This window comes from Meriones unguiculatus, chromosome 4, assembly GCF_030254825.1.
Source record: "Meriones unguiculatus strain TT.TT164.6M chromosome 4, Bangor_MerUng_6.1, whole genome shotgun sequence".
Taxonomy (NCBI): domain Eukaryota; kingdom Metazoa; phylum Chordata; class Mammalia; order Rodentia; family Muridae; genus Meriones; species Meriones unguiculatus.
In genome coordinates, this window is record NC_083352.1 from 90,485,090 (window position 1) to 90,606,094 (window position 121,005).

General features: G+C 50.9%; 2 protein-coding genes across 6 annotated transcripts; both read left to right on the forward strand.

The window, feature by feature from the left end:
• The first annotated feature begins 32,082 nt into the window (after positions 1 to 32,082).
• Positions 32,083 to 103,022, forward strand: Rph3a (rabphilin 3A). 4 transcript variants are annotated; one of them, XM_021633197.2, is made up of 22 exons: positions 32,083 to 32,202; positions 32,918 to 33,027; positions 56,582 to 56,658; positions 61,428 to 61,439; positions 67,056 to 67,202; positions 80,914 to 81,043; positions 82,410 to 82,496; positions 84,456 to 84,621; positions 85,881 to 85,919; positions 86,003 to 86,164; positions 89,409 to 89,495; positions 89,776 to 89,835; positions 90,531 to 90,722; positions 92,912 to 92,991; positions 94,046 to 94,120; positions 95,478 to 95,587; positions 96,462 to 96,588; positions 97,556 to 97,612; positions 98,116 to 98,270; positions 99,164 to 99,245; positions 101,711 to 101,807; positions 102,495 to 103,022. In XM_021633197.2, the coding sequence occupies exons 3-22, from the start codon at positions 56,600 to 56,602 to the stop codon at positions 102,623 to 102,625; spliced, it is 2,055 nt and encodes a 684-aa protein (XP_021488872.1). In that variant the 5' UTR covers positions 32,083 to 32,202; positions 32,918 to 33,027; positions 56,582 to 56,599; the 3' UTR covers positions 102,626 to 103,022. The 4 variants fall into 4 exon arrangements, with proteins under 4 accessions (XP_021488872.1, XP_021488871.1, XP_060238470.1 ...); XM_021633196.2 differs by lacking the exon at positions 32,083 to 32,202 and adding an exon at positions 32,429 to 32,809; XM_060382487.1 differs by lacking the exon at positions 32,083 to 32,202 and adding an exon at positions 32,429 to 32,783.
• A 6,708-nt stretch (positions 103,023 to 109,730) lies between these two features.
• On the forward strand, positions 109,731 to 117,866 carry LOC110546395 (2'-5'-oligoadenylate synthase 1A). 2 transcript variants are annotated; one of them, XM_021633200.2, is made up of 6 exons: positions 109,731 to 109,995; positions 111,524 to 111,812; positions 113,395 to 113,579; positions 115,003 to 115,235; positions 115,766 to 115,919; positions 116,933 to 117,866. In XM_021633200.2, exons 1-6 carry the CDS (start codon positions 109,813 to 109,815, stop codon positions 117,035 to 117,037), a joined length of 1,149 nt encoding a protein of 382 aa, XP_021488875.1. In that variant the 5' UTR covers positions 109,731 to 109,812; the 3' UTR covers positions 117,038 to 117,866. The 2 variants fall into 2 exon arrangements, with proteins under 2 accessions (XP_021488875.1, XP_060238472.1); XM_060382489.1 differs by having other exon boundaries at positions 115,766 to 115,842; positions 116,933 to 117,123.
• The last annotated feature ends 3,139 nt before the right edge of the window (positions 117,867 to 121,005 follow it).

A 121,005-nucleotide genomic window follows, 5' to 3' on the forward strand; every position in this document is an offset into this window, starting at 1 on the left:
AGACTGGGGACTCGGTGAGCAGAGTGCTTGCCTGGTGTGTGTGGAGCTCTGGGTTTGATCCCAAGCACCTCATTAAGGCAGGTGCAGTGGCATTTGGAGGTGGAGGCAGGAGGATCAGAAGTTCAGCAGCCTATGTTGCTACATAGCAAGTTTGAGGCCAGGTTTGGCCACATGAGAGTCTCTTGGAGAAAGAGGGGCTGGCTGTAGACAGCAGAGACACTGGCAATTATATGGAATTCATGTGAGGGCCAGGAGGCAATAAGCCTCCAGGAGCATGGAAATCTAGGGAGAGGATATTCTGGAATGTGCAAATGTGTAGGAACAAGGCTTCTGGCTCCCTGGAGTTGGATTGGCATTGATGAGTCCACAGTTAAAATCGCAACCAGAAGCTAATATTCTCAGGCCAGGCTATCTGAGAAAATGAGTATTGGGCTATCTCTAAGGCCACACTGCCCAAGTCTAAAAGGACCAGGGGGCTCTGAGCTCTGACTCTCAGGTATTTAGAAGCCTACTGCTTCTTTGCATGGGGAGCAGATCCCAGGGAATTGAACTGGAGGATTCTGGGAACTCCATGAGTCCTTGAGACATCAGGACTCCCAGCAGTTGTGGTACCACGGATGGTCAAAATTTTCCTGGGAAAGGCCATCCTGTGTCAAGCTGGCACTGACTTGTTTTATATACCAGACTTGAGGGAACCAAGCCGTCTTTTCTGTGCCTGGACAGTGTTTGCTGAAACCAGCAAAATACCTGCTAAGAACCCAGACAGAGCACATGTGACCATGAACCCTGTAGTCAGGTTTTGTCTGTTTCTTAGTTGTTTGGGTCTGAAATCATCTCTACTGCTCTGACACCGGGTAGCCCTCGAACACAGGGCCATATCAGTTCTGCTATGGATGAGAACCAGATAACACAGAAACTTGGGAAGCAGGGGGTTGGAGTGGTGGCGATGGTGGAGGCTTTCGGAAAATGCAGCTTTCAAACTCTTTACTCATTATGATGAACTTGACCGCACCATGCCTTGGGCTGTCCCACTTTGGGGAAGAGCTAAGTCTCCCCGTAAAACACACTTGCTAAGCATCTGTACACACCACAGGCTTTTTTCCAGGCTTCATGGTGTGCCATATTTGGCAACGGTCCTGTGTAGAAAGCGGCTTTTACAGGCCCCACTTACATAATTCATTTTTCCCCGTGTGAGTGTTTCACCTGCATGTGTATGTGCGCACCAAGCGTCTGTCCGGCACTTGGGTAGACCCAAGACAGCGTAGGACTCCCTGGAACTGTGCTCGGAGTTGTGACCCAACATGTGGGTACTGGGAATTGAACTCTGGTCCTCTGAGAGAGCACCAAGTGCCGTCTCTCCAGCCCCTTATCAGTCCAACATACAGGTGAGGAAACCGAGGCTCAGAAAACCGAGTGACTTACCCAGGGTCTCACAGCCAGCAGGTTGCAGAGGTTTTGAGCACAGACCCCCAAATATCAGCGGCCAAATTTTACCCTCTGCTGTTGGAATCTTCTTTCCAGTCAGCCTGGCTTTTCTTACCCTCAGTATGTGGAGGCCTGAGAGCTGGCTAAGTCAGTAAATGCTTGCTGTGCAAGTGTGAGGACCTGAGTTCCATCCCCGGCACCCATTTTTAAAAAGCCGGGCATAGCTGAGCACACCTGTAATCCCAGTGCCAGAGGTAGAGATAGGGGGCTTGCTGGCCAGCCAGCTTAGCTGAATGGGTGAGCCCCAGGGTGAGTGAGAGGCTGTACCCCCACCAACCAAACAAGAGTTGTTAAGGGAGCTGCTGCTGACCTCTGTCTGCCTACTCCCACCACCACCAAACTTGGCGTGTGTGTGTGTGTGTGTGTGTGTGTGTGTGTGTCCCTAAGGGGCAGGGGCAGCCTCTGCTACAGCCACAGTTCAATTTTCAAAGCCAGGCAATCTGACATCTCTATTTCATTAGCCACATAATCCTCAGCTCGCTTTGAAATTTTGTGTCCCGTTGGGAAAATGCCCTCCTAATCCTCACCCGGAATCCACTGTAGGAGGACTTTTTCACAAGCATCACCTGTTTTTCTTTGTCTCTTTGACCTGCTTTGAGAATGTCCCCCAACAGGGTGCACTTAGGACAGGAGGAACCCAGCTGAGACCCTGTGCTCTCTCCAGCCTCATGTCCCCAGGTACCTGCTGGAGGCCGGCCTCCACTGTGAAGTCAGCATGCCTCGCCTCCTCGCTTGTAAAGAAGAGGGGATTTGTATTTGAGATGCTCTGAGACTAGTTATTGTGGCATTATCCAGTACACACCCACCCGCTGGTTTTAGCATCCAGGGAAGAGTCTTTGCCACTTCCCCTGGCCCCCCAAGCCAGTTTCAGCCATAATTTCCTGGGATGACATTCACCCCTGGTACCTCCTTCCTTTCCCTCCTCTTCTCCTCACCTGTCCCTCAGCCACAACACCAGGAGAGAAAAAGACACCCCCCACCCCGAACACCCCCAGCAGCCCTTTACAGCCATTAGCTCATCAGGAAGGGGAGGCCCTCGGGGTGGCTTTTCCACCCGTGATGGGAAGTTGAATGCCCAGTCTGGTGCGGGTGTCTATAGTTGCTATGTCCTTGTGGTCGGGAGTCATGGCACAGCTGGATGGCAGCATTTTATGAGTCTTTCCCCATCCTCCAGCTCTTAAACTTTTATGTCCTCTTCCGCAGTGTTCCCCGGACCTTTGGGGCATCTCTTTGTGTGCCTCCTCTCCCTCTCTTCCTCCTTCCCTCCTACTTTTTTTTTTTTTAAGTCAAATCAGTAGCACACGTAAACAGACACAGCCAGCTCTCCAGACCCTCAGTCACAAACATACTCCAAACATCATCATTAAGTGCAGAATCGCTTTTGGATCAGCACTAGGACAGAATGTCTGAGGGGGGAAGGCGGGTACTCATATTATAACTGAAGAAGTGGAGACCTCATGTCACTAGCAGAGCCAGGGAGGATCCGGTGCCTCCAGTGCCCAGCCAGAGCCCCGGGGGATGATGGGAACAAAATCTGGATACCAGGTTCCTCAGCCAAACACCAGGCTGCCTGCAGGCAACCTAACTGGGACCTGGAAGGCAAGAAAATATTTACCCTTGGTGCCAAGTACGATGTGGGGGTGGGAGCTCCATCTCTGTGCGGTCCCTGTCACACTATCTCCAGGGACCTTTCCACTCTGCTCCCCGGCTCTTTGTCTCTACTGCATCTCTCGCCCCCTCTTTCTGCTCCTGCAGTTTTTATTTCTCTGCTATCCCACATCACCTCCCCCCTTCCCTCTGTCTCCCACACTCTGTTCCAGACAGGCTCAATTACTCCAAGCGCCTCCTCCAGCCCCGTCAGTCTCCCCACTCAGCGTTCCCTAGCGGGGTCTGTGCCTACCTTCTGCCTTGAGGAATATAAGGAGTTCTGAGTCTTTTCTTCGTGATTTGCTACGGTCTGAGCATTTGTGTCCCCTCCCTAGGCTGAAATTCTGATCCTAAGAGATGGTACTGAGATGTGGGGTTGGGGGAGAGAATTAGGTCTCAGGGGCAGAATGATGGTCAGTGGGATCAATTGCCATTGGAATGATGCCCATGTCAGTTAGCTTGGCTGTGATGTGACAAAAATCATCAGAGACAGATAAAATGGGAGAGGTTTATTCTGGCCCAGGCTGTGGAGGTCTCACTCCATGGTGAGGGCCTCCAGTGCTAGAGGCCTGTGATGAGAAGAGCATTGTATGGGGAAGAGGGCATGGTGGGGTAAGGCTGCTGAGCTCACATGGCCAGGGCAGAGAGGGAGGGAGGGGTGGGAGGACAGACAGACAGTCTTTTCTGCTCTGAGCTCAGCCGTAGCTTAGCTCACCGAGGAGTCTAGTGTCTCCATGACCCTGTCACCTCTCCATAATGCTTCTGGTGTCTTTCAACACATGAGCCTCTAGGGGGGACACTTCATATCTACATCTCATTGAGAGTTTGCCCCTTCCAACCCATGAACACATCTGTGTTCATCTGTGAAGGAGGAAGTGCCCTCACAAGATGCCACATTTGCTGGTGATTTCTCCCTAGACTTCTGAGCATCCAGAGCAGTGGGAAACGACCTTCTGTTGTTCATCAGCCATCCAGCTTATAGGATTTTGTTACAGCAGCAGGAATGGACTTGAGATACTTACCATTGCATCCCCTAAGCCTTTTATTATGACTGCCATGATAATAATTCTCTGTCTGTCTGTCTGTTTCTCTCTTTCTTTTGAGGCTCTCATTTGGCCCAGGCTGACTTCAAACTTGTTATGTAGCCAAGGATGACTTTGAACTCCTCCTGATCCTCTGTCTCCCAAATGCTGAGATTAGAGGTGTATATCCTGATGCCTGGGTTGTGTGGGGCTTCCTGCAAGCAGATATTAAGCTTCTACCTACTGAATTAATTAATTTTAGAAAGGCATCCAGTGCCGAGTGAGTGCTCAGTAAGCATTTGTTGACTAAATAAGTTAGGTGACCAGAGCCTGGTTCTGATTCCCATGAGTCTATGTCTGTGAGCCCATAGCTGGTCCTGCTGTGCTGTGTTGTCCTAACCTCCACCAACATTGCCTACCTAGTGTGCTAGTCATACTAGCTGCAAGGGAGGCTGGGAAATGTAGTCCTGAGTGTGCCTTGGAGGTTGCAGAGAACAAGTTTGGTGGGCAGCTGGTAGCCAGTTACCTCTAATGCTCTGCTTGGATCCTGGTGAGAGCCAGGAGCCAGGACACATCTGCCTGGCCATCTGCACTCAGGGCCAAGCACGTGGTGTGACTCACTGTAGCAGTGATTCCCAAAGTTGGCTGCACCAAGAATCCTGATGCCCAGTGTGCTCGGGCATTCTGTGTCATTGCTATAGTGTGGGACTTGGATGCTTGGGTTTTAAGGCTCATTACCAAGTTCTAATGGGATAGTTGACCCCAAGTAAATGAATGCATGCGTTCTAGAATGGACATGATCTGTCACCAGAAACCCATACTCTGTTGCACAAGCTCACAATATATGTATGTATATATTGCTATGTAGCCAGGCAATATCATATATATGTATATGTATATACATATCCCTATATATAATGCCCAAGGAATGAATATATATTGGCTTGGAGGAGGGTTAGGTGTTTGTGGTGTGTGTGTGTGCATGTATGTGTGTATGTTGTCGGTGTGAGTGTGTGTGTCTGTGTGTATATGTGTGCATATGTATGTGTGTGTGTGTTTTAATCTCATTGATTTCTTGGGCTGAGAAGGCGTCCCAGTGGGTAAGAGCACTTACTACACAATTGTGAGGATCTGAGCTTGTGTCCTTAGCATCCATGTAATAAAAATCCAGGCATGGCTATGCACGCCTATAACCCCATCATTGGTGTGGGTGGGAGGGAGACAGACAGACCCAGTTGTTCACTGGCCGGATAACCTAGCTAAACAGATGAGCTTCCAGATAGTCAGAGATCCTGTCTCAAGGGAGTAAGGTAGAAAGCAATAGAGCGGAGGCCTGGTACCCTCTAGGCGCGCACCTGACACCCACATGCGTTCACTCTCCATATGTGAACAGGTGTGTACACATAAACAAAAATAAAACTGCACCAATCTCCAAGGTTTAAGAGCAGGAAGATGGACCACATTGGCATTTTGGCCTCTCTTTAAAGAGATTCTATCAAAGTGCAGGCTTCTCGCCCTTGATCCCAAGGACCACAATCCCTACCACCCCCTTACGCTTACCCCCACCAGTGTTTGTCTCTGACTCCCTCCCTCTAAGAGATCCTCTGTGCATAGGATCCCGAGAGTTGCCCTTTTCCCAGGTAAGAGGAAGGGAAGGAGGGAGGAAGATAGATATTGATCCTGTGGTCATTTTAGCTGGGCACTGTCCCCACCTCTACTGTCAATCTATCCGATCCTACAACACAGCCCTATTTAAAACAATACAAAACAAAAAACAGAGTTCTTCTCCGTTGAAAAAACCATCTCAGCATAGCTGGATGCTTAGCGGATGGCTGGGCCCTGAAATGAAACAGCTCACATGTCTCTTTCTAATAGAAACCAGCACTCGCTGAGGCCGCATCCCACTGGGCTGAGCTGCGTGGTGGTTAATTACACTGGCAGAAAGCGATTGCTGTACAAAGCCCATTAGCGGGCACAGGAGAGATGCCGTCTTTAGGGGGGAGCTCGAGAATGTGCGCCGTCATCTTCTGAGGGAGGGTTTGGTTTTAGCCCTCAGCCTGATGAATAGCGTGTTTACAGCTGGTGCCTCCAGAAAGACGTGTATTTAAGAACCCCGATTCACAGCACCCAGCTGGCCTTTTGAGTTCTCGATGGTTCGTTTTATTCCTGAATGAATGTCGCCGAGAGTCCAGATGTCAGAATCTGCAGAGTGGCCTTGCGGTGGGTGGGGTGTTGAATAATGCATTCAGGTCTGGCCTGGGCAGGGCAGCTGGACCTGCAAAATGGCTTTCCGAGGAGCTGGGATGGGGCTGAGGGGCCTCCTTTCAGGTAGGAGGGGAAGGAGATTTTGGAAGGTAGGTGTTACCTTGTGTCTTAGGGTTTCTATTGCTTCATGAAACACCATGACCAAAAAGCAAGCTGGAGAGGAAAGGATTTATTTGGCTTACACTTCCACATTGAAGGAAGTCAGGACAGGAACGCCATCAAACAGGGTAGGAACCTGTAGGCAAGGGCTGATGCAGAGGCTGATGCTGCTTACTGGCTTGTTCAGCCTGCTTTCTTATAGAGCCCAGGACCATCAGCCCAGGGATGGCCCCACCCACAATAGGCTGGGTCGTCCCCCACTGATCACTAACTGAGAAAATGCCTTACAGTTAGATCTCACGGAAGCATTTCCTCAACTGAGGCTCCTTCCTCTCTGATGACTCTAGCTTGTGTCAAGGTGACAGAAAACCATTGAGGACACCTTGCTTCAGAGGAAGAGTTACCACGTGAGCATCATTAGGGCTGGAGATGTGGCTCCGTTGGTACAGTGTTTGACTTTGAGCAAAGCTCTGGGTTCAAATTCCAGCCCTGCACAAAACAGATGTGGTAGCACATGCCTGTAATCTCAGTATTTGAGAGGCAGAGGCAGGAGGGTCAGAAGCAACCTAGTGAGTTTCAGGCTAGCCTGGGCAGCACAAGACCCTGATTCAAAAGCAAAACAGAAAGCCAAAATAAAGAAATAAAAAAACCCAGCCTTCTCCCTCTCTCTCCAACATACATAAAATTTGTCACCAACCCTTTAACATTGTGACCATGTGTGTAGGGTGTGTCCATGTCAGGTCAAAGCCAACATCGGTGACAGAATGGCTTTGCGGTTGGTCAGCGTCTTAACGTGCGTTCCTCAGAGGGGCACCCCAAGTTAGAGACTCAGCTGTAAGAACCTCCTGTGTGACGTGGTCCCTGGGAACTCTGGAAGGGAAGGAAGTGAGGGCATGGGAAGGGGAAAAAATGTGGTGGTCCCATGTCTGTAATCGCAGCACTCAAGGGAACGGAAAGGCGGCATTGGGAGTTGGAGGCTAGCCTGAACTACATAGGTCAGAAGAAACAAAAAATAAAACATGAACATAGAGAAGAGCGGAATATAATCTGAGAATGGCGAGTCAGCAGGACAGGATTTCGGTCAGCAATGATGACCCTACTCAGTACCGTGGGTGGCCGTGGGGAGCTCCGCTGTGGAAGGTTGAGGGAATCGGGGTGTGAAATATCTTTACCTGCACGCTTTGCTGTAGAGCAGTGGTCATTTGCTGAGGGTATAGTGGCAGAGAGCCCCTCCAAACATTAGAGTATGGGGGCCCCCTCAATGGCCAGACCCCACCTCCTGTGGTGTGCTGTTGGCTTTCTGTCTACCCTGAGGCAGTCAAACCTATCCCCGAAGGGCATGAGAAGGTGAAGACTCACACAGGTTCACAGTGAGCACCAGGCTGGGCCAATCACACAGGCTCAGTGAGTACCCGTGTGTGTGTGTGGGGGTCAGTGGGAGGCTGGGGTGCTGGCCACTTGCAAAGGCTGCCATTTCCTCCTCTGTCTAGATGTGGGAGGATCTGAGGATCATCCTTAGCTCATGAAGGAGAGTTTGGGTGGGGCGGTGAAGTCAGACCCACAGCAGTCGGGGGAAAGGGCAGCCCAAGGGCAGCTGGGGACAGCCTTGTCCATGGGACTTCTTACTTGGGAGCATCCATGCCTCTTCTTTGCTGGGGAACATCCATTTCCACAGCCTTTTTAGCCGGAGACCGCCTTGTCCATGGCCCTCCCTGGGTCTTCCGGTTATTTGAGGCAACCCGTCACTGGGTCATCCATTTCAACTCTGGTTCTCTCTGCTGACCTGCAGTGTAGACTCCACCCACCATTGCAATAGAGACAACCAGTTTGGGCAAGGTTAGGAACACAGGCTCCCCTGTGCTGGGCGACGGGTGAGCAAACACGATGGCTATTTTGGAAACCTCACAAAGGGCAGACAGCACGGTATTGACCACGAACTCTCCCCGTGGAAGCAGACAGGCAGGGCGCTTCTGTCAGGGTTCAGCTGTGTGATAGGTGAGAGGCCTCTCTGAGGCCCAGTTCGCCAAGCTGTAACATGAAGAATAATCATCTCAGCCACCCTGTAGGATTGCTCCAAAGATAAAAGAAGGCATGCAAAGCCTGGCTCAGAGTCCTTGCTGGAGAGAAAAGGTCCCAGGGGTCACAGACTCTTGGACTCTGTGCAGGGAGCTGCTGGGAGTTTATCCTATTTGAACAGTCAGATTCATAAATGTCTGGGGATTTTCTTTACATCATGGGGGTCGGGAGAAAGGAGAAAGAAAAAAGCACAATTCCTTGACTAATCGTGGCCTAGATGTAGATGTAAGCTATTTGGGTCCTTAAGGTGATGGTGAGTATTTTAACATTAGTGACACATGAAACATCCTTTATACGTGTTAAGTAGACACAATTACAACTTAAAGCCATGTATGAAGACGGGCATTGCTTTTTGTGTGTGTTTGTTTTGAGATAAGGTTTTATGATATAGCCCTGGCCGGCCTGGAGCTTGCTATGTAGACCAGGCTGGCCTTGAACTCATGGAGATCTACCTGCCTCTGTCCCCTGAACACTGGGATTGAAGGTGTGAGTCACCATACCCAGTCTGGGTGATGTTCTTATATGTTGATATTCTTCCATCTGCTATGGAAGACAGGTGTATGTGCGTGCACGCACGTGTGTGTGCTGTGTGAGTGAGTGTGTGTGTGTGTGTGTATGTGTGAGTGTGCATGTGCTGTGTGTGTGTGTGTGTGTGTTTGTTTGTGTGTTGTGCTCACTTGTACAGGTGTGTGTAGAGGCCAGATGATCATACCAGGTATCTTTCTCCTCCATCATTTCTCCACATTATTTTTTGAGACAGGGTCTCTCTGAATCCAGAAGTTGCTTTTGGCCAGAGTGATGGGATGGCAAGCCCCAGTGAGCCTCCTGCCTGCACCTCCCTCAGTGTTAGGGTTAGGGGTACTCGCTTGGCTTTTTACCTGGGTTCTAGAGTTCCAAATTTAGGCCCTCATGCTTGCTCAGGAAGGAATTTACCAATTGAATTATTTCCCTGGCCCAGAACATTTCCTTCCTTCCTTCCTTCCTTCCTTCCTTCCTTCCTTCCTTCCTTCCCTCCCTCCCTCCCTCCCTCCCTCCCTTCCCTCCCTCCCTCCCTCCCTCCCTCCCTCCCTCCCTCCCTCCTTCCTTCCTTCCTTCCTTCCTTCCTTCCTTCCTTTTCCCCAAGACAGGGTTTCTCTGTGTAGCCTTGGGTGTCCTGGACTCACTCTGTAGACCAGGCTGGCCTGGAACTCACAGAGATCCACCTGCCTCTGCCTCCCCAAGTGCTGGGGTTACAGGCATGCACCACCATGCCCGGTTTACAGAATGTATTCTTAAGGGGAAGTTTCAGTGTCTACTTCCCACATTGAGTATTTGATTATTTATTATACAATGGCCACATTAGACTTTGACAACCAGAACACAACACATTCTTTCTATTTTAAAAGCACAAATGAGACCTAGTTCTCCTGAGGGGCTGTATTATCAAGAGCCTCTCATTTTTATGAATATAAAATATTTTATGAATATAAAAATGAGTTTTCACTTCACCACAAAAGCTCTGACTCATAAAAATGAGTTTTGGAACCTTTTTATTTGTGTCCTGCTACCAAAGTAAAAAAAAAAAAAAAAATTCAATTACAAAAATCTACACCTTCCCCACTCTCCAGTTATTTCATTCCCAAGATCTGAAATGTATTTATTTTTAGCTCTTGGATGCATGAACTTATTTCTGGGCTTATTTTGCATATGTGTGAGAATCTGAATCTTTTATTCAAAGTCCCTCTTTGACTTTTGGTCTATCAGCAGAACAGCACAACCCTCTGTGAGAGGGAGTCTTTACTTCAAATGGAACACGAAATGAAGCTTTCTTAATATCAAAGAATCCAAGTGGATGTGCACATTGTGTGTGTGTGTGTGTGTGTGTGTGTGTGTGTGCAGTGCCCATGGAGACTAGAAAAGGGAATCAGATTCCCTAAGTTAAAGAGGTTGTGAGTTGCCAGGTGAGTACTGGGACTTGAACCCAGGTCCTCTGCAAGAGTAGTAAGAGCTTATAACCACTGAGCCATCCCTCAGCCCCTGTTTTTTCCTTTATAAAAGTCACAGAACCTACGGAGAAGTTTCTGTAGTTGCTTACTTAAACGGGAGGCCATATTTTATGAAGAGCTCCCGCCCCTTGTTCCTTTTCATTTGGCAATGTGTCTTGGACACCTTTCCCCACGTACGTGTTCTTTTCATAGTTGGGTAAGAGTTCACCGTGGTGCCTATCTCTCCAGCCCCCACCCTTCATTCCTTCTTTTCTAAAATAATCACTTCTTCCAACCTTCTATAAGTTTAAATCTCATTTTCTTATTTTGAGACAGGTTCTCAAAAATTGAACTTGAGCCAATTCCCCTGGCTCAGCACCCCCACCCCTGACCAGGGCCTCTTTTGCCATTCCCTGATGAAAGCCTTGCCTTGGGTCCTAGAGAATAAACTGTCCTCTCTGGTCTTTTAACTTTGTTTGGGTCAGGAGGAGGTTGGGATGTGAAGGCCCGTCTTGCAGTCGGGGCTCTGTGGCCTACTGTAAGAAGAGCATGTGTGACTCCTGGGCCTTGCCCCAAACCCAGCTTTTGAATGAGACTCAGACTCCAGCTGCAATCTGAGCCTGTCCCCATGCCCGAGGGTGAAAGGCTCCATTTCAGAGTGACTTGTTGGGCAGGAAGCGCTCTGTTGGAAACAGCATGCTAAAAGGAGAAAGGAGTATTCAAATATTTCCCCCCAACACAAGAAATGGTAATTATTGACTGAAGCAGGAAGATCACAAATCCAGGGCCAGCCTAGGCAACTTGAGGAACCCTGTCTCAAAAGTCACAAAAAAAAAAAAAAAAAAAAAAAAAAGATGGATCTGGATAGAACCTACTGTGAAGGTACTGGATTATCAGCAACTACTTCAAATCTGTCAGCCAGCCAATCAATGTCAAAACAAGTGGTGACCTGGAATGGTGGCACACATGCATATCTGTAATCCTAGCAGGGGCAGGGGCAGAGGCAGGGGCAGGGGCAGGGGCAGGGGCAGGGGCAGAGGCAGAGGCAGAGGCAGAGGCAGAGGCAGAGGCAGAGGCAGAGGCAGAGGCAGAGGCAGAGGCAGAGGCAGAGGCAGAGGCAGAGGCAGAGGCAGAGGCAGAGGCAGAGGCAGAGGCAGAGGCAGAGGCAGAGGCAGAGGCAGAGGCAGAGGCAGAGGCAGAGGCAGAGGCAGAGGCAGAGGCAGAGGCAGAGGCAGAGGCAGAGGCAGAGGCAGAGGCAGAGGCAGAGGCAGAGGCAGAGGCAGAGGCAGAGGCAGAGGCAGAGGCAGAGGCAGAGGCAGATCTCTGTGAGTTTGAGGCCATCCTGGTCAAAAACGTGAGTCCAGGACAGACAAGACTACACAGAGAAATCCTGTCTTGAAAGAAAAAAAAAAAAAAAAAGGCAATTGAGGTGGTACATGCCTGTAATTCCAGCGACTCAGGAAGCAAAGGCAGAAGGTCCAAGATCAACCTGGCATGAGCCTAACCTTAACATATTTTAAAAAGGATGTGAGTGAGAGGAACTTCAGTCAGGAAAGTGCTTGACACCTAAGAATGAGGACCAGAGTTCTACCCCCAGCGCCTCCATAAAAAGGCAGGTGTGTTGGCACATGGCTGAGATCCCAGCCCTGGGGATAGGGGTGGTGGTGGAGACTAGAGCCTCCCTGGGGCTGCTGGCTAGTCGCCAACTGAACCAGTGAGCTCCAGGTTCATGGACAAACCTCTCCAAAAAATAAGGAGGGATCTGGGCACGCCTTTAATCCCAGCACTCTGGGAAGGCAGAGGTAGAAGGATCTCTGTGAGTTCAAGGTCAGCCTGGCCCAGGACAGGCTACACTGAGAAACCCTGTCTCAAAAAAAACACAAAAAAGGAGGGGAGGGATAGAGGAACATGCCCCATGTTGGCCTTTTACCTTCGACCTTTGATTGGACTAGAGGGCTATGGTCAAAGCTCATATTCAGTGGTGGAACAAGATTGAACCCCCATCCCTGGTGCCACCAGACAAATGAACTGCCGCCATAACTTAAATTCTCCTCCAGTGTGTCTCTGTGTCTGTCCCTTCGTAGTTGCCTGTTGCCTATACATGATGCCACTTCAGATCTGAAGGTGGCAGCCACCCCCCTGGCTACCTCCTGCTTTGCGTTCCTCCCAGCCCATCGTCCAGTGGCCCCCTTTGCCTTCAGTCCTTGAGGGAGGTGAACTGCCTGTCACTTCTGGATGCAGAGCACAGCCAGGCTGACCTCCATCCTGTTGAACGTTTGCCTCTAGAGTGGATTGTTGGAAGGGAGCAGAGGGGTGTGAAGGACCTGTCCTTGCATGGGGTGATACTGCCTTGAGCTGCAGGGGCCTTGAGCCTTACGTGTGTGGGGTCCTAAGTTCCCGAGGGGTGGGGGTTGGGAGGTGGGAAGCCTGTCTGAGGCTTGGAGGGTGGTGGTTATGTAATACTCAGCAGCCCTTCCCCGTACTCTCCACTGTCTCTCCAGCGCAGCTCTCAGCAAACCTCAGGTCACCAGGCCCAGCTCCCTCCCTCCACCACAGGTAAGCCTTTGCTCAGTAGGGCTGAGGGTGCAAGCTCAGTGCTGAGTCACACTGCGCTGGACCCGAGGCTAGGCTAGGCGGTGCCGGTGCCGATGCTCCAATCACTGCAGGCAGTCTCTGCCTCAGAGATGCCGTGCCACGCTTCATAAGATGAGATGGGGCCCTGTGCTGCCACTGCTGCCTGGAAGCCCACTCTCTACCACGGCCATCCATCAGCCAGCCATCACGGACTTAAATGAAATCTCACTTCTGCTGCTGTGTGACCTTGCGGGGAATTGAACAACCTGTGGGAGCGTCAGTGCCCTCATTTGTAAGATGGGCTTCAATAGCTTACCTTGTCCAGTATGGGGAGAGGTAGATATGGCCACGTGTGGGAAGCCTGTACCACAATCCTTGGCATGTAGCAGGAAGACAACAGATAGAGACTTGAATTAAAATGAGAGAGAGAGAGAGAGAGAGTGTGAGTGAGTGAGTGAGTGAGTGAGTGAGTGAGTGAGTAAGGAGGTGGAGCCCTGTGGAATACCCAGCCCCTACCTGGGACAGCCAATGGGGATGCTTAAAGGGCAGGATGAGGGAGAATCTGGGTACATTTCTGGGTCTCTTGCCTCTCTGCCCTCCAACCGTGCTTTGCTGTGACCTCCTCTTGCCAGCTCTCGCTTTGCCTTGTGACCTGACCTAGGTTCTTCTTTCTGTCTGAACACTTAGGAACAATTGTGGCTTCATTGTGTGTGCATTCAGAGGAACGTGTGTGTGCGTGCATGTGTGTGTGTGTGTGTGATAGAGAGAGAGAGAGAGAGAGAGAGAGAGAGAGAGGGAGAGGGAGAGGGAGAGAGAGAGATCATCCTCCCGTGTCATTCTCCAAGCATTACCCACCTTGGGTTTGGAGAAAGGCTTTCTTGCTGAGACCCAGGGCTTACCACTAGGCTATGCTGGGCTGCAAGCCCAGAGGTGTGCCTGTCTTCCCAGGGCTGTGCTGGGATTACAAGCGTGTAACACCAGGTAGGCATTTAAGTGGATTAGGGGAATCAAATTAAGGTCCCCACAAGTGCAAACACTTTACCAACTGAGGCACCTTCCCAGTCCCCAATTGTGGCTTCTTGCTGTGGCTGGCCCCTCCCTCCTCTCTTGGCTTCTAGTCTTTTCTATCTCCAGTTTCCAGGACCAAATAGCGCCTGTTTGGAAACCTAGAGTGCGCTCCATCTCCCTGTTTGGTGTCCCACCGAAGGCCTTCCTGGGCGTGTTGCCTTGAGATATAGAGACTCTGAGCAACAGGCCATCTTTGCCAAATTGCCTGAGCCTAGGACAGATTTTGCCTTGCCTTGAAATAGTTCTTTTCAGTCCTTGGTTTGAGGGCAAGGAGTCACCTTCTTCTGGACTCTGTATTCATTAAGCATTTCTCATCCATCAAATAGCCCGCTGCTTGTCTGCCTGGTCCCAGCTGCTCTGAGAAGAATGAGTCTGCGGGGAGTCAAAAGACACTTGCTGGGCAGGTGGCAGGAGGACGCTTCGCTTCTGTATGTGTAGGGGGTGTGCATCTGAGTGATGTCAGTCTCTCGTGTCTACATTTTGAGTTTTGCACAAGGAGGCCAGGTTTCTGTGAATGTTGGTCCTAAGACATTCAGAAGGCTTTAAGCTGGTTTTTGCTCTTGCCCAACAAGGGTGGGATCCAGCAAGCAATGACCTTACAGGCAGGACCAACTCTTGCTCCCTTCAGGAGTTTGCTCAAAGGCTACCACTTCTACCTATTTAAAATGGAAGTGTCTGACCCAGTACTCACTACCCTCCCACCCAGGTGACTGACTGTTCCCTGCCGTAATTAATTGTGTGTATGTGTGTGTGCATGCATACGTGTGTGCACATGTGTCTGGGTTTATGTGCTTGCATGTATTCATGTGTGCACATGCAAGAGTTTTTATGCTTGTGTGTGTGAATGTGCTTATGTGTGTGTGCACGTGTGTCTGTACATACAAGGGTGCATGCATGCAGAGATCAGAAGTCAACATCTGGTCTTCCTTGATTACTCTCTTCCTTATTTTCTGAGACAAAAATCTCTCAGTGAACCTGTAGCGCATCCATTTGGGGAGTCTGGCCAATGAGCTCCAAGAACCTGCCCATTTATTTCTGCCCCCAGCAGGGGGCTGATGAACCTGTGCTGACAAAGTGCCATCCTGGCTCTTCACTGGGTTCTGGGGAGCTGAACTTAGGTCCTCAAGTATGGCAGGCTCTTTACTGACTGAGCCATCTCCCCAGCCCAGGGTCTAGCTTGTTTTGACTGAATAAACGCTTGCTTTTGTGACAAAATGCCCACTTTTTAATCGTGCTGTTTTTGTGGACATCCCTGGCAGGCTTTAACTTGCTGCCTCTCTGAGGCTTCTCCCTTCCTCCTGGATCATCCCCCCACAAGGCGGGGTGGGCACTATCTGTGTAGTCTAATTAGGAAGCTGCAATAGAAGACCCTACCACCTCCCTTTGAAGCAAACTCGACTTTCTTTAAAGGGCAGCAGAGCCCCTACTGAATTCTGTGCCGCGATGAAATTTGTTTTCCAAAGCAGATTTGGAAGCTAATTTGTGTATGCTGTCAGCGGGAAGCTTTGAAATTAACTGTCTTTGCCAACCTCACTGAGATCTAACACGGCACGTTTGACGCAGGAACCTGCTCCTTTCCTACCAGTGTCTGGGGACAGAGCACCCTGACTCCTTCTCCCCCAAGAAGGAGAAGGGGGTGGTGGTGCTGACTCCCAAATTAAGATGGGGAAGAAACTGGCAGCAGAAAGAAGTGTTGGAGATGGAGCTGGGTCATAGAACCTGGACTCTAGAGGCTGTTCCGATGTCTGCAGGTCAGCGGCTTTCTGTGTTCTTAGGCGCATGCTCATACGTATGTAGGTGTGTGGAGGCCGGAGGCAGACATCAAATGTCTTGTTTCAATTACTTTCCACCCCACATACTACAGCAGAGTCTTTCCCTGGATCTGGAGCACGAGGATTTTGCTGGTCTAGCCAGGTAGCCTGCTCTAGAAATGTCTCGCCCCCATCTCCCAAACCCAGGGGTCATAGGTGGGTGCCTATCTCTGCCTTTTACATGGATGCCGGGGACCTGAACGTGTGTCCTCATGCTTGCATGGCAAGCCCTGTACCCACCAAGGCACCTTCCCAGCCCTGAGAAAAAATTTAGTCATGTAATACTGAAAAATATTTTTCATAAAAAAAAATTTAAAACAAGGCTGGCATACCAGTTAGCCAGACTCCTCCAAGTGTCTGATGCAGCTTTGTTAGACTTTATAGTCCCAGGTGACATTCTCGTGCATGTGAACATTTATATAATCACTTGTCACTTGCTATCAGGGGTACATTCTGAGAAGCGTGCCTACAGGTAATTTCATTCGACAAGCTGACATTAAAATGGTTGCAGTGTTGCCAGGCAATGAGATGGCTGCGTTGTAGGCATAAGCTCTTACAGCGCCATGTGGCCCATTGTTGGCTGTGTTTTCTATAAGGGTGCAGTGGTTCTGTGTGAATGTAAAATGTCTCCAACAGGCTCATGAGTTTAAATATTTGGCTCCCCAGTGGGTTGTGCTGTTTGGAGAGATTGCGGAGTCTCCGGGGGCAGGAGGCAGGGTTGGCAGAGTTCCACCGGCAATGTGTCTTGGTGTCAGTATCCACTGCTAGGGCACTGATCTCTGTCATCCACCAAGATGTGAAACAGCATGTGACCGGCTCCTGCCACCATGGCTCTGGCAACCCCAGCCATCATCCCTTTGCCACCATGATAAAATTTCCTCCTTTATGTTGCTCTGACAGGTGTTTATCACAACCATGGAAAAGTAACGGATGCAGGTGATGATACACGTGGCTGCCATGCTGGGCCTCCCCAACCCCAGGTCCCACTGTTTTGTAGCTGTACACATGGCATTTCCTGTATTTCTGAACATCTTCGTGGTTCTTTGAATGACAATCACAGCACCACTCCCTGCGGTCGAACATTTATGCCTTTCCCCTTGTTCCACACCCCGGTAGCACCTTTGCTCCCTGAGTCTCTCTCAGACAGATAATCCAGAGCCAGAGCAGCTGGCTCATGTCCATTCTGCCCATATTAACATAGGGGAGTGAATGTGTTAAATCTTATATCAGGTCCTGGATCAACCAGGGTTTCAGGTGGCCCCAGCATTCCCATTCAAAGGCACAACTAGTGGGCAGAAACAAAGTCACTGAACTATGTTCCATTTTCCACTCAGTTCCTTGGGGAGTTCCTGGAAAGCATTGTGGGGTTAGCCAGGAGTACCCTGTTTTCAGCGAAATGGCTTCTTATTGTTCAGGGGAGCATCATAACTCTGTTTGCTTCACCTGGACTCGGTGTCTGCTTGTTGAGCAAAACAAGGTAGGGTAGGAATTGGTGGCTCCTCCAGTGGGAGGCAGACTCCATTATAGGATTTGGGGTCTAGAGAAAGACCTGAGGCTCAGTGGCTGTGTGGCTTTGGGTGGTTAGTCTGAGGTCATGCTGAAGTCTCCCTGCAGCTATCAAACTGCGCACAGATAACAGCAGCACAGGGCTTGTGGGGAAAATAAGAGAACAAGACAGACAGTCCGGTGCTCTTCCCGCCCCACCATCCCCAAGCTGCCTCTTGGTTTTCTTGCTAAGGATCCTCCATTCCTCCACACCTCCTTACTCGTGTCTTTGAAAGCCAACCTGATGAAATTAGCCAGGGAGGCGTACATGCGTCCTCTCAGCACTTGGACAGGTAAGGCAGGATGGTTACACTCACTGAGGACAGCCTGAGCTACAGAGTGGACCCTGCCAGAAATAAATTTAAAAAAAAAAGAAGGAGAGAAAAGAGAAAGAGAGAAGGGAGGAGGGAAGGGGCATGCAGAAAGGAAGGGAATAAATAAACCTGCTAGACATAATTGGTGGCTTTAATTATTTATTTTCTTTTGCCTTTATAATTTTTAATTATAGAAAAACCTCAAAGCTATAAGGAATGGAGAAAACAGAGCATCCAAGCCCTCTGGGTTTTCATCTATCTTGAACACTTACCCACTGATTTAATTTTTTTTTCTACTGCTGTAATCAGTACCTTGACAGAAAAGTAGCACTGGTTTAAGGCTTACGCTTTCCGCCCCCACACCTTGCCACCTCTCTAGACATCAGATCATTTTTTTGTCTTCAGTAACAGCACCCACTATGCAGAGCTGTGTGACAACTTAGTGGGTCTGCCCAGGATTGCTATGGTTTAGCCAGCGATATCCCACAGGCTCATATGCTGGGGGCTTGGCCCCTGCTCATGGGGCTTTTCCTCCTAGGCTTGTGCAGAATCTGAAACAGGAGAAAACTCCTAAGACATACCATTGGAGGTGGCATTTTGAGATAGAAAAGGAAGTAAAGTGTAATGACAATGGCCTCAGTTCTCTGCTACAAAAACTACCTCCTTCTCTTGCCCACTGTGAGGTCTTACCCCAGCGCTGAACTTGAGATTTCTGGTCCAAACTGAGATTGTGTATTTTCTCTCACTTTCAGTCCTGTCCCTTTTTTGCCCCCTTACAAAAAAAAAAAAAAAAAAAAAAAAAAAATCAAGAATCATCCTCATTTACAGGCTGGTGGAATAAAAGGAGAGAGAAAATATGTTTGTTTGTTTTTTTCCCTCCCTACTTTTCAATGTCTTAATGCTTTGGAGAGAAAGATTAACACTTTTTAAAGAAAGTCGGGTGCATTTTCTAAAATGATGGTTGTACTGGCTGTTTTACAGTCTCTTCCTGTTAATCCTACTGGACGAGAGTAAAGACCATTCATTACTCAAATTCTTGGGTAAAATTCAGCAAGCTTTATTTTCTGTCAGACAGGCTATCTCCCAAAGCAGGGTTTGAGAAAATAGCGTTGAACGCAGGAGAAGATGGGGTTTATATTAGCCCCTAAACTGTAAGGTTAGGAGGGTTCCAAGGGTTGGGGGATTTCCAGAGGAATTCTGGTTACATAGGAACTTGGCTGAACATTTGAAAATCATTTGGCAGAATATCTTATCAGGGTAGAGGTCAGAATATAGGGTGCAGAACATGTCAAATTCCATAAAATGTGTCAAGACACTGTCAAACCCAAGTTTTACAGAAAACAGGAATGAACTTGTTTTCATCTTGCAACTAAATGGCTTTTAATCTTAAAATGGAGTCAAGCTGGTCAATCGATTCCTTCATGTCCTGGTGAGAGGAGAGAGTCACACACTCTCTGACTCCCACCCCACCCGCCACAAACGCATACCACTGAGAGAGGGGGTGGAACAGGCAAAGGCTGCTGGGAAGGGAAAATCAAACAAGGAAGAATGCCAAGAGGGATTGGGCATGCTCTGACGAGGGAATAGGCCATATTGTGAAAGAAAAAGATGAGAGATGGATAACTCCCTAGATCAAAAGGTGAATATTTAGGATTAGTTCCCTTACCCCCCGCCACTTTCACGTGTCTGTCTTACATGTGTGTGTCCATGCATGTGGAGACCTGAGGTTCATGTCAGAAATCATCTTTGATGACTTTTTTTATTTTTTTTTACCTTATTCAACCAAATCCAGAGTTTGCCAATATGGATCCCTGTGTTCATCTTCTGAGGCTGGGCTTACAGGTAAGCTGCCACACATGCCTAGCATTTACGTGGCCTCTGGGGATCTGAATTACGGTTCTCCGACTCAGCAAACCTTTATCATTGAGCCACCTTCCTAGCTTTTGATGATAGCGAAAGGGTTGGTTTAAGCACTTTTTCTCCCCCATCAGTGGGCGATTCTAAGACTGTCACTGGCATATGGGAGGTTAGGCCAGCTGGATGCCAGTTGTAACACTTACTGAAGGAGATCATTAAACTACATCCCGCTGCCAGTGCCCTATAAATGGCCGAGAGCACTGAGTAGTGAATTCAGAGGGATGGACCGAGCCTTGGGAATTTCCCTCTGGTTTATGGTGCTCCAAAAAGACTGAGCTTCTCAGCCTCATGTCCTGGCTGCAGTATCTCAGCTGTTTACCTTGCAAGGTTTGGTTTGATGAGGCTGAAAACAGTTGAAAAAAAAATACATTTTTTGTTCATTAAGAACAAAGAATGGTTGTGCACACCTGCAATGCCAGTACTTGGGAGGCTGAGATAAGAGGACTGCAAGCCTTAGGCCAGCCTAGACCATGTAGGGAGACCTTTCTGCCAAAAGGAGAGTGCATTTAAAGTATAAGAATAAGCTAATAGTTTTAAATCCGGTAAGTGCTAGACACTGTGTTAGGCCCTGAGGACAAAGGACTAGATGCTCTGTGGGGTCTAGAGAAGCAGGGATAGAAGACATGTTTATGTTGCTTCAGATGGGGTAAGAGAAATCAATTCATTTTAGATTATGACACATGAGCTAAAAAAAATGGAAATTAACCACAAAAGAGAAAAATTTAAAGTGCAATTTCCAAGTTCATGATGAAAGATGTAAAAGGCGGGGGGGGGGGGAATGAAGATGGGACCATGGACAAAGCAGACCAGAGAAAATCCAAAATATGATGGCAGAAAGAAATTAAATGGAATCACAGTGACAATAAATATAAATGGCTTAAATTCATCAGCTAAAACAGGGATCAAAGCTGGGATGTGGTGGTGGGGAATTTAGCTGTATCATTTTCTTAGTTTTTACTTGTGTATGACGGATGTTTAACACATCATTAATTCATTAGCATCTAGGCATATATAACATAAAAACAGGCTTGTTTGCTTGTGCAGGATTATGCTTGTGCTAAACATCTTTTCTCATCATTTAACACTTCTCTCTTTCCTGAGGGACTTTATAATATAGCAGAAACTGAGTTAAACTAACAGATTGAGAATGAAGGGTGGGAAAGAAAATGAAGGAGATGTGTTTATTGAATCAGGTACCAGGTGGTCCTTTAAAAAGTGTAATACGTTTATTGTATTTACTATGTGTGCACACGTGTGCTATAATGCCAGTGGAGGTCAGAGGACAACCTGTGGGAGCCAGGTTTCTCCTGACTGTTTAAAGGACTCCAATCTATTTAGAGAACATGTGGACCCCATGATCAAATTCAGGCTGTCAAGCTCAGTGTCAGCCCCTTTTATCAGATGAGCCATCTTGACAGCCCCTGGAGGGTTTTAAAAATAGGAAGAAAGTGGCTGGCTTAAGGTACAAAGGTGTATTCTGGTATAGCTTATTGATCAAATCCACCGTGCTGTCAGACAAACATGGTTTAATTAGCTCTTATTGCATAGCTGATGTGGAATGGGCTATTAGCAAGTCACTTCCTCACTGTATCTGTTACCAACTGCTCTAACAGTGCTCGGTAAGGATCACCCACAAAATCCCAGTGTCTCCTCAGATATGCACATGGTATTTCTCCATAATCTATGGCCATCTGTGCTGATCTGCATAGAGCAGAAATTCTCAGTCTGTGGGCCACAACCCCTTCGGGGGGTGGAACAACCCTTTCACAGATATCCTGCATATCTGATATTTACGTTACGATACATAACAGTAGCAAAATTACAGTTATGAAGTATCAATGAAAGAATTTTATGTTTGGCGCTCACCACACCATGACGAACGGTATTAAAGGGCGGCAGCATTAGGAAGGTTGAGAACCACTGGTGTAGGGCTTGGCTAATCTTGCTGGGTCTGCCGTGACTCCAGGCACTGGATTGGTATGAGATGGCCTTGGCTTGTCTCCTGGCAGACCAGGCTAGACCATGGGAGAGGCCGGGATCAAAGACAGAGAGGGCAGGTGTTAGATGCTGTTGAACAGTCTAGGAGCAATTACTGGCTAGAGCAAGGCACAGGCTGAACTGGATGCAAGGGCTGGAAAGGTGCTGACTGTGCCTTCATGGGCTCATCTGCACAGTCAGTCACATGGCAAGGATCATGCACGGGGAAAGAAAGCATTATTTTTTTATTTTTGTGTCTGACCTATCATGCTCCTGTAGTTCTTAAGCCTCTTCGATGAGGCGACATAGTGTGCACAGAGCAGTGACTTGGAGCCAGATCTGCAGGAGTCTCTCAGATTGCGAACATTGCCTGGTCCCTGGGATCTGGGGTTGAGGGTTCCGGCCCCCACGTTGGCTTTACTGCTGTCTGTCTGCCGCACTCCCCGCTCACAGAGGAGCAAGGCAGTCAGTGAAGCTTTCTTGCTGTCCCTGTACATCAGTGTCCGTTAGCCATTAGCTGTCCAGACAGCGAGGGCGGCAATCTACTTAAAGAACATTTAAGTAGATTAAGTGCCTTTTTCCTCAGCTACCAAAGCTGTGCCAGGGACAGAGACATATCTGAAACAGGGGCACAAAGGCCCTGGCATTCCCCAGACCCAGCTCGCCTAGAGAGGGCGAGGGATTCCCCGGGACACTTGCTTTCCTCCTGCTCATTGTAGACCATGAATGATTTATTTATTTTTATTTCCAAAGGAGAGAGATTGAGTCTGGAACAGGCTACAAATTGGCAGAATGTCCCTGCCCCTGCTTAGGAGACCTTATTGGAGTTCTTCACGAACTCTCTTAATGCTGAAGGGGGGGGGGTTATCCAGGCTTGGCTGTGCTGGCCTTTGTTTATTCCCAGGTCCACATCACACGGGTCCCCCACACAGAACGAACATAAAATGTAACTGATTTGATAGGTGTGACGTCAGTTTCCCTTCCATATGGAGGCACCAGCATTCCCCCAGAGAGCCCACACTCAGGGAGCGGAGCCCAACAAACATATCAATAGACAATCACCATCCACCCCCCACCCCGCAGCTCCCGTCATTTTAAGAAGAAGGAAACCCCCTCTCTCCAGAAATGCCGGAGAGCAAATGTGTTACTGAGTCATCAGAAAACAGACAGATTCCCGTCCCTCTTATTTTTAGAAGTCGCTGTCTAGGTACTGGGAGCAGTTGAGAGGAAGAGATTATATTTGGAAGCCCTAATTTGGGAGAGGCTGGCTTTAAAAAGCCAACAGGCTCCCATGGAAGCTGCTCGTCTTCTTCCCTTCTCTCTGTCATGCTGAAGCCGTGTAAGCAGATCGCGTGCAGCATCAAATGAATCCATCTTTCCCACCCTTGAGGTTTGCCTTTGTAGTTTCTCTCCTGAAGCCACAGTCTCAGCTTCTGGCTGTCATCAGAAAGATGTGGTGCCAGGGTCTTTGAGTTTTTAAAAAGCTTAGAATGCCTGACTCAAAGAGACGAAACCAATGGAGGAGGAGGAAGAGAAGGAGGAGGAAGAGGAGGAAGGGGAATGAGAATAAGGATTGACTTGTGGGGCTGGAGAGATGGCTCAGAGGTTAAGAGAATTGGCTGCTCTTCCAGAGGTCCTGAGTTCAATTCCCAGCAACCACACGGTGGCTCACAACCATCTATAATGAGATCTAGTGCCCTCTTCTGGCCTGCAGGTGTACATGTAGATAGAGCACTCATATACAAAATAAATAAGTAAATCTTAAAAAAGAGAATTGGAGGGCTGGAGAGATGGCTCAGAGTTTAAGAGCACTGCTTGCTCTTCCAGAGATCCTGAGTTCAATTCCCAGCAACCACTTGGTGGCTCACAACCATCTATAATAAAATCTAGTGCCCTCTTCCGGCATTCAGGTATACATGCAGACAGAACATTGTGTGTGTGTGTGTGTTTGTGTGTTTGTGTGTGTGTGTGTGTATTGAAATAAATAAATCTTAAAAAAAGAATTGATTTGTATTATGGAAAAGTACAGGAGCTTCAGGCATGGCTGGCTCCAGGTGCTCAAACATTAGCATCAGGACTCAGTTTCTATTTATTGCCCTTTTGCAGAGATATCAGTCTCAGGCCACAGGATACAAAGCCTTCAGCTATCCCAGGCTTACATTCTAGTCACTTAGTGGCTGCAATAAAGAGATGGCTCTTGATACACATGGTGGTGTCCTTTTTTTAATTCCAGAGCTCAGGCAGAGGCAGTCAGCGCTCTGTGAGTTCAAGGCCAGCCTGGGCTATGTCATGAGACCATCTCAAAAACAGAAAACAAAAAAAAAGATGGGCCTCTCTATCCTCATTTCCCCTCCCCCTCTCTCATTTTTAAGATAGGATCATGCTACATGTTCTATGTTCTGTGTAGGCCAGGGTGGCTTTGGACTCATTATGTAATGTACCCTAGGAATGCCTTGAACTTTCGCCCTGTCTCAGCTTTCCCACTGTTGGGATTACAGGCATGTTCCGCCATGGCTGGCTAATCCCACCCCACCCTAATACTGAGTGTGGAAGCCAGGGCTACAAGGCTGCTAGGCAAATGTTCTACTCCTGAGCTCCACCCCTAACCTATGACATAACCTCTTTCCCCAAGAAATCAACAGAGATTTTAGATCAGAAACCCATTAGCTTGCTGAGGCTTTCTTGACCCCTTTTCCATATCTTGTGTCCATGGGGTGAAGTACATGAGTGGGTCAGGTTTGGGCTGGATCTGATGCTTGGACCAGAGAGAGAACTTCTGAAGCCCTCCAGGACTGGCCTTGAGGGAGGTGCTGTCTGCTGGAAGGACAAGGTCTCTGGGTACTGGGTGGTCACTTAGCAGGCAAGGGTGGCCTCAGGGACAAGGTGCTGGTCTGGGTCCTCCGGAAGATGGTACCGACAAGAGCCAGGGTGCCAGCATCTGACTAGAGGAAGACCTGTGGGATAACCTACCGGGAGGCAGGCAGAGGGGAGAGGGAAAGAAGGCTGCACGGGAGGATGTTGGAAGCCCTTAGTTAAGATGGTTCAGGAATGCAGGAGGAGCCCTCCAGCCCCATCCCTGTTAGAGTCTTCCCCACACCCTTCAGGAAGAGGCCCGCTTTAGTGTCCCTGCTGCAGGCAGCCATCAGCCAGAAGCTGCCTACAGAGGCATGGCCTCATTCGCACCGATGGGTTTGAGAGCTGGGCAGCTGGAGCCCCGTGTCCACAAGGCTCCCTATGCTGGGAATCTGGGAGGTGCTTTCATATGGCTACCGTAGATAATGATCTGAAAAGTGCCTCATGGATCCAGAGTGGTGTATATAGCTCAGCATTTGTGGGATGGGGAAGCTGTGGCAAGAGTCTGTGATTTTCCCACACTGAGTGTGACCTTTATTTAGAAATAGAGTCTCTGTGGACATAATTCCATGGGCTGAGATGAGGTCATCCTAGATTGGGGTGGACCCTTACCCCAGAATGATTAATGCCCTTACATGAAGAAGAGAGATATTCCCAGGACAGAGGGGAGGAGGCCATGGGACAATGGAGACAAGGACAGAGTGGGACAGTGACTCCAAGAAGCCTCCACCTGAAGCCAGGACACAGGCATGGCATGATGTCCCTCACTCCAATCAAGCTGACAATCAAAACTAACTGTTGTGGGCTGGGGAGGTGGCTCAGTGGATAAGGCGCCTGGCACACAAGCGTGGGGCCCTGAGTTTGCTCCCCAGTTCCCACATAAAAGTCAGTAGTGGACACACGGGCTTACAATCGCCTCGCTGGGGAGGTAGAGACAGAAGGATCCTTGGGGCTCAATGGCCAGTGGCCTGGCCTACACGGGGAGTTTATTAAGCAAAGTCAAAACAGAAAGCTATTCTGAAACTGTCTTTGCAAAGTGGAGATTAAACTGTCTTTGGGGCTAGGGAAGGGCCAGGGTGGCGCAGCACTGCATGACCTCCCCACAGAGGAGTCAGATGATCCACTGTTCAACATTCAGGCCGGTTCCAGTTTGCCGTTGCTACTGGTGGTGTGAGGACCTGTCTCAGCCGCTTATTTCCTGGGAAGGTTATGTTCCTGGGAAGGCCCTAAGGGTTATGTGCAGGTATATGTAGCTGTCAGGGTTCTAACTACAGTCCTCCACTGCCCTTGGCCTTGCCACCCTCAGGTCAGTGCATCTGCCTGCCAGGCCTCTCTGCTGTGCTGCTCCCCCCCCCCACACACCGCCTTGCTTGGCCGAGTGGGGATCTTGGTACAAGTTCAGCATGTCTCTGCCTTTCCCAAGCTTGCTGCTTATCTGTCATGTTGCGCCGAGATTACATAATCAAGGTGTTGAGAGAGCTCCTGGGAGGGGCGGTGCTCCCAGATGTGCAGGGAACGCTGGGGTGGGGAGGGCCAAGTGCTCCTGGCAGCGAGGGGCTGATCACGTGGCTTCCCTACTCCCTGCCCTGCTTCCCTAGTCTCTGAGGATGTAACCTTATTCAACATCGACAGAAGTAAGCCTCCCACGGCGGCGCTCTGTGGGCTCGCTCACACTGCGCTGTGATCTGGGGACTCTTGGATTTCTTCTCAGGCCTGCCGCTCAGAGAAGCTGAGCCTCCGTCTATATAAGTGGTTTCTGCACTAAGATAACAGGCTGGGGAGATGGCTCAGTGGATAAGGTGCTTTCTGCACAAGCCCGTGGACCTGAGTTCAGATCCCCAGGACCTGTGTAAAAGCTCGGCATGCTGGTGGAATGTGTCTTCACCCAGTGCCATGGAGGCAGAAGCAGGGATTCCTGGGGACTTTCAGCAGGCCATTGGTGAAATGGCTGCATCTGTAGTGAGAGATACTGGCTGAGGAAGATTGAAAGTTGATCTCTGGTTTCTACACAGGCATGCACAGGCACACACACACATTCTCTCTCTCTCTCTCTCTCTCTCTAAATAACTGTAATAATAAAATAAAAACCATGTAGAGACAATAAAGCCAAGGGAGAAGGGCTGGAGAGAAGGCTGAGCAGTTAAGAGCACTGGCTGCTCTCTCAGAGGACTGGGCTCTACTTTCCTTCACCTGCATGGTGGCTCATCACCCCTGCCCCCTTAACTCCACTTCCACCAGTTCCAGGGAATCCAACCCTCTCTGACGTCTGTGGGAAGCAGGCACACACACGGTGCACAGGCATTCATGCAGGCAGAACACCCATCCACATAAAATAAAATAAACAATCCTTTTTTTTTTTTTTCAAAGCTGGGGGAGAAATTGGAATTTTCCAGCAAATGTCAGCCCATCCATCCTCCATGCCTCGGTGGGCGTGGGGACAGCTGAGCTCATCTCAGCCCTCTGTGCTCTCCTTGCTTTCTGCTTGTTCATTCATCCCAACCCATTTCTAGCCTCCCTCCGCACAAGTGACCCAGCCCCTCTGCTGCCTCTCTGCCTGCCTTGGCATCTCAGCCCAGAGTAGCATTGGCCCAAGGTAGCAGCATCTTAAAGACTTGGGGCTCCTGCAAGCGGCCTCCCTGTACCCCTGACTGATCCCAACTCTAGTGACAAAGTGTCTGTTTGAGCCCCCAGGCAGCTCCCTCATGAGCTTTCAGGAAACACGGAAAATCCCCGCAGCAGAGTCTTAAGAATGATTCTCTCTTCAACATGAAGCAGACAGTAGGTTTGTCTTGGGCCCTGGGTTGAGCTGAGTTAGTGAAAGGCTCAGGGAGGGACCATGCAAGAGCATGGGCTCTGCTGAGGGGCTCAGTGAGGTGCAGCCTCCAGTGGCCCTAACTGGTTACAAGCCAGAAAAAGGCAGGAGAGAACCGCAGTGACCTTCTTCATCCTCCTGTGGTAGATCGTCCTTCTGGCCTCACAGGCTTAAGGGGGGGGCTCAGTCAATAAGTGGGGGCCGAGCAGTAAGAAAAACCTAGCACACCTTGGGGGTTGATTCCAAGGCGAGCAACTGTGCTGGGTTCTGGAGATGAGAGGATCACGTGAGCTGGTGTGTGACTGTGCCACAGGGAGCAGTTATTCAGTCTACAGACCAGGAGTATAGCTCAGAGAGGGTTAGTGACTTTACTAAGGTCACACAGGACTCTTCGGTGGGACTTGGAACTTGGCAACTCAGCTCTGAAACTTGGCCCTCTGACTATTTGGTTATTCTTATACTTCCTGCAATAGACACCTGTCTTTTCTTACCTGCCACTGATTTGGTTGCCACTGGCTGTTTAACTACAGTCCTTGAGGATAAAAGTAGCACACAGTAGGCGCTTAATAAGGACAGCTGTTGTTGACTATTTGGTGACCAAGACCCCCCACTACAGTGATTGGCTCAGTGGGACACCCCAGCAAGCAGGGGTGATGGCCTACCCCACTTACCGGGTGAGAAACTGAGGCTTGGAGTATGTCAGCCACGAGGCCAAGGTCACACCACCAGCAGGGAGATGAGCCAAGAATCCAACTGTCAAATCCAAGTCCCCAGCAGGGCTCGGCGCCTTGCCTGATAACACCAAACTGGCTGATTTGTAAGTAATAGAGAGGCTCATCTGCCTCTGTGAGCCTGGCTGCAGCGCTTCTGTGGTTACCTGGCTGTTCCCTGAGGAGGGCGAGACCCCGTTTCTGTGAGAAGAATCTGTCTGGCCATGCAAGCTGACGCCTGCATGCAACCCACCTTCTCTTCTCTCTCTCTTGGCCCTCGATGCGTCCCTTCTCCTCCTCCTGTGTTTCTCTTTCTTGTTCTGTCTCTGATCTTCCATGAGAAGCCTGTGGCTGACGCTTTCTTCCCTCCTTGCCCTGCTGAAAGTGTCTCTGTGGAGTGGGGAGGTGGAGAGGGCAGTGAAGACAGCCCTGTGGGAGGGAGGCCTTTCCAGGGTAGGGCCTCGAACTTGTACCTCCCCAGGCTACAGCACCCAGGCTGTATCCTCAGAACAGTTTGATGTGATCGGGGCATTGTGTCCTTTGACCAGGAGGGCACCCTGTCTTAACTCCCAGGCAAGTTCAGGGCCTCCAGCATTCTCACTGTATTGGATGCTGGTGGCTGGCTCTCAAAATTGATCACGTGCTTGGTGCTTTAAAATGCCCCAGATGTGAGTGCTTGCAGTCCTGGGTCAGGCATCATTCAGTGACGACACCCACCCGGTTTCATTCCGCCGGAAAAATGTGTCTTCCTTGCCCTCCCAGCTTCTTGAGGGTGAAGGGGGGTGGGGAGCTGGCTCAGTGGGTTAAAAATCACCTGCTGTACAAACAGGAGGACCCCAGTTTGGAGTCCCGGCATCCACGTAAGAAGCCGGCATCAACAGCACGTGAAGGGAGGCTCCGATCTTAGTTCCAGGGTCAGTGAGAGACCGGTGCCAACAGAGTATGGGAGAGAGCAATAGAGCAGGGCACCCACCATTGTCCTTTGGCCTCTGGTGTGGAGGAGCCTAAACATACATGTACATTCACTGACAGGTTTAAACCTGGAATCCCCTGGAAAAACTTGATTGAGCAATCGTCTTTTCAGGCTGGCCTGTGAGCACATCTGTGGGGCATTTTCTTGATTGGTAATTGATGCAGGAGGGACCAGCCCACTGTGGGTGGCACCATTCTCTAGGCAGGTGGGCCGGGTTGTGTAAGGAAACTAGCTGAGTGGAGCCTGCTGGTGAGCAAGCACACGGTACTCCAGGGTCTCCGCTTCTAGCGCTTGCTTGAGTTCCTGCTCTGCCTTCCCTCAGTGCTGGACTGACTGTAAGCTGAAATTAGCCCATTTCTTCCCCTAAGTTGCTTTCTTTCTTTTTTTTTTAATGAATTTATTTTTATGCATACATGTTAAGTGCCTGCATGTCTGTCTGTGTGCCGCTTGAGTGCTGAACTGTCTTTTTAGCCTCTCCCCCACCTCAAATTGATTTTGGTTGGAGTGTTTAATCACTGCAGCAGAACTGACACTAGAAAACACATGTGCGTGCATGAGCAGACACACACACACACACACACACACACACACACAGAGTACCGGAAAGCTAGCGAGCTCACTTGTAGCCATCATGGTCCATCTTGCTGGGGGTGGCTGAGCATCCTAACTGGCTGTTCAGCAGAACAAGGGCAGGACAAGGCAGCTGGTTGCTGTACCCAGCCCCTTGGGATGCTCTTTGCAAGCTCTGGCTTGAATGAAGCCTCAGGGAGCAGCCTCGAGGAGTCTGGTTTCAAAAGGCCAGTCCCCACTGCAGTAGCTGTCAGAGCTCATAGCAGCTGCTTGGCTCTGAATGGCTTCTGTGAGCACTTGGGGCAGAGGAGGGAGTTGGGGACTGAGGAGGGAGCTGGGAAGGTGGGTGAGTCCCCCTGAGAAGAAGATGAGGGTTCCTAGAGGGCAGGTACCTGGGAGGGTGCTGAGCTGAGGTTTAAGCATATGACTTTATTAATTCTGTGACAGAACCCTGTTTCAGTGGAGACTTGGACAGGAGCCCAGCATGCAAAAACAGCTAGAAGCATCCAATCAAAAGCAGGTTCTTCGGGATATGTGTGCAGAGGGCTATCAGCACAGGGCTCCTTTACACTTGTCTGGAAGGTTTAGAGGACCTGATTGGAGAAAAGGGTGATAAAGACACAGTTGTTGCAAGCAGACAGATTTCCTCTCTGGTCAGCTGCTCCCTGGCTGTGTAACTTTGGGGGCGCTGCTCTCCCCCACTGGGTTTCTCATCTGAAGCTGGACAGCTTAATCCACCCCATGTCATTATGAAGATACAAGACAGTAACTGTGGTTGGACTGGACACACAGTAGGTGTCTTGGCATTTTGGTGGTTCTGTTTCCTCCTGAAAAGAGCTGAATCTGAGTCTCAAAGAATGCATGGTTCTCATGGCCATCAAAGCCATAGTGGGGTAGGAACGCCCCAGGACCCAGGGACCCAGGCTCCTGGGAGATATGTGGGTTCTGCTTTACCATTAGCACCCAGTATGACTTTTCTCATTCTCTGAGTTTCTTGAGAGTTTGTTCTAATGTTTGTTGAGGGCTTACTACGGATGGGCTTGTGTAGGTTAGAGGATACAGGCTCTGGCATCCAAATGTTTTCAGTTCTGTCCTCCATTCTGCTCCCAGGGCTTTGACTAGAAAGACTGTCCAACCCTCTGGGTCCTGAGTTTCTCCGTCTGTGAAGTGATAGGAGTGAATTTGTGCCATAGCCTAATCTAAGAGAGTGCTCAGTGAGGTCATGCCCCTGAATGAAAAGATACCATTGAGTGGTCCTGCGGGACAGACATCCCAGTGGGCACACTTTGGAATCACAACCCTGGCTTTGATTCCCGTGACTGCCACTCATGATGTAGCCTTAAGCAAGAGATGGATGTCTTCCTTGTTTATATAATGAGAATGACAGGAGCCGCAGAGCGGCCAGCACGAACCCCGGATGATGCGCGAAGAGCTCCTGGAAGGATGTCTGGAATGTAGCAGGTTCTTCATAGCTGGCATCACCGTGGCTATCACAGTCCACACCATGATCATTATCACCACAACCACCACCATCACCACCACCCAAATCACCACCACCACCACTGTCAACAGCGCCATGATGATAATCTATAGAGCCGAGCTCCAAAAATTTCTCTCCAATCCTGACAGCCTGAATCCTAGGACTCAGAGGGAGAATTTAGTGGCAAGGTGTCATGACTCCCCTTGGGTACTGATGGGAAACTTTACATATGTGTCCCCAGTGGAGAGGAGGGCCTTTCTCACTTTGCTGGGGGAGGTTCTAAGTGCTTCTTGGCTTGTTTGTGCTTTTCTGTTCTTTCTCCACCACGAGCACTTTGTTAGAGTTGGCAGGAGCCGAGCCCTTGGGAGCTGGGTTGCTGGGGCCATGGGAACACATTCTTGTTGGATATCACCCCCTCCTTCTGCCGCCTGATGATTTATTTCCTGTGTGTAGTGACTTTACCTCAGAAAGCCAGCCTGGTTTGGGGAGATGGGTCTTTGGCAGAGGATCATGTCTGCTTTTGAAACTCCTAAAATTCCCAGCTCCATCCCACTCCAACCACATGCTTCAGGTTGGCACGTGCCTTCCTGGTTGGCTGTCAACTCCTTTATCTCCGTCAAAACATTTGAATCGTAGGGTGGGTTATAGATCATGGAGTCATAGCAGCCCCTAGTGTGGGCATTCTTAACTTAGCCTTGCTGTCTTAGCCTGCGTTCTTGTCACTAGGAAAACGAGGCGGTCATCTCTTCAGTTTGCAGACGGGACATAGAGACACTGAGTGTCATTCCGAAGGTGGCATGGGGCTGGCCCAGGCACCCTGAAACCTGTCATGTGGTTGTTTAACCAAATCACCCTCCCCTCCAGGCACTCCTGCTTTTCCAGCTTTCTTTTTTTCTGCCATCTTTTGAGCCTGAGGTGCAGACTTTACCAGCAATGTGGATGATCTTGGGAGCCACAGGGAGACGCTCAAAGAGAGTGAAGGCCAGGGGCCGTTGAGGGGAGAGGGGCTTCAAAGTTTCAGCTCATTTGACAATCCTAGCGTAAGTGTGCGGTGAGGTGGCCCGCAGGCAGTCTGACAGAACCGGCCCCGCGCCTCCACTCTGGCCTCCCCCGTTCTCTGCTCCAATAACTTCCCCTCTTCGGTCTGGGGTTGGTGGCCGCCCTTCCCCTCCGCTTGCGTCCTGGTGCTGTCCGTGGTGCTGACTGCCAATCGCGATGGTTCTGGGGCGCCCAGCCTCCCCTCCTGGCCTCCCACCTCTCCTCCCGCAGGCAACGCGGCACAATGCAACGCGGTGGGAGGCAGACTCGGCTCCCCTGCGCCGCTGGGAAGCGGCTGCCCCTCCCTCCGGATCACACAGGGTTTTTGCAGTAGTGGTGACAGCCGGATTGGGCACCAGGGAAGCAATTGATTCGTCTACTGCCCGCAGCCCAGAGTTGCCTACGCTGCCCAGAGAGGGAGAGAGGAAAGAGAAGAGGGGAGAGAGAGAGAGAGAGAGAGAGAGAGAGAGAGAGAGAGAGAGAGAGAGAGAGAGAGAGAGAGAGAGAGAGAGACTTACAAAACCTTCCATCCATGTGGAGTAGTCTGAGCGGATCACTGTCCACCATCTGCAGACTCCCAACTGTACTTAGTTTTCGCCTCTGACGGGGGTATTTCTTTTTGTCTTGGTTTTGCATGATTTAGGGGCATGTGTGTATGCTGATGCCTTGGTTTATTTTGGGAAGACCGGGAGAGTCAAATGCACAATTTTCTTTCAGGCATATCTGCTGGTCTTTCAAGCCAAGTCCCTGGGACTTAACATCTTCCCCCGGCAGGGAGTTGGCAAGAATTTGGCTCACCCATTCTGCTGCAATCCTCCACTGTCCTGGTGAGTGACATTTTTTCTGATTGTGCAAATGGACTAGGAGATCTTCAGACCCTAACTGAGATGTGTGTGCATGGGCTAGAGGAGAGGGCAGCCGGGAAAGTGAGGCTGTTGCGAAATGGCCATAGCTCTTTGCCTGCATTCTGCAGGCTTTTTATCAGTAGAGCGACGCTCCAGAGACAAATGAGATTTTAGTTCCTTGCCCAGGGAGGGGGCCAGCATGTGCCTGTTCAGGCAACGTGAGCAAGAGTGGCTTCTGCCCAGCTTGCCCTCTTTGCAGCAGAAGCTGCAGAAAGTGATTGGCAGTTCCCGAGTGAGTTAACCCTTTGTGGCCGGTCAGGCACAGGGGGCCTCTGGGTGTTCTGATTTGGTGGGTGGGCACCTGGGCCCTGGGTTGGGAGAGTGCCACCTGTGCCTGGAAGGTTAACCCTTGCCTGGGCATCCTGGGCCAGCGTTTGTTTAGGATAGGGCTCAGGCTGGGCTCTCCGCCAGGACCGGCTGAGTAATTGAATTGTGGTGGGTTCTGCAAACTCAGCTGTCCTGAGATGGGAGAGCGGGGATCCAGGAAAGCGCCACCTTTTCTCTTGGCATGAATGGTCAAGCAGTCAGCTGCCCGTTGAGCTGTGGGTGCTCTGTTTTCACAGGTGGTGTCACCTGTAAGACATAGGATGGGGGTATGTGTGTGGCTGTGACTCTGTCACTGAGCCCTTCTCACCATTGAAAAGGGGGACATGACATTCTAATGCCAGGTCTCCAATTCCAGGACAAGCTATAACCCCCCCCCCCCCCGCATACCAGTTTCTTTCTCTGACATCCCACTGGGGGTATCCCCATACCAACCTGTTAGCCAGTAGGAAGCAGAGTCCCCTCACCACTCAACCCCAAAGCTTGTGTTTAATTTTAAAATGCTTTTGCCAGTAATCTGTGATTTATGGGAGAGGATTTTGCACTGCTTTCTGCTTTAATTACTTCCTACCTTTTTGGGGGAAATGGAAGTTCTTATTTTTAGCACTGTGATCTACTCAGAGGCCACTTGAGCTGTCTCTATCCACCAGAATTTCTTCAGGAAGTTGAACTCAGGAGGTAGGAAGAAGACAAGGTTAGCCCCAGGGACTGGCAAGCTGGAAATGTCAATAGGGTCACCCAGCCCCAGAGCCAGGAGGGGCCAAGGAGATCTGGGTAATGGCCTATGTGGTCAGGACACAGGAGGAGAGGATAAGTAGCCTGGTGGTTAGTGCCATGCAGAGGGCCCTCTCAATCCTGGCTTCTGATCTGGGTGACCTTGAGGAATCTGCCTCCCTGGGGAGATACGTATGAATAGAAAGTGAAGAAATTTGGCTCAATTGAGAAGCTGCAGGCTTGCCCATGGGTAATATTTCAAATACTGGACTTTCACATTCTTTGGTTGGAATAGACTGTGGATAGACTCTGGATTAGGGGGCCATTGAGGTTACTAATGCACTGAGTGTGAACCTTCAACTATAGGGCTGTGTGGTAGCTACGGGGCTTGGAGGATTATCAAGGGAGCCCCAAGGGCCCCAAGGAAGTGTCACAGTTACTGTGGGACATTTCCCTGGTCAACTTCTAGTTTCCAGTCCTGCAGCACAGGACAGCCCCTTGGACCAGGCCAGGCCTGGGGTGTCTAGACATGAAGACTCCCCAGCCGGCCATCTCTCTGCCTCCTCAGCTCCCTTGGGGTGGCTGAGAGCCAGGAGCCTGCCTCCTTCCTGTCATGGCTAAGTGGTGCATTGGGGTGCACCAGTGAGAGAAACAAAGAGAACCTTCCGGAAAGATTCTTGGACTTGGATCAGGGAGCTTGGGTCTGGGGCTCTCTTTGCCTTCTGGGCCTCAGTTTCTCCATCTGTGCAATGAGTCAGCTGCTCTAGGTGACTAAGGCTCCTTCCAGATCCTCAGGTCTTCATTACAGCTGCTGCTGCTGCTGCTGCTGCTGCTGCTGCTGCTGCTGCTGTGGCAGGAGTGGCCATACTTTTAGGGAGAGTTAGTATTATTTTTCTGTAATCCCATCTTTCCGGGAGCCCAGAGAGGAAGAGCACCTTGTCTAAAAACCACACAGCAAGTCATGGCCTAGCCCTGTTGGGATCCACCTTCATGGAGCTCGACATCCTTTTTCCCTACATCCTTCTCTCCCTCACTTCCCATCCCTAGCCTGGGGTGAGGAAGAGTTGGATGCCTTCATCATCACCCTCCAAAACTGTATTGGGGTCAGAAAGCTGAGCCTCGGAGACAGAGACAGATAATCCTTGTAGATGGGGCTTCTGCTATCTCACCAGGGTGAAGGAGAGGGGGTCCCAGCAGCTCCTGATGCTCTGTGAACTCAGCCACTGTCTGATGTGTTCAGGGGTGGGTGGCTGCCAGAGTAGGGGTGTGCAGGGTGGGGGAGGGAGTGGCTTGTAGGACATAAGATATATAGGACAGGAGAGTCTTTATTAACCCTTCGCTTTTCTGTGTCTCTCACAGAGGTTTTCTCTCAGTCCTCCCTCCCACCCACCCTCCCAGCCAACATATGGTCTTGTCTTTTTCCTGCAAGGGCCTGGGGGCTGGGCAGTCCTACAGGCAGACAAGGCTGGAGCTGAGGTAGTGGGGTTTATTTCTGTTAAGAGCTGTGGCTGAACTCCGATAAAAATAAACCCGGGACCCAGTAGTGGTGGGCTGGAGCCGAAGCATCTGAATTATTCAGCTGCCACCCAGGATGGAGAGGCTTATGTGCTCAGAGGAGGAGGGGGCAGTGTTTCAGACACAGCCCTTCCTGTGGCCTGCCCTGCCTGTGAGGCGTCTAGGAACTGCAGTGCTCTGGCACTGTGTGACTTCAGGTGGGTGCCTGACCTCTCTGAACCTCAGTGTCTTCTGTTAGGTGTCAAATGATAGTGTAGTTAAGACCCCAGGCTAGACCTCGGGCCCTGGAGATGGGTCTCTACGCGCACAGTTACATGTCCCAAGACGTCACCTACCTCATCTGTCACACCCTTCACGGGGGTGGTGACACTGTGAAGGACAGTTAAGAGTTAACACGTGCTAGATGCTTAGTTCTGGGGCTGACAAGGAAGAAGGACCCTGTCTGGGGTGGGTTGGGGAGGGGCTGTGTGGTGTTGGCATCAGTTACAGCAGCACAGCTTACACTGAGGCAAGGGGGAGCCTAGAAGGAGCCCTGGGTCCAGGACACAGCAGACAGGCTTGCTCGGGGGGAGGGGTTCTGAGGCCTCAGTTTCCCCGTCTGTAAAGTGGACTCAGTGACCTTCTTCCTCCAGGCTTGGGATAGTCTAAGTGAGTCCCGGGACATCATTCAGGGTAACCCTGGGGAGGGTCAGAGAAAATCTGCTGCCACAAGGTCTAAGTGTCCCATGGCTCCAGGTTCCTCGGAGATTTTGCTGAGTCACCCCACCCTACAAGCTCAGGGTGTGCACTTTCGGTTTTCTTCCCCCTAGGAGTCCTTTACCTGGCCCAGGGACCTGAGACATGATGCGGCCTGTAAGGGCTAGGGTGTTTAAGAGATTAGGGTGAACACAGCAGGAACTCATTACCAATGGGATGAATGAATGAATGAATGAATGAATGAATGAATCGATCAATTGATAGGAGAGATGTTAGTTGATTGGCTAATGGATGGGTCAGTCTGAGAGTTGCCTTTAGTCTATGTTCTTCTAGTCAGTGGCAATGTATGCAGTAGGTGCTCCATTAGTGTCTGTTGATTATGATGAGTCATGGATGGGGTTTGAGGGATTTTGCTCTCAGGTCAGTTGCAAGCAGATCCCCCTTCCCTTGCCAGAAACTCACTGCTGCTGGTTCACTTATTGGGTACCTGTGGTATACCCAGCACCAGGCTTAGCACTGGGACAAAGTCCCATTTCCTTTGAGGTCTTGAGTAAGGTGCACTTTGGGGTTGGGCGAGGGTGCAGAAGAGGGTCACTTCCTCGGACACTTCGAAGCAGCACGTGCGTGAATCCAGCTGAAATTCTCTGCTGAAGTTTAGCCCTTTGTCCTCAAGCATTGGTGGGTGCTTCCGGGGTGGGTGGAGAGTCAGTACGTCTACACGTCTACACTTAAGTCATTTACACTATTGTAAGAAGGCCTATGCCTTCCTACCTGTGAGGCAGGCTTGGGTTTTGCAGCGGAGGAGGAGTTCGCATCAACCAGGGGCTTTGGGAGAAAGGTCAAAGGCGCTGGCTGTGTCCTGCTGGGGTGGGTGGGAGGGTGGGAAGGGTATAAACCTCCCTTGCTGTACCTAGGAGGCTGGCCATCCTGGGCTGATGGTCGGTTTACTCTGCAATTCGTAAAGTCCCCTAGAAACTTGTCATCAGGCGTTTCTTGATCCCCAAACGCTTGAGTGTGGGCATTGCTGTTTTCACAGCCCCCAGGGCTCTGAATGAAGGCATTTCTAAGAATACAGACTGCTTGTATGGACACTTCTAATGCAGACTGCTTCTGACACTTCTAGTGTGGAATGAGACTGGGTCTTCTCCCCGAGGCCCGGCCTCTGTACACAAGAGGCTGCGCAGGACTCGAATCTGGACCAGGCTCACCTGGTCACCTGCACACCATTTGCTTTCTGATTTTCTTTCCCATATCTGCTAACCTTGAGGGGACTCTGGGTTCTCACATGGCACCAGATCGCTGTCTGCAATACCACCACGGTTCCCTTGAAGCCGTTGTCCTGCTGTCATTAGCTTTAATGGCATAATGCAGGCTGAAATCTCATTGCACTGGAGCCATGGCTGACTCTGCCTCAGTGAACCAGCCAGGGAGTGAGAGACCGGGCCTCGGGAAGCTGGGGCGTGCCCACCCCCCACAATTAAACACCAACAGGGCTCCTCTCGTGGCATCAAGCCATGTCTGAATTGTGAAGAGAGACAGAAGGAGGAAACTCTCTTCCGCCTCAGCTCCCGCCTGGCGCTTCCAGCTGCCCCGTTCTTTCCTTTTTTCCCCTTCACCGCGTCTCCACAGTGACAGGCAGGGACTTGTGAATGAAACTGCTTTCGGCAGTACGCACCTTACATAAGTGGCTTTTCTGTGCCAGCCGCTGATGGCAGGTGGCGGGCGTTTGGGGGCTGCACAGAGCGGAGATGGCCTGAAGTTAGTTAGAAGGCAATTCAGGCCAGCCACAGGAAGCAGCTGTGTGGCTGGCCTTGGCCTTGTCCAGCATCCCTCCCCACACCCCCTTCCACCTGTCTGTCTTCCCTGTACCACGGTGGTATGGAGTGTCTGCCTCTGCCTGTCTGTCTGTCTGTCTTCCCTGTACCACGGTGGTATGGAGTGTCTGCCTCTGCCTGTCTGTCTGCCTGCCTCCCTGCCATTCACCCCCATCTCCTTTCCCTCCCTTTAAAATCCTTCCTGTTCTTTGTAGGCTCATCTTCCCCCACCTTGAACTCTCCCCATCTTTTCCTGTCCCCGCATCCCTTTCCATCAGCCCCTTCCCCTGTCCCATCACCTATCTGCTGCAGACACACAACAATTAGCATAAAGGGACCGTGGGTAAGGTCCTGGGGCTCAATCAATCTGGCTTGCCTGGGGCGTTCTATGCTCAAATCAGCCCCTAGAGCAGCCTGTGCAAGCCAGTCATTTTACTTCCAAAACCACACACGCCTGGAGCTCAGTGAGGCTTTCTAGAGCTCCGAGGCTCTGCGCTATTGGTGAGTCACCCCCTTACGAAGGGGGCCACACTGGCTTCTGAAGTGCTCCCCAGCTTTGGCATCTGCATCCTAGGCAGGCAGGGCATAGTGGGCCATCCAGGGTGTGAGCTGACTCCCTCCACCATCCGGCCACTCATCCAGGTATCCATCTTCCAGTCACTGGCCATCACGGGGAAACAAGGGCCCTATTGCCGATTCCATGCCAGATGCCTGTCCCAGATTCCCCCGGAGGACTCTTGGACAGCTTGGGGATCTGTGAGGCTAGCATGGGGTCACAGTCCTGTGTGTCTGACATGTCCCCACACGGCACTGAGGCGGCTGACCCATGACCCACCCTTAGAGGATGGCTGTTGTTTACAGAGTTGGCTCTGTCCCCCCACCCTCAAGTATGGGTGGTATGTCCCCTGGGTTAAGACCATTCTAGACACTAAGGGACCCCAGCAACAAGTGAGGTGCAGTAACCCCTCCCCCACACCTCAGCGCATATCTATGAAGCAGTGATGACAAAGGACAAACGGATGCATATGAAAGATCAAGGCTGGGGAGGAGGCAGATGGGAGGCTCCGGAGGTGGAGGTGGCCTCCAGTGGTGAGGGCCTTCAGAGAGGGAGCCCCGGTGCCCAGCCCCACCCAAGAATGGCAGGTAAATGGCTGCTTTGCTGGGATGGAGAGTGACAGTGAGAGGAGGTCAGGAGAGGTCAGGAGAGCCCTGACCCCTGCTCGTGACACTAGCAATGATTGCAGTTCATTGCAGTGGACAGTGAGCAGTGAGAGGGAAGCCAGGGGGCCATGAGCAGAGCTGCCCTGGGGCTGGGCCAGGTGGAGGCAGGGGAGTCGGTGGTCAGATGTGGGTATATCTTGCAGCTGTGTGGACCTTAGGTGATCAGGGTCCATTCCAGGGACAGAGACTGTCCTTGGCAGATGTCCAGTGGCTGTGATCTTGGGGACCTCAGCTCTGGTGGAGAGGGACCTCAGCATGTGCAGGGGCCAGTGGGATGTAGCAAGACCGGCAGGGAGTGCCAAGTAAGGGGCTGAGGGCTGCATGTGGTAAAGGCACGGTCTCCTCTCTGTAGAAGATGCAGTGGCCGGGAGCAGCCATGTTCGTCAGCCACCAGCTGCAGGGCAGGGCAACTTGGCAGAGGTGGTGAGGCTCCTGGAGGTGGCTGATGCCCTTGTGAAGCCTGGCGCATCTTGTCACATCCCCTCAAGAGTCTGGAGGTGAGGACTCGTGGCATAGACCTGCAGACCCCCTCAGTTCACTCTGGATCTGCCTGTGGCTCCCAGAGTCAGCTACAGCAGTTCTCAAGGGAGTTAGTGACTAAGGCCAAAAGCAAGACCAGGGGCCAGCTAGGAGATGGAGACAGACCAACAGGTCCTGCAGCAAACTTGCCTATCTGAGGAGACCATTGCTGTTTCCTTCCACCCAACTGCATGGTGTGTTTGTGTGTGTGTGCGTGCGTGTGCACACGTGCATGTGTGTTCATGCAAGTGTTTGTCAGGGTTCTCTAGAGGAACAGAACTGACATGATGAACACACACGCACACGCACACACACACGCACACACACACACACACACGCACACACACGCACACACACACGCACACACACGCACACACACACACACACACACACACACACACGCACACAGGAGAATATATTAGAATGGCTTACAGGCTGTGCTCTAGCTAGTCCAACAATGGCTGCCCACCAACTAAAGGTCCAAGAATCCAGTAGTTGCTCAGTCCTTGAGGCTGGATGTCCCTGCTGGTCTTCAGTATACACCAGAATCCCAAAGAAGTAGGCTTGAATGCCAGTGTAAAGGAATTGATCTGGTGGTGAGAGCAATCAGGCAAAGAGAGCAAGCTCCCTTCTTCCATGTCCTTACACAGGCTGCTGGCAGAAGGTGTGGCCTAGATTAAAGGTGGATCCTCCCACCTCAAAGATCCCCATTAGAACTGGGTCTTTTTCCTTCTAGTAATTTGCTTAAGAAGAAAGGCCCCACAGCTGTGCCCCAGCCACTTGGGTTTCAGTTAATTCCAGATGTGGTCAAGTTGACAAGCAGGAAGGGCCGTCACGATGTCCGTTCATCGGGGATGCCTGGGCTTTGTCTCCATCCTTGGCTAATATCTGTACAGGGGTCTGGGAAACATAAATAGTGGTCGGGAAAGGTGTCAGGAGGGGTAGGACTCACTCCTGGCAGCCATGCTGGAGGAACCAGCCTTGTCCATGCCTCTCAGTAATCACGGGACAAGCTGCTGCTTTGAAAGTTAGCAGCATTTTGTTGTTTTGTTCTTCTGAGACAGGATCTTGTGTGGCACAGGCTAGCCGCAGAGTCACTAGGTAGTGAGGATGACCTCAAGCTCCTGAACCTCCAGCCTCCACTCCTCATGTGCTAGGCTTACAGCCGAATGTCTGCCAGCTGAGTCCTGAAGGTCTTTTGGCTTGATGGGAGGCACACAGTCCAGTCACTCCTCACCCTCATTTCCCGAGACACGCCTCCAACCTGAGCGAACCTCCTTCCCGGAGGTGTTTCATCAATTATTCTCTTTTATCCCCCGGTGCCACTCTCCTCCCTCTCCACTCCCCTCCTTCTGTAGGCAATGCTGTTCTGTGCTGTTTCTGTTAATGGCAGATGGACGTTTCGAACAGGCCTTTAAACTTATAGCCAGTGTTGTGCTGGACAGCCTGCGGCTTTTCGCTTTCCCCTATCGTTCTCTGCTTCTGCGCTATTGCTGGGCTCCAGGGTGTGAATTCCCTGGTTTCTAGTGTGTGTGTGTATTTGCACATGTGTGCATTGTATCCTGTGCCCTACATAACTATGGTCCAGCTCCCATTCTGCCAGCCCATAGTATTCCTGAGATTTCCTCTCACTCACTGACTGTAATTCCTTCAGGACACGGAGGTCGCTGGTTTGATCTTGGTTATTTTGCTTAGCAGACACTGGGTGAGAAGTTATGGTGACATGCAGGAGAGACAGAAGACTGCCTGGGTCTTGGAGCTGGTTTTGAATCCCAGTTCTGCTCCCCAGTGGCTGTGTAACTTTCAGTGAAGTGAGTTTTCCCGAGCCTCGATTTCCTCTGTAACATGGGATAAAGATGGTCGTATTTGCTTTATAAAGCTGAGTGTGAAGAGATGATGTGCGGCGCTCTTTGGGTCACACAAACAGATGTTGAGGGCCTGTGCTGGCCACCTTTCCGTCCCTGTAATAAAATACCCAAGACAATAAACTTAAAAAGAAGAAATGCTCTTTGTAGCTCAGCTCTGGAAGTCTCAGCCCCTGGACGGTTGGCCACCTTGCTTTTGGGCACAGCATGATCAGAGCACACAGAGGAACAAGCTGATTACCTCATGGGAAGCAGAGAGAGAAAGAGACAAGGGTCCCTAAACCTGACCACAAGGGCAGGCTGGGGCTTCAGTGGCAGGGTGGTCACTTACATTTAGAACATCTCATTACTCCCATGCTAGAAAGAGCAGGAGTCTGAGAGTCGACCCTCCTGGGGCCAACTGGCCTTTGGCTCCAGGGGGTGACAGCTATACTGCTGACAGAGGATTACCTAGGGGCCATGGTGCCCTGGGGGCTCTCCCTAGCCTTAGTCCCTGTCTTAATCCTACAAGGAGGCGTGGACCACAGACCTGCTTGTTGCCTCTATTGCTGACACCAAACTTAAATTTTGAGTTCTCATAGCAAGGAAATGGACACCCATGCTCTCCTCTGCCCTCTGCTAGGGTACTGTTCTCCAGTTCCGCTTACCTACTGGAGGAGTTCTGAAGATAAAGAACTGCCCAAAATGTTTTGCAATATCCACTCTTAGTCCGTAGCTCCTTTAGGCCCAAGTGAATGCAAAGCATGAATGCCATTGTAATTAGCCCATATGGCCAGTAGGGGACAGTATGACCAGTGGCCGGAAGCACCCTGCTGTCTTCTGAGGGCCCAGTAGTCTCACCAGAGGAACACTTCTCAACCTGGGACATGGGCCAGCCACCTGGCCTCGAAGTCTCAGTTTATTCACCTGTGCTATGGGAATCATTATGGTATCTTCCCAGTGTCCCCATAGAGTCTTGGAACAGGCATCCCAACGTGACACGCTCTACAGGTTAGCTGACTGCAGAGGAATTTCTAGTTTTAAAAATACTGAGATGGGAGGGCAGAGCTGGAGTTAGTGCTCCCTTTAATAAAAGAGGAATGGACATCACACAGGGAAGTCAATCGCCTGTGCTCACAGTTGGGTAAGGACGAGGGAGGGCCCAGGCTTCGGGAAGGACAACATCCAAACTGGAAAGTCCCAAAGCATGGCTGGCACACACAGCACACTGGAAGAAAGTGGGCAGGCCCTTGGTGGCCTCAGGACCTTGCCTGGTGGGTCCCAGTGGCCTACAGGTGGACACCAGGTGGACAGTTGCTTCATGCTTCTGAACACAGGTCTCTTCAGGGACTTCAGGGACTGAAACGGAGACTTCTCCCCACTTCCCTGCCTAGTCTCCTGTACACACTCTCAGCAGGCCCGGGATGATTCAGCACAAAGGACCACATGGCCTGGGGCCAAATCTGCTTTGGTCAAAAACAGCTTTTCCCAGGCAAGGTGGCACACATGCCTTTAATCTCAGCACTCGGGAGACAGAGGCAGGTGGATCTCTGTGAGTTCGAGGCCAGCCTGGTCTACAGAGCAAATCCCAGGGCATCCAGGGCTACAGAGAGATTTGTTTCGACCTCCCCCTCCAAGAAAACCCCTAGCTTTTGCTGTTCTCACCTGGAAAGTTACCCAAGCTCACTGTGACTCAGTTTCTCCCACTGAAGAATGCAGAGCCTGCTCATAAAGGGTGGACCTCCTGTAGGAAACAAATAGGTCCATATGAGGAGGACCCTCAAGACACTTAAATCATCACCGTCACTATCATCACCATGGCTACCAGTATCGTCATCACTATATCATCACCATCATACATCACCATTATCATCACCAGCGTTATCATTGCTTTCATCATCCTCACTAATGTCTCTTAACAGCCATCACAAACCCTCAGGACTTTGGATCCCCCTAATTCAAGAACTTGCTGGACATTCTCTTGGCCTGATGGTTCCTAAGCTTGAATCACCCTGTGATTTTACTGCTGGTCCCGGTGAAGCGAGGCAAATGAGGCATTTACAGATGCTCCTGGCTCCATTTCCCTCAAAGGGTTTCCCCTCATCCTGCTGCCGTCTTTTCTTCTTCTTCTATATTAAGATGTAGCTTTAAAAATGAAGCTGTGGCCGTAGTTGAGGGCAACTTCTTATACAAAGCCATTTTTAAGTGTTCTCTGAAAGTAAATCCAGCAACAGGGACAGACCAGAGAGGAAGCTGTACTCTGGAGGAATCTGGTACCCAGGAGCTAAGCTCACCCAGCAGCCATTGACCTCAGGGCTATAGGATTAGTGTGTGAGAGAGCCCCTCCCGCCTCCAGGCAGGTCCGAAAGGCCCTTCCCTAGAAATTCTGAGCTTTCCAGAGGTGCTGGAAGCTGTGCATTAGTTTCATGAGTGATCTGGTTACAGCTGGTCTTTGGGGCACTCTGGGAGTGGAGCTGTACTTCCTGTCCGAATGCCTCCCATCTCAGAGGGAGAGCCAGTTCCTACAGAGCTACCTTGTGCATGGTTGGCCAATCCTGGGTTGGTCTTTTCTCCTGCCAGTGTGTGTGTGTGTGTGTGTGTGTGTGTGTGTGTGTGTGCACGCACACACCTCATACATTTGCAGGTATACCTGTGTACATCTGCACACAATGTGTCAGAGGTCAACCTTGGGTGTCACCCTCAGAAGCACCATCCACATCCTTTGGGACAGGGTTTCTCATTGGCTTGGGACTCACTGACTGGGCTAGACTGGCAGCTAATGAGTCCCGGGGATGTGTCTGTCTCCACACCCCAGCACTGGGCTGCAAGTGTGAGTCATCATGGCCTCTGATGTTTTTATGTGGGTTTCAGGGGATCAAACTCAGTTCCTGTGCTACCTTGTCAGTTACTAAACCTCTCTGCTTTTCTGTTTCCTCCTCCAGAAAATGGGGGTGAGAACACAGGCCTCACTGACTTGTCGGGGACTCCAGCTCCCATTGTATGGTCTTGGCTTGGAGTGGGGCTTGGCACGGGGTCTTCGCTCAGCAAACCTACGTTATTCCTCTGCTAATGAGGAGGATGCGGAGTGGGGGCTGGAGTTTCTGGAAGGGGACTGGTACCCTTCCCACCTCTGATCACTCCCACCACCTTCCCAGAGAGGCCTCCTATGACCCCCTGATTTAAAACAGCAGCTTTTTGAGAACTCTTCTCCCTCCACCTCTGCTCAGAACCTGACATTGTGTGTACACCCTTTAACAATATGTTTTGTCACTGTCTGTTCCTACCCACCACCCCACTAGAATAGGACAATTTCACTTCCCCCTCTCTGTCCCTCATGGGCTGTGTCCCACATCGCTCAGCGTGCAGTAGGCACCCAATATGTGCTGGCTAAATGGACCCTGACAGTGTCAGGGTGAAGCTTCTGGCTCTAATTGGAAACCTTTCCCCGCCCCCCTCCAGGCTGCTCAAACTCACTTGACAGGTCATTACACAGAACAGAAGCAGAGAGTAGAAATAAAAATCCCAGCTGAGCCTCCGCTGGACTGGAGGCTGGGCAGGGGAAGTGGGGACAAGGGGCAGGGAGTGACGGGGGAGAAAGCAGGGTGCTTCAGGAAACTGGCTCCTCGGCCAGATGGTCGGAGGCTAGTAAACCCCGCCGAGGTGAGGCGTTGTCAATGTTCACGCCCGCTCCACGGTCCACCGCTGCTGATCGAGGTGGCACACCTAGTCGGTATTAAAGAGACCCACATCGCAGGCTGAGGATTGGGGCCCCTTGTGTGAGAGCATACAGCCGATGCGCACAGATAATCCTGGAAGTGGAAGATTGATTTTAAAAGGAGAGACACGAAGGGAAGGACACTTTTGAAAAGCCCTCAGCAGCCCCTGGATTTCCAGTCTGTTTCTTGGCCCGGGTGGCACACACTGAGCACTTCCAGAGTTCTCTCATTAGGGATTGTCTGTGGTGGGGCTGAGGGTGCCAGGAGCTCAGGCTGGTCTCGAACTTGCTGTATGACCCAGCATGACCTTGAGGCCTGCTGGGAATACAGGCCAGTGCCATCGTGCTCCATCTATGCCGTGCTCGGGTGGAGCCCAGGCATGCTTGCATGCTGGGTGAGCCTCTGTGAGCCAAGCGATGCCCCCAGTGATAGATGAGTTTGTATGTTATGAGGAGTGGTCTCGACAGTTTAAAGTTCACCAGGCAATTTTAATGAGCACTTAGAACATGAGACTCTCGTCACCACCGGTGGCTTTAGGGGTCCCCTCACCTTGAGGAATCCACAAAATGGACCCCAGATCTTTCATGTTTGTGTGGCAGTTAGTAAAAGTATGACAAACGCCTTTGTGAACTCTGTCTGGGCTGTCCAGGTGGCAATGGGGAAGCGGATGAGGCTTTCTCAGGGTGGACAGTAGCTCTTGGGCATCCCTGGTTATGCCTTGACACCTGCCTAAGGTGCCTGTTCACATCCTTTTGGGGAGCTAGGACCACAAGGATGTTCTCAGGAGAGCCTTCTGGGTACCTGAGTGGGCTGCCGACCATCCTGGGAGGGGAAAGGTTACCGTGAAATGGTGACAGCAGAAGAGGAGATGGCTATCGATCGCTTCCTTCCAGGCTGGGCTTGGCACTCTCTACTCCATGCTAGAGCGGTTGCTCTTCTCAGGATGGAGGCAGGAAGAGAGAGGTTCCTGTGGACTGGTACACCGCTTGCAAGGTTCTCTGCACCCCTCACTTCACCCCATTCTAATTCAGCTTGGGGAAGCTATTTGGTTATAACCCCATTTTTTTTTCAGACAAGGAAAGTGAGGCTCAAGGGCTTGAGGGGCTGCCCAAGGTCCCAGGCTAGCAAGAGACTTGAACGGGGTCTGGCCCCAGTGCAGCTCCTTCCCGCAGATACCTCATGCCAAGGGAGTAGCTGGCCTGCACGCTCAGGGCTTCCTGGGAAAGGCAGTGATCGAGGACAGCTCTGTGGATGGCCCAGGAGGCACAGGAAAGGTGACCTGGGTGGCACATCCATCCTCAGCCCCTTCTGTCCCCTCCATGTTCTGAGGTGCCGTGCCTCCTTCCATTCTGTCGCAAGAGCTCAAGTTGATGTGTTCCTCCCGAGGAGCAAGAACCGCGTGAGGAAGGAAGCCTTGCTGGGGGCAACTGGCATTTTCCTGTCTTGTCTCTTGGGGCAAGCACAGCCACATGAGACCAGGGCAGAGGCCAGAAACAGCCTTGCAATCTTTAGTGACTCCCAAGGTTACTTATTAAGGGAGAGATGAAGTTAGCATTGAAGGGATCTGATCTTTCGCCATCCTCGGCTCTGAAATATGGGGGCCTCCATATCTCCCTACCCATTTTATCTTAGAAACCAAGGCAGCAGTTTGGCGTGGTGTAAACCTGCTTCAGCTTCCCCTCACACGCCCTCAGCATCCTGCAAGCTGGTCATTTCTGAGTGTCTCTGCCGATACCAGAAACTGGAAATGCACCTAGGAGCCCATCCAGCCAAGCTCAGCTGTTATCTGACCAGGCTCCAGGGTGGCTGGGTGCTCGATGGCTCTTGTAAGTCCTTGGTCCCCGGTGGATCTCCAAGCCCACAGGTTCACTTCAGTTAGCTCCCCTCCTCCTGCCTCCACAGGGATGAGGCAAAGCTGCCCCTTCAGGTTCCTGTGGGACAGTGGCTCTCAATCTGTGCGTCACCCCCCTTCTGGGGCTGCCTAGCAGATACACTCACATTGCAGGTCACAACAGTAGCAAAGTTACAGTTGTGAAGTAGCAACGAGATAGCTATGTGTTTGGGCGTCACCACAGCACGAGGAGCTGTATTCAAGGGTCGCAGCGTTAGGAAGGTTGAGAACCTCCGCTGGAGGCGATGGGGGCCAGGAGACAGCCCTTCCCCCAGGGACAGGGCTTCCTCTCTGCTCCCCGGCACTTCACTTCTTCAATGGCCTCATCTTGACGACCATCTCATCAGCCCATTGCCTCTGTCACACCCAAAAAATGAGACATGAAACAGGACAGGCCTGCCCCTCTTGTGTCCCTCTGGGAGAGTGAAGGGCACTCCCTGATCATTCTTGTTCTATTTAATATGTTACAAATAATCAGTCTGTGGGATGACTCCACACCTAAAAGCCCAAGTTCGATCACAGGGAGCCCATGGTGGACGGAGAGAACCAGCCCCCACAAGTTGTCCTCTGATGGCCACACCCATTCACGCACTCCCTATAAGTTTTATGAAGCAATTAAAAGTTAAATATGTCAGGCAACAATAGTATTCCCTTTATATTACAATATAATTATATTTCCCGAACATTTAACTCTCATGCCATTAAAGATCACTTATCAATAGGTCATAGACATTTTATTATGTGTTATATCTTTCTAAAGATGTATTTATTTTTATTTCATGTATGTCTATGAGTGTTTGCCTGCCTGCATGTATGTGCACTACATGCGCACACATGTGCCTGAAGAGGCCTGAGGAGGTAATCAGATTCTCTGGAACTGGAGATATAAATGGTCACGGGTCACCATGACCCGTGCTGGGATCTGAACCCAGGTCCTCTGCAAGAGCAGCCAGTGCTGTTAACTGCTGAGCCGTCTTTCCAGGCCCTCATGACCTTGCTTGATGTGTTTCACTTCATATACTTTACTGACGTGCTGAACTCATGGCCTATAGCACTGTACCTTGTGTCTGAACAAGGTTTATCTAGCACCTCATTTTCTACAAGGCACATCACAGTCTGTTTTTCACGCAGGAGCCCATTTACAAACAGCAGAACCACCAGTGAAAAGCACAGGACTGTAGAATTGTGGTGTTAGCTGGACCTTCAACAGGGGATTTTTCTGCAGAATTCGGGGGGGGGGAATGACATGAAGGTGGGGTACAGAGAGGGCAGCTGGAAATGTGCTCCTTGGATGACTCATTTGATCTCTCTGTGTGTGTGTGTGCACGCGTGTGTGAATCAGGACCTCACGAATGGTTAGGTGAATGCAAGTTGAGGGTAGCGTAAAAAGATTGTTGACTGAGATGATTCACAGCCCTCGTGTGGCAGAGGTCTGTGGATCCCTGAAGCTCAGCAGCAGCATTTTTCAGTTTTTCTTTCCTCCTAGAGTCTGGAAAAAGCTTGAGTTGTAGAATTCATTGAGTTTTGAATCGATTACACGTAGTGGGAAGAGTGGACTATGGTGGTTGACCCTCCCTGGGTCATGTGACCATCTGGGAGCTAGGAGGGGAGTCAGCCCCAGCAGCTTACTGAGGCTGAGCCGGGGAAAGACTTTTTCCTAGAAGGCTGAAGTTAGTAGCAGGAGAATGAGGAGCAGATGTCTGCTGTCTGCATCCCTCTGGGACTGCCAGTTTGTGGAAGACGAGGCTGCGTCCTGTGGTTCTGACAAAAAGCTAAGAGAAAGTCAGGAGGCCAGAGGAAAGCATGATGGGGCAGGTGAGAGCCAAACTGGGAGAGGTTAAGCAGAAGGCTAAAAGCATTTCCGGAGGGAAAACAAAACAAAACAAAGACTAGACAGTACCCTATGCCACTCTGGTAGCTGCAGCGGGAGAAGCCAAGCCATCACATTAGAGAGCGGCTGGAATTGATCGATCAGTCAATCAATCAATCAGTCTCCCTTCCCCTCCCTTTCTCTGCCTTCCTCCCAGTCCTCTCCCTCGTTTTTTTTTTTTTTCTGTTCCTCCCGCCACTCTCCCTGCTGCTGTCCCCGGTGCTGAACCCAAGTCCAGGCACTGGATGCTGGCTAGTTTGTTGTGTTTGTTTTGTCTTGTGCCCTATTGCTTAGACTCTGATTCAGTCTTGGGAAAAAGCTCATTCACTTTTAAAGATTTGTGTGTGTCACCGAGTGTATTAGAGTGTGAGAGTGTGTGAATGTGAGTGTAGGTGATTGCATGTGTATGGGTGTGAGCCTACTGTGTGTGTCTGTGAGGGAGTGGGTGTGTGTGTCCTGATGGGTCTGTGCACATGTGCATGCAGATGCCTGTAATAGCCAGGAGAGGGCGCCAGATTCACTGTGCAAGAGTTATAGACATCTGTGAGCTGCCTGTTGTGGGTGCCAGGAACTGAACTCAGATCCCCTGCAAGAGCAGCCAGTGCTTCTAGCAGCTGAGCCATTTCCTCAGCTTCAGCACTTGGCATTTCTCTGGCAGCCACTGGGTCCAAGAGAGGAGAAGGAGAGCCCATGGCTCCTCCTTGTTCACCCACAGCTTATGAGGTTTCATTTTTCTGTTACCCACTTACTCACTCTTAGGCACCAGGAGGGGATACAAGCATGAGGCAGAGCTTTGTGCTCTGTTATTTGTAGGGCACAGAGGAGCTCAGAATAGCTCGGAGCTCTTAGGATCCATACCTCAGGGCAGCAGCCCCAACTGGAATCACGTGAAGTGGAAACTGGGCCTCCTGGGGCCAGAACTTCTGGGTTGGATGTTACAGGGGATCCAGGAAGGACTAAAATGTGCCTGTGGGACATTAGTGGGCTTGTGACAGGATGTGTTTACAAGGGCGCGTGCATGGGAATGTGGGTAGGTGTGGCTGTGGTGACGGTACCGGTGTGACTTGGGACTTGACCGTGTGCCACTCCAGGTGTTTGGTCATGGTTGGAGGAGGAGGTGAAGAGCATCCTTCCAGGAGCTGACAGCCTCTTTATGGGGATGAAGGAACCTTAAGCACCTCTTAGGCTGTGGGTGATATCTCAGAAAAGCACTCCACCTTGGTCACACCCCAATAGCAAGCTCTGCATCTGATGCTTGACTGCCTCCCATGACTGGGACCATATCACTTCTCCAAGGCACTGCTATCTCCATTACACCCTTACTGTCTGCCATCGTTGTGCCAAGACTTGGTGAAGGGCATGTTGTAAGAGATGGTGTCATGGAGAGGCCCACATGGGTTTAGAACCTCTTGTCTCTATCCTTCCTTTCTGCCACCAAACCATGGTGCCCAGCAGGGAGACCCAGGGGACAGCCCAGCCTCTCCCTCCTGCTGCTTTCTCTCCTCCCAGCCTCTGCTGGTGTCTCCTGTTGGAACCCAACCAGACTCCAGGGTGTGGTGGATGCAGCCACCTCAGTGGCCTCTGCGCCCCCAGCAGCGTGGATGGTGACACTCCAGTGGACAGAACAGAGATGCCCAGCAAGCTGCACTTCTGAAGGGGTACTCACCATGCTGCCGCTGCATGGCTGTTTCTGTCTCCTAAGAACATCACATTAATAGCTGAATCCAGTATTTTTATTATTTTCCTCGATAGGAAACAGTGCTGTGGGGTGAGGGGGCTCATTGATGGAGGAAGAGAGCCGATGCTGACCAAACGCTCCTTCTGGGAGGGGCCAGGACTGCTGGTGGGTACAAGGCAATGGACATACTTCTCCACTAAGCATCCTAGCCCAGGGCAGAGGAGGACGGGGGTCTTGTGGTCTCCCATAGTGCACCGCTGTTAGGGCCTCAGGTGAGCCAGCACTGCCCAGTCCTTTCAGAGCAGCCCAGAGGTTGTTAAGCCTAAATGACCTGCTCTGATACAGAGACTCATCTAATCACGTTTTCCTTTTTGGGTAGGTGTTTGTGAGCACATGCATAAGTAAGGGTGGCACTGAAGCCTGAGCTTTGCCATGGGGAAAGGGAAGGGCAAATCCTGCCCGACTGAGCACCTGGAAGTGGGCTGCCCTGTCAGGGCAGCTGAAGGTTTGGTGGTGTTTCTTATCTATGCATGTTCAGCTGATGTGCGTGAAGTGATTGGTTTTTTTTGTACCTGCTGTGTTCAGGTGTGTAGACTCTGGGCTTGGAGGGACTACATGTCCCAGAAGGGGACAGAGTTGAGGCCCTCTTAGGTTGTTCCTAGGTCCCTGCGCTCTGCCATCAGTGAGCCGCGCCCACGGGAGTGTGGTCTCATTTCAGATACACAACCTGTTTGTGGGGGTGCTGTGTGTCTTGGGACAAGTGACTCTACCTGTCTGGGCTTCCATTTCCCAGTCCATTAAATGGATGTTGAAAAAGCAGGGCATGGTAGCACGCGCTGGTACTTGGCACTAGGGAGGAGGAGCCAGGCAGACCCTTGGCTGCCAGGCATCTCATCTCCTTGCTGAGCTCAAGGCTAGTGAGAAACTCTTTCTTAAAACTAAGGCGGGGCCAGGGAGAGGACTCAGTAAGCCAAGAGCTTGCCGTGCAGGTGTGAGGACCGGATAGCACAGCCCTGGAACCTGCCTAGGAGTGGGCAGATAGTGTGCCTGCATCACCGGGGCAAGCTGGTCCGTGGTGCTATCCAGAATCAACAAGCTCTGGCTTCAAGATGAGACCCTGCCTCAGCCATCAGAGTGGAGGGTGATCAAGGCAAGACACCTGATGTCAACTTTGGGCTCCCTGAGGCACAAGTGCACATCCGCTCACACATATGCACCCACACACGTGCAAACACACGTAAATGCAAATGCACTTACGTGAAAACAAAAATAAGATGGACGGCGTACATGAGACACAACAGCCAGGCTCCTCCACTGCTGGAGGCCCTGTCTTTATCTCTCGTCTATGATCTCACTTAACTCTCACGGTTCCGTGTCAAGAAGGGTCCTGCTTTTGTTCCTAGCCTTCACCTGAGGAAGTAGAGGCACAGAAGGTGAGGAGTGTGCCCAAGGTGACCTCACTCGGAAATGGCAGAATAGCCTTCGACCCTGTCCAGGACCCATATTCACCGAAGCGCCTGTTGCCCAACCCCGCCTTCGTGCTGTGCTGCCTCATGCTTCCTTTCCTCCCTCCTTTTACAACTTGGAAACCCCAGACTCCCACTTCAGAACCAAGCCTAAGCTTTCCCTATCTGGGGAGACACCCCCCCTCACCCAGCAGTACTAGACTGTCTGCCCCAAGTAATTTGGGACGTCAGCACAATTTGAATCTTTTCTAGAAACGCACAGGCCTGCGCGCGCGTACACACACACAGTTTTTAAAAGGGGAAGACATTCGTCTTTGGTTTTAATTAATGCCAGCTTGCTTCTCCTGACTTTTAAAACTGCCACCTCATTTGTCTTATTAAGTACTTAGTTTTGCTTTTAATTAGTGTTGTTTATTGTGGCTGAATTTTAATTGCCAGTGCAGGGTCCCTGAAGGCTTGTGGGGAGGATGCATCCGATTGCAGAGCCTAGGGGCCAGGCAGAGGACTTTCTGTGGTTCAGGTGGGGACTACCGTCATTTTTTCAGGTCCCACCAGCTCTGGTTGCCTTTGGGATTGCTGTTTGTTCCCAGCTGACACGGGACCCTGAAGACCTGAATACAGGAGTGTTGCAGTGGCAAAAATTCAATTCGATTTTGGTTTCACTGGCTTAGGATAACCAGAATGGCAAATATCAGTTCAGGCATGGCTGGATCTAGCACCCCTCACCTGGGGTTCGCCACGGGGCAGCAGCATCTATCTCTCCATGCCCCTGCAGCAGGCTTTCCCTGCGAGGTGGATTCTGTCCTACCAGCCTAGTACCTGGGACAGAAAAAAAATCATGTCTGCAGAATTCCAGCAAAGCTTCCGCTGGCTCAGGTCAGGTCACGTGCTGATTCTAAGCCAATCACAGCAGACAGAGGGCTGGCGCCAACCCCTGATTAGCCAGAAGTGGGCCAGAGGCCCGCCTCTAAGGACAGAACTAGGGGAACCCCTCCTGAGCCTCCCAGGCGCACCAGGAACACCAACAGAGTGCTCCCTGCCTGGAGGCTGGAAAGTAGGTCGGCTAACAAGCCCTTTACAGCCACTCAGCAGCCCGTGAGCCGAGCGCCCAGAGCGGGAGTTTCCACTCACTCAATTCGGAGTGGGACAGCTTGCCAGAGGACAAGATTGCTCACAGAAGGATCCAGGGTTGGATGTGGGAGCTGGGTCTGAGCCAGCAACTTCTGTCAGTCAGCCTGTGCTGTGTAACAAACCACCTGCTAGCAGGTGGCTCAGGGCGGCCCGCTGTCAGGCTGGGTTCAGCTGCGCAGTTCTGGTCTAGGCCAGACTTGGCTACTTGGCGACTCTTCCGAAAAAAAAAAAAAAAAAAAGTGGGCTAGCCTGGGCTCTTTATATACAGCAAGAAGCCAGCTCCAGAGCATTCGCATCTTCAAGCTCCTGATTAGACAGGCACAGGACCAATTTCATAGCCAATCAGATTCAGAGGACTGCTGCTCTGATACCCACCTGCTCCTCTCTCTCTCTTCCCCGCTGTCTCTCGGACTCAGCAGGGCCTTTGCAGTTCCATTGCCATCTGTCAGAGATGCTCTGCTCCAGTTGTCCACACAGGTCAGTCCCCTGCTCCAGGTCAAACATCACGCCTCAGCGAGACCCTTCTGACACCTATGTAAAGCCAATTATCCAAGCCCCTTTCTCACGACCCCTCCCCCCCCTTCCTTGTGTCAGCAGCTGGCACGCTTCACACTTGGCCTGAGTGTTTTCCGTCCTCCCCACCTGAAGCCAGGCTCTGTGAAGATCCTCATTTCTGTCTCTCATTTGTGCCTTAATGCTGCATCTCTAGGCCTGGGCCAGTGTTAGACACTTAGTGACTGTGGGTGTTCCGTGACAGGGAAGGAGAGGAAGATGAGCACAACACTAGGCACTGTCTACTTTGTTCTTGGAGATAGGGTCTTCTCTGGAATCTGGAACTCCCCAAATAGGCCAGAGCAGTGGTTCTCAACCTTCCTGATGCTGTGACTGTTTAATACAGTTCCTCATGCTGTGCCGATCCCCAACCATAAATTTATTTTTGTTGCTACTTCGTAACTGTAATTTTGCTACCGTTATGAATCATGATGTAGGTATATTTGGAGACTGAGGTTTTCCAAAGGAGTTGTGACCCACAGGTTGAGAACCACTGGGCTAGAACATCTGGCCAGTGAGTCCAAGGAATCCCCCTGTCTCTGCCTCATCAGAACTGGACTCCCACCACCGTACCCATCTTTGTTTCATGGGTCCTGGGGAATCAAACACAGACGCCTGTGTTTTTAAGGCAAGCCCATTGCTGACCGAGCCGTCCCCAGCCCTACATGAGTTGCATTGGTTTGTTTGTATATATATTCCGTTTTTTTGTTTTTTGTTTTGAGAGAATCTTCCAGTATGAATGCCTCATCATTTCTGGCTTAATTTTACTTAAAAAGCCATGTGGGCCAAACATAGTATACTTCCAGCTTGGATGTCTCTTGTCCCTGCGCCTTCCCTCCTTGGTCTGAGTCTCTGGCCAGGTCTCCGCTCCATCCTCCAGTAGTCTGAGCAGGTGTGTGAAGGGGCCCGGATGGGCAGTGAGGAGCTGGAGGGAGTCAGGGAAGGGAGGTGGGTGAGGACAGAGAGGGAATCAACAGTGTCCATACGTTATCTGAGAGGTCGGGTGCAGGATCCCTGTGGACTGCACGGGCTGTGGGGCACAGAGGCTGGGGATGGTTTCAGACACCCCCCCACACATCCACAGGTGATGCAGACCCCTGCAGCTCTCTGCCCCTGACAGCCCAGTCCAGCCCCACCGGCTCACTAAAGACACTGCTGTGCCCCTTAACTTACATGAGCTTTCAACTTTTATGTTGTTGTTGTTACTCACTCAGCTTCACACAGCAGAAGACCAAGACGTTCCTGGGGTGTGGGTCCTTAGCAAGGGATGCTGGTGGGGAGAAAAAGGGTCAAAGTGCGAAGGGAAAGGGTTCCTATGGTGGGGTCTTTTGGGGGTCTGGACAGTGGCTTTTGTGGCAGTCCAAGATGCAGAGTGGCCTATGGGTCCACAAGGCTATGGCAGCAGGCTGGTTCTGACAGTTTCACACATCTGTGTGCTCACCAACCTCTGTGATCTGTGTGAGCACTTGTTGAGCACCGACTGTATACTGCACGCAGATCTGATTGCAAAGTATACATTTCTCGATCCCTCGTTCAAAACTTACGGAGAATCCCGGGAAACGAGCTTTGAGCTTAGAACGCCACCTGCAGATGTCCATGTGGGGGTGTGGGCTCCTTCCGTGCAGTCTAGTCAGCTGCTCACGGGTCCGTGAAGCTGGCCCCATTGTGTATGAGGAGCTGCAGTTGAACAAATCCAGCCCTGAGCCGGGAACTCGTGGCTTTTACTGACAAGGCAGAAGACAGATGCAGGTAGCAGGAAGACAAATCACATGCCATGCTAAGCTGTAGGATGAGGATGAACAGGACTAGGGAAGGCCAGTGTGGCCGGTGGAGGCTTCTTCTTGGAAGGGGTGGTGTTTGAGCAGAGACTGGCAGAGGCAGAAGGTTGGAGGGTGTCTTTTTTTTTTTTTAAGCATAGTGGCATATCCAGTCGTTCCCAAGATCAGACACCTGCCTATGTGGTGGTGAGCGTGGTGCCACTTTCTCCCTGTGCTGTTGTGAACGTTGGATTCCTGTGGAGGAGGGAGTGCTCACTGCTCCCGTGAGGTGCCAATGGTATCTCTGTGTCTGACTGGGAGGGGTCTGACAAGCTATGTGTTCCTGAGTCTGAAGATTCACGTCAAAGACTGGGTGACCCCATCGCTGTGCCCTTTGGCATGGCTGCCACATCCTAACACTGGAGCAAGCCGCTTACACCACAGCCAAGAAGCAGAGAGATCACAAAGCCAAGGTCCCTCATTCCTCTTCAAGGACAAGTTCTCAATGACCTTAACACTTAAAGGGCCACATCAGACCTTCTGACAGCAACACCATGGAGACACGTGTCAGCAATGAACAGGAAGCATGCTGCCCTAGCTCTCACTGCTAGGTGACTGAGAATTGCAGGGCACACTCCCCTGGGCATTGGAGATGCTAGGTTGAGCTCTTTCCTTTTCCGTGTCCCCACAGGCATGGCCTAGAATGGGGGCTCATGAGATAAGAATGGCCAGATCCTCGGGTAACCGTCTTGGGTGGGTGTTTTCCAGGTGTGACAGCCTTCCAACATGACTGACACTGTGGTGAACCGATGGATGTATCCTGGTGACGGCCCGCTGCAATCCAAGTAAGTCTGGGGCAGTCGGAGGAGTAGGTCCTTTGAGCTGGGCATCCCTAAGTGTCTACACCTGAAAGGAGAGGAGCCGTGGGTCAGTTTCCTTCCCTGGGCAAAGTGTGTGTGTGTGTGTGTGTGTGTGTGTGTGTGTGTGTGTGTGCATACTCTCAAAGTTGACATTGGTATCCCCCTTAATCACTCCCAACTCTGACCAAGGCAAGGTCTCTCACTGAGCTCAGTACCCACGGGTCCTTGCTGGCCTGTAAGCAGCTTGTCTGGGAAGCCCATCTCTGGCTCCCAAGTGCTGAGGTTACAGGTGTCCCCCAGTGCCTGCTGGCTTCCTGGGAATCCGAACTGCAATCCTCACACTTGTGCAGCAAGTGCTTTACCTGCAGGGCCGGCTCCCTAGCTTCCCAGCCCCGTGGTGGGTTCTATGATGGTATAAGCTTCTCAATTTTTCATCCTCCTCACCGGTCCCTATAGTGTCTCTAATAGCCAAGGGAGAAATGTTATTAAAACACAATCTCAAAAGTTAACTACAAAAAGAACCTCCTTCCCCCTTCTTCCCCCCCCCCCAAAAAAAAGAATTTTTAGAAATGCAGAAGAGATTTTTCAATCAAGGTCACATCCTATTGGGCAGAAGAGCACCCCCACCCTTGGTTATATGGCCACACCTTCATAATGCAACATTCCCATTGTTGTCTTTAAAAAAACAGCAACAACAACTTGATTCGCTTATAAGCCATCCATTTTATTAAAGAAGAAATTGTCTTTCACAAGAGGATGTGAGCAGATGTTACTGCTTTCTAGGAGAGCAAAAAGTAATTATAAAAATAGATAATATTTATTAATTCTTTTTGAAACAATGCCATTGTCATCTTCCTTAGCAAAAGTGGGCTGTTGAAAGAGATGGTTTTCAAAAGGAACTGGTACATCTGGCTGTAGGTTCCAGTAAAAATAGAGAACTGAAAGAAACACTGTTGGAGTGCTTACTCTAGATTGTAGCAAAAACAGATAATTAAAAGAAACGGTGTTGTATGCAGAGGGAGACTCTAGCAAAAACAGTTAATTAAATGAAGCACTGTATGCCTAGCTCTACCCCTCAGCCTGGCTAGGATTCTCAGCTAGAGATATTTTAAGGCACACTACTTTTTCATTAGACACTCTATTATATTTTTAGCATTTTAAGTTATTTTGTTTCTGGTGACTTCTTTTCATGATTTTTAGTATTTTTAGCCTGGGCTAATGGCCCAGGCTGGCCATGGACTCACAATCCTCTTGCCCCAGCTCCCTAACTGCTGACGTCACAGGTGTGTTATGAATGCGGCCCAGGTCTTTGATGAGCTTGGAGTCTACGTTCTATGCTCTTGACCACACGGTAACTTTACCCACCGATGATCACTTCTGACCCAGTGGTGTGCTGATCTTCCACAGTCTTCTTCACAATCAAAGTGCAAATTTCAGGACCTTTGCAAGCCAGTTACTGACCATGGCCATAACTGAAAATTAATTGATGCAAATTTACAATCACGCTTTATTACACACAAGATGAGTACTTGAAATTAATCACGTTTAAATGACCTTATGACAGGTTGATACTCTCTGCTGTTGACTTATTATCCCTGGGGACTGTGAACACCATATAGAAGGATGGCTTAGCATTGCCCCAGCTCTGAATGTGGCTCAGGTTGAAACTAAGCATTTGCCACACACCACGGCCTGAAGTCCTTGACCATCCAAGTCTGCTGTTTACTGTTCCACAGACTGTCCCCTGCAGTGACATCACCGTCATCATCATCATTAATATAAATGTTTGTAATTATTATTATTGTTAGATAAGGTCTCGCTCTGTAGCCCTGGTTGAACTGTGTGTGTCTGAGTAGGTAGGTGGTGAGTGCAGTACCCATGGAAGGTGGAAGAGGGCATCAGAGGCTCCTGGAGATGGACTTACAGATGGTTGTGGGTAACCATGTGGGTGCTGGGAATGGAACCCGTGTCTCCTGCTCTTGAGAAGCCCAGTGCTCCTAACCATGGCGCCATCTCTTCAGCCCCATCTTTGTGTGTTTTTATGAGCAGGTCACTTATTTTCTTTTCATTAAACTTGTTATTTAGGTTAAATTCCTTTGTTACAGACTTTTATCATTTCTCTCGCTCTTAGGTGACTTAGGTTTTGTTTTGTTTTTCAGAACAAACTCTTCAGGAGGGAAAACATTTTATGTTTTGTTGACATCTGTTTTGTCTATTTGTTTTGAAAGGAAGTAGTTGAAGAGAAATCCCTTTCTTTCTAACAGTCCCTGAGCTGTAACTGAAAGCATCACTTATGTGTTAGATGCTGCCCGCCAAGCCCGAAGCCCTGTGTGCAATCCCTTGAATTGCCAATAATCCCAGCACTTGGGAGGTGGAGGCAGGAAAATCATAAAGTCAGGTCATCAGTTCATTCAGCTGCTCATGGAGTTTGGAGCCAGCTAGGCTACATGAGACCCTATTTAAAAAAAACGCTTTAGGCCTGGAGAGGTGGTTCAGAGGTTAAGAGCACTAGCTGTTTTGCCAAAGGTCCTGAGTTCAATTCCCAGCACCCACATGGTGACTCATAACCATCTATAGTGAGATCTGGTGCCCTCTTCTGGCCTGCTGGCTCACACTCAGGCAGAATACTGTAAAATATGCTCCAAAACAAAACTCCTCCACCTGGGACCTGGGTTCGATTCAGAGCAGTAGCATGGTTGCTCACATCTAAGTGTAACTTAGTGCCAGGAAATCCAGGGCCCTCTTCTGGCCACCTTGTGCCAGGCACACATGAGGCACACAAACACATGCGCAGGTAAAACACCTGTACATGTAAAGTGAAATGAATAATAAAGAACTTTAAAGTCTTCCACCTGTTTCCCAGGTCTACCTGCAGCCTCCCCCTGTTCCCTGAGCTCTGCTCTCTCATCCCCGCAGGTGTCTTCTCAAGCATTTCCTTCAATAGCATCTTGGACAAACTTATTTCACAGATAATATTCTGCCCGCCAAAAAGTGTGTCTCTGTGAGATAAATAGTTGACCAGAGAGTAGACAGGGGAATATATTTATTTTATTTAAGAAGCACCGGTTAATTAAAATTCCATCCATCAGAATTTACTTTCATGGATAGGAAGCCAAACAATTTGCCTGGCAATTAAATTAGAATTATTCTAGCAGACTAGACGTGGCTTCATTAACCACCCCTGTGCTCCCACGATGCATCCTGGCACTCTGAGCATACCCACTGCCTTGCTCGCTGCTCTTTTCCCTCCAGATATTAAATAATGGCCGACCTGTGGCCATCACCCACATTGGCAAGCCTGGCACTGCAGCTCAGCACAGGAGGAGCACAATGTTCGCGTCTCCCGTGAATCTCCGTCAGCTGCTGCCTAACCAAAGAGAATGGCTGCTTTTGCAATTTTCAGAAACCCCCCTAGCTCAGCATCCCGGGACCTCGGTATGCCGTCTGCAGGCACCAGTGTGTGGTGGGAAAGAAGGCATGCACCTGTCCCTGCCCGAGCTGGAGCAGAGTGAGGACACTCAAAGAGATGCTGGTGTCTCTAGGCAGCAAGCCTGCCAGCAGGCAGTGCCAGGGATGAGAGGTGAAAACTGAGATGCAAAGATGGGTTGCCACCTGCCCGTGGTTTGCAAAACGCTGGTCTCCTTTCTAAAATAGACAGGCTTGTACTTCCACACAGGGAGGAACATATCCCGATGCCTGGAACTGTGGACAGGATTTCCGCTGTTTGAAATAACACAGCCCGAGATGAGGCAAATCAGACTTTTCACTGATTTTCTTTCCTTAGTGTTACATAAAAAAACGTTATTTAAATATGTGACTAGGGGCCAGGCATGTAGCTCAGTTGGTAGAGTGCTCGCCTAGCATGCACAGGGATCTGGGTCCAATCCCTCAGAGCTACATAAACACAGTGTGCGTGTGCGCACACCTGTGAGCCCAGCATTCGCAGTTAGAGGCAGAAAGATCAGGGGTTCCAGGCATCCTTGACTGTAATCTATGTCGTCCAGGCCAGCCCGGGCCAAACAAACCTCTTTCTCAACATAGGAAACAAGGAAGGAGGGGAGGAATGGAGAGCAGCTCAGTGTAGTTTATTAGTGAATTGACTTGATTTGTCTGTATTTACAGATGCTATTTTTGTAGCCCTACCCAGAGGCAGCCATGGTTTAGATGTGACAATAAATAAATCCATTGTACAGAGGGAGGAATGTATCTGTAATTCCAGGACCTGGAAAGCTGAGGCAGAGGGATTGCTGTGAAGTTAATGCCATCTGGGCTACATGTGACACCTTGCATCAAAGACAACAAATGAAGGATAATGACCAGACACACCCAGACACACAGAGGTGGGGAGAGAAGAAAAACAAAAAAAAAAACAAAAAAAAAAAAAAAAAGAAAAGGAAACACTGGAAGTGGGCCAACAGAATTCAGACTATGACACTGCGTCTGAATGATGTAGATAGGACCGCAAGATTTTTTTTTTTAAAGATTCATTATACGTTTAATGATGTGTATGTGTTTATGTCTCTGTGTGTGTGGACATGTGTGAGTGCAGTACCCACAGAGGCCAGAAGAGGGCAGCAGTTCTCCTGGAGCTAGAGCTATAGGCTGCTGTGAACTGGCTGACAGGAATGCTGAGAACTAAACCGGAGTCCCCTTGAGGAGCAAGCACACACTCTAGACTGCCATATTGGTGCCCTGAGGATTCTTAGCTAACCTCTCACATTTTCTCTTTCTCTCCTTGCTTGGCATGCCTGCAGTGACAAGGAACAGTAAGTATCTCACACCATTTTCATTTTCCTACAAGTTAAGTTTTTTGGTGCTTTTCCTGGTTCATCTGATGAGCTGGTAAAGAAGGGAATGAGCCAATTTTACATACATATGCAAATTACCCAACTAAGCATACATATGCAAAACAATGTGTGTATTTCCAGGAAGGAAACCCCATCTTGGTAGAAGATGGGATGTGCTCCTGAGGTGATCTCACAGTCTAGGTAGTGTTTGGGAACCTGGTGACGCTCCTGTGTCTGTCCCTGCAGAATTTTGCTGGAACCGTAACTCTGGCCTGTGCTATTCTGAGCAAAGCTGTAGCAATTGGAGCAGCGCTGACTGGCGGTCTAGGCCACACCTCCCGGCTGTCTCTGGAGGTCACCCTGAGTCCAGTGTCTGGCTTTGCATTTGTGTTCTGAATTAGACTCATGTATTAACTATGCCTGACAAATTGGATGTCGGGCCCAATGAAGAGGCTGCTAGGCAGCTCCGTCCTCAGTGACAAACACAGCCAGACACTGTAGCTAGCGTGCTGTTGTCATCCTCCAATGGTGAGATGCTGAGACTCACCACCCCTGTGGCCTCACGTATCACCTCCCTTCCTGTCTGTAAAGGGAGTTTGAGAACCTGCGCTTCCCTATTAGTGGGTGGTGGAGCCTTCAGATGTGAACTGTAAAGCCCCAGCAGCTGGATGGAGACGTGAATCACCGCCTAGTCTTCTAGTTGGTGTTTGCGGTTGAAGGTTGGGTTCAGCCTTTTTGGGTCCACGCAATCTTACCCTCCGGATCCTTTGAGGAATTGCTGGGCCTAGCAATAACACCTTTCCAGGGGACCACCGCCTTTTCTCTCTGCTCTGGGCCTCAGTTTCCCCATGTGCCCAATGGGAGCAAGTGGGCACTTAGTGGTCTCTATGGTTGGCTGTTGGGACCCTGGTTAGGTGAGCTTTGCTTTTTATAAAACCACAGAGTTGTTATTGAGTCCTGTCAGGGCCGGGGACTGAGGAGGGGTCAGATTAACGATGGGTGAGGTTTCCCAGCTCAGAGGGGCTGATGCTGCCTGTCCTCTCCCACACGTGGAATCTAGAATGAAGTGTGTGTGTGTGTGTGTGTGTGTGTGTGTGTGCCATGAGGTAGAAAGGGAACCACGGCAGGGGAGGAAGGGCGCCTGATGGAGGACACATACTGTGATAGTGGAAGGGAGGATTATTTGGGAAGAAAAAGGGGTCGGTAAGAGAAAGGTGTGGGTGGGGAGGGCGTGGCGAAGAGAGTCAAGACAATAAAATGCCCCATGTCTCAAAGCTCATAGAGGCCTCCTGGTGCTGAAGGCTGGAAAACAGAATTTGTTTTATCTCCTCTACCTCCCCTCCTTCCCATCCTCCCCTGCTCTTCTTTTTCTTTTTTTCCTTCCTGGTTCCTCCATTAAAATCTTCCCACAGAGACATCTGGCAGCGACGTGATGATTGAGTGTGTGCAGCCAGTGTAGGTGGCCGGGTGGGGAGGTGTCTCCTGTGTGTTTCGGGGACAGGCACGTGGGTGGTGCCATCTCCTGTTGTCTAGAGTCCTCTGACGTGGGCTTTGGCAGCAGCGACCTTCCTCACCTTTGTTGAGGTGAAAGGACAGACGTGGCAGGGGCTGTTTCTGTAAGTTTCCGGCCATGCTATCTCTAGCCCACATCACCAGTCCCTTCCCCCAGTGCCCGATGTCCAGGAAATGAACACTGGGTAGTGGTGATCTTGCTGCTTCCATTAGCAGTGAAATTTTCTTTGAATAATATTTTATTCAAAAGCTAAATATTTGAGAGCAATGGGGATGTAGTTGGGCAAAGACCTTCTATGGCCAAGAATATTCACAGTGAACTTTATACAGCCGAGACTTGAAATAATACTAGTCTGTAGCGCAAGTGGAGGGAACCCAGCAGCTTCCTTGCACCTTTGTGGTCTCTTTGCTATCCGGTGTATCAGCTAGCTTCTGCTGTGTCACACAAAATGTTACACTGTTACACTGTTCTACTCAGTGACCCCTGTTTACAAATACTGAAATAAACACCATTTCCTCAAGCTCTTGCTACTTAATCCCAGGCTGGGTTACCTGGAGACTGCTTCCCCAGAGGACTGAGCTGGCAGGTGTGGGGTCGGCCCTCGGGAGCACCTCCTGGATGGGACATGATGCTCTGTGTATCTTGTCCCATGGATGACAGTGTTTGAACAGGATCCTTGGCACCGTGCTTGCCTGGCACACATGAGGCTCTCAGCATCTCATACACTGGACATGATGGGCCACACTGCAATCCCAGCACCCAGGAGGTGGAGGAGGATCAGGGATACTCAGCTAGGTAGAAAGTTCTAGACCAGCCTGGGATACCTGAGACTCTGTCAAAAAAGTAAGCCTCAAAACCCTCAAACTGAGATCTTAGCGTTGGACCCTGCTCTTAAGGATACTTAAAATTGGCACACTGTAGCAGAGGCCCCACTGTCTGGTCCTAAGGGCCCCATGTCCACAAGGCTTCACAACCCAGGGGTCCGCTCGTGCTCCCAGAGAGTAGAAGGCTTTGGTTGAAAAGCTCATCTCATTTCCCACCGTCTGCTTTGGGAATGAAAGCATGTAATCCACAGGTTGCCTGTGGGCTCCCACTGAGACCCACAGGGACGTTTCCAAACAGCAGCTGAGCTGTGTGCCAACTCTGCATTCTGGATAGGAGGAGGGCAGGAGGGAACAGGCAGCTTCCAGCCAGACTTCTCCCTGCAGTCTACAGAGGGAGGCAGTCTTTCTGGAAGGGACCTGGGGGACACGTCTACCCTGCTCATTTATGTCTCTCAATCCATCCTTGAACAGCAGCTTAAGCTCCTGCTGCGTGCAAACCCAGCAGGTTTGATGGGGTGGGGGAGGCCCTGGCTGAAGGTGCCCCGGACGAGGCTGAACTGTAGACCATTTCTTTGGGGGTCTACACTGGGCTTGAAGCCAGGAATGTTTCCTGAGTTTGGAGTGGAATTGCTAAGTAAAAGCAGGAAGGGGACCATGATGGTTCATGTGTATTGTCAACTTGGCAACAAGATGGAGGATTACCTTGAAGATCCTCTGAGCATCCCTGTGGAGAAATCTGAGATGAGGTCAATTGACATGAGAAGATGTGGGCAGCACTAGCCCCTGGGCTGCACTCCTGGACCATGAGCTGAGCACCAGCGCTCATCTCTGTCTGCCTCCTGCCTGCCCATGCCTGTGACCCCTGCCTCATGCCTTCCCTGGCTGGAGGGATACCCCCCTCACACTGTGAGTTAAAACGAATCCTTTCTGAAGCTGCTTCCTGTCAACCATCACAGCAATAAGAAAAGCAACTAAATCAGGACATGAGGATCAATCAAAGCAGGGAGATAGTGTGTGGGGGGGGAGAGGTGAGGAGGAAGAATTGGGCAGGTGGAGATGGCCATATCCACAGAGAACCGCAGGCCTGGGAGATGGCTGGGCACTGTGGAGAGGGCCTGGAGTCACTGTGTCCTTTTCAAGCAGGGGGAGGAAACCTCAGGCTGGCCTCTCTTCCTGTATTCTCTCAATTCCTCTCCCCTCCTTGCCCTCACTCTCTCAACTCACCTCTGATGTCTTGTCATAGCCTAAAGAGAACTGAAGTTTTCCTCCAGACATAGGAGACAAGCCTCTGACTTTTGCACAAATTCCTAAGGAAGTGGCCCAAATCAGGATAGTGCAGGGCCTGAGATGGGGCTAGGTGAACATAGATTCTGAGCTCCCAGTGTCCCCAGGATCCTGTGGTGCCTAGGCTGGGGGTGGGGCATGCCTTGCTTCCATGCCCCCCGTGGGTCAGCAATAGTAGGAGACTTTAACATCTTTTTTTCCACAAGAGAGTGGGTTCTTGCCAAGGTCTCTGTGTGCACGCATTCTCAGATATTGATGTGAGTACCAGGGCACAGTAGCAATTGGGTCCCTGCACTTCAGTGAGGGATGGGAACTAGCAGACACAGGGCTGGAGGTACCAACTGGCTTCAGCTGGAGGCAAATGTGATAGAGAATTTGAACCTGGGCAGCAGGAGATGGTGTGTTATTGCTCTGAGCCCAGCACTTGGAGCAGGGGAGGGCTTCCGGGATGGCAGGAGGGACAGGGCAAGAGCAAATGTCTTGAGGCAGAAACAAGGTTAACATGATCAAGTTGAGCAAAGAGGTCAGTGTGGCTGGGACTCAGGGTTTGGGAGCAGGCAATGTCAGCAGTGGGGAAGGGAAAACCAATGGGAGGGACTTAACAAATCGGGGAAACACATTGGACCTTTTATTACCAAGGTAAGATTCACAGACATCAACATTAAGCATCCCAAAGAGCTGACTTCAGCAACATCTGGCATGTTCACAAACGGGGTGGCTGTCCCTGTTGTCTAGTCCTGGGCTTCACTGTCAATTTGGTCCCTCTGTAGGGTCCCAGCCATGCTGGTATCTGGCCACCTGAGGCACCTGCTCCAGGCCACACCTGTGTTTTCACTAGAAATTTCCAGACCACATTTGCTTCCCTTCCTTTAAGACTGCCAGGACATCTGTTTCCTTCCCCTCCAGCTCCTCCTCTGCTCTTCAGAAGTAACCTGCTAAGATGGGGGAGAGTGTAGGGTGGAGGAGGAAGAGGAAAAGGAAGGGAAGGAGGAGGTGGGAGAGGAGGGAAACTCGGTTTTAATTTACATTTGCTAAGTCAAAAAGCAATCACATGGCATCACAGGGATAAAGTGACCCCAAGATGGTGGCTCGTGTGTCCTGGACTCCTGGGTTTTCCAAGAGCTGAGCTTTGAGGTGATGAGAGAGCTGCCCAGCTGGCATTTAACTTGGGGAAGAGGGGAGGTATCTCACTCTTGTTGTGGAGCACAGAGTGAGAGGACAGGCAGTGCTTTCCAACGCTCCCAGCAGGTCCTCCCTCCACACCACCTCAGCCTCCCACCAGGAAAGGGGCATGAGAGCAGGGATGCTGTGATGACTAATGTTGGTGACTTGGACACGGCTGCTGTCTGGGTTTGTTTTCTAAAGGTGGGAGGAGGAGGCTGGGGCTGTAGCTTGGCCAAGGGAGTGCTTGCCCAGCTTGTTTGAAGCCCTGGGATTGATCCCCAGCACCACATAAACTTGGTGTGGTGGTGCATGCCGTAATCACAGCATTTGGGCGGTGGAGGCATGTGAATCAGGAGTTCAAAGTCAGCCTCTGCTACATAGCTAGTTCATGGCCAGTCTGGCTATATGAGGCCCTGTCTCAAAAGGGGTGGAGCAGGAAAAAAATGCACAGAGTGGAACTCCAAGGGCTACCAAGGGCCTTTAATGGCTGGACACCTAGTTATTTGTCCTTATAAAGATATGCGGGTCTGGTTTAGGATTTTTCTGGAATTATCATGCTTTCTAACTTTTCTTCATGCATGTGGTCCAGGGCACTTACTGAAATAAAAGCATCAGAGTGGGATGAAGGAATGGTATGTATGTGCATTGCTCAGATAGCAAGCTGGGGCTCAGAGGTACCATTCTGCCCAGGGTCTCCCGCCACTGAGGCTCCTTGCAGAAGCTTCAGCTCTAATTTTGCAGATCCCTGGGTCTCATTCCTGACAACTGGGATTCCCTGACCCATCTCATGCCTTCACCTTTGCCTTACAGGCTACAGGCAGGATGGTCCGTCCTTCCAGGTGCGCAGACCGACAGACAGAAGAAGCAGGAAGAGCTGACAGATGAGGAGAAGGAAATCATCAACCGGGTGATTGCTCGGGCGGAGAAGATGGAGGCTATGGAACAGGAGCGCATTGGGTAGGGCCGGCTTTGCCTCCTCCTGAGGCTGCGTGGTGGTGCTGGGGTGGGGCAGTTGGTCATTTGTGACTCAGGATCCTTGTTGCATGAGGTAGGAATCTGATCCAGAAGATGAGGAGGGTGGAGAGAGGACAGAATGGGCTGGGTCAGGCATGTTCATGTTGGGTGTGCATGGAAGGAGGGAAGTGAGGAGCCTGGAGACAGGGCAGAGGGAGATTGACCATGGAGGCTGTGCTATGGGTATGTACACGCGCTGGCTTAGCTGATGAGAGCTTTGCTTTTAGAGAGTTCTAGAAGTATTGAATGCCCCACTGAGGGTAGAGTTGGCGAAGATGGTGAGCAGAAGAGACTAAAGTGCAGGCAAAGGCTCAAGGGCAGGGAGGGTGGAGAAAGGGTTTATGGCTGTGGGCAACTGGCCAGGAAAAATGACTTTTGGTACCCTACAGCGCAGCACAGGGATGATGACTGTCAATGAACTGAGTCTTTTAAAACAGCTGACAGGGAAGAGCTCAGTGCTCCCAGTGATGAGATGGATACACCAAAGATGCCCACCTGATCACAACAGGCTATATATATCAAAGCAATACCGTGCGTTCTATAAATACACTAAAGAGAATATACAAGAGCACACCCCAGAGTAAGCTATTCAGCACGAATTCTCTGCCTTCCTAATGCTGTGACCCTTTGATACAGTTCCTCACGTTGTGGTGACCCCCCCAGAAAATTATTTTCACCGCTACTTTGTAACTGTAATTTTCTGCTGTTATGAATCATCATGTAAATATCTGTGTTTCCCAATGGTCTTAGGTGTCCCCTGTGAACGTGTTACTTGATCCCTCAATGAGGGCAAGACCCACAGGTTAAGAAGTGCTGCTGCAGTTTTATAATGGCATCAGGCATATGACAGGCAGGCCCTGTGTGCGTGGCAGCTGAGGTGGGCCCAGCATGGGGACTCACACGATGGGCTTGGAGAAGCTGGTGGAATGGGGGTGTAAGGATTCACCTCTCTAAGCCACCCTCTCCCATCTGCTGAGGGGAGGGAGGGTGTAAAGATGTCTCAGGGTTCTGGAGAGGATGGGATGAGATGATGGGCATGCCCTAGTTGCAACGGTGTTTAATGGATGAGAGGAAGGAGGGGAAAGTGGGTCTCAGAGATCGGGGATAATGGCTTGTGGATGGGAGGGAGGCAGGGCTTGCCAGAAGCAGATGTGGAAGAGAAAAGAGTGAGTGCATGGTGGGGCAGGGGGAGCTGGGAGGATGGAGAGTGGAAAAATGTCAGGGTCAATCAGGGTTGGGGTGACTGAGAAAAGGGAAGACTCAGCATAGCTGCAGAAAGACCAACAAATAGTCCATTACACCCCAGCCCCCAGTGGAAACTGGGGAGCAGTTGAGAAGTGCCCTCGCCTCTTGTCCTCAGGGAATCTCTCTTCTAGTCCCCGTGCTGTAGACTCCGGTGTCTTTCTCAGTCACATTCTACCTTCGTTGAGAAAGGGCCCTCACCTACAGCACATCCGTGCAGCTAGCTTGTCTGGCCAATGTCCAGGGACCCTCCTTTCTCTCCCCAGGAGGTACTAGGGTTCCAGGCACTTACTGCCATGCCTGACTTTTTACATGGCTGCTGGGGATCACTCTCCTCAGCCCTGCAGATATGTGTGCTAACATTCCATGGGCTGGGGGCCCCGGGCTACCGTAAAAGAAAATAGCTGAGCACAAACAGTTCTTGGCGCCTCACAGAGAACCTGACCCAAAGCACTTTTGTCTACCCCCTCCCGCTTCTAGCAGAAGGTCAGCAAGTCCCTCTCTTGTCCTCTGTGGCCTGACACTGACTTGATGGCATGAGGCAAAGCACCATGGCTGAGAGCTAGGGTCCCCCAGATCAAGGAGACCTGGGTTCAAATTCTGGTTCAGCCATTCATTTTCTCTGTGACCTTATGGTAGTAGCCACTTTGCTCCCGTGTCTCAGTTTCCTCATGTGCAAAATAGAGTTGATACTCCGTGGTGAATAAATATGCAAATTAACGATGGAAAAGAACACTTTTAGTAAATGGTAGCTATCCAACAGGCAGTTTAGTTTTTGAAGCGAAATGGTTTTTGCTTTGTTGTTGTTGTTGTTTTGTTTTGTTTTCTGTACTTGCTGAAGCTTTTGGTCTGCACCTGTGCTGGGATGCTTCAGTTTGGCAAGCCCTAATGTCCCAGCAGCCCCTGGCTTCCCCGGAAAGAAATTTGAGAGGCTTCCAGGAATCCCTAGCCAAATCTGGCCTGGCAGAATTATACCTTTGCTGAGCTGGTGTATTTTCTCCCTGGCTTCCTGGAGTGGGGAGGGCAGCCCCGGAGGTCTAGGCAGGCTGTGTCTCCCCCATCCCGGCTGGCAGCCTCGCCAGAGGCAAGCCCGATGCTATTTGTGTCTAAGCTCCACACCATTCCTCCTGTTCCTGTTCCTCCTACAGTCCCTGGAAGAGGATCAGATGAAAGCCCTGTGGTGGCCCCGGGTGGGGAGTGACAATGTAGAAAGGGTTCTGCTACCTGGGGCTCTCAGTGAGCAAGAGCTCTCTCTGCCAGTCTCCTCTGCTGACTCTCACTCAGCTGCTACAGTGATTGGGCGTGTCTACTGAGGACCTCTCCCTGCATTGTTGGCCATGTCTCCAAGGAAAGGGTCTCTTTTTAACAGGTTAGGGTTTCAGGTGCTCCTGTCCCCATCTGGGTCCTGATGCTTGAGTTGTCTTTTCTGTTACCCAAGTGAAGCCATCTGGGACAGTATGAGGCCACTTTGAACCAGCATGGACAGTAATCCCCTTAAGGGCACCAGTCATTGTGTACCCACTATGTGCCAAGTCTGGGGGATAGACATGTTCCATTTTATCTCTTTACATGCACACGTGCATGCCATGGCTTACGTATGGAGGTCATGAGACAATTCTTAGGGGTCAGTTTTTCCCTTTCACTGTGTGGTTCTGGGGATTGAACTCATGTCATCAATCTTGGCTGCAAGCCCCTTTAGCCACCTTGCCAGCCCCAAACCCAAATTTCCATTTAAGAATTCAGGCTTAGCAGGTGGCCGCTGGACTCCTTCCTGCCTTGTTAATCTGCCCACTGCAGATAAGCATCACTGTTGGACTCTGAGTTCTGGGGGAGAAAGGTATCAGGCCTCCCAGGAGGCCTTGCTTCCTCTCTCGAACAGTTTTGCTGAAACTAAGAGCTCAGGAGAGTCCCGGGTTGTGTAGAGTCCCAAACTGCCTTCCTGCAGCTCTATCACAGGGTCTAAATGCTCATGTGCCCCCCACCCACATGCCCCAGCTCTGCCCTGTTCAGGATGTGAAGATGGAGAGGTGATAGCCTGGAGAGGACCTCATCCAACTGCCTTGTTTGCACATACTCTCTCTTCAGGCACAAGCTGGAGGCTCCTAATTCGTTCTTCAGGATTAGGTGAAGCAGACTTGGCAGGAGATGGGAAACTGCTAACTTTAACCAGGTTCTCTGGCTACCCACTTCTATGCAACAAAATGTGAAGAAAAAAAAAAGTGGCTTAAAGCCACAGTGATATATTTTTTGTTGTTTATGATTCAAGGGATTAAGAATTCAGGCATAGGTGCAGCAATTTGATCACCTCCCCCTGGGAGAAGCAGCCTTGCCAGGCCACAGAGGAAGAATGCAGCCAGTCCTGATGAGACCTGATAGGCTAGGGTCAGATGGAAGGGGAGGAGGACCTCCCCTATCAAAGGATTGGGGGAGGGACATGGGAGGAGAAGAGGGAGGGGGCTCCTGCAGGGATACAAAGTGACTAAATTGTAATAAATAATAAATTAAAAAATGCAAAGTTGAATGTGCGGGGAAGGGAGTAGGAATTTGGAAGAGTTGGGGGAGGAAGGATGAATGTGATTAAAACACACGGTATGAAAACCATCAAAGAACTAGTAAAAATATTTTAAAAAAAAATGAAAAAAAAAAAACCCAATTCAGGCATGGCTTTGCTGGGTGTTTTTCTGGTTTTCTGTTTCAGGGGGCACTGTCTGGGATGCTTACTTTGGTGTGTTCAGCTGCCAGCAGGATTACACTCCGCTGGAGGGTCCTGTGTCTTCTTGTCTCCACCCCTACCCCCACCCCACCCCAGCCCCTACCCTAGCCCCAACCCCAACCCCAACCCCTCACATCCTTTCTTGTTCAGTAGCTCACCCAGCCCAGCTCCTTTTCAACAAGGAGTGCAAAGGTGGAGGTCACTAAATGTCGTTATAGCCAGATCTGGGACCGAGACTATGGTCGATTATGGAAGAGAAAGGTCCCATCTCCTTAAGAGACGAAGGGTTACTGCATGCAGGGGGAGGATGGGACTGGCTGTCATCCTTGGAGACCCCTGATTTGTGATCACAGGGGAACCTGATGGGAGGCTGCAGGGATCTGAGATCAGGAACACGGCAGGCTCAGAAGAAACCTCTCACCCCATGTGTTAGCAGACACGGCCATGCCACATCTCCATGGAAACGAGGCTGCCGGGGGCTCTCTCTGAGCGGGAGAGGGCTCTGGCTGAGTTGGAAGGACATGTTGGTTGTCATGGGACTTTCGGAATGAGCTAAGTCCGAAATGAAACATTTGCCTAGAAAATTCGTCTACCTCCCTGCTCCCTCTACGTGACAGAGCCACTGTCCATTAGGCTGTCCTTCTGTGTCCCCATTGTACTTCCTTCTGTCTGGAACCCCTCCAAGGCATTTGCACGTATCCTGCCTGCAAAGAGGCAGCAGCTGGGTGGCTGTGTTCGAGGTCAGCTTCCTGAAACATTGGACTCCAGAAAAGTAATTAGGGTTTGTCATTAACCTTGGCATCCCAGCTCGATGATGGAGGAAGAATCCAGAGAGATGAAGAAAGACCTGTCACTGCAGAATCCATTGTGTCCCTGTCACTTCCCTGCTGGGGTTCACTACCCCCACCCCAACTGTTTGGCACAGAATTTTTCCACAATGTATCTCCTTGGCAGGTGTCATTGGCATGGCTAGACAAGGACACAGCCAGCCAGCTTAGTTTCCCCTTCTATACCCTTCATCCTTCAGTCCAGAGCCCCGGCCTTTCATGGATATGAGTCAGGGTCAGGGATGCCCAAGATTCTGGACATGCTTATACACATGTTCATTTTTTTTTCCAGAAGAAGCAAATACCCACGGATTTAATCAGGCTTAGTATGGACTCTAACTACCCAATGTTGAAAGCAGCTGAGTAGTACCTCAGTTTCCCCAGGTGTCAGACAAGTGCTTTCCAGTATCCATTCAGCCTTAGTCATGTTTAGTGGTACATGCCTATAATCCCAGCATTCAGGAGGCTCAAGTTCAAGGTCAGCCTGGGCTCATAGTGAGATCTGTCTTTAAAAGGTAGGGGGAAGGAAACAAACTCCAAAGCTCAGCTGCTGGCTTAGGGTGAGGACCTGAGTTCAGAGCCACAGCCCTCGCCCCATTGTGGGGCCAGCCAGCCTGGTGGAACCAGCGAGCACCAGCCAGGTTCAGTGAGGGACTTGGTCTCAAAAACTAAGGTGGAGGGCAATGAAGGCAAACACTGACCTCTGACCTCCACACACAACTGCATGCAGATGGCATATGTGTACACATGCATGCACACACACGATTCGTCATTGAGTTTTGTGGAACTGTTGTTAGTACAAAGCAAATGACACTTTTCTGAATTCCCGAGTGGTCCCAGCGTCTGCCATCAAGGGAGTATAATCAACACCTCGTGAACGGTACCTCTGGGTAGGAGGCAAACTCATTGGCTATTCTGGTCTCTTTGCCCTTGAGGCGTCCCCTACCCCATCTGTCCAGTCAGGTGACTCTCAAGCCCCTCCCACCCCCTGCTTTTCAACCTCAATACCCACCTGCATGGGGGCCTGGGAAATTCTTCATATTGAGGGCTGTGCTGCGAGTCACATGATGGTTAAACAGCGCCTCTGGTCTCTGCCTATCAGATGCCTGTAGGGAACCCCACTAGCTGTGCTAACCAGCTAGTCTCTAGACACCGACCAGTATCCCCCTGGGCAAAGTGATCCCCGGCTGAACCCATTTCCTGTTTCCTGTGTCCCTTTGCTGACGGTTCAAGAACAGAAGACATGGGCGGATGAGTTTTCTATAGTCACAGTCCAATACCTGCCCTGTGCTTAGAGCTCCAAGCAGGGCACTCACAGCCTTGGTGGAGGCCCCATGCTGTAGAACACAGTATTGCCATCACTGTTTTATGGACAAGAGAACTGAGGCACAGAGAGGCTAAGCAACCTGTCCCAAGCTGCACAGCTAACAGGCGATGGAGCTAGGAACAGGAGTCCAGGGTGGCCCACAGCTGTAGCCCTAGGCTGCTGTCCCACAGAGAAGTATTTCTTCCACCCTGTGCCAGGAACTCTCAGAGGCTGCGCACCTCCTCTCACCCGTGTAATGTCCTCAGGGAGACAAAAGGCTCATCGCTGCCTAACAGCTGAGGAATCTGAAGGCCCCACCAGATTTGCACAGCCTTCCTGTGGCCACACGAGGCTCTGAATTTAAGCATCTTTCCCGTTCTGCTGCCTCTGGGGAGCGCAGGTGGCGAGGGCAGTTGACAGATGGTGGAGGGACACAGAGAGACAGACAGGCATTCACAGGTGTCTCGGATGTGTGTCGGATTGATTGCTTCGGCACACTCTCTGTTCCAGTTATCATGACGGAAACTGAGGAGCATAGACTGAGCCACAACCCTGAGCACTGAATGACATACACGTCCCCCACTTAATGTCCAGGCAATTAGACCAGCCACAAGGGCCCCTGTGCGTGACTGCCCTCTGCGTGCCTCAGTGACCCCATCTGCAGAGCAGGGAGGAATTAACAGGACCAATCTCACAGGTGTTTACTGCTCAAGGAAAACAAGGCAAGGAATACCTAGCACAGAGCCCGGCACACTAACCACCCCAAGGTGACACGGGAACTGTGGCTGCTCAGGGGGGAGAATTGGCGAGCCTGCCAGGCAAGGCCCTGAATGTCAGCTGCACCTGGGGGCAGCCTGGTCATTTAAGGACAGGTTCTGAGAGCCCTGCCTGGGAGCCTGGGGCTGGCTTCCTCCAGAGCAGTCATCTCCTGCTCAGGGCAGATGGGCCACCACTTTCACTTCTGACAGCACTACAGCCCCATAGCTTAAGAAATTCCTCGCTAATATCCCCCCGTTTGGCAATCAGGAGGAGGCAAGAATTGATGGGGCAGGGAGAGAGGAGGTGGGAAATAGAGCTAGACAGACAGACAGACAGCACCCACTGTCAGTGCTGAGAATCACAGTGAGGTGGTGCTGCAGCTGCTCTGGCCCCACCCACTTGTTGGTAGGTCCCCATAGTTCAGGCCTTTATCCGTGCTGGTTCTGGCCAGTGCACAGACCACAGCATGTAGATAAGCAGCAAGCTTTCTATCATGCTGGTTCCCCTGCAGCAGAAAGCCATTTATTTATCTCCTCCACACCTCGGGGTCTACGGCCATGCTAACTGGCAGCCCAGACAGTGGCTAGGGCGTTGTGGGGGTCATCTTGGACTCTTCACAGGAGCCAGAGATCCACTAGTAGTGGTGCTACTTGTCTCGACAGGGCACGTTGGGGGGATGGCTTCTCCCCAGAGCCCAGAGCCATGTGTGTAAAGACGTACTTTTGCATGTATATGCTGATCATTTGAGGGGGTAGCACATGTGCCGGGGTACAGGTTGTCCTACGGGCCTCTGGGTCCCGACCCCTTTGGCAAACCTCTGTCTCCAAAAATATTTACATTACGATTCAATTACAGTTATGAAGTAGCAACGGAAACAGTTTTCCAGTTGGGGATGAGGAACTGCATTAAAGGGTGGTGCTGTTAGGAAGCCCGAGAACCGCTGTCCTGATAGGAGGGTGTGTTCCCAAGCAGAGTACAACATCCTGGTCACAGAGGCACATGGGAGAGCCCCAGAGTACGGACAGTACAAAAGTCAGCTCTCCAGGCGTCATAAAGTCAACTGGGCATGTAAAGACCTAGCAGGAGGGTGCCAGCGACGTACAGTGGCTGGCTAATTGGGTGTCTGAGCAGGGGATGAATGCAGAGGAGACAGCGATAAAACATCGGGCTGCCTCCAGGACCATCTCAGCACCAAGGACCAGAAGAAAAGCTGGGCTGGGTGTCTGGGCTCTAGGACTTGACATCTCTGAGTGCTACCCACGTTAGGAGGGAAGCTAGGCAGAGGGTACCAGGAGAGCCAAGGTCATTCAAATTCATTGGGCTGGTTAGTTTTTTTTTTGTTGTTGTTTTGTTTTGTTTTTGTCAACTTGACAGAAGCTCGAGTCATCTGGCAAGAGGAAATCTCAGAAAATGCCTCCATCAGACTGGCTTTTCGGGAAGTCTCTGGAGGCATTTTCCTGATTGATGATTGATGTGGGAGGGCCCATCCCACTGTGGGTGGTGTCATCCCCTTGGCCGGTGGTCCTGGAAAGCATAAGAAAGGTGGTTGACCGTGAAGCCAAGGGCCAAGCCAGTAAGTCCTGTTCCTCCATGGTCTGCTTCAGTTCCCATCTCCAGGTTCCTGCCTTGACTTCCCTCAGCTGTAAGCCAAATTAACTCCTTCTCTCCCCAAGTTGCTTTTGGTCGCGGTCCTTATCACAGTAGCAGCAAGCTAGCTTGGACAGAAATTGGTAACAGAGAGTGGGCTACTCCTGCAGCAAACATGACTGTGTTGTCTTGGGGAGCATCATGGAAGGATTTTGGAGCTTGGGGCTGGCAAGGCTACTGAGTGTTCAGACCTTAATGAACCACTGCAGGAGCTTGGGCCTAGCAACCTGAAATAGACACTGACCCTGGGGACCTCAATTGGGAGATTTCACGGGGGAAGTTTGCAAGCTCCTTGAAGACTCTATGGGGCTGTTTGTGCAGTGTGTTTTTGAGGATCTGTGGTTTCCACTCAGCTCAAGCCAAGTAACCAGCTGCAGTTAGGAAAATGCCAGCACAGCCATCATCGACTGGCTGAGAGGAAGGATTTTCACTCTTGCCCTTTAGCCTCCCATCTGCATAGCTTGAGCTTGGGAAATGTACTTTTCTTGCCTAATGAAAGGTGACGTGTGCTCCCCATGAGGAGTTAAAGTGGAGAGGAGAAGTGCTGCTTCCCAGGGGGACAGGGACAATACTTGAGGCCAGTACTTTGATTTCTCGTTTGCTTTCTCTTTGGTGCACGCTGCAAAGACATTCAGCCGTGATGCCTACAGCCTCATACTCCCAGCCTGACTGCTTGGGGCTCTTTTCCCACTTAGCTTCTTGAGGCGAGGGTTCACATGAGGTTCCCTCTCACCTCTTCCTATTCAGCCGGGGGTTGGGGGGAGGATGGGGATGGGGGTAGGGAGGTGGGAGGGCTGGGAGTGATCTGGGCATGGCTGGGGAGTGGAACGTCAACTAGCACACAGGAGGCCCTGGGTTCTATTTCTAGAACCAGAAAAAAAAAAATGGTGCAGGAATGGCCAATAGAGAGCACATGGGAAGCCTCTTTAAAATGTGGGTTCCTGAGCCTGGTGCTGAGCCAATAAAACCATTCCCTGAACATTCAGTGTGCTCCCTGGAGGCTCAAGGTGGACTGTGGGTTTGGGAAACACTTGCTCAGGGCTGCATGGTTAAACATGGATGTCCGGGTTAGCTGGACCCATCACGGAGATGGAGCTGGAGCCTGATTGTGAGAGCTTCATCACAAAGCTGGATGATTGACAGGCAGTGAGGGGACCCAGAGTGCCAAAAGCCCTCCAGCTGAGACCTAGAAGGGCAAATGGTTCTGACACGAAACGACAGGCGTGCTCTATCACTAGGTTGCCAGCCCGCCAGTCACACATGGTGGCATGGCTTCAACCTAGCCCCTTGCAAAGTTTTATCTCTGTGATTAAAAGCTCTGGCTTTAGGGGCCTTCTACATTGGCTCACATTCGGGGCTGAGGGGTCAGTGTCCACATAGGTGGGCATGAGAGGCCTTGCCAAGAAGAAAGGTCCACCCGCCACTTCATACCCTCCTCCTAACTGCTGTGACAAGGGCTAGGGGCATCAAAACACGGTCTTCATTCTGAAGGTACAATTTGTAAAATCTCTGACACACACTCCGGAGACCTGCCTTGGATGTATGGGGTGACAGGCTTGTAAGCTTGATCATGGAAGGGCCAGGCATTCTGGCAAGGTCGTTACAAAGTGGAGGCAAATTGTGCCCTTCCTATCCAGGAAGAGGCAGGAAGAAACTGGAAACCCCCATAAGATGTTCTCCAGTGAAGCACATTACAGCTTAGACTGACCATAGCTGCGTGACCTTTGCAAGCCTCTCACCTTTGTGCCTTGGGCCTGCATGACAGACCCTGTCTCTAAAATCTGAAATGCTTCCTCAGCTAGGCTTTTGTGTTGAGTATTTGCTCCCCAGATGGGGGAGCTCTTTGGGGGATGCTGTGGAACCTCCCCTGACAGGTCCTTGCTAGAGGAATCATGTCACTAAGGGGAGGCCATTGGAGATTTTACCCACCCCTGGTTCCTAGTGCACTCTCTGCCTCTTCCACACGTTCCCAGGGATTAAAGAGATCCCCTCTCTTCCCACCGTGATGGACTGAGAGGCTTTGTGACTGTGAGCCAAATGAATTCTCTTCTCCCTTTAAGTTGCTTTTCTCAGCTGTCTTGTCCCAGAGAACAAAAAGGACTGAGCCACATGAGAAGATTTTCTGGCCAGAGTAACAGAAGAGACTCTTGACGAAAAGAATGCCTCTGTGCTCTCTTGCTGCTCCCCCACGGCGGGCCTCATGCCCTCACTCTCCTGTGGCATCCCAAAGCCATGTTGGTTTATCTACTCTGGAGGTTTTGAGAACCATGAGACCAAATGACCAAAGGCAACCTCATCCGATGCTACCAACTAAGAGAGATGAAAGCAGGCCCACTTGGAGGAGATGGGGTGTGGGGCTCTCTCAGAATCTCCTGCCTCCCTCACTTTAGCTGGAACCCCCAGGGAGCCAAAAGCACAGTTTGGCAAACACTGGTGTGGCCCAGTATTTCCTGGATGAAACTGGACTTTAGGGGGCAGAGCCTGGCTGAAATACAACATCAGGGCCCTACACTAAGGGTTTTCTTTTTGGGTGGTGGTTAGTTTTATTCATATTCTCTCTCTCTTTCTCTCCCCCTTTCTCCCTCCCTTTTTCCCTCCCTCCACCTTGTTTATCCAGTTCTCACTGGCCAGCAGTTCTCCAGATAGTCTGGGCTGGCCGACCAATGAGCCCAGGGGTCTCCCATCTCCCCCTCTTCAGTGCTGTGGTTATCAGTGAGCATCTCCATGCCCAGCATCTTTAAAAACTTGGGTTCTGGGAAATTAAACTCAGTCTCTCACGCTTGCAAGGCAAGTTTTCTGTGGAAAGCACTGTCTCACAAGTCCCTAGTGGATTTTGTTGCTGTCAGTTTCTCTGAGGGAAGGAGGTGCCTGAGATAGCCCCATGTATCTGGGCTGACCTGGAACTCTCTTAAGTAGCCCGGTTTTCCTCACACTCGTGATCCCCAGCCTCAGCCTCCTAGATGCTTGAATCAGCCACAGGGCACAGCAGCAGCTGAGGTCACCACGTACAGCTCAGGCATTATCAACGACAGAGAGGCCGTTGGTTCGGGAAAGGCATGAGGACAGGTCAGGGTGAGGTTCGGCTGCCCAGCATTGCTTGACATGTTGCTCTGTGTATGGAAGCAGGGAGCAGAGCTTGTGGAGGTGGGGCAGACTGAGTCAGCCCTTACTGCCTTTTGGCTAAGTGGTCTTGGTTTTCTGAGTTGAATAAATGGGTACAGAGGATCCTCACGGTGTGTGGGGGTGGTGGAAGGATAAACTCATCATAAGCTGCAAGCATCACAAATAGGAAGTGCAGATGACCTGCCTGACCAGCACCGCAGCCCAGTGCACAGTCAAACGTAGTCACTTCCACTCATGATGGTGGGGCTGGCAGAGAGCTGGGCCCAGTGCTGCCGACACCGTCATGAAAGAGGGCTGCACCGTATATTGCTTCTAGAAGGAGATAAAAATTAAGGGTCGTTTTTGGTCTGTTTATTTATTTAGTTCTTTTCTTTGAGACAGGGTCTCATGTAGTCCAGGCTCGCCTCAGACTTACTACGTAGCCAGGGATGACCTTGAACTTCTGATTCTCTTGCCTCTGCCCCCCAAGTGCTGGTATTACGGCTGTGTGCCACCTCTCCTGGTTTATGTGGTGCTAGGGCTGGAACCCAGGGCTTGGTATATGCTAAATGAGTGCTCTACCAACTTAGCCATGTTCCCATCAAGGTGGTTTCAAATTGAGTCTCTTTAATACCATGGTGAAGCTGAAAAATATTTTTTGTTGGTTTTTTTGAGACAGAGTTTCTGTGAGTAACAGCCTTTGCTGTCCTCCCTAGAACTCACGCTGTAGACCAGGCTGGTCTCCAACCTGCCTCTGCCTCCTGAGTGCAGGGATTAAAGGTGTGCACCACCACACCCTGGCAAAGTGAAAAAAAAAAAAAATCTGAAGTCAGGGACTGTGAGAATTTTGAGTTCCTAGTTGCTAGAAGGTTTGCTAGGTAAACTGATACCAAGTGTTGACCTTCATGCCTATCACACAGCAAGTACGCCTAGGCCAGCACCACCACACCTGGCTTCTGAGACCACAGACTGTGGGCTCCAGTTACGGCCTCTGTGTGCCCATAAGAATAGTCTGGGGAGAGAGGTGGCCAGTGCTACTGCTGGGCATGAGCGCCAGCCAGTGCCAGCCTGGGCTCTGTGCTGTCAGTTCCTTTTAGTGCGGTGTTGCCTGGGTCACAACAGAGGCTCCATGGCCTACAGTCTGCTCTGTGCTCCCTTGAGGGGACTTATGGGATAAGCACCAGAAATGAATTTTCAGGAGTCAGAGGGCCCTCAGGGCAGAGTTCATAGCATGGTTGTGGGTGGGGCTGCCCATGACCCTCTCTGGAGGCTGTTTCCCAGGACCCACCAAGGGCTCTACTGCCCCCTGTGGGCTACTGTCTATAATAACACAGTAAGCCTTTTGGTTTTGAGAGTTTGAGACAGGCTCTCACTCCACAAGCTTGAAACCCAAGCCTGACCTGGGACTCACAGCAATCCTCCTGCCTCCACTTCCCATGTGCCGGGGTAATAGATGTGAGGCACCTTACGCAGTTAGGCCGGTAAAGCTTTGTCTGAGGAAAGGGCTTGGAAGGAAGTTGAGATTAGCAGAAGACATGTCTGAAAGTCCAAATGCCAAAGGTCACATAGGATGCCCGCAGGTTCGACCTTACACTGGCAGGAGCCTGGGCCAGCAGGGCTAAGCAGGGCTGCTTCCGAGCTTTCTAGAAAGTTCCACCCCAGACCCACGTTTTGGAATCTTCGTTTTAGCAGGTGCCTGCAATGTGCTTTGTTTGAAAGCATTAGTGAACAGATGCCTGTAATGAGGGCCGAATGCACATGTATCACAGCTAGCTAGCCAACTCGGAGCTCTGAGGGCAGCTCCGTGGACGAGGCCGTGTGAGTCGGAAAGGGCCTGATCCCAAAGCCATCGGCACAGAGGGCTGCTGAAGGCCTGGACTTGGAGTGGGCTCGGATATTCTGAAAGTGCTGGCTCTAGATGCCTTTCCCCAGGAGAGGCTCCCCAGCCACTGCCCGGTTCTCAAGAACATAGCCTCAGAGGTGGAGGACCTCACGCTGCTTGGGACACACTGGGGGCACCTGGTTCCGGGAGTCCTTACTGCCCCATCTCTGCTCCAGGCGCCTGGTGGACCGTCTGGAGAACATGAGGAAGAGTGTGGCTGGGGACGGCGTGAACCGCTGCATTCTGTGTGGGGAGCAGCTGGGCATGCTGGGCTCTGCCTGTGTCGTGTGTGAAGACTGTAAGAAGGTACGGCATCTGCTCTCTCCCTTTCCTGTTGGACACCGGCATGGGGAAGAGGAGTTGGGGATTGGACTGCGACTCTGGGATTGGGAGGGTGGAGCTTGAGTTCAACTGAAGGGCAGTTGCAGGATGTGAGTTCCTCCAAGGTCACCTTGGTCCTGGCTCCTCCCCTGGAAGGCCTCTATGTCCCCTCAGAGCTGATCTCTACTCGAGATGAACTCAGGAGTCTGGGGCATGAGGAACCTGGCCAGGGGCTAGTTAGCAAGATAGGTGTGAAATCTAAAGAGCATGCCGGGTATGTATGTGCACCCATGAACACACACATGTATGTGGCTCCTTAACATGCATCAAGGAACAGGAGACATAGATAGCAAAGGTAGGCAAGCTGGCTCAGCAAGTAAAGGCACTTGCTGTTCAAGCCTAGTGACCTGAATGTAATCCTGGAACCTGGGCCAAGAGGAAGAAGTGAGCTCTCCTCTGGCACACACACTCCAAAACACACAATAGGAGCAAAAAAAAAAAAAAAAAAATTCATTTTTTTTAAAACAAAGCCTTAGAAAGCCTCCTTCCAGCCAACTTGGACTCCTTGGACTTCAAGAGCAGGGAACCCCCCCTCCCTGAGCTCTTGCCCTGCCCCCCCAATTGTCTGGACCCAAACCTTCCAGAACAGAGACATGACAGCCTTTGGTCTGCTTGATCCCACACAAGGGAATTGGGTGACCCACCCAGCTAGGGACTCCCATCATGCCCCTGGGCATCTCCCACTCTGTAAAGCACGCAGCCTATAGAATACAGTATTGGGGAAAGTTCATCTGAAAGACAGTGCATTATCAGTCATCTTGGTAGATGATTTTGTGTATCCCTAGGTTTTCCTATTTGTCCTCAGCTGCTAGGAAGGGCATCCTGGAGTAGTGTCCCTTTGTCTGTCTGTCTGTCTGTCTGTTATTCAGACATTGTCCATCTGCTGGAGTGGGTGGACTTGTAGTCACAGCTAAAGTTGTCTCTGACCTTCTGGGAAAAGAAAGAAGCCGATAAACAAAATAGGTATTCTGGCTTTTCTTCTTAAAGATCATGCCAAATGCCTCCTCCATGTGGTGGCTGGGGACTCAGACCCCACAGGATGGATTCTTTTAGAGACTTCTCCAGCATTTGAGGAAGAATCCAGCTCTTGCCAACGGCAGCAGGACCCAAAGTGAAAAACTTTATTCTAATGGGTCTTGCTCGAGGAAGGAAATGAGAAAGGGTTCTTGCTCTTTCCATCCCCCAAGAGATCTTGAGCTCCATTGCCACCCTCCTTCTGCCCATCACCAGTCCCCCAACAGCTCAGAACATGTCTCACCTGTGTGTGCTTCTGGCTGTGTTTTATCCACAGAATGTCTGCACCAAGTGTGGGGTAGAGACCTCCAACAACCGCCCACATCCGGTGTGGCTCTGTAAGATCTGCCTTGAGCAGAGAGAGGTGAGTGGCCTCTGCCTGGAGGCAATGGGTCAGGGTCGCATGTGGAGCCTGGGGGTCTTGAAATGGCTCTTCTGACGTAAGGGTTTGGTAGGAAAGGAACTGAGCTTAGGGCTGGGGAGTGTTTGCTCAAACTGGGCATGGTGGTGCACTGGGGAGGTGGAGGCAGGAGGATTGGAAGTTCCAAGGTTATCCTCAAGCACATAATGGATCTGAGGCCAGCCTGGGTCCACAAGACCCTGTCTAAAAACATGAAAGGAATGAGTTTCGCTGGTGAAGCCGTGGTGAGTATGTGCATCTCTCTTCCTGTGCTTAGAGGGGCCTTTTGCCCCCTTTGTCCTCATTTTCACCACTGTCTGATTTCTCCCCTCCCCATCACTGTCCCTCATATTCTGAGTCTTCCTCCTCCTAGTCTCTCCATCCATCCATCCATCCATCCATCCATCCATCCATCTCTTCCTCTTTCAACCCCTTCTCTCTGGAGCATAAGTTTTTGACATGTGTCTGCTCTTATGCGTGCCCAGCTGTGAGCCTGTGGAAGCCAGAGGCCAATATTGGGTGTCTGTCTTTACTGTCTCTGCCCTGCTTTGTGACTCAGGGTCTCTTATTGAGCCTGGAGCTCATGCATTCAGCTAGGCTGGCTGGCCAGCAAGTCCCCAGGATCCTCCTGCTTCTATCCCCCAGCACTAGGGTGGCAGGCACACACTGCCCAGATTTTCGGTAGTGCTAGAGATCTGAGGTCAGATCCTCATGCTTGCTCTCACCACTGAGTCATCTCCCTAGAACTCTGCATCTTTTCTCCCTCCTTGCCTGTTGTCTTCTGTTTTCCACTCCTCATCCTCTTCCTTCCTCTATGGTATTTTCTCTCTTCACTCTTGCTTCCTTCTCTTCCTCTACCTCCCCCATTTTCACCTCTTTTGTCTGCCCATTCTCTGCTCTGCCCTCCTCTAGAACCGGTCTCTCTCAGACCTGCTTTGTGTTATTGACTCTACCCACCATCCTCCTAATTCCTTTACCACTCACCCCCTGCTTCAGACACTTACCTTGGAGATATTGTCTCAATGGCTATCTTCTCTCTCCTTATCCCCAGAACAGCAGGGCACTCAGGGAAGTGTTGATGAAGGTGCTATTCTTGGCACAGTGGGGGACACTGACAGTGGGGGACACCGACAGTGGAGGAGGGACCTCCCCTAAGATGAGTGATGGCAGGACCCTGATTGTACGCTCTGGTCTGAACAGGAAGAGGAAGGAAGGTACAGTATCCAGGAAGATAGGTGGAGAGAACAGGACATCACCACCAACCAGCAGTAGGCAGAGAGCCAAGGTGATAGGCACCATGACCTTCTCCTCTCCACATCTGCAAACTCCTCTGCTGTTATGTACCACACAAGCCAGAGGACCAAAGTTCCGGTGCTCTGTTATTAAGGCCTGGCTATTATGTGCCATACTGGGAATCCCATAGGGAATGTAGCAAGATGAGAATGTGGCATCTTCCAGATGTCCCCATATCAGCTTGTCTAACTGAAGTCGTGATACAGGCCTGATTCTGGAAGAAGGGTCAAGAGGTAGATCACTTGTTTTATTTTATCTTTTTGGGTCAAGGTCTCATGTAGCCCAGGCTGGCTTCAAACTTGCATTTCTGATCCTCCTGCCTCTACATCCCAAGTGTTGGGGCTTACAGCTGCATCCACCTTCCTTACATCAAGTGAAAGGCCACAGTTAAAAGTTGAGACAGTTGGCATTGAGCCTCCACTCTTCCTTTCTCTGGCTGTGAGCTATTGGATTGATCCTTGACATGGCAAACACTCAACTTTCTCCATCAATAAAATGGCTGTCATGTTTGTGAGGTTAATGTGTGGTACAGATATACGTGCCCACTGTCATGGCTATGAACTGTGGGAGCAAAGGTAAAAACTAGCAGTTGGCTGCCATGTCTCCCATACCTCCTCCCTCCCTTCCCAGGTCTGGAAGCGCTCAGGAGCATGGTTCTTCAAAGGTTTCCCCAAACAGGTCCTTCCACAGCCCATGCCTATAAAGAAGACCAAACCCCAGCAGCCTGCTGGTGAGCCTGCTGCCCTGGAGCAGCCTACACCTGAGTCCAGGCACACAGCGCGTGGGCCAGCTCGAGGTAGGACAAAACTAACCCTTTTTAGCACCATGGACAGGGCTCAGCCTCCTGGTCTACCTGGAGGTGTCCTAGCAAAGTACCCATTTATTGGTCAGTGTCTTATGTAGCCCAGGCTACTCTGGAACTCACTTTACATCTGAGGACTTAGTGATCTGAATCTTGACCTCTTGTCTCTGCCTCCTAAGTGCTGGGGTTATGGGCATGCTATACCAGGTCTGATTTTCACTTGTGTTTCTTTTATTGACTATAAACAATTCTGAAACGGGACTAATTAAAAGTGAAAGATGAACAGAAATTAAATTAGCAAAAGAAAATTATCAGCACTATTAATATCATGGCTGTTATCTGAACGTGTTCATTAATAATTAAAGTGTTCATTAAAGGAGAAAGAGGCAAGCAGGAAGAAAAATGACTCCATAAAAATCACACTTTCATTGGCCAGCACCTCGTGGACTGGCCAGATAAAGCCCTTGTAACAGTCCCAATTAACGCTGGATGTTAAGATCCAACTGGATGGCAGGGCTGAGGCATCGTTTCTCAGAAGAGATCTGGAGAGACAGGGCTCAAATAAAAGCATCTGACCAGCTCTCTCACAGGCTGATTTCCCAGGGTACCTTGCATGGACCCTGGTGCCAAAAGCTTTTCTTCATTGGTTATAAAGCCATTCTACTTCTTGTAGAATCACCAAGCTGTCAACAGACCCTGTGTCTGCCAGGAGAGTACAGTCCCACCTGCCATCCTTTCCTTCTTCTGCCAGGGGTGTCCAACACACAGCCCACAGGCCACACACAGCCTAGGAAGCTATGGATGCATCCTAAAGCAAAACTGTAAATTTATTTAGGACACAGAAGAATTTTTAGCCTTTTTTTTTTTTTTTTTTTTTTTTGGTAAGCTGACTGTGCGGTGTCTGATTATGAATTCACAAGTAACAACGCTGTGTTGTGGTGTCACAGGTTGGCCACACCTGGCAAGTTAGGCAGGAGAGACAGCCTTTGTTCTGTCAATCTGTGCTCCTGTCTTCACACGCAATAAGGAAATGAGGCTGGTTAACTAGACAGATCAGGGGTGGGGCTGGAGGGAAACTAACTTAATGCTTCCAAAACAGCTCTAGGGGAGAGAGCTTGAGCCTCCTGTGGAGCTCTAAAGCAAGAATCTTCGGGACTCCAGAAAACCAGCACTCCTCTCTCTTCTCTCTCTCTCTCTCTCTCTCTCTCTCTCTCTTTCTCTCTCTCTCTCTCTCTCTCTCTCTCGCTCTCCAGGTGACATGGAGGACAGGAGGGCTCCAGGTCAGAAACCAGGTGGGTTCTGCCAACTGTCTCCCACTCTGGGATCCTACCCTACCACCTCCCTCTCTGTGTGCAAGCCGTGCCTTTCCTTGCAGGCCCTGACCTCACCTCTGCTCCTGGGCGTGGAAGCCACGGGCCTCCCACGCGCAGGGCTTCTGAGGCACGAATGAGTACAACTGCACAGGATTCGGAGGGCTGGGACCATGGCCATGGTGGGGGTGCTGGAGACACCAGCCAGAACCCGGCAGGTGATCGAGGTAGGCACGTGCTGTCTTTGTTGAGCACTTACTGTATACCTGTTTTGTTCCCAAGTTCCTATCATCTATTCTGGTCTATAGTCAGGAATAATAAAATTCTAGCTCCAGACATCATCACTGTGATCAAACTTTTTTTTTGCCCCAACATGGCATATTTGAAAACCACATGAGCTTTGCTTGACCCCCAAGATTAGAGGAAAGGTCACTTGGCTTTGAGCAGAGAGAGTATCCATCTAATTACTTTGCCTGTGGCCTCTGCTGTCACTGTCAGTGGGTGGAACAATGTGGCCAGGAAGTAACTGACAGGTGCCACCAACAGGGCCCAGCTCCCTGGGACCACCAGCAGTAGATTATACTGTGAAATGCCTGGTGAGGAGAGTCTTGGCTGCTTGACTTTGAAGGCCAAGACTGATAAACCGAGGATGTGGTTTCTGTGAGCCTGTATCAGAGTCTCAGGAGCGCATCCCTGTTTTCCTGGTGAGGGGATGGGTCTCAATGTGGTGGCTGAGTGTTCAGGACCCACATTGATCTCTGATATCCACTCCCCAAGACACACACACACAGGCACATGCACAGAGAGAGAGAGAGAGAGAGAGAGAGAGAGAGAGAGAGAGAGGAAGAGAGAGACACAGACAGACACACACACACAGAGACAGAGACAGGAAGACACACACAAACACATACACGGAGACAGAGAGGAAGAGATACAAGCACATACACACGGAAGGAGAAGAATTCTCTTACTATGAGTCCAAGATAGCTTTGAACTCGTGATCCTCCTGCCTCAGCCCTCTATGTGCACCCTCCCCCCTGGCTCAGTATTCACTGCCTAAATTGTGTGTTTTAGTTTCCTCATCACTGTGACAAGATGGAGGACATCACCTGAAGCGAGGAAAGATGAATTTAGCTCACAGCTTCGGAGGTCTCAGTCTGTCAGAGACAGGAGGGCAAAGCTGAGGGGCCCACACAGCAGTGGACAGGAAGTGGCCAGCTTTTTCCAGTGAGACCCTCACCTCCTAAAGTTTCCACCAACTCCCAGAATAGGCCACCAGCTGGAAAACAGGGCCTCAACACAGGAGCCTGTGGGGACATTTTATCCCAACAGCTTAACTAGCAGTTCAGTTCCCGTCTTCCTGACAGCAGCGTGGGGCTCCTACCATCTCCTTCCCACACCCGCTAGTGATCCCAGCGCTCAGATGGACAGAGCACAGGCGCCTAGAGCTGACCACCAGAGTAAATTGATGGGGCACCTACCGTGTAACAGGCGCTTCCCAGAACTTCTTAATGACTCCTTGCCACAGCCCCAGCACAGGTGTGAGAGATCCAACTCTACAGATGAACTTAGAATTGGGGTGATTGTGGTCATTCTTACTACATAGGTGACAATGAGTGAAACAAGAATCAAAACCTTATTTACCCAGTCCTGAACTCTTAACCTCTTTTCTCCTCCAGGGGTGAGGTTTATATCGGCCATGCTTTCTGAGCCTTTAAAACACTCTCCATATTTATTGTCTATAATTTACTATTTTAGCCACTCTTTCCGTACAGTTTCATAGCATCAGGCACCCTCACAGTATCATGCCACCATGACCAACATCCACCTCCAGAATGTTCCCTCTTCTCAAACTGAGATTATTTGTATCCATCAGACTGTAACTTTTCTTTGTCCTCTTCCCTAGTGCAGAACATTCAACGCTTTCCTTTTCCTACATATACATTTGACGCACTTAAGTGGAATCACACAGTATTTACTTTTATCTATCTATCTTGAGCACAGCTTCAAGATTAATTCATGCTCAAGCATTTGTCAAGCTGCCCTTCCCTTTTTAAGGTTGCATAATATTCTATTGAGTAGGCATACCACATTTCTTTTATCCATTTATCAAGAGAACTTAGGTTATTACCACATTTAGCTGTTCTGAACTATGCTGTTATGAATGCCTCAGACAAATATCTAGTTAAGTCTTTGGAGTAGATACCTACCAATGAGAATGCCACAAAGTTGGGCAGTCCTATATTTAACCTTTTTAGAGAAATCACCATCCTGTTTCCTATGTAGTGTAGATTACTTTTACGTCTCTGTCAATATACACCCAGTTTCTCTATACCTTTGTCAACACATGTTGACTGTCTGGTTTGTTTAGTTTAGCTGTTTTGTGTGTTTGCTTGTTTGGTTGTTTGGTTTTGGAAACAGTGCTTCTCGGTGTAGGCAGGCTGAACTGGAGTACACAGCCATCCTCCTGTCTCATCCTCTTTGAGTGCTAAGGTTACAAACATGAGCTGCTAAGCCAAACTGCTGGCTTTGGTTTGCTTGCTTTTGATTTTGGAGATAGGATCTCATGGGCTACAGCCCGTGTAGGCCCCAGCTGGTCTAGAACCCGCTCTGTAGACCAGACTGACCTCAAACTTACAGAGCTACCTACCTCCGTCTCCCAAGGGCAGAGATTAAAGGTGTGTGCCACCACACCCAGCTGTTGGTTGATCTTTAAGCGCTGGCTGCTCCCGTGGGTGTGAGTCAGTATCTCAGAGTGGTTCGGTAGGTTTGATTGGCATTTCCCTGCAGCTCAGCGGTGTCCAGCTTTTCCCACTTGGATAATCTACAGGAAGGTCTGGCTCGGCCCCTGGCCTGTGTTTAAACTGGACTCTTGGTGTTGGGTTCCTGGCATTCTTTGCATCAAGGGTTCCAACCCCTGGTCACTGTGTCAGTTATAAATGACCTCTACCCTGCTGTGGCTCACTCCTTCTCTTTGTGGGTGGTGTCAGGATTCCTGGTTTGAATGCAGGCTCTCCAAGGTGCACAGCACTGATCACATGATTAAACTCTTTGCATATATTATCTCATTTAATCCCTTCATCAGGCTCATTGGAGGCAGGTTCTCTGCAAGCACACTGCACTGATCTCCACTCACAGGCCCATTTCATTGTTCATTTTGAGACAAGTTCTAGTCTTGAGCCCCTCTGTGTCTCAGGCAGACCTCAAATTTGCAGGTCTCCTACCTTGCTGAAATGACAGGCCTTCATCCCGGGGCCCAGCCAACCTGTGCTTTTCAATAACTCTGCAGCCAATGAGATTTGCCCAGAGGGTCTGAGCACCAAGGAGAAGGTAGAAGAGGACATCCTCTACTGGAGCCTCGAGTGCATGTGCACACGTGTGTGTGTGTGTGTGTGTGTGTGAGAGAGAGAGAGAGAGAGAGAGAGAGAGAGAGAGAGAGAGAATTATGCTGTCTCCCTCCTTTTCCTGCAGGTTTGAGGCGGGCTAACTCAGTCCAGGCCTCCCGACCCAGCCCAGCCTCAATGCCAAGCCAGCCTCCTCCCCAGCCCGTGCAGCCAGGTAACCACCATGCAGCCACCATGTGCCCTGGTGTCGCCCAGCAGTCTGCAGGGCTGTAACGGGCAGAATCCTGGGCTCTCCTCAGATCCTGGGGTGAAGGAGACGCTGTGTTCAGGACAGGACTGTGTCGGAGGAGTGGGCGGAGCATCCTGTCCACTGTGAAAGGGCGGGGCTCCTTGGTGGTACCTCCCCCACATCTCGGAGGAGGAAGGGAGACTCTGGAGAGGGAGAGACAGACACGGGGTGTGCCCTCATCACCCCCTTTTCCCTCCCCTCGCAGGGCCCCCAGGGGGCAGCAGGGCCGCGCCTGGGCCAGGACGCTTTCCAGAGCAGAGCGCAGGCAAGTGTGAACTGTCCCAGCTTCTCCAAGAACACGTTTCCTCAGCCTGTACCCTGGTGAGGTACCTGCCTGGTGAGGCCTAGGTAGCCTGTTTTCTAGACCCCTGAACCCTCCACTCTGACAAGCCAGTTCTTTTGGCTCAACCTCTCAGGTTTTTTTCTATAAAGTGGGAGTCAGGCTAAGACCTCCCTCACGGTTTTGTTGGGAAGATTAAACAAACTAAAACATTTTTAAAAAGTAGTTTAAAAAAAAAGAAAAAAATAATATTTTTATAGAGCCCGGAGTGTGTTTGGCCCACAATAAGCTAACAGTGATTACTCTGTGACCCACATGCAGGCCTCAAGTGCCTGGTCATCATGGTTACGAGGTAGCCATTGCTTTTTGTGGACTTCATTGTTTAATGAAATTAATATTGACGACCACAGAACTTTGGACTCCACAACTCCCATTCTGCAAATAAGGCAACTAGGGCTCGGAAGATGTTAAGCAACTGGCCCTGGGTCACACAGCTGAGGCTGAGTCCACACCACTGACTGGCCCTGTGGAGTCTGTCCGAATCAGCCCTGGGCTTGGCTGTCACGCGCAGACTCCAGGAACCCTCATTCTGAGTGCAGCCTGGGAAACTGCATTCTGGAAGCTTCCTCCTGCCGCATTGCCGTGACACAGACTCAACACTGCCTCTCTCCTCCCCACAGAGGCCCCTCCAGGTGACCCTGGCTATCCAGGGGCTGTTGCCCCAGCCCGGGAGGAGAGGACAGGCCCCGCTGGGGGCTTCCCGGCAGCGCCCCACACTGCACCCCTCTATTCCCAGGCGGCCCCTGCCCGCCAGCCGCCACCTGCAGAGGAGGAGGAGGAAGAGGCGGATAGCTATGATTCTGACGAAGCAAGTAAGTGGCTCTTAGGGGTGCCATGTTGGGAATAGTCACCCAGAAAGTGGACCCTGGAGTCCCTAACCACTAACACGTGGACCCTAAAATCCCTGTGATTCTGGGGATCCAGCCCGGGGCCCTGCGTGCTGGGAAAGAGCTCTATCATTGAGCTACACCCATCAGGTCCCCAGAGCTGGGGTGGCCGGCGAGCGCCATCGTGTGGTCAGTATGGACACTGCACATTTATGGTGGAGGAGCATCATTGAGATAGTTAAGGCCTGTAGTGGGGTTTCTTGAGGTTCATCCTGCCAGTCGTCTGCCAAACAGAATTACCTGGTGTCCCACAGCCCCAACTCAGGATGGGTCTCTGCAGTCTAATGTGAGTCTTCTATGTACTGTCTTTTTTTTTTCTTCCTCATAACCAGGACCCCTGCTAGGTCATTCGCTCAATGATTTATTAGGCGCCTACTGTGTCCCTCTTGGACTCAGACCCAGAGGCCCAGGGACACATGCGCACATGCATGCATACACATGCACACATGCATGCATACACATGCACACACACTGACTCGCAGGTCTTTTTCTTCTGCTATGGCTGAAGCTGCCAGAGCACCAGGACTTTTGGGTGCTCCTGGGAGGTGGGGTGACCTGGTTGGTACCCCCAGCCCATATTGCTTCTTGTATAGGCTGATGGGTGGGTAAACTGAGGCACTGAAGAGAAAGTGCTTGGTAAACTGGACACCACCGTGACCCTGCTGTGCTGAGCACACTCGAGGAATGGGACTCTGGTCAGTGGAACTGAGCTCTGAGTGGGCCTCCCTTCCCACCAGGGCCATTCACATCCCATCCTTCCTTTCCCTAGTGAGTGGGCACGGGGCCTTCTCTCTTCTCGTTCTGTGTGTAGTCTTGGGGAGGCTCCCTATAATTCAGAAATGGCCAGTGTCCTAGAGTTTCTGTTGCTGTGATAACTACCTGGGCTAAAAGCAACTTGAGGAAGAAAGGGCTTATTTATCTTACGGCTGTAATCCATCATCCAGGGAAGTCAGGGCAGGAACCTGGAGGCAGGAGCTCATACAGAGGCCACAGAGGGGTGCTGCTTACTGGCTTGCTCAGCCTGCTTTCTCATAGAACCCAGAACCACCAGCCCCGCGCAGCCTCGTCCACAGTAATCTGGGTCCTTTCCCATCAACCAAGAATATGTCCCATCTGCCATCTGGTGAGACATTTTCTTGCAAATGACTCCAGCCTGTGTCAAGTTGACATAAATTAGCCATCATAGCCAGTGAGTGGCGGGCTGGCAGCCCATCACAGGTCTCCAGTCATTCGGGGCCACACCATGTGACATAGCAGTTTTCCCCATTGTCACGGCCACTCTCCAGAGTCAGGGGTCTGTCGTCTCAGGGAAAAGGAGAGGGGAGCCCACCTGCCTTGTCAGCCTCACAACACCCCATACTGCCCTCCTCTACCCTTTTCCTGGATGATCTTCATCTCCTCCATCATCCATCTCCTAAGTGATACCTCTCCCAGCCTCCAGGCTGCCCTGGCGTAAGCACAGGTGAAGGGAGGGTTATACCAAGCCTGGCTTCTCTCTGTTCCTCACTAACAATGACTTGTCACTAACAATGACTTACTGACCTCACAGCAGGTACCTCAAACTGCCCCAGGCACTACGACAACGGGACAAATGGCAACAGGACACAAAGAGTCAAGCTATGAATGATCACTCATTGTATGCTGAGTGATCCCACCAGTGGCTGCCTCGAGGATGCAATCAAGGAGGGCTTCTCTAGGAAGTGACTTTTGAGCCAAATAGTAGACAGTGACAGGGTGTGAGATGTGTGAGCGTGAAGAGGGAGAGCATTCCCAGCAAGGGGAACAGCAAATGCTAACATCCTCTCATTCCCTCAGCACTCATAGGAGTCCCTACTATGTGCTCTACACACAGGATAGTCAATCAGCAATCCCACCCCTTGTCTTCAGGGCACCTTCAATCTGGCAGGGGAGGAAGTCACTAACTAACACGTGTGCAAATGCTTGGCAAAGGCTCCCAGGAGAGGGGGATGGACTATCAGACCACAACTTGCCTTCTCTCCTTTCTGTGGCCCCAGTGCCTAGCTGAGGCTGGACATATTGGTAAGTGATCAGGGAATGTCTGTGGATTCACTAAACATTTTTTTTTTCTTGGCTCCTGTGTCTGTTGCCTGCAGCCACACTGGGTGCCCTGGAATTCAGTCTTCTCTATGACCAGGAAAACAGCAATCTGCAGTGTACCATCATCAGAGCAAAGGTGTGTGTGGACCTCTGGAAACGCTCTTGTTTTCCCAAGAGACTGTGGGGGGGGGGATGAGCCCCAGGCCAGGCTCCTGTGGTCATGGACCCGTGTCGATGACAGAGATGTGAACAAGGTTGTCATCAGTCATGACAGACTTCCTTGGGGGTGGAGGAACTTCCTCTAGGGATGGTCCTGGGGCTGCTTCCTGGTAGAGGCACCTTGGCTGTGAGGTTTGCCTAGGCCATAGCACACCAGAAAGGATACTGTAGGTCTCACCAGGGTGCAATGAAAGCCTGCTTGGTGACTCTTTCTATCTCTCCTGCTGATGTCTTTGTCTGCCAGTGGCAGCAGTGAGGTAAAGATTATAGCTGTGGAGAGTAGGTGTGTGTGTGTGTGTGTGTGTGTGTAGGCAGTCATTGCAGAAGGCTTCAGGGAATGTGAGCTGAAGAATTCCAGACTCTGGAGGAGCTCCAGGGTGAACTTAAGTTCAGGACCCCAGGAAAACCCAACAAGATCTGGCCCAGACTCCCCTGGGCCGGATGCTGGACCAAGCCACCTCACCATGCTACCATGGGCTACAGAAAGTTGAGGGTTGCTTGGATGAGTGAGGCCAGCTTAACTCATCCTACAAAATGATGAGAAAGTAAAACCACCTTCTCTGGGCCTTGAGGAGAGACAAGGAGTTTGAGCCTCAGCTTCCAAGTAGGGAAACTGAGGACTCAGAATAAGGCAAAGGTCAGTCAGGCCCCTGATTCAGGAGTATCTCTGCCCTTAGCCCTTCCTCTCTGCAAGCTATGTGGGGATGTCCTCTCCATCCCCTCCGAGACCTACAACACCCAGGGGCAACTGCACTAGGACCACCCGCTCCTCCATTCAACAGCCTGGAAATGGACTCAGAGAGTCACAGGGAGTGAACAAGGCCCACAGCTAGGGAGCGGCCCATCTTTAAACTCTGCACCTGAAGCCAGCGTTATCTTCACGCTACAGCATCCCTCTGGTCTGTCCCCACTCGGTGAGGCAGGTGCATTGCCTGTCCTGGCTGACAGTCTCATGCCTCTTCCTCTTGCAGGGGCTGAAGCCCATGGACTCCAACGGCTTGGCGGATCCCTACGTGAAGCTGCACCTGCTGCCTGGAGCCAGCAAGGTACACAGGGGGCCTGGGTCTCTGGTTCTCAGCTCAGAGCCCGAGGCCCCACCCCATCCCATGACAGGCAAAGCCCTCAGGGCGGGGGTGGGGCACTGTCCCCAGAACAAAAACCTAGAGCCCAGGGCTGCCAAAGGCCAGGAGGGAAGTGACCATACACATGCAGATACCTTCATGGGCGCCAGGGTGAGCTCAGTCTGACTGCACCCTAGCTAGCCACAGCCAGTACATACGTGTATAATTTTGTGCATGTATGCACACACATGTGCATGCAGCAGCCGCAGCTTTTCCAGGGTTTAGGACTGAGTCCTTGGATACCGCCATGCTGTTGAAGGATGTGGACCCTGGCCTTTGCCTAGTCCCACTCCCCGATGAGCCTTTCTTCGCTCCAGGATTAATTTCCCTCTTCCGTAGATGCACGGAGCATGGCCAGAAGTGGGAGCCACCTCTCTGGCCTTCCTTCCTTCATGGTGAAGCGGGTGTCTTAGGGCTAAGAGGGAGAACACACCCAGCTTCCTACTCCCAAAACAGTGCCGGTTACACACGGCTGTGAGCTGCAAATACCTAACAGGGTGAGGGAGGCCACATACATGCCTATACACACACAGACAGACATGCTAAAACACAAGTATGCACACCTGCACCTGTGTATGTACATGAGTATACACGCATATGCACATACACAAAACACACTTTTATGCATTCACATGTATTCACACATGTGCTATCATGTCCCATCGTTGTCTTGGAGACAAGGCTGTGCCCACCCCTGGCTGTGACTGACCGTGGACCCTCCTCCTCCAACCCACTGGTGACGTCTGCTGCCCACCAAAACCCATTCAAGTCCAACTGTTCATTTACACTTTCTTGTGAATTGGGACCATCAGCTTCCTCTTCTGTTCGTAGGTGTATTTCCAGTCTTCTTTCCTGGAGTAAAATGAAAAACCTTGTCAGGGCCTGATGGCACAGGTTTATAACCTCAGCTGCTGGAGGGGCTGAGGCAGGAGGATCACAGGGGTGGGAATGTTCCTCAGGGGGAGAGTACCTGCCCGCTGTGTGCAAGACCCTGGGTTCCATTCTCAGTGCTGTGGGAGGGAGGGAGTGAGGGAGGGAGGGAGGCTGGCTGTCCCCTCTGAGGACTTTCAAGCACAGAGGACATTTTGCCTGAGGATTCAGGGAATAACCCCACATCCCTGCCTCAGAACACATGGCATCGGCTCTTCTAGAAGCTGTGTCTAACCCCAAGGAAGATGCCCAAGCTTCCTTACCTAAGGGGATGCTCAAAGAGGGTCTCCAGGCTGGCCCTGCTGACAGGTGCCCGCCTGTCTGTCTGTCTGTCTGTCTCCTGGGGCTCTAGTCCAACAAGCTTCGCACGAAGACCCTGCGCAACACTCGGAACCCCGTGTGGAACGAGACGCTGCAGTACCATGGCATTACGGAGGAGGACATGCAGAGAAAGACACTCAGGTGCCTGCGGGAGGCGGCGGAGGGCGGGGCAGCCCTTAAGAACAGCGTGGACTGCAAACACGGGGGCCTTCTGTAGCCACGTGCCCACGGCTGTCAGCCTCTGTTGTCCAGGCAGCCGTGACAGCCATCTGCACATGCTCAGGACAGAAGGAGGGGTTTTTGTCCCTGGTTGGCTGAATGTGTTTGGATTTAGAAGCCACAGCTGAGGCGGGTGTGGTGGTACACGCTTTTAATCCCAGCACTCGGGGAGGCAGAGGCAGGCAGATGTCTGTGAGTTAGAGGCCAGCCTGGTCTACAGAGTGAGTCCAGGACAGCCAAGACTATACTATACAAAGAAACCCTGTCTTGAAAAACCAACCTCCCTCCCTCCAAAAGAACCCCCACTAAGACTCACATGCATGGTACGGAAAAGCCAAAGCCAACCGGAAAGGGTAGATAAGTGGGCAGGGTCACGCACACCTCTCATCCCAGCATTTGGAAGGCTGAGGCAGGAGGATCAGGCATTCTGGGCCAGCCTGGACTACATAGTGAGTTTTAATCTAGACTGCGCTGGTGTTTGCTGTGCCGTCTTGTTTGCACATGATTGAGTGCAGGCAAATGGCCCCTCACAGGCAAGAGTGGGTCTTTTAAGGTAAGGGAGGGCTTAGGGAAGGACTCTGAGCACTAGATTCTGGGCACTAGAATGTTCTAGCTCTTTATGTGGGCACTGATTATGGCGCATAGACCCCTCAGGCTGTGAACTGAGCTACTCACTGGACTGTTGGTATACAGAGGGGCAGCCTCATTCCTGGCCACGCCCAGTGCCCCTCACCCAGGTGCATAGTGGGAGGGTGGCTCAGCATCTGTTGCTCTCTCTCTCTCTGGCCCATGGCAGGATCTCTGTGTGCGATGAGGACAAGTTTGGCCACAATGAGTTCATTGGCGAGACAAGGTTCTCCCTCAAGAAGCTGAAGCCTAACCAGAGGAAGAACTTCAACATCTGTCTGGAACGGGTGATCCCGGTGAGCTGGGGGGTTGCCGCCTTCCTGCTGTGCCACGTGGGCATCAGGCAGGGACTGCAGTGGTGCAGAATGCCAGGCAGGGACAGGGGAGTGACTTAGGAAAGGGAGCAAATGGCCAGGGTCACCCCAAGAAGCAGGGAGTCAGCTCCCCACAGGGAACGCTTGGGCACAGGAGGCGTACCTGCAGCATCTTTTTGCCAGATGACTGTGAAGGTTGTATTGCTAGGCAGTGGGCTTCCACAGCCACCAGGAAGTGCAGGCCACACAGTAAGTCATGAAAGCCTGTCCCAGGCTTGAGAGATGTCTCCTCTTGGCAACTGGCCCTTCAGACGTCCTTCTCTTCTTCACGCAACGAGTCCTGCTGCTCAGGACAGTGACTAGGTTCAAGTCTTCATCATCACCAGGGTATGCCTGTCCTGAAAAAGTGGGCATGGCTGTCCCAAGACACAGAGGCGGCTGGATGGGCAGGCGTCTGTGGAGCTGCCTCCTTCCTCCTCGCTGTGCTGCACTAAGGGCAATGCTGCCCCTCCTCACAGCCATCCTCATCTCTAGTTGGTGAAGGCTTAGTTTAATCCACACTTCACAGCCATGCTTTTCAGAGCTCTGGGGTCGATCAGAAGGACCCCAGAGCCACACAGGAGAAGCATTATAGGCTAGATCCCAAGAGCCCTGAGGCACTAAGTTCACGTGAATGAATACTTGCGGCTTATGTGCGGACTCTCCGACACTTGCACAGTCCTGTGGCCCTCTCTGACCTTTGGTGTCATCTTCTGTAGATTGGGGAGTGCAATAGAATTCACACTGCTGGCTGTGGCTCCTATCCAGATAGTTAGCACTGTGTAAACAGGGCTGAAAGAGAGAGTGTTGGGGTGCGAGGTTTGGAGAGCACACCCTCGTGGCCCCAGGCCCTCCTTGGGCAAGGGGATGATCCCCCAAAGTTACCTTCCCATCCTGTCTCCTCCCACAGATGAAGCGTGCAGGGACCACTGGCTCAGCCCGAGGCATGGCACTGTATGAGGAGGAGGTGAGCTGGCTGTGGGTGGGAAGCCACAGTGGGTCTGCCGAGTGAGCCCGCCAGGGGCCGCTTTTCTCTCCTCTTCCTCCTGTGTCCTCCTCTCTTTTTATCCCACAATCGCTAGCCTGCTGGTTCATGGGGGGAGTCAGACTACAGGAAGAGGGGACTTCCATATCCGTGTACATTCATGTTCCTACTTCACACGGCTTCTGCTGCTGGTTCTACAGATGAGAGCAGCGGCATGTGGATCCCTTTATGGGGACATGAGGCCAGTCAGGGCAGTGACCAGGATGGAGCCCAGCTTCGATGAATGAGCTCTGCCCCTGTCTGCTCAATCTGTGCTACACCTGTGCCTAGCCCAAAATCCCTTCCAGGCTAGAGGGGAGGGAGCTGTCCACGGTGCTGACGCCCGTAGCCGGCCCACGTTCTCTGCCTTCCACAGCAGCCTCCCATAGCTACCACTCACGTCTCCCACCTCTCTGAGCCCCACACTGCCTTTTTGCCACATGCAGCAGGTGGAGCGAATTGGCGACATAGAGGAACGTGGCAAGATCCTGGTGTCCCTCATGTACAGCACACAGCAGGGCGGCCTCATTGTGGGCATTATCCGCTGTGTGCATCTGGCTGCCATGGACGCCAATGGCTACTCAGACCCCTTCGTCAAGCTGTGAGTTGGTGTCCTGGGAGCAGGGAGAGGTGATGGGGACCAGAGACCCCCTTAGACCGTTAACTATTGAGACCCAGGGAGGGAAGGAGTCCATCTAAGGCCACACAGCTAAGATATGCCCAGAATAGCCCGAGGGCGAGGCTGGAGTGTCAGGAAGCCAGCCAGTGTAATGCCCGCCACATGGGAACCCTTGTAACTGTCTGTTCCTAGAGTGACTGGCATAGTGATCTCACTTATGGCCCCAGAAGCCAGCCACACATGTCCCTGGAAGCTGAGAGCTCTGCCACCAGAGAAGCAATCTGGCTTCATCCAAATTTACTCTGGAAACACTCAAAAGAGCCCAGACTCAAGGTCATTCCAGGAATCTCAGCAAAGCTGCCCTGCTGGTGACGATCGGTGTCAGATGTCCCCACCCTGAGAGGGTGTTAGCTCTTTTTGCTCACTCGCCTGGAAAATATCATAAGAGCCTATGCAGACCCGATTGGTGGGATGTTCTCCCACCACCCTAATCATTAGTGTTTGCCAAACCCCGTTCCACAAAGTACTTTTTCTCACCTGGAAGATGCTAAAATGAGCACCCCCTGTGTGCTCGGCACTGTGCCTTTTCTGAGAAGAGCTTCCTGGTTAGAGGAAACAGTGGTATGTGCAAAGGCCCTGGGGTGGAGAGGACAATGAGGAAGAGCTTGATGGGAGAGAAAGCAGGGATGGAGCTGGGACCCAACCACATGGACACAGGGCCATGTGAGGACTTTAAAATCTCCCCTGAGGTCACAGGAAGCCAACAGATAGCTCCGAGCAGCAGGATGACATGATGCTGCTCAGAGCAGGGCCCCCACCATCCAAGGTATCACCAGTGTTGGGTCACTTTCTGATGTACGGGTGTTTCCTCCCAGCTGGCTGAAACCGGACATGGGGAAGAAAGCCAAGCATAAGACCCAGATAAAAAAGAAGACCCTGAATCCTGAGTTTAATGAGGTAAGGCTGCCTCATTCTTTGTCGTACTGGCGGAGACTTCCTGAGTGCGAGAGGGGAGCAAATTCCTTCCAGAATATTCCTAATTGCCTCAAGGAGTGTTTTGTTATCAGTTGGCTTGAATTCTATCAAAAGGAAAGGGGGTGGACTCCTTGTCACAGACAGAGCCCACAGCTTGAGCATACTGCAGGGAGGAAGCCCAGTATCTTTCCCGGCACTCTGATGCTGAGGTGTGAGGACATGAATGAGGGGCAACAACACCCTTGGCCACCTCCACCCCCTCCCATCAAATCCCACTGCACCTGTTTTCCTGACAAACTCCCATCCATGCCCAAAAACACAGAATAAGTGTGACCTTCCACACACCAGCTTATCCTTCGTTTCCAGGGTCTTCTGCCCTCCATCTCAGGCTGAAGCCTTGCTTCTCTATTACCTGTTGATAAGCCAGCTAGGTAGGAGGGGTGTAGGTGTCTGTCCTGTGAAGGACTGAATAGAGTATGAAGGAGATGAGCTCTGAGCTAACCCACCCACATGCCCTCCATCTCAAATCCCAAACAAAAAGAAAAACACACTCTGAAGATACCAGGAGACCAGGGATGAGCTAGACCCTCAGCCCTGAGTCTCACCCCGTATTGGATCCCCAGTTAGGGAGTCCCACCCCTGCCTTGGGCTGTCCTAACCCTGCACTGTCCCTCTCTGGCATTGTCTCTGAGCTCTGACTGGTTCAGAGCTGGCTGATACTGGATCCTCCCATGCTTTGTGAGTGAAGGAGGGATGTATGATATGGTTCATCTATGATGGTTTTTGAAAACCAGCATCCAAGTGCTTACTCAGGAGCCCCAAACTGTAGCATGCCCTGCTTTCTTTCAGAATCTGGACATGTTACAAATAATAAATGTAAATGATCATGTTGGGGCAGACCTGGGAGGCTGAGGCAGGAGGTTCAGAAGTTCAGGACCATCCTGGGATGCCTATCAAGACCCCAAGACACTGTCTCAAAACAAAACAACCACAACCGGAAGTGTCCGATCAAACCCCCTTGTCCCCCAGCCTCAGAAGTGACTTTTTTTTCCTAAAGCAATATAGTATGCACTTCTGAGTTTTAGAAACGCGCAGGCAGCTCGCTCATAGTTCACCTGACAGCACCATCAGAAACAAGTTTCTCAGAAACTGTGGTCAATAAATCATTCAAGGGTGGATGGAGTGATGTTGGCCCTCGGAAGCCACTGGTTCAGTTGCTAATGACTGGAAATTAGCCTACACACCCAGCTGTGAGGGACCAGGTGATAGCCTAGCTGCCATTAAATGTCTCCATGAAAACAATAGGCCCAGCGAGATGGTTCCGTGAATAGTGAGGCTTGTGGCCAAGCATGATGACCTCCGAGTTTGCCCTCTGAGCCCTACATGGTAGGAGACTCCCCCCCAGTTGTCCTCTGACCTCTATATGTGAGCCATGGGTTGCAAGCACACATAGATAGTGTGCTTTTAAAAACAGTGACGTTAAAACGCCTTTGTCCATCTGTTTTGTTTTTGTTTGTCTTTTGGACAAGGTCTCTCTTGGTAGCCCTGGCTGGCCTGGAACTCACTCTATAACTGAAGCTGGCCTTGAACTTGTGATGATCCTCCTGTGTCAGCCTCCCAAATACTGGGATTAGAGATGTGAACCATCAAATCCACATGAAATATTTTTGGAAAATGTGCTAAGTTGATTAAAAAAAAAACAAAACAAAAAAAAAAACAGAAGTTACAAAGTGGAAAGAGAAAATGTCAATGCTGTAGATTTAAGTTTTTAAACCACACATCAGCACATGGGCAGATCCCGGCAGAGGCTGTTCTTGTGTCTGGATACAGATAATGTGTCATGGCTTCCTTCCTTGTTTGTCACACGAATAATGAACATGACTGATTTTTACAAGTAGGCAGAAACGTTACTTTTTAAAGAAAATCAGATTGCTAAGCACAGTAGGTGGCTGAGGTTGAGGCAGGAGGCTCATCCCTAAGCTTGGGGCTTGTTTGGGTTACGTAGTTGAGCTCCAGGCTATCCAGGGCTAAGTGAGACCCTGTCTCAAAAGCAAAACCAGACAAAAACCTCTCTTGTCTGGATCACAGTAAATCCCTAAATGCCAAGTGAGAGGCACCCTCTGAGGAGGGACTCCCACTCAGAAAGGATACCCACTAAAGAGGGACACCCTCTCAGGAAGGACACCCACTCCGGAAGCCCCCAGCAGGCCCAAGTCTACCATCACTGACTCAGTGACGACACCAATATTAAACAGAGCCCAGTGTCAAAGCGTCACCGGGATTCCATGCCCTAAGGAATGCTATTGAAAGGGGATGACAGGTCTAGGGTAGGAGGGGTTCTTTGTTCCCAGAATACCCTGCCCCAGGGACTCCTTAGGCTCTGTCCCTAGCTGCTGGCATTGGAAGGCCAGGGGACTGTTGCTTACTTCTCCTTCTGCTGTTCACAGGAGTTCTTTTATGATATCAAACACAGTGATCTGGCCAAAAAGTCCCTGGATATCTCCGTGTGGGATTATGACATCGGCAAGTCTAACGATTACATCGGTGAGTGCTCTGGGGACAGCCCCTCACGTGGCCTCCCTGGGAGAGGAGACCTTGCAGGGCTTGAGGAGGCCACATTCATACTGCTCCATCTTCAGCCGCTCCGTAGGCTCAGGGCTAGCCTGGGACTCAGGGTCCCGACTTTGATCTTATCTAGATGAGCCTTTACGTGAAAGGGGGTACACACCAGGGCAGAACAACTGAACCCCAGGGGAGCAGAGATGTGCCCTCTGCAGGAAGCAGGCACAAGAGGCGTCTCCTTAATCTCTGCGCAAGCTCCAGATAAAGGGTATAACTCCATCAGCCCTTCCAAATGCCAAGGACAGAAAGTCATAAACACGGTATGGGGAGGGACTCTAGGCAGAGGATGAGGAAGAAACTGACCCTGTGCCCAGTATGTAGAGACAAATGTAGAAAAGCAGAGTAGAAGCTGGGTGAGGATTTGTAACAATGAAGTCTTGGCTTGGGGCAGCAGTAGGGAGCCACAGCAGGTTCTGGAGGCTCCGAGGGGGATGATAATATTGATGACAGTCACAGAGCAATGGGCCTCTTGGAGGATGGGCTGGGTTGGGGCTGTCACTGCTTGGTGGAGGTCTTTCTCTCAGTCATACTCTTGGGTCTAGAGACATGAGTGGCCACCGTGTCCCTCTCCATGACCTACCTCTCCCTCCCTTCTCTGCTCATCCCCAGGAGGCTGCCAGCTGGGCATCTCTGCCAAAGGTGAGCGCTTGAAACACTGGTATGAGTGTCTGAAGAACAAAGACAAGAAGATTGAACGCTGGCACCAGCTGCAAAACGAGAACCACGTGTCGAGCGATTAGGACCTGGCGCTCCAGGGTCCCCATCTCTTCCCCAGCTGTTCTCTCCTCTCCGAGCCTCCCTTGCCAACCTTGAGCCTTTGATGTCTCCTTCACTTCAGTTTCTGCTACCAAAGACCCGCTCTCTGGGCTGCAGGGTCTGCATAGGAGCCCTCTCTGGTCCCTGGGATGGGGTGGTGGGGTTGGGGAGACGTTTACAAAGAGACTTACTCTGCCCTTGAACACACACAAGGTCATTCTCTGTGTCCTGTCTGCGTAACCCTCAGGCTGTAAGGACCAGCATGGGGGCAGAAATTGTGCATCGAGGCTGCCTCTGTCTCTCCAAAACACCCCAGAAAACAAAACAAAACAAAACAAAACAAAACAGACCCACCCTTCTAACTCTAGACACACCAGGAAATAGACATGCAAAATACACAGAGGGCCTGCACCTCACTTCTGGGAAGCTGCCCACCTACATTCTAGTAAAACAGCTCTCCCTCTCCCTCTCTCTCTCTCTCCCTCTTTCTCTCTCTCTCTCTCTCTCTACAGCCCCTCTTTCTCACCCATCTTCCATCCTATCAATGCCTCCTTCACCCTCCCTCATGCCCCTCCACTCTACTTCTGCCTCTCTTCTGCTCCCACCTCCACAATGGAGGATGCAAGGCAGAGCCTCGCCCCTTGCCAGCCTGGCCAGCGGCCTCACAAGCTGGATTAAGCTGGGCCCCACACCTCTTAAGTCACCACATCACCAGTTGGCATGACTGGCTGACCTCAAGCCTGTGGCTTGCAGTGGACACAGCCTGGGCACGTGGCAGCACTATAGACATCCTGAGGTCCAGGATTTCTCTTTCTCATCCCTGGCTCTCCCGATGGGCACAGTTGGCACAGAGCTCTGGATATGAGGGGACCTGCTCCTGGGTCCCACACTTCTCCCTTTCCTCCACTCTTTGCAATGAACAAAGGTACCCCCCACCCCAATCCCACTCTGAGCCACCTCTGTTCTCTGTCTCTCCCACTGTCTTCTCTAAGGCTCCTGGGGGCAATCAAATAACAGTATTAAGAGCTTTAATCAGTGAAAAACCCTCTTGGTCCATCACAAATTAAGAGGAATGTGCATCTGAGGCTGGAGTCAGGCCATCTTCCACGCATGAGAGGCAAGTCTGGTTTTTCCCATTTTGATAGTCTTTCCCCAGCAGCGTCCAAACCCTACCACTCCCCATAGACAGTCAGGCCAAGACTAAAACTTATTCCAACTCACACAGCCTTGCTTGTCCCTTCCAGTGTCCCTTGGGATGTCTCCTCCCACACTCTCAGCGACTCGTGCTGTTCCCGAGGGACTCCTGTGTTTCCCTGAAATGACTTTCTTCTAGAATTGGGTTCTGCCTGCCCCAAGGTGGGCTGACAGCCCTCCTACTTCCATCTTGCCCGGCTCCCTTTAGTCCCCTTAGGTCTCATGCTCTGCCCACTTCCCTGTCACAGTCGCCTTTAGGAGAAAGCATGCTGGCTGCATTGCTCAAGCCTGATGCTGGTTTTGGCTCTGGACTCGGAATGCAGCCTGCTCGCAGCGCCCCGATGTCCTCCCGCCCCCCCACCAACGCACCCATCCCTCCACGTAGAACTCGAGCCCCCGGGTGCATGCACGATGCCCACTGCCTTTCTTTGCACTGATGTAGCAAAAAAATAAAGTAGGAATATCCAAGAAAGATGGTGACCTGCCTTCTCTTCCTTCTGGTTTCTAACGGGAGGACATGTATCGGCTTGGGGACCACACAAGCAATTTGCCGGGGTGTAGTGCAGTTGTTTTTTGCCGTGAACATCTGCAGATGGGCTCAAGAGACTCGGGAACCCCCTCCCCAATCTTCTTAGAAGCCAAGCGGTAGGAGCCCGCCAAACAGGGAGCATACATACACCCCCTTTTCCTTTTTCCCATCTTTGGAGAAGAATCAACAACTGCGGAACCAAGTCTACTGAGATCCTGGGGGCTGAGGAGACAGCTCAGTCAGTCAAGAGCCTGTCTGGTAACATGAAGACCCGAGTTCAGGTCCCCAGAACCTACATGAAGATCCAGTTGTGGGCCAGCAAGACAGCTCAGTGAGAAAAGGCTCTTGTCGCATAAGCCCAGAGACCTGATTTTAATCCTTAGAACACACGTAAATGTGCAAAGAGAGAGTTCCCTGACCTCCGCATGCATGTCATGGACACACACAATAAGGCTGGGTGTGGCAGTGCAGGACTATAATTCTAGCACTGGGGAGGCAGAGGCAGGGGGAGGAGCCCTGGTGCTCCCTGACCGCCGGGCCGTGCCCCATCAGTGAGCTTCAGGTTCACGGAGAGACCCTGTCTCAAAAATAAATGGAGTGCAATAGACAAACACACCATTGTTGACCTTTGACCACCACCTACGCACACACATGTACACACACACGAGAACCTAGACTTGAGTAGGGGCCTGTTCAATCATGTATCAAGAGGATAAGGAAATAAAGACCCAAGAATGGGAGGGAGCTGGGCCTTCAGACTTCCAGCCCAGTGCTTAACACAGTAACAACTGTTATGCCCAGATCTTAGGGTCCCCAAAGACCACCAGGAGCAGGACCACATGTGCAAGAGAAAAGAGCTTCCTTTGGGCTTAAGTTCGGTCTCTCCATGGTCACCAATACAGTGGACCGGAGAGGAGAGCCCTGAGCAGCTGCATGGCAGGGTTTTTATTGGGGTTTGAGCAAGAACCATGAATTCCCAGCTTAGCAGTTTCATGATTGGATGACTTTCAGCAAGGGCAAGCTTGTTACAAAGTGATTGGCTAACTAACATAACTAACACTGAGCGAGCTATCTATAGACCTCAAGAATGTTAGGTTGGTGGGCTGCCCAGCACAGATGCCCCACCTGAGGTAAGATACCTTCCCATTCTTGTGGTTACCTACAGGCTATTCCTTGGGTAGGGAATTTTATGGTTTACTTATTCCTGGAACTGGTGACCTACGGCCTAGTTCCTGGGACTGATGACTTTTTTTGGTGGGAGGGAGGCAGGGGAGTCAGGCCTGGCCCTCTCAGAACTAAGAATTGCGCAGACCATCCAATACCATCCCTGTGCTTTAGAACCTTTTAGCTCACAAGGATCCTGAAAGCCAGCTAAATAAATCTAGAAAAATCCCCACTCCTCTCAATAGGATCTCATATAGTCCAGGATGCCCTTGAACTCCATCTGTAGCCTGGGCTAACTTTGAACTCCTGATGTCCTGCCTCCATCTCTGCAGTGCTGGTATTGGCTGCAGGTGTGCATGACCACCCTTGGCTCAAGAGGATTTTTAATCCCACTGAATTGTGTTCCCAGAAGCAATTTATTGGGAAGGCTAGCCACTTCTTGCTGAATTAGTTTCTCTCAAGGCCAAATTCTTTCAGGATAATTTCTCAAGTTCCTGGAGTGACCTGGGAATCCTGGCAAGTTTCTTTTCAAACTGTCCATGCTCTCCTCACCTCCCTGAAGACTCTGCTGACCCTGGGGGACAGTATAGATTTGAAACGATTTCCCCTTTGCTGCCAGTTCCCACCTCCATAATGACTTTGGACAGTTGCCTTCAGGTCAACCCCATTGCTGAAGTTCAGCTACTTGCCACCAGCTGACCACAAGGGCAAATGGGAGTCACATAAAGGGCTCTGACACAAGCCCTCCTGGTGCTCATGGCAGACATCACTAATCAATGCAGCACCCACCGAGCAGACATTGACAATCAATACAGTGCCCACTGAAGCACTTGCAAAAGGCTTCTGGACCCTTCTCTATACAGTGCTCCACACAGCCACTGCTACACAACCAAGGGATACCCAAAAGACACCTAATTTCCATCCTCAGAACAGGCCAGGATAGGCATGGGCTAAGCTGGTAGAGTGCTCACCCAGCCTGAACACACACACACACTCACACACACTCACACACAGGAGATTTTCCAACTAAGTGGAAGCTTTGTACAGTCTGCTCATTTATCAGACATGAGGAAAGCATGAACCCCACTTACAGGAAGGACCTGGAGCACCAACCTCCCAGCCTGAAGCTGAACAAACTGGAAGACCAGCTCTTGCTTCCCCTGTGTTCTGGAACCTTCTAGCTATCAGACTCACACTGAGATTCTTAAAGAAAGCCAGCTGAGTAGGTTATCTCTTTCCTCCTTTTGAGACAGTGTTTATATGTAGCCCAGGCTGGCCTTGAACTCCTGACCCTTGGGCTTCCACCTCCCAAATCCTGGGATTACAAGCATGTACCAGGACACCTGGGGGCAGCTTCTTCTCCTTCCTCCTCCTCTTCCTTCTCCATCTTCCTTCTTCCTCTTCCTTCTTGTCATCGTTCTCCTCCCCTCTTCCTCCTCCTCCTTTTAAATGTTCTTTTCCAGGAAAAAGAAAACAAGTGCCTTGATCCAATTCTGATGGCCTCCAACCTCAAGATGTCCGTTAAGGACTCCATCCCTCACCCTGACTTAAGTTCTCAGTCTTGAAAAGCAACTATCTTGATTCCATGCAGATTCTCCAAGAAGGATTCCTTTCAGCCAGGACACCTGAGCACATCCCTCACACTGTTTAAACCCACAAGATTCTGCAAAAGCAGCTTGTTACACACACACACACACACACACACACACACTCTACTGAAAAAGGCACTTGTGCACAGGGCCGCCAGCATCACAGTTCCTTTGGGATCCACCAGGAAGGATCTGCATAAGGCCAAGAAGATTGTACGTGGGGGGCGGGGGAGATGGCTCAGCTGTTAAGAGCGTTGCATGTAGGGGGCCTGGGTTCAGTTTCCAGAATCTACATGGTGGCTCACAAAAAAAAATAAAAAATAAAAAATAAAACAAGGATTTGGTTGTTGTTGTTGTTGTTTATTTTGCAAGACAGGATCTCACTACTGAGCTCTGGCTATCATAGAACTCACTCTGTAGACCAGGCTAGCCTAAAAAAACCACAGAGGTCCAACTCTCTTTGCCTACTGAGTGCTGGAATCAAAGCTATGCACTGCAACACCTGGCTGACCAAAAAAAAAAAAAAATTAAAGACGATGACACTTTTTGCTGAGGACTGACCTCTGGCCTAGAAAAGCCATGAGCCATAGCCTTGGCCAGGACATTTATTCCATTTGTTTCCTTAATCTGTTGTCCCTCTCTTTTCCCACTCTCTGTAGTAAGTCCAGCTGTGGTCTAGCCTTCAGTTACCCATTCTCCTGCATCAGCCTCTGCATGCTGAACTCCCAGGACCACCGCAATGCTCCTTTTCTTTCTTGATCATCTGTATGTGAAGGGTTAATAACCCCGAAGCCTCAAGGGGAATGAGGGAATCCGGACAGGAAGAGATGTGGTGCAGTTGTTTAGGATCAGGGAGGCCTCCACCCAAATCCACCAGCATCGGCACACAAAATCTCCCCCCAACACAAAGGTTCCACTTCTACCCTACAAAACCCGGAGCTCCTTGTGCCCCAGGGCACAGTCTCCACTAGCAACCGCTTTCCTCAGTGACGTAAACAAATGACAATTCTGCTTCTGCAAGAGGCCCGTCTCTTGTTTCTACATCACCTCAGTCAATCCTGATTAATGTGCGAGTGTGCAAGTGCGTTCATGCACTGTGCACATGCATGTATGTGTGTGTGTGTGTTCATGTGCTCTCACGTGTGCGTGTACTCGAGTGTGTGCATGTATGTGTATTGTGCACTCACGCGCACGCGCGTGTGTGCGTTAGTGGGTGCATGCAAGTTACCCCGTGGGTTCTGGAAACTGAACCGGGTTTCCCTGGAAGTACAGCCAGAGCTCTTAAACACTGAGCCACCTCTCCAGCCCTCCCCCGAGACTAAGTCTGACTGTGGAGTCCTGGCTAGCCTAAAAATTGCTGTATAGACCAGGCTGGCCTGCAGTCTGGAAGCTCCGGCAGCTCAGTGCTGGATTAGAGGTGTGCATAGCACACCTAGTGTTCTTTTTTATTTTTTGTTCACATCCATGTGTGTTCCTGAGCATGGATCTGTGCAGCGTCCCCAGCATCCTTGGTGCCGAGTCTCTAGCCCCGTGGTGTTGATTTCCTAAGGAACACTTTCTTCGCCCTCTTGTGGATCTTTACCTGTAGGTTTAGAGAAACACATAACACAGCAAAGGTACAGTCTTGCTGAACAGTGAGAGGTTAGCGTGGCCACGAGCTCAGCCCTGGGGTGGCATTTTGCCTTAGGTGTGAGTTAACACATATTGCACAAGAAACTAAGAAGCCAGTTAGAAGAAAGATGGGCATGGCTAGGCATAGTGGCCACCCCGTAACAACAACACTGAGGAGACCAACGTGAGGGAATCACGAGTTCAAGTCCAGCCCTGGCCTCAAAGTAAGACCACGACAACGAAAGAGTGAAAACTCTAAACAGGAGATGAGGAGATGGGGGCATCAAAACTGTTTTGAAGGCTGCCTTGGACGGTGGTTGCGTGAGAGTGCATCTGGGTCCCACACCACCCAAAGGCTGACTGCCAACCTTGCCGTGACCTTGACACATGGCTCATTGTAATATCCAGTGCTGACCTGTCCAGCCCACGCTCCGATCCCGGAAATCGAGCCTTGCCGTTGCCTTAAACGTTGCCTTAAAAGTGACGCGGCTTGGTGGTACGGCCTGGGGGTTGTCCTCCCAAATGGCCCTGGGTTGCCTCCCCAGCAACCCACAAGAGAAAAGAGCAGGAAACGGAGAGGGTGTGTCTGAGAACTCTGAGCATTTGGTTAGAATTTTCTGTAATCCTAGAACGGTCACGTCAAGAGTTAAAGGAAAGCAAACCAGTTAAGCTGTTGTTTTTAAAAGGAGAGAACACGGTTAGCGCCTCCTAAAATGTTTGCAGGAGCTGGAAGCCGCGCTCAGGACCCATCAGCCACTTTCTGTAGTTTCCTGACTCAGTTTCCCCTCTTTTCCACCATGTACTGATGGCTCTTAAAGCCTGATGTCTAATAGCTCTTTCCACGAGAAGAAAGCCTGAAAAAACAGATCTGTTTCCCTGTGAGTTCTTCCCCAGGTAGGATCCTAAGAAAACCTCTGGTTTGGAGAGACCTTGTCAGAAGCCCCGTAGGCATTGGCTGCCTGGGCCTGGCTGATTTGCATAGCCCCGCCCCACCCGGGAAATCGAAACTGAAAATCGCTGTTCTGCACAGCCAACCTGGCAGACACAGACTTGCGGCTGAAGAGGAAAAAGATTTTGGTCAAGGATGGGGCAGGGACTCAGCAGAATCCCGGCCTCAGACCTGGACAAGTTCATAGAGGATCACCTCTGTCCTGACCCCGGCTTCCGTGCTAACGTCAGAGCGGCCATCGACATCGTGTGTGCTTTCCTGAAGGAGAGATGCTTCCAAGGAGCTGCCCACCCTATGAGGGTCTCCAAGGTGGTGAAGGTGAGGCCCCCTCAGCCTGGGCTGACCCGCATGGGTGGGAGGGGACTCTCAGAGGCCATGCTGCCTCCCTGATCCCACCTCCTCACCTCTGATCACAGCTGTGTCCTGGGTTTGGCCCCCAGGTCCCACGTCTGTATTGGAAAAAGAGCCTCAGCTACAGTTTATGTCCCCTCCCAGGCCACATCCATTTCAGAGTCAGGGAAACTGAGGCCCAGCTTGGAGCAACAGTGTGCTGGGGAATGGTGGGCCTGGGGAGCCAACCTGTGCATTGCTGTGTGACCTTGGGGAAGTTAACTACCTTCTCCATGCACAATCCCAAGACGGGACAGCGCACACAGACTAAGGCAAATGTGACACGAAACACGGAACAGGACCCCACCTGCTACATGACTAGATTGCTGGACCCTCACTGGGCTGTTCCGGGTCTGTCAATAGGACCTCATGACAGCAGGACCCAACTCTCAGGCACTGTGGAGGCTGCAGAGATGAAGCTGTTTTCTTTTCTTCTGTTTCAAGTTGACTTTATTTTCATCTTTTTAGTTTTGTGGATGGGGGCTGGGTGCAGGCCAGTGCAGGTGTCCTCAGAATTGAAGAGTGGGTGCCAGATCCCCTAGAGCCCAGTTACATGAGCCCCAGTTACAGGCCAGCTGTGGGCTGGCCTGCTCGGGTGCTGGGAACGACACTCAGGCCCTCTGCAAGGACAGCAGGCACTTTGAATTACCGAGCCCCCTCTGCATCCCCAGATGTGACACTGTGTAACGTCCACTCTCAGCACTGGCTGGTGCTCGTGTGTGCGAGGGTTTCTTCTCAGCATTTTGTTCAGGGATGCTCTTCTCAGCATGATGCCTTCTTTTTAAAGTATTTCTCTTACAGATGTGTGTAAGACAAATTTAAAAAAATTGTCAGTGGCTCTATGACTTGATGTGTTACTCTATGCTACATGAGACTATTTTCTTGTCAATGACGTCATTTCAGCATATTTTGCCCCAACCTAACAATGCGAGCAATGGGATCATGGAAACAGTTTCATATACCTGAATCTATTTTCTTACAGTCCCCTTCCAGCCACTACCCTCCTTTACTCCCCGCCAGGACCTCCCCCAGAGAGCCTCCCTCTGATTGCATGTCACATGTGTGCAGCTGGATCTAGACTCCACCTGAGAGAAAATGTGCCTTTTTGTCTCCTGTTACCCTCCCTTGCTCATTTTCTTTAGACCCCTCCTCCACTTCCCCACACAATCTCCCTTCTATTACACACACACATACACATAGGCACACACTTGAATCTAGACTCCACAGATAAACCTGGGTGTTAATCATCTGAGTCTGGCTTATCTCCTGTACTATCAGGAGATCCAGAAACATCTATCTTCCTAGCTGGATCCTGATTTCTCTCTTCAGGGCTGACTAGTATTCCACTGCACATGTGCCAGCTTTCTTCCTCCATCCATCATCCTGGGCTGTTCAGTGTCTGGGCAGACAGACAGACATGTGTCCCCCTGTCACTGTCATTCTTATTGTCTTTCAGGGTGGCTCCTCGGGCAAAGGCACTGCGCTCAGGGGCAGATCGGATGCGGACCTGGTGGTGTTCTTGAACAATCTCACCAGCTTTGAGGACCAGTTGAACCGACGGGGAGAGGTCATCAAGGAAATTAGGAAACAGCTGTACGAGTTGCAGCGTGAGAGACATTTCACAGTGCGGTTTGAGGTCCAGAGTTCATGGTGGCCCAACTCCCGGGCTCTGAGCTTCAAGCTGAGCTCCCCCCAGCTCCAGCAGGAGGTGGAGTTTGATGTGCTGCCAGCCTATGATGTCCTGGGTAAGCCAGCCACAGAGCAGCAGCCTGCCGTTCCATGGGCTTCCACCTCTCCTCTCTGTGTTCTGTGTCTCTCTCCCTCTCTCTATGTCACATGTGGGGTACACTTGTGTGATCCTAAATTTTGGCTAACACACAACGTTTTTGGAGACTTCATGTCTCCCTGGTTCAGAATTCCACAGTTGAGCTTGACTGTCTGGGCAAAAAGCCCCTGGGACCCTCTAGTCTCCACCTCCCCAGCGCTAGGATGACAACTCTAACCCGGACCCCCGACTCCCAGCTTTTCCCTGAGTCCTGCGGTTCCAACATGGACCCTCAAACCCTCACACTTGGGAGCCAAGCATGTTGCTGACTGAGCCATCTCCCCAGCCCACACCTCATACTCCTGAACTGAAAACCCTGATCACTTGGGAAATTCACCTGTACAGAGTATTCCTTTAAAGCTGGGCTGGGGAGGAGGGATTTTAGAATTTTGGGAGAGGGGAGTTCGAATCCATCCCAGAAGGACATTAAGCAGCTGAGGTCACAGTTTGGGGTGAAGGCACCTTAGGCACCCCGTTAGATTACCAGCTCTATCCGGGGCTGGCTGTGGACTTTGTCTTTCTAAAGGTGAGGCAGTGTAGACTTCGGTGAACAGTAATATCTGAAGAAGCGTCTCCCATAGAATGGCAACCTCAGCCCTTTGCAGAGGCCTGGGTGTCCATGAGAAGCAGGACTTCTCAGAGGAGCTCTGTCTCCCTCAGGAAAACTGCAGACACAGCCCCCACCATCCCAGCCTCCCTCGTGCACACGTCATATCATTACATATGAAAACACCTCATACCAGGCCTGACACAGACTGTGTCTCCAAAATCACAAATTGCCCAACTCTGCCCAAAGACAGCCAGGAACACCCTGAAAGCACAGTGGGGACTTGGGGAGCTGAGAGAATTCTTGAGGCTTTACATCTGGGGAGACACAGCACCCCCTGTTGGCCACTGTGTGAACTGCTGCTCTTAACTTACAAGGCCACTGGCCCTTGGCCTAGGAGAGCCATGGAAACAGTACAGTCTGAAGCAGCAGGGAAGGAGAGGGCCAGCCTGAAAGCAGGACCAGGGCAGATGCCATATGTCCTCTTCTGCCTCTGGACACATGCAGATACCTCGTGACCACAAAATAGGGCCGAGAAGCAAGCATAAGATAGGCGATGAAGAAATGCAGCACAGTGAAGTTCCACACCAGCAGTAGTGTAGACAGATGACAAGAACCGTCTGAAGATCCTGGAGCAGGACACGGTTGGCCACTAGGAGATGCTGTGCCGCTCTCTTGCACATGGCATGGTGCGCTGTTTCCTCCCACCCCTGTCTCCAGGATGTGAGAAGGGCACTGGGCTAGGACCAGCAGGGGGCAGGGGCTTTCCAGGGCCCCATCATGGCTGCAGTCCTGAGGTGTGGTGGGGCACATGGCTATGTGGGGAGGGATGCTTGATCTGGCAAAGGCCTGCCCTGTTCACTGAACCCCAATCCGCTGATGGTCACCCCCACCCAGAGACTGAGGAGCCTCAGAGAAGGGCTGAGAGGCTGAATGAAGGAAATCTCCTTTACAGGTCACGTCAGCATCTACCGGAGGCCTGACCCCCAAATCTACGCCAGACTCATCAGGGAGTGCACTGCCCTGGGGAAGGAGGGCGAGTTCTCCACCTGCTTCACGGAGCTGCAGCGGAACTTCCTGAAGCAGCGTCCAACCAAGCTGAAGAGTCTCATCCGCCTGGTCAAGCACTGGTACCAACTGGTAAGGCATCTGGCCCAGATACTGTGGGCCCCTCTGTAGAGTGTGGACACAGTCAGAGAAGAGAAGGAGTGTTCTAGTCTGTTGTCTGTTGACCTGATATCTGTGTCACATGACCAAAAGTTGCTTGACAAGGAAAGGGGTTATTTGGTTACCTGTCCCAGTCAGAGCCCATCATTGAGGGAAGTCAGGGCAGTAACTGAAGCAGAGGCCTCTCAGCTTATCCCTAAGATCTCATGTCAGCATTACATCACAATCACAATATAGCTTTATAAATCCTACAATTAAAAAAATAAAAAAACCAACTCCAGGACAAAGATTAGTGTCTCAACTGTGGGCGCATGTAAAATTAAAAACTCAAGTTAAATAATTTCATACCCCAATAGGAAAGAACCAGGGCACTGTCACAACCAGAGCAAAACAACACCAAAGCCCAAAAGAACGAAAAGCTCAGTATGTGATATCTGGGACTCACCATTCTCTGAGCTCCAAACGGCCTGGACAGTTGTGCTTCTCGGGCTCTGCACCCACAGCACCCACAGCTGCTCCCACAGGCTCAGGCAGTTGCCTCACGCTCAGGGAAAGTCCAGTACCTTGGGTCTGCAGTGCGCTCGAGGCTGCACTTTTCCCAATGGCTTCTCCTGGCCTCTCTCAGTGCTGGCCCTCAGCTGCTCTCCATGACCCTTCAGTCCTGCAGCTTTCATGCGACTAAAGCAGGACCACCTGGGAGATTGTCCCACAGTACCAGGTGTGGCTGCCATCTGCAGAGGCAGTCTTGGTCCCCTGGAGCACAGCTTCTGTTGGCTGACCACAAGGAAACTCTTTCCAGAAGACTTGGCCTCCATGCTGCAGGTCTCTTCTTAATCAGAGCTGATTTTCATCCGCAGCTGAGGAGAAACCATTGTTTCTTCATCCAAAGATATGGCAGAAACAGCCCAGATAGAGTCTTTGCTTCTCTGCAGCTGCACACAGCGGCCTCAGCCTTCTGCCTTCCTCTCTGCATTCCTATCTTCCAAGTTCCCACAGGCAGCCCATTAGGCTCTAAGCACTCAACAGCCACAACCCAAAGACCCAAATCCTTTGACAATCCTCCCAAAGAGCAGCATGGCAGGTCTGTCACAGCAGGAGCCCCCTCTCTAGGAACAATTTCTGTCCTAGTTTGCTCCTGTTGCTGTGGTAGAGACGATGGTGGAGAGCATCTTGGGAGGAAAAACAATGATCTGCCTTACACTCCTACATTGCACTCCATCACTGATGGAAGTAGAGGAAGCAACTGAAGCAGAGGCCAGGGAGGAACAGAATGGATGAGGCTGTGTGACAATGGACCTGTCATGCCAACATCAGGAGGAAGCTGAATTGAGCCAATGGGAAATGGCCCCTCCACAACAGCTAGAGCCCCGTTTTTCTTATGGTTTTTCTCTTTCAGTGTAAAGAGAGGCTGGGGAAGCCGCTGCCCCCACAGTATGCCCTGGAGCTGCTCACAGTCTATGCCTGGGAACGTGGTAGTCTGTCCACTGACTTCAACACAGCACGAGGCTTCCGGACAGTCTTAGGCCTGGTCATCAAGTACAGGGATCTTCGAATCTACTGGACAGTGAATTATGATTTCCAACACCAGGAGGTTGCCAACTACCTGCACAGACAGCTCAGAAGCGAGAGGTAGCCTGTCCCCACATGGCTTGGCTCCGCAGCAGGGTGGGCCAGGCTTCAACACTGTGGAAATGGGAGGGAGGAGCTCCGTGTCGAGGGAGCATCACTAGCCCTGTCTCTGTGCTGGGCACTGTCCTGTGGAGCCTAAGGGCTGGGAGACACCAAAGACCAGCGGGTGGACCGAGTAACTATACACAACACAGTAGACTGGTCACTGAGGGAGTTTCATGTCTTGATCCTGTGCTGTGTTCAGCCTTCACGCCTCAGCCTTTGAGACTGGCTGGTCCAACTCTCCCCACCTCACAGATCAGAGAGGCTGAGGGACCTGTCCCAGGACACACAGCTACAAAAGTAGAGGATTTGAACCCAGGCCTTCCAGGTCATGGCCAAAGATCCCTCCAGGCTTGCTGTATGCTGTGGGGCAGTCACTCTGGCCAAACTTTGGATAGGGTGCTCTGCCAGGCTCCCCTCCTGCCCCTGTGCAGTGGTACCTGGGCACTGGCCAGCTGGTCAATTCCTCTCTGGATATTGTTCTTCAGGCCTGTGATCCTGGACCCAGCTGACCCAACAGGAAACATTGCTGCTTCAAACCTGGAAGGCTGGAGGCGGCTGGCAGGCGAGGCCACTGCCTGGCTGCAGTACCCATGCTTTAAGCACAGAGATGGGTCCCCAGTGTGCCCCTGGGATGTGCCGGTGAGAATCTGTCTCTCTGCTGTCCCCTTGCACACAGCCTCATTCTCTTCATCTGCTTGCAGAATATCATCTCAAAGGTGTGGTCTCCACACTCCTGTGCTAGTCAGCTGCTTCCCTTGTTTTACAGCCATTTTAGCAGCATTCAGAGATCTTTACAGGCTGGCAAGAAAGCTCAGTGGCTAAGCACTTGCTGCCAGCACTGAAGACCTGGGTTTGATCCCTAGAAGCCATTTGGTAGAAGGAGAAAGCAACTCTGCCATGTTTTCCTCTGACCTTCATCTCTGTGCTGTTACACATGTGGACATGAGTACACACACACACACACACACACACACACACACAAAGAGAAAGAGAGAGACAGAGACAGAGACAGAGAGTGAAACAGAGACTCAGTGCTGAAGACACTGGCTCAGGGACGCTCAGCTAAGCAGGGACACAGTTGGGATCCTGTGAACTCTGAAGCTAGTGCTCAGGTCCACGAAGCAGCCTACCTTCCCAGCCTCGTTGCCATGTGGCCAGTGGGACTTGGGGCTGTGTCATACCAAAGAGACACAGAGCGACCTGCCCTTGGACCTGGGACTGAGGTCTTTCTGGTGCTAGAGAACCGATGATGTCACGTTTGGCCTCAGGCTGGAGCTGAGCATGGGTGCAGGGATGTTAGAATCGATCCCAGGTCAGGAAGGAAGTGAGAGGGGACGTGGGAGCGGTGACTGGGGATGGTGGAGCAGGTGAGGTTGCTGTGGCCTTTGGGGCTTCCCAAGCAGGCACTGGCTATGTCCCCCCTGTGATTGACAGGTCTGTCACTGACTGAGAGGCCCTCAGCTGGGAGGCTTCCAGGGAAGAGCTCTATATACCCTCCGGGGCCTGAGTCCTGATTGGCCTCCTGTTTACCTTCCCAGGAGCCTGACCAAGGGTTCAAGGTGGCCTGTCACAGCACCCACCTTCAGATCTCATTTGCATTTCTTCCCAAGAGAAATGTGGCTCCTGACATGATGGTGTGTTTTCTATTACAGACGGAGGTGGATGTTCCAGAGCAGGAGGACCACTTTCTTCGTAATCTCTGTCTAATTTTCTTCTTTTCGTTTCTTTTTCTTTTTGGAAGGGCTACTTCTGTGTAGCCCGGGCTGGCCTGGATCTTGCCATCCTCCTACCTTAGTGCTCGCATGACTTCAGGGTAGGCCTGATGAGCCCTGCCTTCCCTCTCTACTCAGGTGGACAAGGACTGGACATACTTAGTCTTGTGGGCACAGCGGCCCCTTCCCGGAGGTCTGGAATCAGGGGCATGTCCTCCTCTGCTGCTGCCCTTGACCCAGAGAGGACAGAATGCTGCCCAAGGCCACAGTGAGGGAAGGTCTAGACTGGCATCCTCCTCAGCTAGGGGCAGAGACTATTGTCTAAAGAGACAACCCTATCTGAATGAGCAGCTTATAAAGGCAAAAACATTTTTTGAAGAGTTTTTAAAATTTATTTAATTTTCATTTTATGTGCATTAGTGTAAAAGCATCAGATCCCTGGGAATTGGCACTACAGACAGTTGTGAGCTGCTATGTGGGTGCTGGAAATTGAACCCGGGACCTTTGAAAGAGCAGCCACTGCTCCTAATCACCAAGCGATCTCTCCAGCCCCCAAAATCTTTTTAACTTCAGTATTTTCCATTTGTATCGCTGTGGTGACTGTCAGTAAGAATGACAGTATTGCGATTTTAATAAGAACAAGATACAGTTGTCTCCCTGTAGTATTTCTGTTTGATCAGGGAGCAGAAAGCCTTGCAGTTACAGAAGGGGAACAATAAAGTTATCAAAAAACCCCAGTATGTATTGTAATACCTGAGGGTTTTTACCTGTTTTATCCTGAGGTCGGGTCAGGATTTAGCAAATATGTTTCTATTGTTTCATTGACTTATTCGTGTCTTCTGCAATAAATGTTAACTTACACCTAAGGCAAAAATCCTACCGCAAGGGCTAATCCTGTCGCCACACTAAGCTCTCGTTCAGCAGGACTGTATGTTTGTTGTGTATGTTTCTGTATACACAGACACAGACCATGAGAAGGGGAAGAAAGCATTCCTTAGAAAATCAACACTGTGGAGCAGGAGGGAGGGCTCAGCACTAGGGAGATGGCCTCCATCGGGAGGGTATGGAGAGATCAGAGATTAAGAACTCTATTTGCTCTTATAGGGACCTCTGGTTCAGTTCCCAGCATCCACAGGGCAGCTCCCAGTGATCTGTAACTCCAGGTCTAGGGCATCCGATGCCCTCTTCTGTCCTGTAAGGGGAAGGCACATGTGTGGTACACAGGCACACATGCAGACAATACTCTCACTCACATAAAAATACACCCGTTAAGCAGATTGACTGAGGTGATGTGGAAATGAGAGAGTGGCCTATTGCAAGAGTAGAATTGTCCTCTAATCAGACAATGAGGGAAGCAGTTCCTCTGAGGAGTGCAGTCGGGCACAGGGAGATTGGGGTTTTAGAGGACAGAGATAGGAAATTTGGGTAGGAAGACTTTCATCTGCAGACCTAACAGGCCTTCTCACACTGGTGAATTTTGGTAAAGGTCCTTATGTTAGCGTCCTGCCTGGGAGTTCTCCTCGCATGACGACCCCTTGCTCCTAACTGTCCGTTGATATGTGCCAGCTCTTTCTGAGAGGAGTCTCGTAGGCTGCCCCAGGCTTCTGGAAATTAATCAGATCAATCATCAATCAATCACTTCCAGATCATGAGAACAACAGATGAAGGAAAGGAGGAAAACATTTTCTCATTAGCTGCTGTCGCAGGAGAGGAATGATGGTGGTGGCGATGGCAGTGGCAGTGGTGTGTGTGTGTGTCTGAATGGGTTCTGTTTTTAGGGTAAAGGGTGCGTGAGTCAGGTTGAGAATTTTAACTTGATGAGCTGTGGTAGGTCACATGATTGCCATCATGTGTTCCTGTCAACACCTGTGAAAGCAGTTAATTAGACAGTGAGATAAGACTGGAGATACGGGGACCCACTAGGAGACCTGTCCCCACTATCTGTTGTCCTAATGTGGACTTAGTGATGGCCCTGACCTGATCCAGGAGGAACTTCTGTAAAACATTTAAGAGACGGGGTAAGAACATAAGTACGCGGTTATGGCGGTTATGAGAGAGGACCAGAGAGTTCAAGGAGGAGCCTTGGTGGGAGGGAACCAAAGCCCATCATCCACAGGCCTGTCACTGAGTTTTCCTGGTCCCCACATTAGGTCCCATCTAGAACCAGTTTGATTTGTTGGTGTGGAAGCTACATCAGTCCTGGAGGAGGGCACAGATCCAGTCCTTACTGATGGTCAGGACGGCTAGTTCTGTTCAACTTTGGAAGACCGCAGCCGACAAAGAACCGAGTTGGTCCCGTAGGATGTTAAGCTGATCTGAAAGTTCTCGAAGGTTTTCTGAGAGGTGGTGAGACAGAGAAGAGAACTGATGCAAAGAGGTCTCCAGTTCAGCTGTCTCAGTCCTGAGTCCCGAAAAAATGCCAAGAGTGGCAAGAAGAGGGACGAGTTGGATGCCCATTCGCCCCTCTCAGAGGTCTCCCTAGCTATTCCCTAGTGCTTGGAGCCAGAGACCTCTCTTAAGTGCCTTGAACTGACATAGCAAGGAATGTGTAAGGGGCAGCAGGCAGAGCCCCTCAGAGGAGGGGCGGGCTAAGGGGCCACAACAAAACATAACAATGGGAAAGACACAGAACATGAGACAGCCATGCCAGGACTGTGTGCACCCTTGGAGTGTGTTGTGTGAGTTTGCATGTGTAACACACAGTGAGGCTGTGGTACGACTATAGTTCCTACTGGAATGCAGGTAAGAAATGCGGGTGAGAATGTGGGGAGTGTGTTCCTTATTGGAGCCAAAGAACAGGCAAGAAAATCACACATGGCCCTGGGCAGGCGATGTCATAGATGTTATCGAGGCTGATGACTTCTAATGCTGTTGTTGGTTACGACTTGTAAGGCCCCTGTGTGCAGAATAGCTAGAGACCTGTTTCTTTGGCCAGCATAAGCTCAGAATCTACTGTCAGGTCCTTCATGGGGAACATTAGGAGACAAAGTTGATGAGGAAAAAAAATATTAATATCATGATTACCGTAAGCATTTAAAAAAATAAGGTGTAAAATAACTTCAGAGCTGGCTGGACCAGGTACCAGAGCCTGTAGAAGGAGAAGATAACTGTAATTGACTGTTGGTGACATCGGACTCCTGACAGGGGGACGAGCACCTGAAGCTTCATGTGAGAAGTCCCTTTCCTTCAGCATCTCACTGACAACTGAAAGAGAACTAGGATCCTGCTGGGTCCTTTCTGTAGGATTGTCTGGCAAAGTTCTAAGAACACGGTACGGAAGTCCCAGATGATTTTTCCCAGACCTGTGAGACTGTTGGCAGAGTATCTGGCAGCCGCCTGTAATTGGGGAACGTGGGGCCTAGGGTGCAGAAGGACGTGTTACAAGGGAGAGAAGTGCTCTCCGAAAGGAAACGGTGTTCCCGAGTTTGTAACACAGCTTTGAGCTTTGCTCTCAGGATTTAAGAAGATAGACCTGTGTAGTGTTACTGAGCCCTGGCTGGACACTGCTATGCTGAGGGAAGACAGGTCTTTTCTTATATCTGACATATACATATAAACACATAAAGTTATACAGATATATGTATACATGAATATACATACATATACATGTATATACACACATGTATACATATTCATACATACATGTATATGTGTATGTATGCATCTCTTCCTTATATATAATATCTGATATATATATATATACATATACATATCAAGAAGAGAATCATTACTGAGAAATTGCTGTCTACTATGTCATACAGTTAAAGCTAATGTCTGGGGACTTCAATCCCTTGAACTGTTAAAGAAACACACTGAACATTTTTATGTTGGTCATACTTTCCTGCTAGGTGGTTAAGATCACGTGGGTAGACCACATTCATTTCTGTTTTGTTCCTGACTGGGGGTCCATCTGGTGCTAAGGGGTCACTTGGACTCCTTGAGCTTTTCCTTACCAGTTGTCAATCTATGTGAGGATAAGTCAAGCCTCACTTGGCCTGGCCATGGCTTCCCCT

What these genes read in the sequence shown, in the direction of transcription:
- Rph3a (XM_021633197.2), top strand. Translation starts at nt 56,600, where the DNA reads ATGACTGACACTGTGGTGAACCGATGGATGTATCCTGGTGACGGCCCG. An exon ending in TCTGCCTTGAGCAGAGAGAG is followed by an intron (nt 82,497 to 84,455) that starts GTGAGTGGCCTC and finishes CTCCCTTCCCAG; the next exon opens with GTCTGGAAGCGCTCAGGAGC. An exon ending in CAAGTCTAACGATTACATCG is followed by an intron (nt 101,808 to 102,494) that starts GTGAGTGCTCTG and finishes GCTCATCCCCAG; the next exon opens with GAGGCTGCCAGCTGGGCATC.
- LOC110546395 (XM_021633200.2), top strand. Translation starts at nt 109,813, where the DNA reads ATGGGGCAGGGACTCAGCAGAATCCCGGCCTCAGACCTGGACAAGTTC. An exon ending in TCAAGCACTGGTACCAACTG is followed by an intron (nt 113,580 to 115,002) that starts GTAAGGCATCTG and finishes TTTCTCTTTCAG; the next exon opens with TGTAAAGAGAGGCTGGGGAA. An exon ending in TGTGCCCCTGGGATGTGCCG is followed by an intron (nt 115,920 to 116,932) that starts GTGAGAATCTGT and finishes TTTCTATTACAG; the next exon opens with ACGGAGGTGGATGTTCCAGA.